The 144,179-nt window shown below is 40.3% G+C and overlaps 1 protein-coding gene across 1 annotated transcript; it reads right to left on the bottom strand.

Moving 5' to 3' along the window:
• Positions 1–30,471: 30,471 nt before the first annotated feature.
• On the bottom strand, positions 30,472–140,603 carry LOC126234600 (protein MCM10 homolog). Its single transcript, XM_049943319.1, has 17 exons — positions 140,505–140,603; positions 137,621–137,781; positions 135,095–135,366; positions 129,174–129,336; positions 125,525–125,676; positions 106,467–106,565; positions 103,513–103,672; positions 87,089–87,243; positions 70,716–70,868; positions 70,277–70,571; positions 68,921–69,045; positions 66,474–66,768; positions 62,622–62,693; positions 56,226–56,322; positions 41,787–41,992; positions 36,688–36,879; positions 30,472–31,152 (listed from the first exon to the last, which is right to left on the bottom strand). Exons 1-17 carry the CDS (start codon positions 140,521–140,523, stop codon positions 31,042–31,044), a joined length of 2,727 nt encoding a protein of 908 aa, XP_049799276.1. The 5' UTR covers positions 140,524–140,603; the 3' UTR covers positions 30,472–31,041.
• Between the last annotated feature and the right edge of the window lie 3,576 nt (positions 140,604–144,179).

Raw genomic sequence — 144,179 nt, 5'->3', positions numbered from 1 at the left:
TGAACATGAACCAGGATATTTATTTCAACGTTCTCGGTCACCAAATGCTGCCCTATCTCCTGCATTCTAATGATGAGTATGCTGTAGACGCTGCCGTCTTCCAAGATACAGCCGCACTCGCAGGGCTGTATGCATACATTCTTGGTTTCACGAACTCTCGGACACCCTAACGCACCTCGGTTGGTCCGATAATTTACTGGTTCTTAACTTTATAGGAAAAAATGGTTCAAATGGCTCTGAGCACTACGCGACTTAACTTCTGAGGTCATCAGTCGCCTAGAACTTAGAACTAATTAAACCTAACTAACCTAAGGACATCACACACATCCATTCCGGAGGCAGGATTCGAACTTGCGACCGTAGCGGTCGCTCGGCTCCAGACTGTAGCGCCTAGAAGCGCACGGCCACTCCGGCCGGCTTTATAGGAAATTTTTGGAACAGTTTGTAACAAGGGATGGAGCGCGACACCCAACATACACGCAGTTTGGGATTCTCTATCTCGCCGAACTGAGGTCAGTACCAAAATCAGAGGTGATGTTACGCGGTATTCGCGTGATTTATCCTGGGGTCACTAGTTTTGTGTCCGGAATGCTCATGTCACACCTCACACAGGCGGTGGACGAAAGTCTGGAAAAACAGCGAGGAAATCGAGTTTGGACATAAATGTAGATGCTAGCCAAGCCTGCAGGTTGCGCTGTTGCATTTGACCAATGCAATGTCCTCAATACGTTGCAAGTGTCAATCGTGGTCAGAACAGTGGTATGTGTAGTTGTCAGTCATTATGTCGGAGCTAAGTGAAGCCGAACGTGGACAAACTTTGGTACCCGTATAGTTAGAGCTACCGTAATCAAAGTAGCCAAATTGTTTGGTGTTCCAGGAGGCACAGTATCGAAGATTTATACAGCACACAGGAAGAACGAAAAAACATCATCTGCTAAGTCACGATGCGGATGAAAGTGTGTGTTGAGTGATCGTGATAGACGGTCATTGAAGAGGATTGTGAGGAAACATTAGACAACGACAGCTGCAAAAGTCAGTGCAGAGCTGAATGTCACACTCGTGAACCCTGTCAGCAGGCGGCCGGAGTGGCCGTGCGGTTCTAGGCGCTACAGTCTGGAACCGGGCGACCGCTACGGTCGCAGGTTCGAATCCTGCTTCGGGCATGGATGTGTGTGATGTCCTTAGTTAGTTAGATTGCAGTAGTTCTAAGTTCTAGGCGACTGATGACCTCAGAAGTTAAGTCGCATAGTGCTCAGAGCCATTTGAACCCTGTCAGCAGCAGAACGACACGAAGGGAGGTCCTTAAGCAGGGAATTCAGGGAATTGCAGTATGAGCCGTAATTCCAATGCCGCTCAACTGTTATGCAAATGTCCGTAACAGGAAAACGTGGTGCATAAGCCATAAAACCTGAGCTATGGCACAATGGAAGTCTTGCTTCACAATGTTTCCCACTTCTGGCCGTGTTTACGTCTGACCTACGCCGTCCCAGTCCTACGAAGCAGACTGCTTGCTGCTAAGTGTGAAACATGACGGGGTTCGGTGATGATTTGGGCAGCCACATCGCGGTATTCCGTGGGCTCCAAGAGTACTATGCAGGATCGCATTACTGCCAAGGATTATGAGACCATTTTGGCTGATCAGGTCCATCCCCTCTACATCTACATGAATACTCCGCAAATCACATTTAAGTGCCTGGCACAGGGTTCATTGAACCACCTTCCCGATAATTCTCTGTTATCCCAATCTTGAACAGCGCGCGGAAAAAACGAACACCTATACCTTTCCGTCAGAGTTCTGATTTCCCTTATTTTATTACGATGATCGTTTCTCCCTATGAAGATCGGCGTCAAAAAATATTTTCGCATTCGGAGGACAAAGTTGGTGATTGAAATTTCGTGAGAAGATTCCGCCGCAACGTAAAACGCCTTTGTTTTAATTATGTCCACCCCAAATCCTGTATCGTTTCAGTGACACTCTCTCCCCTACTTTGCGATAATACAAAACGTGCTACCCTTCTTTAAACTTTCTCAATGTACTCCGTTAATCCTACCTGGTAAGGATCCCACATCGCACAGCAGTACTCCAAAAGAGATCTTCTCATGACTTTAGTAGACGATAAACAACAGCATCATCTGCAGACAACCTAAGACGGCTACTCAGATTGTCTCCTACATCGTTCGTATAGATGATGGACAGAAATGGGCCTATAACACCACCTTGCGGAACGTGGAAATCACTCCTGTTTTACTCGATGACTTTCCGTCAATTACTACGAACTGTAACCTCTCTGACAGGAAGTCACAAATCCAGTCAGCACCTAAATTCACTACAAGCTGCTTGTGTGGTACAATCTCAAAAGCCTTTTGGAAATCTAGACATACAGAATCAATTTGAAATCCGTTGTCAATAGCACTCAACACTTCGCATGGTAAAGAGTTAGATGCGTTTCACAAGAACGATGGTTTCAAAATCAGTGTTGACTGTCTCTCAATAGAGCGTTCTCTTCGAGGTACTTCATAACGTTTTAACACAATGTATGTTCCAAAATCCTGCTGCGTATCGACGTTAATGGTATGGACAGGTAATTTAGTGAATTACTCCTACTACCTTCCTTGACTATTGGTGTGACCTGTGCAACTCTCCAGTCCTTAGGTACGGATCTTTCGTCGAGCGAATGGTTGTATATGACTGTTAAGCATTATCAGCATATTCTGAAAGGAACCTAATTGGTACACAATCTGCACCTGAAGACTTGCTTTTGTTAACTGATTTAAGTTGCTTTACTTCTCCGAGGATATCTACTTCTAAGTTACGTAAGTTGGCAGCTGTTCTTGATTCGAATTCTGGAATATTTACTTCGTCTTCTTTAGTGAAGAAATTTCGGAAAGCTGTGTTTAGCAACTCTACTTTGGCAGCACTGTCGTCGATAGTGCTTCCATTGCTATCGCGCGGAGAAGGCATGGATTGTGTCTTGCCGCTAGCGTACTTTACATACGACCAGAATCTCTTTGGCTTTTCTCCCAGGTTTCGTGACAAAGCTTCGTTGAGGAAACTATTACAAGCACCTCGCATTGCTGCCCGCACTAAATTTCGAGCTTCTGTAAAAGATCACCGATTTGGAGATTTTGCGTTCTCTCAAATTTGGCATGCTTTTTTCGCGGTTTCTGAAACTGTGTTCTGACTCGTTTTATGTACCAAGGAGGATGAGTTCCGTCGTTTGTTAATTTATTTGGTATAACTCTCTCAATTGCTGTCGATGTTATTTCTTTCAACTCAAGCCAAATTTGGTCTACACTTACATTGTTAATTTGGAAGGAGTGGAGATTGTCTCTCAGGAAGGCGTCAAGTGAATTTTTATCTGCTTTTTTGAATAGGTATATTTTTGTTTATTTATGGAGGATTTGGGAGTTACAATATTCAGTCTCGCTACGATAACCCTTTGGTCACTAATCTCTGTGTCCATTTTGATGCTTGTTATTACCTCAGAGTTACTTGTTGCGAAGAGGTCAAGTGTGTTTTCACAAACGTTTACTATTCACTTGGGCTCGTGAACTACACTAATAGCCATTAAAATTGCTACACCAAGAAGAAATGCAGATGATAAACGGGTATTCATTGGACAAATATATTATACTAGAACTGACATGCGATTACATTTTCACGCAACTTGGGTGCATAGATTCTGAGAAATCAGTACCCAGAACAACCACCTCTGGCCGTAATAACGGCCTTCATACGCCTGGACATTGAGTCAAACAGAGCTTGGATGGCGTGTACAGGTACAGCTGCCCATGCAGCTTCAACACGATACCACAGTTCATCAACAGTAGTGACTGGCGTATTGTAACAAGCCAGTTGCTCGGCCACCATTGACCAGACGTTTTCAATTGGAGAGAGATCTGGAGAATGTGCTGGCCAGGGCAGCAGTCGAACATTTTCTGTATCCAGAAAGGCCCGTACAGGACCTGCAACATGCGGTCGTGCATTATCCTGCTGAAATGTATGGTTTTGCAGGGATCGAATGAAGGGTAGAGCTACGGGTCGTAACACATCTGAAATGTAACGTCCACTGTTCAAAGTGCCGTCAGTGCGAACAAGAGGTGACCGAGACGTGTAACCAATGGCACCCCATACCATCACGTCGGCTGATACGCCAGTATGGCGATGACGAATACACGCTTCCAATGTGCGTTCACCGCGATGTCGCCAAACACGGATGCCACCATCGTCATGCTGTAAACAGAACCTGGATTCATCCGAAAATATGACGTTTTGCCATTCGTGCACCCAGGTTCGTCGTTGAGTACACCATCGCAGGCGCTCCTGTCTGTGATGCAGCGTCAAGGGCAACCGCAGCCATGGTCTTCGAGCTGATAGTCCATGCTGCTGCAAACCTCATCATCGAACTGTTCGTGCAGATGGTTGTTGTCTCGCAAACGTTTCCATCTGTTGACTCAGGGATCGAGAAGTGGCTGCACGATCCGTTACAGCCATGCGGATAAGATGCCTGTCATCTCTACTGCTAGTGATACGAGGCCGGTGGGATCCAGCACGGCGTTCCGTACTACGCTCCTGAACCCACCGATTCCATATTCTGCTAACAGTCATTGGATCTCGACCAACGAGAGCAGCAATGTCGCGATACGATAAACTGCAATCGTGATAGGCTACAATCCGACCTTTATCAAAGTCGGAAACGTGATGGTACGCATTTCTCCTCCTTACACGAGGCATCACAACAACGTTTCATCAGGAAACGCCGGTCAACAGCTGTTTGTGTATGAGAAATCGGTTGGAAACTTTCCTCGTGTCAGCACGTTGTAGGTGTCGCCATCGGCGCCAACCTTGTGTGAATGCTCTGAAAAGCTGATCGTTTGCATATCACAGCATCTTCTTCCTGACGGTTAAATTTCGTATCTGTACCACGTCATCTTCGTGGTGTAGCAATTTTAATGGCCAATAGTGTAACTGCTCGAAATAGTTTTCGGATAATGAGTTTAGCACATTTTCGGTTGATGTTTTATGCGTACTTCCGGATTTAAACATGTATTTTCGCCAACATATCGAGGGTACATTAAAGTCACAGCCAACTAAAAGTGTATGTAATTAGTGTATGAAATTAAATTCAGGTTTTCCTTGAACCTTTCAGCAATTGTATCACCTGAGTTCAAAAATGGTTCAAATGGCTCTGAGCACTATGGGACTCAACTGCTGTGGTCATAAGTCCCCTAGAACTTAGAACTACTTAAACCTAACTAACCTAAGGACAGCACACAACACCCAGCCATCACGAGGCAGAGAAAATCCCTGACCCCGCCGGGAATCGAACCCGGGAACCCGGGCGTGGGAAGCGAGAACGCTACCGCACGACCACGAGATGCGGGCTCACCTGAGTTGGGAGGTCGTTAAAAAGATCCAATTATTATTTTATGCCGGTTGCCAAGAATGACCTCTACCCATTCTAACTCACAGGAAATATCTACTTTAGGTTCCCGACAAGGTAATCTACTTGTAACAGCAACAAACATGCCACCACCAACTGTGTTTAGCCTATCCTTTCGCAACACCGTTAGTTTCTTCGCAAAAATTTCGGTTGAACTTATCTCCGGCTTTAGCTAGCTTTCAGTGCCTATAACTATGTGAGCATCACCGTTTTCTGTTAGCGCTTGGAGCTCTGGTACTTTCCCAGCAGAGCTACGAGAGTTTACAACTGTTATACCGATGGTTCTGCACCCTTTGTGACTGAAGTCCTTTTTGTGTTTTCCTGATACCCTCTGACCTACAAAAGGGCCCAGACCACGCCACACAGCCCCTGCTACCCGTGTAGCCGCCTCTTGCGTATGGTGGAATTCCATGGTACAGTGTGATGCTGTGTCCCAAGACGGCACGGCTCTTGATCACACAGCTCGCATCGTGGAGGACTGGTTTTGTGAGCACGAAGATGAATTGTCGCATCGCCCCTGCCATCACAGTCATCCCAACTCAATATTATGGTGTCTTTGTGGGCTACTTTGGAGAGAAGGATGCGCAATACCTATCCACCTCCATCATCGTTACCTGAAATCACACTATTTTGCAGGAAAAGTGGTATAAGATTACCTTGAAAACCATGCAGGGTCTGTATTTATCCACTCCGAGACGACTGGAAGCTGTTTTGAAAGCCAATGATTTTGCTACACCTTATCTTTCACGGTATTGTGCTCTATTTCCATATTTTTGTCGACTACCTGTAACTGTAACGACAATTTCGAATTACAGTATTATGAACTCAACGACTATATTAAATAGAAATAATTTTGTACTAATGCGCTGTCGCCAGCCTTAGGTGAATTTCTGTTTTCCTTAAATTGTCCAAACTATGGTTTCATAACAGCACGGTATTCCAATTTACCCATTTGAACGGAAAACACAGAACATGGCTGCTTTAAAAAGCTATACAAGGGAAACTATTCCACAGATTAAGTTGAGAATATTTACGTAATTTAATTGTCTAACAATAGCAACATATGTAAACGACCAAAGAAGAAAAAGCTGTGGATTTGTAGTCGGACGCGGTTAACAGGTTGGGGAAGTTGCTTTACGACAGGTGTTGATCGTGTCAAGAAACAAAATGGAAGGAACTGATAAACTGGTAGCATAGTGGGTGGGAGATGATAATTGAATGCAGAAGGCGAAGTGGATTGCGTGGTATCCGCGGATATGTGAAGGGTGCTGGAATTTAGGGGTGAACTGTAATCCTAGCTTGGACAATCAGTGAACAATTTCGTAGTGAATGTCACCTTTCCCAGTACAAAAAATAGCCTCAGTGGATCCGGAACTGGCTCATTACTCCACTGTAGTGATGTGTTCGCACTGTCGGCAACACTGCACTTTACTTCCGCACTTTGCAAACAACAGATGTGGCCACTTCCTGCTGACCTGCTTCAGCAACACAACAGGCGAACAGCGCCACCTGCCCAGCTCACGGGGTCTCGGACGAGGACACATCCATTACTCTATAATTTAAGGCACAGGCGGCACGTTCCAGCCGGCCTCTGCGCGCACGTTCTCTAACGTTACGAAAGACTGCCGCACAGTAATTATTTCTACCCGAGAAATGGTAACGACAACGTTGTCTGGCTTAAAGCCTGCTGCAGACCTTAAGAGACGACATCAGTTCACCCCTTAGCCTGTTCGTGTCGTGATTTGTCTATTTCAGGCATCATCTTATTTGCCCTTACGACGCCTAGAGCCAGAGCAACCTACTGACCAGGGCAACAGTCGAAAATCCTCTATATACAGGGTGGTCCATTGATAGTCACCGGGCCAAATATCTCACGAAAATAAGCGTCAAACGAAAAAACTACGAAGAACGAAACTTGTCTAGCTTGAAGGGGGAAACCAGATGGCGCTGTCATAGGTCAAACGGATATCAACTACGTTTTTTAAAATAGGAACCGCCATTTTTATTATGTATTCGTGTAGTACTTAAAGAAGTATGAATGTTTTAGTTTGACCACTTGTTTTCGCTTTGTGATAGATGGCGCTCTAATAGTCACAAACATATGGTTCACAATTTTAGACGAACAGTTGGTAACAGGTAGATTTTTTAGATTAAAATACAGAACGTAGATACGTTTGAACATTTTATTTCGGTTGTTTCAATGTGATACATGTACCTTTGTGAATTTATCATTTCTGAGAACGCATGGTGTTACAGCGTGATTACCCGTAAATACCACATTAATGCAATAGATGCTCAAAATGATGTCCGTCAACCTCAATGCATTTGGCAATACGTGTAACGACATTCCTCTCAACGACGAGTAGTTTGCCTGCCGTAATGTCCACACATGCATTGACAATGCGCTGACGCATGTTGTCAGGCGTTGTCGGTGGATCACGATAGCAAATATCCTTCAACTTCCCCAACAGAAAGAAATCCGGGGACGTCAGATCCGGTGAACGTGCGGGCCATAGTATGGTGCTTCGACGACCAATCCACCTGTCATGAAATACGCTATTCAATACCGCTTCAACCGCACGCGAGCTATGTGCGAACACCCATCATGTTGGAAGTACATCGCCATTCTGTCATGCAGTGAAACATCTTATTGTAATATCGGTAGAACATTACGTAGGAAATCAACATACATGGAACCATTTAGATTGTCATCGATAAAATGGGGGCCAGTTATCCTTCCTCCCATAATGCCGCACCCTACATTAACCCGCCAAGGTCGCTGATGTTCCACTTGTCGCAGCCATCGTGGATTTTCCGTTGCCCAATAGTGCATATTATGCCGGTTTACGTAACCGCTGCTGGTGAATGACGCTTCGTCGCTAAATAGAACGCGTGAAAAAAATCTGTCATCGTCCCGTAATTTCTCTTGTGCCCAGTGGCAGAACTGTACACGACGTTCAAAGTCGTCGCCATGCAATTCATGGTGCATAGAAATATGGGACGGGTGCAATCGATGTTGATGTAGCATTCTCAACACCGACGTTTTTGAGATTCCAGATTCTCGCGCAATTTATCTGCTACTGATGTGCGGATTAGCCGCGACAGCAGCTAAAACACCTGCTTGGGCATCATCATTTGTTGCAGGTCGTGGCTAACGTTTCACAAGTGGCTGAACACTTCCTGTTTCCTTAAATAACGTAACTATCCGGCGAACGGTCCGGACACTTGGGTGATGTCGTCCAGGATACCGAGCAGCATACATAGCACACGCCCGTTGGGCATTTTGATCATAATAGTCATACATCAACACGGTCCATTTTAACACGGGTAATGTATCACGAAGCAAACGCCGTCAGCACTGGCGGAATGTTACGTGATACCACGTTCTTATACGTTTGTGACTATTACAGCGCCATCTATCACAAAGCGAAAAAAGTGGTCCAACTAAAACATTCATATTTCATTACGTACTACACGAATATGCAATAAAAAATTGGGGTTCCTATTTAAAAAAAACGCAGTGGATATCCGTTTGACCTGTGGCAGCGCCATCTAGCGGGCCAGCCATAGCGCCATCTGGTTTCCGCCTTGAAGCTAGACGAGTTTCGTTCTTTGCAGTTTTTTCGTTTGATGCTTATTTCGTGAGATATTTGGCCCAGTCACTATCAATGGACCACCCTGTAGAGTAAGGTCATGGCAGCACGGGCAACATGTGCTCTTGCGTTACCTTCTCCAAAGATAGCGTCACGAAGACTTCGAAGATAAGGCACGACCACCAGCCTTCACACGTCGGAAATGTGACGGCTTCTGTCCAAATTGCCAGCTATGCGAACCAGAGGTGATGGAGATGGGTACCCAGCAGCACACCATACTTTCTACATCTACATCTGTACTCCGCAAGCCATCTTACGGAGTGTGGCGGAAGGTACTTTGCGTACCAGTGAAACTTCCCCGTTTTCTGTTCCAGTTGCGTATGGTTCGATGGAAGAACGATTGCTGGTAAGCCTGCGTGTGGACGTGAAGCTCCGTTGTACGTAGGAGGAGGCAATACATTGGTTGAAGCTTCTAGGATTGTTCACTCTCGGAACTGCATCGGTGGACTATAACGTGATGCAATAGGCCTCTCCTGCAGCGTCTGCCACTGGGATTGGCTGTGCACCTCCGTGAAAGCTTTCTTGCTATATTAACCTATAGCGGAACGTGCTGCTCTTCTTTGGATTTTCTGTTTCCTCTGTTAGTTCTGTCTGGTACGAATCCCCTATAGACGACCAGTATTCAAGTGTTGGTCAAACGAGTGTTTCGTAAGCTACTTCCGTGGTTGATGGACTACATTCCCTGAGGATTTTTCCAAAGAATCTCAATCTGATATCTGCCTTACACGCGATTAACTTTATGTGGTCGTTCCACTTCGAATCGGTCCGTACGCATACTCCTAGATATTTCTTCTTACTACTTCCAGTGATTGCTCTGCAATCGTGTAATTATACAGTACGTTACATTTGTTTTTGTTGAGGGTTAATCGTCATTCCCTGCACCAATCGTCGATCCTCTTCAGGTCTTCCTGCATTTCGATACAATTTTCTAGCGTCGTACTTCTCTGTATACAACAGCATCATCCCCGAAAAGCCTCATGGAACTTCCCGACGTTATCTACTACGTCATTTGTATATATTGTGAAAGGTAATGGTCGTATCATATTCCTCTGGGGCACAGCCGAAGTCACTTTTACGTCTGAAGACTGCTCTGAATTGAGAATGACGTTCTGTTTGGCAGAAACTCTTCAATCCATTACATAGTTGGTCCGATATTCTGTACGCTCGTAAACTGTTCATTAGACGATCTTGTGGAGCTGTAACGAATGCCTTTCGGAAGCCAGGAGCACCCTATCTACCTGGACGCCTGTATCTACAGCTTTCTGTGTCTCGTGGGCGAACAGAGCGAGCCGTGTGTCACCATCGTTGTTTCCGGTCTCCAGAAATGTTATAATACGCGAGCATAAAATATCTTCCAAAATTCTACAACAGACCGACGTCAGTTTTTTGCGTCTGCTCGACGACCCTTTTCAAGGAAAACCGCTACCAGGCCCGTATGACGGTGACGAATGCTGTCAGTCAACTATTGTTCCTCCAGAAATCTCCACAGACGAATAAGTCAGTAGTGAGGCTTTACGCAGAATCAGAACTCGTCTGAGAAGACGTTGTGCGCTTCTGCGTCCACTCTTGTTGGGCGAACCTCTCCCTGCGTGCCTCTTTCTGCTGTCGTGTCAAGGGAAGCCGTAACAAAGATCACCGTCCTTGACGTCTTGCTGCAGGTAAGCCTATTTCCTGACTCAAGACATTCTGAGGTCACAAAGGCCATGGGAAGGTGACATACACATATACAGACGGCGGTAGTATCGTGTACATAAGTTATAAAAGGACAGTGCATTGGCGGAGCCGGCATTTGTACCGAGCTGATTCATGCGAAAAGATTCTGTCGTCATTATGTCGCACGACGGGAATTAACAGGCTTTGAATGCGGAATGGTGGTTGAAGATAGACGTATGTGACATTCAGTTTCGGAAAACGTTAGGGAATTCAATATTTCGAGATCCATTGCGTCAAGAATCTGCCGAGAATACCTAATTTCAGGCATTACCTTTCTCACCACGGAGCCGGCCGCGGTGGTCTAGCGGTTCTAGGCGCGCAGTCCGGAACCGCGCGACTGCTACGGTCGCAGGTTCGAATCCTGCCTCGGGCATGGATGTGTGTGATGTCCTTAGGTTAGTTAGGTTTAAGTAGTTCTAAGTTCTAGGGGACTGATGACCACAGATGTTAAGTCCCATAGTGCTCAGAACCATTTCAACCATTTTTCTCACCACGGACAACGCATTGGCCGATGGCCTTCACTTAACGACCGAAAGCAGAGGTGTTTGCTTAGAGTTGTCAGTGCTAACAGATCAGCAGCGTTGCGTGAAATACTGCAGGAACGTACGACGAACGTATGCGTTATGACAGTGAGGAGAAATTTGGCGTTAACGGGCTATGGCACCAGACGACTGACACGAGTGCCTTTGCTAACAGCACGACATCGCCTGCAGCGTCTCTCCTGGGCTCGTAACCATATCTATTGAACCCTAGACGACTGGGAAACCGTAGCCTGGTCAAATGAGTCCCGATTTCAGTTGGTCAGAGCCGATGGTAGGATTCAGTTGTGGCGCAGGCCCCACAAAGCCAAGGACCCTAGTTGTCTGCAAGGCACTGTGCAAGCTGGTGGTGGCTCCACAATGATGTGGGCTGTGTTTACATGGAATCGACTGTGTCCTCTGGCCCAAATAAACCGATCATTGACTGAAAACGGTTATGTTCGTTACTTGGAGACCATTTGCAGGCTTTCAACGCCACAGTTGCTTTGAAGAACATTCTGGACAATTCGAGCGAATGATTTGGCCACACAGGTCACCCGACGTAAATCCCACCGAAAATTTACAGCGTGTATACGCGGACAAGGAAAAAAAATTATCGAATTTTTTCCGAATTTCCCGGTTAAAAATACACGTTCTCCCGGGTGAGTTAACTGACATACTTTCCCTCGGAACTATAAAACGTATCAACCCTTTGAATGGTTTTGGTTTTATACACCAGCGTAGAATTTCCCGGCACTTTAAAAAACGAAACTCAGATGACAGGCGTCACCGCGCTTGTGCAGTTACGATGACGTAGGAAGGCCGTATATTCGTGCTTGTAAAACATTAAAAGATCTTACATTATGTCATAAAAGAAACAAGATATCAGAGGATACCCCAAGAGCATCGGAATTTCGTGAACCATACTAAAATGCATAATTCGGCGTAAAGTACACATCCGTATGTGCAGATTCCCAATGAAGTAGGCCTAGGCCTGATGTTAAGCTTTTTCGGGATGTAAATTCTCGTGGAGTACCAGTACTATATTATCTCATGTTTGGTTCTTTATAATGGCGTAATGCCATATGTGCTGGATAATGAAAACGTGCACTTGAAATGCAGCGAACAGTTGAAACTAGCCAACATGTGGGATTAAACACTTGGTTTCAAATAAATTGACTGCCTCAGCGGGAAAGATTAACAGAAGCCAAATTTATTTAGCAAACCGACAAAAATAACTTCACTGTTCTCCAAGACGATTAATGCTTGACTGTCAAACAGGTGGAAATAAAATAAAATCTGAAACTAATAACATATTTTAGCCTTCCGTAATTGTGCGAATGTATTTTAATTCAAACATCCGTTTTGTTTTCATTTGACGTGAGAGCTGTACACGAAGAGGAAATAGCAAAATCACTAACCATCAACACGGGTCATGTGGAGACTACCTACCTCTCCACTATAACTCAAGACTGCTCTGGGCATCAGCCCCGGATCTACGATATTTCCGAATCGGAGCGATACTAGATAGTGACGCCCTCCTCCCTTGAGTGTTTGATGATTCAAATGGCTCTGAGCACTATGGGACATCTGAGGTCATCAGTCCCGGCCGAGCGGTTCTAGGCGCTACAGTCTGGAGATGCGCGACCGCTACGGTCGCAGGTTCGAATCCTGCCTCGGGCATGGATGTGTGTGATGTCCTTAGGTTAGTTAGCTTCAAGTAGTTCTAAGTTCTAGGGGACTGATGACCTCAGAGCCATTTGAACCATCATCAGTCCCCTAGAACTTAGAACTACTTATACCTAACTAACCTAAGGACATCGCACACATCCATGCCCGAGGCAGTATTCGAACCTGCGACCGTAGCAGTCGCGCGGTTCCGGACTGAAGCGCCTAGAGCCGCTCGGCCACCGCGGCCGGCCGAGTGTTTGAGATGGAACGTCAAAAATTTACAAAAGTCAACTTTTCAAATATATGATTATTTTGTAGCGCACATCTTTCTGAAGAGTCTGATACATAAAACATATATGTTCGAGGAAATATAAGACATGTTATTTGGTCTTAAGTGTGCCAAAGTGCAGTGCCACGCTTCTTCACACACCATTCTTCTGCCGCATGTCACTGACAGGACAGAGGTGCCTCTCCTGCTCCCAGTCGGCGGGTTTGACATCCTGTCCTCTTAAAAAAACTTGCAATTAATACTGAGTGGGATAATTTGTAACTGAGAGAACAAGAACTCTTCAGAAAGTTAGCACTCTTTATTGCCTATTAGCTAATAACTTGCTGTTTTGTGTGACATAAAATTAAATATACGATACATAAAACCAGTAAAGATAAGAGACAAGCAACACAGTACACAGTTCTTCAATCCTTAGGTCCCAGCATTTTTTTCTCTCTAATCTTGCTACAGCTTTACATGGTGTACTTTCCTTTCTACCAAAGAATCTATTACAAAATCAAAGTTCGTAAAACGTTTTGCTACATGAAAAATCGAAATGTTGTTGTCCACTACCGAATAGGCTGTTACTACAAATAGTACCCAAGACTGGTGTGGTTTCTCGATCTGATAACGTCTATTTTGTCACTGTCTGCTACATTAAACAAAATAGGCCTTTCTAGTATTGCAGCGGTTATAACACACACACTAAATAAACAAATGCCGGACATTTGCCACGCCGGACATTTGCCACACTTGCCCCTTCGCCAGGTAGCTTGAGTAGCGATCCCTCAGGTAAGGGACGCCCTTCCCCGCACTACCTCTGTCCGCTTTCAAACCGCCGTCTCCTCATCTTACTCGATACAACCAGTACGTAAGGGACCTTCTTCTTCGACATCTTGGCCAAATACAGAGCTTCTTTTCCGAAATCGAAATATAACTTTTGGGAAACGAAAGCAATACCGACGATTATGTCAGTATGTAATTAGTTCTGCCAAGTATAAATATAGATTCCTCTGTCTGTACGGTAGCTTCCTTTCACGCTTACTGATTGCGATAGAAACAGTCCATCGGTATGGGACCAACAAGAAAGGAACGATGTAACGAGAATGCGAATGTACGCTAATCATTCCTTTTTGATCACAGCATTTGTGCCTACTTTAATTACTACAACTGCATACCCAAAAGACTATAGAGAAAGAATAAATGGGTATGTGAATGTTTGAAAAGAAGAACGACATACTCCATATTAATTTACTCTCTAAAAACATTAGTTAATAAAGTGTAGCGGGACAATGTTCCAAACATAACTGAAAACACGTTCACTAAATAGAGATAAGAACATCTATGACTGAGATGTCATCTAAAGTCGACTTACAATTTCAAAATGTTAGAAATAAGGAAATGAAGTAATCCAGAATGCTACGCTTGTAACGTACGTTGTTGTTCTACATTGTTTAGCTCTGGTATTTACAGGGTCACAGAGAAAGCACCTTAGATTCTGGAGGGAAAAGCCGTAATTGTAATTATCTGCACTACAACAGAAACAAGAAGGACAACTTAAGGAAAAATAATGTAAGCTCACAATCAACTTTGAAGCAGATAGTTCCTGTGACTTAGTATGGGCAGAGGTTATATTCGACAACCGGAATAAATTAATAACTGGCTCCTTTTACCGACCCCCTGTCTCAGATGAAACAGTTGCTGAACAGTTCAAAGAAAACTTGAGTTTCATCACAAATAGGTACCCTACTCATACAATTATAGTTGGCAGTTATTTCAATCTATCTTCCGCATGTTGACAAAAATACATTTTCATACCCTATTGTAAATATAAAACAACTTCCGTAATTGTTCTAAATGCTTTTTTTAAATTATTTTTAACAATTAGTTGACGAGGCCATTCAAATTGTAAATGGTTACGAAAACACACTTGACCTCTTAGCCACTAATAATCCTGAGCATCACGACGAATAAAGGGATTAGTGAACACGCAGTCGTAGCGAGGCTCACTTCCGTAACAAAGAAATTCAACAAAACTAAACGCGAAATTTATCTATTTACAAAAGCAACTAAAAATTCGGGTGACGTCTTTCTAAGAGATAGTCTCCAATCCTTCCAAACTATATAAATGAAGACCATATGTGGCTTAAGTTCAAAGATTAGTATCAACAGCACTCGAGATATTCATACCAAATAAATTAATAAGAGACGGAACTGATCTCCCATGGTACACAAAACACGACAGAAAGCTGTTGCAGGAGCACCGCAAAAGGCACATATAATTTAGACGAACGCAAAATCTCCAAGATTGGTGAGGCTCGAAATTTGGTGCGGATTTCAATGCGAGATGCATTTAATAGTTTCCACAACGAAACTCGCTCTAGAAATGTGGCGGAAAGTCCAAAGAGATACTGGTCCCATCTCAAGTAAACCATCGGAAAGGCTCAGTAAGTACCTTTACTGCGCGACGGCGACGGTAATGTTACTGATGACAGTGCCACTAAAGTGGTGTTAGTAAATGCATTTTCCGAAATTCCATTACCAAAGACGACGAAGTAAATATTCCAGAATTAGAAATGAGAACAGCTGCAAATATAATTTAGAAGTAGATATCCCTGGTGTTGCAAAGCAACTGAAATGACACTGTCAGTGACAGAGGAAATGATCAAACATCTTTTCAAAAAGTCTCTAATGTATAAGAAAAGTAGGTCTAATACATTTGTTTCTGATGTTCTTTAGTAACAATTAATTTTCAGTAGTAAGCTCCTTGCTTTTACTGACCTGTTTAAAGATAATCAACAATTTAGTAAGAAATTTTAATTTTTAAAGGACTATATTTAAATGTACTTAAGTAGATTTACATCTACTATAAATGTTTGCAGCTAAAATTAAATAAAAAATATTTGAGGTGCCAAAATTGTCAACCTTACGATCAGATCAGTTTTGGGATGTCAATTTTAGGTGCAATTCAAAGGTTCAGTTCCCATTTTCTTTTACAAAAGCGTATACTATCAGTTTAACAAACCATGACATTTTAGGTGATAGCTGCGATTCTGAAGCTTCAGAAAATTATTTTAGAACTCGCAATTATTTAATAGTATGGCCATAATATTGGAAGGTAGAAAAAAGTTATCTTAACGTGACAACAATAGGGATACTTTTGTGAGGCTTGAAACACTTTTTAATTTTTACATTAAAGGCTGATTCGCATCACACTTTGCACAGTCTTTGGACCGTGAAAATGATAAATGACCATTTACCATTCTGGTGTGTGTAAAATCAGCCTAAACACGCTGAACTAATGTACACTATATTTACAATTACAACTTAATATTAGCTCCGATAATGCTGCTTCAATGTTTTAATAATTTTATCTCAGTAACATGCGAGGACTCGGTGGTCTTCATAGTTTTTAATACATTATTTTTAACGTAGTTTAGTCCTTTCAAGCAAGGCCTAATGTTGCCAGTCTCTTCATAATTCTTTACGATTCTCTCTATCCTGTCGTCCAGCTTCAAGTACTTCTTATTCCTCTTCTTAACTTCAAGATTCATTTCCAATTTCATGTACATGTAGTTTGTAAGCTCTGCTTCCTTATTCAAGTACTCCACCAAATAGTTGATTCTAGGGTGAGGGTTTCCAATAATACTATTTATTTTGCTGTGCCACCCTTCAACAGCATTCGTCGTTCGGTGCCTTTTTCCGTAACAGTCCCACATTTATATTGCGATATCCTCCTCCTCCTCTAGCCAGTTATCCACAAAGTAGTCAAAAAATTGAAAGAATCTTCCGTTATCAGGAGCTTCTGCATGAATCTCAATCCACCCATTGCTTACGTCCTCCGGTTTTACAACTGCCAGCGCTGCATACGCGCTGACGTGAAGCCTTAAATCCTCGTTCTAGCGGAACTCCTCAGTTAGACCGAGAACTCGAATTCTTCTCCAAAACCTCTTCTTCATATGGAAATAGAATCCATTTATTTCAGTTGCGGGAAAAACTTGACGAATGGCCGATATCGCAGCTGCCTCAAAGTCCATCTTTACTTGTTTAGGACACCACTCAGAGACTGCCTGTTTTATCAGACGAAACAGACGAACCTATGCGTCTTTCTTCTTATTAGTGAGCAGTGCAAATACAGTAGGAAGAATGTTTGTTTCTTAAATCGGGCCTCCTAAGTCTACGTGTATGGTGTAGATCTGTGCAAACTGCTTGCTGCATCTCTTAAATGTTCCATCCATAAAAAAAAATGGGAACATGTTTTTAAACTTTCTTTTCTTTTGCTTCCACTAAAAATCATTATTCTCACCTCTAATCTATCGTCTTCCAGAAGAAAACTACTGCCATCTCCCATTTTTAATAGATCTTCATGAAGATCAATTTCATAAGAGTTCTTAGGCTCTTGTTGGTTCCTCCGCTCTTGACTCCATCGACGACGCATGGTTCTCTTCATAGATTCTGAATTAGGCATCACTGTAACAAATTCATGAACTTTATTATGTAGATTCCCCATTTCATCCGCATATATCTCCGATAACTGTGCAGTTTCTTCTCGAGACCTTCTCTTCGCCCTTTCCACTTGCTTTCTCAATTTCAGAGCCACATCGTCAGGTGGTCCACAGAGATGTTCTAATACGTTAAACACTTCTCCGTTCCTCGAAAGCAGCTTTCCCTTGCAATGATCCGCTTTTCGGCGTAAGCACATCCATGTAACACCTTCTTTAGAGTCCCTCTGTTTAAGATACGCGTAACCTTTGTAATGAGCAGGAGGGCTGCCCTTGTTCGTTTTAATAACTTCCATACTGATGGTCACGTTAGGAACTTCGAAAGCAAACTGGGCGGGTGGGTGAGGAGGAGGAGGAAGGGGGGGGGGGGGGGAGAGAAGTGACCCAACTCTTCGGAGCAGGTAGAAGCGTGGCAAATGCCCGGCGTGGCAACTGTCCAGACACCAAATAAACGAGACTTTTGGCACAAAAGGTCATTTTTGTAATACGACGGAACATAACTCACAAAGTTCCAATATCAAATGCCTATATGGCCTACCACATGCAAAAAGCTTCAAGTTAGAAAACAGTTTCACATCTCATTCATATTCTCCAGTTTCTCAAGCATGAGATCGAAAAGAAGCATTATGAAATTTTTATATAAATTTGGAATCGTATATACTTCCATAATTTGTGTGATGTCCCCGTTTCTTCTCCCTCCCCGTTCTAACAAACAATCTTGTCATCACTAATTCTGTAATTATTCCTGCCATTGTCAAAACTTATTCTCCGGTTAACTTCACTAACCATGCCAGAATCACCGTTAGGCGTTATTACGTGTTCGTACAACGCGTTTTCCGCGCTGTTCTCAGAACAGAACGTAAGCGGCTGCTAGCCGGGGACTGTACAAATGGCTCTGAGCACTATGGGATTTAACTAGAGAGGTCATCAGTCCCCTGGGACTGTACAACTGATCCTTACTAGTGTAGCGATCTGGCCAAAAATTTTCTGTCAAAATTTGATTTTCTTGGATACACCCAGAAGATAATACGTAATCTTTCTTACCTGTTATTCCTGTTAGTCGTTTATTTCCACTCTGAAAGTCTGACTCTGTGGATTTCGCTAGTAATTTTGAAAACGCTGATCATTCGCAAACCCAGTCAACCACATAGACAAACAGCGATTGGCATTCATCCGTTCGGCATTATTCCGCTCAGCTCGTATAGCCCCATCCCCTTTTCTTCAGTTTTTGTCTGCAGGAAAGTTTATTTATAGATGCGACGAGGATCCCCCCTGACATTTGAACCATTTTTTGAATCTAATGTAAACAGTTGTGACGTCACGCTCATGGAGCCAATTTGTTGTTATGAAGAAGCATTGCATACTCGTCCTAAAACCTTTGACACATTTTGCTGTTGGCAGACACTTGTATGAGCACTGTGTTTTGTTGTTTTATATGGCGCATTTGCTTTGCAATTTAACTTTTATTTTAGTTTTTTTCTCTCGTTCATGTTTGCTTGCTGCACTATTATTCTGCAATAGCGGGATACAGTAATATCCTTTGTCTGAGTATCACTTCTCACCAGTCAAAATTACAGAAATTTAACTGAAAACTAAAACAATAAAAATTCCCGGAATTCTAAAAAAATTCACGGGTTTTTCCCGGATGAAAAAACTCCCGGGTTTTTCCCGGATCTCTTGGGTCGTATACACCTTTTCATTTATTTATAGGAGATAATGGAGAGGTGAGTTCGTAAATAACATCCCGCACCGGCAACGCTTTCGCAATTACGGACGGCTATAGAGGCAGCATGGCTCAATATTTCTGCAGGGGACTTCCATGGACGTGTTAAGTCCATGCCACGCCGAGCTGCTGCACTATGCCAGCCAAAAGGAGATAACCCACGACTACTGTCACCTCAGAGTATGTGTCGTGGCTGTACGATCGTGCGCGGCCCACAGAACAACATTTCTGTCCTCTCGGCTAGTCTCGTGAGGCGTCGAGTAAGGCCCTCCTGAACGCGTACACTCCGTCTTCGCCTGACCGTCATAGTATCCCATCCAGCACGAGCAGGCATACCGCGGAATGATATATTGTGGTGTCGATAGGTCACCATCCTGACGCTATTGAATTCCGACACGTGCTAGTGGACGTTGCTCATTCTTGCACGAGGCTTAACACCGTCTTTTCACCGGTAACCAACATTTAAATGCGACTACTGAATGAGAAACTAGCTGCGTAATCCTTCATTAAACAGAGAATATAGATGCGTTACTCCTAGCTGCATTGTGCTGAAATGCTAATCATTTGTATACATGGCGGACAAAAATATTGCAACACCAAAAACAATACATTGGGCGCTCAAAACGGCTTTCAGTCGTCTCTGAACCGATAAATACAGTTTTCAAGGGAATCTTATAGCATTCTTCCAGCAAATTAGTGGCAAACTCAGATAATGATGATCGAGGTGGATAATGATCACGAATCCTGCTCTCCAAAGTAGACCAGAAGCGCTCAACAATATTGAGATATGGCAACTGGTTGCCATGGGAAATGCGAAAATCAAACTCGTGCTCACAAAACCAATCTTGGTCAATGCGAGATGTGAGAGCAGGGGTCCTGTAGTCTTAGATAACAAAGGTTGTAGCATGAGAAGGATCTGATCAGCCAAAACAGTTGCATAATCTTGCCACTAATCTGACTTTGCAGAATAACCATAGGGCCCAAGGATTACCACGATACGGCTGCCCAAATTATTGCTGATCCCCCGCCATGTTTCACTCTTGGAACGTAAATGCAGCCAGAATACGGCAATAATGTGAAACAAGGTTCATCCGAAAAAGTTACTTTCTTCTATTGTTCCATAATTAGGTTTTATGATTTCGGCACCGCGTTTTCCTGTTACGAACATTTGCATTCCTGATTAATGGTTTTTGAATCCCCGCTCGTTATGCAGTTCCCTGCTTATGGAGCTCCATTCGTGTTATTTCGGTACTGAGGTTCAGTTCTGCAGTGACTTTTGCAGCCGTCGTCCTCTCAATTTTCGTCACAATCCTCTTCAATGATCGTCTGTTACGGTCACTCAACACACACTTTTACCCGCGTTCTGACTTCGCGGATGATGTTTTCTTCTTTCCCTGTATGCAGCTTAAATATTCGATACGGTACCTGTCGAAACACCACATACTTCGGCTACCTTGGTTACGGAAGCCCCACCATACGAGCGCCAACCCTTGGGTCCAACGCAATGCACCAACAACTGCACGGTACGCTGGCCTGTCCACGTATTGAGGAGGTCGCACAGGTGCCGTTCGTGGTCAAATGCAACAGTGCAACCTGCGTTTATCTTCAAAAATACATGTCTCAAGCTGTTTCCATATGTTCGTCCAATACTGCATGTCCATGCATTTAGTATATTTCATGGCAGTTTGACGGTTGTTGCATGTCGTCTTCCTGGTATTGTAATTTTAGTAGTTAGCGGTGTACTTTTCAGCCTCCTGTAGTGAAGAGACACAAAGCTGGATTCTACTATACAAAACTGTTAAATGCCTGAGGTCAGCCGGCCGCGGTGGTCTCGCGGTTCTAGGCGCTCAGTCCGGAACAGCGTGACCGCTACGGTCGCAGGTTCGAATCCTGCCTCGGGCATGGATGTGTGTGATGTCTTTAGGTTAGTTAGGTTTAATTAGTTCTAAGTTCTAGGGGACTGATGACCACAGATGTTAAGTCCCATAGTGCTCAGAGCCATTTGAACCATTGGAACCAAATGCCTGAGGTCGATACAATGGTACTTAAAAAAGAAAACTATTCGATTATTCTCCCTCCCACTCCGTCCAAGAACTGATGCGGAAATATACATTTAGCTGCGCTGCCAGTGAATACCAGCAGTAATGAAAACTAGAGATACTGCCATATTAGATAATTCATGCGGTTACTTCCTCGCCTGTCAGGTAGAGATGTCGTAAGACGGAGTCAGCACCTCGGAGAAGACTAGTTAGAAAGAGCTTGTTATTAAGGGTATGCATTGCCGAGTCTCCTGATCATGTCAGAGTACGCCACTTTCGCTAACCTCCCCTGCTCATAGTCTCTTTTCAGAGATATGTAAGCGTTAAGTAAGAATTTTGCACGTCTTTTAAGCAGGAGGATCTATTTCTTCAATCGAATGTCAAGAAAGAGCTGATCGTAAAAGAAAGTTTATCAGATCGAGGGGCGGAACAATGTTTGTGACCTGTTTTATGGCCTATTACATTTGTAGTCATCAACGCAGTTTGTGCTTCTAAGCATCAACTGCACCTACAAGCTGATCTCCTGATAACATGTATAAGTAAAAGCTGGAACTTGATTTAGCTGTGCGTACAAGTGGAAAAAAATTTCTTGTCATACAAAACGCCAAAGTGCTGCCACCAAATAATATAACATTAGATGATAATGTGATGAAATATCACGGGTTCGCTGGTCGTTTTGGACGAAAGAAAGGAAAAAATCTGAAAATCGGACACAGTATCTACATTATGTAGAAAAGAAATGCGTCGGGGCTGACAGCCTGTTAGAAAAATCTTTGATAATGTTAAAAAACAGTAAAAGCAAGTCACTCTCCAAAGAGTTTCTAATTCAAAGCATGGAACTTTTCAGTTGTGACAATATTATATGCTACCTGCTGTTGAGAAATACAGCTCCACATTAAATAATTGTCATCGTGAAGAATCCGAGAGGTTGACTACTACGAAACTTAGGAACATCACTTCAGTATTCTTTGGATTTGTTTATAAAACTTTTTTTCTGTGACCAGTCATGATTTTCTTTTTAATTCTATTTTACACGACGCGTTTCGGGAAAAGATTCCCTATTTTCAAGTGCATTTTTTGTATGCTGTGACATTTATTCGCGATGTATTCGATGAATGAAGAGCTGCGTTGTTGCATAGCCTGTTGTATAGCATTTGCTTTAAAATATAAAGTTTTTAATCAATGATCGATTTTAATACACGCGGATGGGGGAAGAACTTCTGCTTCCGCTTTTCTTATAATCCACTTATGTAGGAACTCAAACATATTTAACATGACATACAATTTTCTGTGCACAGTACACAATGAAACAGCAGACGTACAATAACTGTTTTGTGTTAAAAACCTACTATTTTCACTGTGTACTGTGCGCAGAAAATTGTGTGTCACGCTAAATATGTGTGAGTTTGCACAAGTGGACCACAAGAAAACAGTAAGTACAAGTTCTTTCCGGCTTCGCCATTAACTCTATATAAAGATCGAGCATTAATTCAAAACTGCAAGTGTTTTATGCATTGCAGTAAAGACAACACAACAATGCACCATCGCACACTTCGAAAACATCACATGGAAAACTCCCATGGAAATGGGAATCGTTTTCCGAAACGCGCCGTGCAAAATGCAATATAATTAAAAATATAATCTAACTGATAGCAAAAAAAGTTATTTTATGAGCAAATCCATTGTTTTTACCGTCGAAGGCTTTCACCAATCATTTGTAGTGCATAAAATCAAAATCAGCAATTTTTGGTTACAATAAATTTTACGGATGATTACAAATTAAACTAATGACGGAATGGAAAAATTTCTCTAATAAGCCTGACAGATATTGTCTTTGAACGGAATTAAATGAACTGGAATGAAATGGAAGTATCGGTGGGGACGAAATCAGTACAGACGCAATGACATGAAACGCTATCAGTTCAAAAATGGTTCAAATGGCTCTGAGCACTATGGGACTCAACTTCTGAGGTCATTAGTCCCCTAGAACTTAGAACTAGTTAAACCTAACTAACCTGAGGACATCACACACATCCATGCCCGAGGCAGGATTCGAACCTGCGACCGTAGCGGCCTCGCGGTTCCACACTGCAGGGCCTATAACCGCACGGCCACTTCGGCCGGCAACGCTATCAGTGCAAACCGGTCAGAAATCTGTTAAAGTTCGTTCGTATGCACAGCCCAGAACGCGACACCTTTTGATACGACCGGGATGGCGCTATTCAGAAGTGACATTACTACTATTTCTTTTTTTACGATTTTCGTAAACGCCTAGCTCAGTAACAATGCCTCGAATATCTTTGGTCAACTTTTGGTGATGAATCACCTTCAGAAAGACTATATACAATTGGTTTGCAAAATTTCACTATCGTCGCATTTGATCAGCTATGAATTTCGTGAAGGTCGGCGAAAATCGATTACTGAAAGAAAACCTAGATGTTATGCGCAGCGTGGATGAAGACGATAGACATACCGCTAAACAAACGCACCTTTGGTTTAAAGAAGGCTACCGTACATTCGGTTTTGTGTGAATGTTTATCTGTGAAAAATACATGTTCTCGATGGATGCCGCACAATTTGACAAAAGATCAAAAACAGGCTCGTGTCAGTTCGTACAAGAAACTGTTCGAAAAAGTCGACCGAGGAAATGGAAAATCCGTTTACGTCATTGCGACAGAAGACGAAACTTACTTAGGCTATATTCGCACGAGATGTAAACTAAGCACCAGTCAACTGTTTAGCTGTTGCAAGATGAACCGAAACTAACAAAAGTGGTTCGTTCACGAAGTTCTTTCAAGCATATGATTGGCTTTTTTCTTTTGTCACGAACATTGCTTTGGAAGGTCGAAGAAGATAATTGTGGATGGTATACAACAATTTGTTTGCTACAAGTCACGACGAAACCAAGAAAAATTATGCAAGACATCACAACATTGTCCCACATCATGCCAAACAATTTACAGGACGGAGAAAAACATCAAGTCACTCTCATTATTCTTGTAAAAATTTAAAATGTGACCCTTGCACAAGCGAAAGAGCAGCCTTTTGTTTATCAAAATATTTTCTTTTGAGCTAGCTGCATTATTTTCATGGTTTAAAGGAACTTTCACACTGAATTAGGGTCAAGCGTCATGTAAAAATGAGACCGAATTCTTCTGACACGTCTTTCAATTTTACTCTTTATAGACAACGTCGCTGTTCTAGAAGGTATAATTTCACCACAGAGTATTTCGAGATTCAAAGTGTGAGAGTATCTCACAGGCCAACTGAAGTAGTTTCAGTTCAGGGCGCATCAGTAGGTTCCACTATACTAGAACTGGACATTTGTACGAGGATCATCCCATAAGTCATGGCAACTACGGTACATTGTGCGAACGTGTGGCATCATAGTAATCGCAGTAAATATACTCGAAAGCCCGCAGCAAACCTACTCACCAGACCTCAGTTCACGCGACTTCGACCTCATTCCACACCTGCGGAAACCACTGCGTGGGAGGCGCTTGCCAGTGGCATTCAGCCCTTCCCCGTAGTTAGCAACGACGTGAGTATGCACTGGGTAGTTGATTTTTATTCATTTTTGTTCCATTTATACTCGTGCACAATAAATTTACACAGAGTTCCAATGTGTGTGTTTCATTTCAGCCTTTACCGTGACCTCTCTTGGAACTCTTATTTTTTGTTGGCACTGAGATACATACATACTGCCGTACGGGTTCAGTGCAAACTGTGGAATTCTAATGTTGTGACGTTATCGCAAGATATACCACAGTTGCTATGACTTATGGAATGACCCTCGTACGTCATCCTCACTTTGTTCTGTGACCTCTTTTGCGTTTTTGAACAGTGCTGTTGACCCCTTCATTCTGATTTAACACTAATAACACATTTTTCGTTGATTGAGATGCCAAGGTTTTACCTAGCGATATGGCCCAGTAGTGAGACATGCTTAGGTTTTACGTGGTTTCCCTGTACCAGTAAGGCGAATGCTGGGAGAGTTCCTTTCGAAGCGCACAGCCGAGTTCCTTCTCTGTCCGCCTTAAATTTGTGCTCCATCTCCAAATGGCCTCATTATCGACGGGACGTTAAATCCCGATCTTCTTTCCTTACTTTCTCTCCCAGAGGATTCCACTGGACGTGATGCGTTTCATTACTGACCTCGGCGCAGTGGTGAGGGCAGGTCCGTCTGATTTCCGGAAGTCCCAGTCACCGCGCCCACCGCTGGAGGCGCTGCCTTCTCAGCGGCCTCCCGCGTCCTTACCTCACTGTACACAGGCGTTTCTTTGTGTCCTTGACCTTGTTTACCGTTGCTTTCAAAGAACCACGTCCCCATATACGGCGGCAGCTATTATCTTTACTAGGAACCTGGGCCATTACTTCAGCTGCCGACTGCCACTCCCAAATAAAACGAAGTGTCTCTCAGATCCAGCATCACCAATATTTTAAGGAACACAACTTCCTATGATGTCAATACAGAAGAAGCAGATACGCCTATTTTACAAGAATCGGACAGAACATAAAGCACGGCCATTTTGTAGTTCCGGCTGCATGGGAATAAAATACAAGTAAGGTTATTGACGTTGCTGTACTGACTTACTGCCGAACTTCCTGTCGGAACATATTGTTACTCCCTTGTCGCCTGTCATTGTTGACTACAGCAGTGACTTATTGATCTGGTAATCAAAATTTATACGCTGATCAGCCAGAACATTATGATCACTTATATTATAGCCAGTTTGTCTACCTTTGACACGGATAACAGTGGCGACATGGCGTGGCTTGAAAACAGTGAGGTCTTGGTAGCTCGCTGAAGGGTGTTGGCACTACATCTCCACACACACGTCACCTAATTCCCGAAAATTTCGGGGAGTAGGACGATGAGCTCTTACAACACATTTAATCACGTCCCAGATGTGTTTGATAGGGTTCAGATCTGGCGAATTGTGGTTCCAGCACATCATCTGGAGCTCATCACTGTGTTCCTTAAACCACTCCATCACATTCCTGAGCTTGTGACATGGCGCATTAGCTTGCTGAAAAATATCAGGACACATGACCGTCAAAAAGGGAAGTAAGTGGTCTGCAACCAGTGTACGATGCTCCTTGGTCGTCATGGTGCCTTGCACGAGCTCCACTAGATCCATGGATGCCCACGTGAATGTTCCCCAGAGTAAATGAAGCTGCCGCCAGCTTATCACTATCCTGCAGTACACGTGTCAAGGAGCTGTTCCCCTGGAAGACAACACATTCGCACCCTCCCACTGGCACGATGAAGCAGGTATCAGGATTCATCAGACCAGGCAATGCTCTGCCACTGTGCCAACATCCAGTGTTGATGGTCACAAACCCATTTAAGTTGTAGTTGCCAATGTCATGGTGTCAACTTTGGCACGTGCATGGGTTGTTGGCTGCAGAGGTCCATCGTCAGGAGTGTTCAATGCACTGTGTGTTCAGACACACTTGTGTCCTGCCCAGCATTAAAGTGTGATGTTAGTACCTCCACAGTTTGCTGGCTGTCCTGTTTGATGTCCAGCCTACAACATCTGCAATGAGGGATGGCCACCCAGTCACATGACATCTGCACGTGGCTTCACCACTTGTTGAAGACACTCACCACAGCACTCTTTTAACACCCGACAAGTCGTGCAGTTTCCAAAATGCTTGTACCAGGCCTCCAAGACATGACAATCTGCCCTTGCAAATTGCACGCCTTTTCCATTTTACACACGGACAGCAGGCTCACTGATACCACATGCACCGTGCATATGTCTGACTAGCACTCATTCCTCACCAAGTGACACTGCTATTGCCTGGATGGGTTTATATTGATAGTACATTGGTGGTCTCAATGTTCTGGCTGATCAGTGTCTATAATGTGCATTTTTACACTGTTCACATTATACAAACCACTACATTTTTCTAATCTCTACCTACATAGTTAATTACCAGTCTCTAGTACCCCTCTCAGCTTAGCACCCCACAGTTGCTTGAGCCTTGTTATGTTATCAGACAACACATCCTCGTTAAAACCAGAATACATGTTCTAGTTTGCGATGGAATGTGCATTGCAGAATGAAATATTCATTCTGAAAACATATCATAGACTGTGGCTAACCGACTCACTGCCATATCCATTCGTTAAGGTCTGCTAGCCCGGCAAGGAATGTGGAACAGATGCTGACAGAATTGAGACTTTGAATCCTTGCGTACTTAGCTGATAAAGGAATTGCAGTGAAAACTATGTCTGGCACACAGTTTTAACCTTCCAGAAACAGTCACTTTCTCACTGATAACCACCTCTTCAGCTTGATCTAAGATTGCAACTAATGCAACATTAACAGCAATGAGCATTTCACAATTACCTGGAGCATAACAAAAATTACTTCCATCTCTGTGGATAACTGTTCATCCATTCATCCCTAAATACATTCTATGTTCTGCTAGTCTGGAAATTTTCAATCCAATTCCAAGTCGAGATAAACAAAGGATTCAAATGTATTTTCGTAAGCAGAATTCAGTGTTCCACCGAATTCCAAAATTTTCCAAACTGTGTAAATGCCAAATCTATCTGCTTACATCTCCACGGCACTTAGGATATATGGTATAGGCACAGTTACTATCAATGTGTAGAAAGAGATTCACACAGTGAGAGCAGGCTGTTCTTAGAGAAAAGGATCATCAGTGTCCCAGATGTTCAAACACAGGCTGAATTCTCAATGTTGTTGTACTGTTTTATATATTCATCTCTGCCAGTGCTTTGCGCATGTAAATTATCTGTGGTGTATGGAAATTCAAAAAGTCAGAGGAAGGCAAGGACTTCCAGTCTCCTATAGGACAATGCCTCATAAAGCATAGCAGTGTTCAAATCAAACTTCAGGTTGATGACAGGTTAGCTTTGCACCAGACATCCAGCAGCAGATGTCTACTCATTCAGTTGTATAGAAGGACCAATTTAACTCTAATGTACACCATTGACACTGGACTCTGAAGACATGGATGGCAGTAAGTCATCTGCATTAGAAGTGTAGAGACCTCCAAAGACGGATGACTGACGGTTGCAGGGAGGCGGTATCAACAATTTCAAATGTGGCACCAGTCCTACCACCACCTGATGTCTCTCAGTCCAGTAGTGTGCCAGAATTGCCCCACTTGCTTTCCATGCATGTGTCACTTCGGCACCCTCTGAAATGTTACAGACACTACTATCACACTTATATAATCAGAACACTATGCCAGTCCCAGCAGTCAGTGACTTTAACTCTTGATGACAATGGCGGAGACATCTATCGAAAGCTCAAGTGTTTCATTCGAAGTGATGCAGTTTGTAAAAAGAAAAAAAAAAAAGTATTGAAGAAATGTAAATAAATTTCATCTAATCATTTACAACCAATAGCTCTACAGTTGTGTGATGAGCTATTTGATTATTTTTTAACTAAACTTTTTTCATTACATACCAAATAATTTTTTCACCACTCCTCAAAAAGTCTGTCACATTCCAGTCATTTTATTAATAAAATTTAAGCCCTCTCATAAACAGACTAAGTGGGTTAAATTAAATGGCTCAAGTAGGTGAAAAACTGGAGGATCAGTGGATGCAACTTAAAGCGTTGCATGGAAAACAGTATGTTCTGGGGACGAAACTTTTAAAACTTGACTTTAAGACATGAGCCAATGAAACATTTATGTTACAACTTACTTATATACATAATGAAGGCATGATAAAATTAAAGGAACTGTGATATAAACAGCAAATGCCCAGACAGGAATTATTTTCAAATTCTGACCTGGATGAGAAGAATATGCCAATGATACTGTTATTTCATGTCATCTGTCACACCCCAAATAATGTTGCCAGTTTTCAACCTCCCTACAATCCTCCCCAAAAGGCTGAATCATTTATAGGTCATGTCATTGCTCTTTTGCAAGATTCTTATGGTACAGTTGTGGCAATGATCATGACTATTTAAATGAATTTCTATGAAACATCATCATTTTGCTGATGAAAACAACAATCAGCAGCATTGTCTACATAGTGGGACAAGAATGTAGTGGGACGAGAATATAGCACAAGAGATATGGTAAAAGCATCAGGTCAATAATAATGTCAAAGATAGTTAATGTGTTTACTGCACTTCTTCATGGGGCAGACAAGTTGATAATATTCTGGAATAATAAAATTATTTACCAATTTTGGGACAGAATATAATTATGGAACGGTGATAATCGGTATTATAACGAAACATATGTTGACGATATCTCACAGAACAAACCATACAGACTATGAAATTAGCCAGTGCAAACATTTCTAAATAGAAGAACATCTCTAATTAATGGACCAATATGACAGGGAAAGGGCACGGAATACCAAAAAAGTTGTAAAAAAAGAAACTGGTTAATTATTAAAGAACAAATTCAAAAACTTAACAAAATTAAACCAACAGAAAAATAATCAATACTAAAATAATAGTTAATGCTACTAATCAGGTGCCACAGTAATGGGAGAAATGTGGTGCTGCAGTCACAATTAACATTACAGGAAATTTTGATAATATTTGGAGGCCTTCCAGATTTATGTCATTACCAGAAATTCTTGACCCTGCCACACTATCAACTGAAATAACATTCACTGAAATGAAATAAATGGTTGATGAAGTTGAAATCAATATAAATGTAAAAAAAAATGAAGATCTGAATCCCTATTTAATGAAAATTTGTGCCACACTGAAATTCAAAGCTAGATTTCATGCCATTTCGAGCAAAATCCTTACTCATTATGCTAGATTAGCACACTTTGAGATCTAATAAACTTTCATTGTCAATTATGTTTCCACCTATGATTTCTGAGAGGTACTATAAGAGGCTCTCCCACGGAAAATGTGCGAATAGCACCACTACTGAACTTATCAATGACTACAATCTCTGCATAATACATAAAAGTAAAAATTCTTATTCTGAATGGAATGCTTTTATAAATTCATGGTTAGCTTCTATCAGTGCATCTGGTTTGATGCAAGACATACCTTAATAACAATCACTGTGCGAATACAATAGAATTAATTCAAAATGAATAATTTTAAAAGACTTATTTGTTTAAGTAAAAACTAAGTATTTTAAAGGTATCTGCAAATTTTATGAATTATGTACAGTCAGTTTGGCCTTCGTTATGTGAGATTCCTTACAAACATAGAAAAAAATTACAAACAGTGTTAAAATAATATTTAAGATGCAAAATATTTACAGAGGCCACAGCCTTTTTAACATAAAATGATACATTCAGAGTCCGTTGTATTCAGTTTGGGAAATACTGCATGTAACAAATTATATAAGTATGATGTGTGCTATATACGTCTTTCTGTTCAACTTGTTCAACACTGGCATAAACCACTTGTTCAGTTATTGCTGATTTTGCAGTATAATTGTATCAGTGATCCTTACACCTCACATTTTCATGCACTTCACATAACACACATCTTATGCAATTGTGAAGCAGGTGTTCTTTCAACTGCACTGTTCTCAATCTTCGGGAACAAGCAAATTAATGTTTCCCTCAGTTTGATGTCCCAAGAAGACTTCCTCACCACCCCTCAAGCACAATGGGGTGGTAAGAGATGGACCACGTCTCTCCTGCAACAGAAAGTTCTTTGTGTTATGCACCATGTAGGACTATACTTACTCGATCTGACAGCTATAGATTTCTTAGACAGCAGCAACAGCAACAACATTCTACTGAACAAGACCCAGAAATCGTGCAATTAAAAAAATTGCATATCAAATATAGTGTTCTTAACAGAGTTTAAGTTTATTAATGTAATGTGCACATTCAGTTAATTGCATCCCATATGCAAATTTTTAAAATGCTTGATTTTCATATTACGACACACATTAACTTTTAAAACAGTTGTAAACCTTTTATCTTACATGATTTGTAGCAAAAATTTTTCAACTTTTAGCAGTTTCATCTCATTTTTTAACTGTGTACCAATTCTCCTTACATGACATGTAACCTTTAAGATGTTCATTGTGTCACATTATGCAGTGCCCCTAAAGTGTCATGCATGACAATCACTCCAGAAAAGCCGGCCGAAGTGGCCGTGCGGTTAAAGGCGCTGCAGTCTGGAACCGCAAGACCGCTACGGTCGCAGGTTCGAATCCTGCCTCGGGCATGGATGTTTGTGATGTCCTTAGGTTAGTTAGGTTTAACCAGTTCTAAGTTCTAGGGGACTAATGACCTCAGCAGTTGAGTCCCATAGTGCTCAGAGCCATTTGAACCATTTGAACTCCAGAAAAGACTCACTCTTTCAGTTTGTTAGTGACAATCATTTTTTGTCTGCCTCTTGACTTAAAAAATGCCTTTTGTTCATTATGTATGGAATTTACTGTTCAGTCTATCATTTTTTAGAAACCTTTTGAAGTTTCACTAGATTGGATAGCTCACTGACAACTGTTACTCTCATAAGGACTGTTGCCGAGTGTCACTCAGGACCTTCATTTCTGGAGTTCTATAAACCATGAATTAGTGCTCACTGCAGTCTCAGTGCATGCAAATGAGTCACCATCCACAACACTGAGGATCTACCAGCTGGCATAGTGGGTCACTGTTACACTACATACAATCTGAGTACCAGAAGTAGAGACGGTCATTGAAGTGACACTGATGTCACTAGTGACAGAATGCGAGCTTAGATAGACCTTGAGAACTGAGGAAAATACCCATGACCCTATGACAGAAGCATCAGGAGCAGAATAAATGAGATGTGCTACTGATGCAAACATGTAAGTGACACAGGATATAGATTCAGATGATTGGCAATACTAGCACTGATTCACACATACCACCACCACCACCACCACCACCACAACAAACAATTTAAGTCATTAAGTGAGAAAAAGAAATTATTTTTTGAGTAATAACTTTTGCCCAAATGGATAAAAACACAGTACAGAGCACACACGTGAGTAGTGGAGCCTTCAGTTAATATAACAACAAGTAAGGCACCTGAACAAAACATTATTAACCTTCAGGAGACATCACACTAATACCATGTAACACTGTTTCTAGCCTTGATAATGACATTAATTCGGCAAAGAAGAGAATCCACCTGAATTTACTCAGTGATTATTATTCATGTAGTGCTTCCGGAAATACTCTTCATGAATATGTAAAAGAAGGGGCAACCCTTGGTCGCTGAGAATACTGAAGTCAACATCCTAGTTTGTATGTACAGTAAGCTGAAGTCATGGTACAAGAAATACCCCCCAAAACATCACAGAATCAACTGTGGCCCGAATTGCACACTGCAGATTAAACACCTCATTGTATCATTTGAAACAAGGCAAAACTGTGACTCGTTTGACAACACTACATGCCTCCAATCAGCTGCTGTCTGATTACTTTGTTGCTTTGGTCCACTGAAGACATGCAGGTTTATGTATCGCTATGAGTAAAGGCCTTTTGTGAGGTACTGCATGTCACCTTTGCTACATTTGCTCGGAAAATGGATGCCACAGACCTGGATTCACTGACAGCAGCAATTCCTCTCAAGTTGGAAACTAATTGTCATTGTCATTGACACACTTGTAATTGATCTTCATCAGTTAAGATATTTTTACGAGTACTGCACTTATTCTGCATTACACGGCTGCAAGTTGCACACCGTTCCCTTAGACACATCGGACAGACCACACTGATACAACGATAAATAGGGCAACTTCATTCACAATGTACTCATGGGCATGTTCAAACACAATAGATCTTTTCTGCCACTCTGTAATGTCTCCTCATCTTACTGTAGTGATTCCATACAACTGACTGGCAAATAGTCGGTCACTGCTATGACTTACATCAGCAATGGATGGTCACATGATTGCCTGGTACAAGTTGTACACCACCTGTAATGCTCTTAAGTGACCAGCTTGCTCATTAAGAGAGTTACTGATATTTCATTTGTTGAGCTTACTATTGCACTCTTGTATATAGTAGCACGTTTGTGTACACTTATAATGGGTCTTTGGCCAGCCATCACTCTCATTTTAATAAATGTTCAATTCTATTTCTTACCTTATTATTTTACCATCTGAACATATTAAAATGTCCCGCCCACTTCTACAACATTCTGAAATAATTTTACATTCAATAACTTGAAAACATTAAGAAACAAACAACTTTTTCTTATTCAATCTCATTAGTACAATCACTGGAGCATTTTTCAGAAGCAGTCTACACAACCGCCACCATGTGGCATTTCTCTCTAGTGGCCTTACTTCACTCTCCCAATTTTAAATTATTTTCCTACAGAAGTAGTCCATACTTATTTATATTGTGTGTATTTAAAACACACACAGAACTTTGGATGCCATTCTCTTACAGGAATATGTTACTTAAACACGAACAGTGATATTTAATGGGCACACACTTAAGGAGAACACTTTCACAAAATGGGAACATAATGCTGACTGTGAGAAATGCAGATGTGGTAGAAAAAGCTATGAAATTTTAGAAACAACACTTTAAAGATATATTGAAACGTTGATAGGCACATAAAAAGAAGACTGAAAACCTGCCTAAGCATCCAGACAACATACTCAGGATATATATGTGGTAAATGAGAAAAAATTCACAGATTTCCCAGTTAAAAATACACTTTTTTCCAGGTGAAAATACACATTTTCTGTGCTAAGTGACAGTATATTTTCCCTCAGGACTGTAAAACTTATCAATCCTTTGAATGGTTAAGGTCTTATACACTGACATAGAACTTCCCGGCACTTTAGAAAACAAACTCCAGAAAAGAAACGTATTTTGGAAAGATCTTTGATGTACAGCAACACGTACGCTGCATATTTTCGTATTATGATAGCCTACATATTTTTGTACTGTGAAAGTAAATATTCAAATTCCACCAAACACAGCATGTTAGCTTCCAAAGCATTGAAATTGAGGTTGCGATGTGCTTTTGTAAGCCAATCACAGCTCATGTCACATGATCTTGCAAGCCACTGATAGCAGATATTCAGAGCACAGGACACATGATGAAGTCAGCCAATAGTAACATCCCTGTTAAGTAGTACAAATACAAAAATAGGAAAAGTTAATGGGTTAAATTAATATGCATAGTGTATCTACAAGAAAAGCTAAGCTTTCACATATAATATTGGTCTTTTTTCTGTATGTGTTCCACTTCATCAGACAAATGTGCTGGTAAAATTTTGAATGTATGGTCTTCTGGGCTCAAAATTCTTATAAGTGGCTGACCTTCGAAGTGTTAAGCTTGAAATAAGAATCAAATGCTCTGTGATTTAAGAAATTCAAATCACATTGACACACGTAACATAATTTATTTTGCGTAAAACGAAATTTACTTTGAAAGTAACGCTTTCAAACCACCATTCACAGTACTTTCTTGTGACCTGTTAGAATTCACTTCAGCAGTTGTCAAGAGTGCGCCAGAAAACGCACAAACGCACATTACCGCCCGTGCACAGCTATGATGATGTAGGAAGCCCTTATGTTTGTATGTACATATACAGCATTAAGAGATCTTATATTACATCATAAACGAAACAGGACATCAGAGAATACTCCAAGAGCATTGGAATTTCGTAAACCATACTAAAAATGTGTAATTTGCCTTAAAGTGCACATACATATGTCCAAATTCACAAAGAAGTGACCCCCAACTTGATATTAAGCTTTTCACTATGGTTTTTGGGATGCAAATTTTCTTGAAGTAGCAGTACTGCATTATCTCATGTTTGGTTTTCTATTATGGCGGAAGAAAAGCCCTCAAAATTCAGCAAACTGTTGACACTAGCCAACAGTGCTTCAAATAAATTGACTGCCTTTGCGGAAAAAGATTAATAAAAGCCAAATTTCTTTTGCAAATTAACAAAAATAACTTGAGTGCTCTGCAAGTCAACAATGCCCGACTGCCAAAAACACTGAAATAAAATCAGAAAACTGAAACTAATAACATATTTTAGCCTTTCATAATTATGTGAATGTATTTTAATTCACTTGATAGTTACCAGCCACAGAAATCCATTTTGTTTTCATTTGACGTGAGACATGTAAATGAAGAGGAAACAATACAATCACTAAATGTAAACAGGGGTCACGCGAAAACTACCCCCCTCCCCGCTATAGCTCAGACAGGTTTGCACATGCATGAATCTGGCAGCTTGTGCACGCCAGAAAATTTTTTCCAGATAACATCCTGCTGCTCGTTGCTATTGCCAATACAGCTAACAGCCACACTTCAAGTACCCAGAATCAGGAGAAGGTATTGCTCATACGTTGCTCAACTGTGGATGCACATGAGCCCACTGGCAACTGCCCAAACAAACCTAATGTAAACTGTTGTGATGTCACGCTCTTCGGAAGCAGTATGTTGTTATGAAGTATTTCATAGTCTTCATCCTAAAGCCTTTGACACATTTTGCTGCTGGCAGACGCTTGTGTGTGCACTGTGTTTTGTTATTGTAAATGGCACATTTTCTTTGGAACTTAAGTTTCATCCACCCCCCCCCCCCCCCCCCCCTGGTTCAGTGTTTTTCTGCAGTGGCGGGCTAAAGTAAAATTCTGTGTTGGAGTATTAGTTCTTACTAGTCAAAACAACAAAAATTTAACAGAAAACTGGAACGAAAAATTCCCTGAGTTTTTTTCCAGATGAAAAAATTTCCAGATTTTTCCCGGATTTCCCAATGCGTAATACCCTGTATACTCCTCCAGAGCTATCACTGAATACACATGACTGGCTCCTGTGTCAGCTGACAACAATATACCAGTATTATAGTGCTAGCTCCATCAGAGATGGAACTCAAGCTCAGACAGGACAAGGATGAGAAAGCCATGTTCTTTCCATAGGAACTTTTCCAGCATTCATCTTTTAGGGACTCTATCAAAACCTAAAACTAGATGGTCAGACAGATTTGAAACTAGTTCTTCCAAAGTGCGAGTCTAGTGGTCTCACTAATGTGTCACTTTGCTGTTCTCTGATACGTGAAATGGCATGAACTGTCACCTTATCAGTACTGTCACCACACATTATCACATCTTATTCAGTAAAGAGATTACATCTACTTCCAAAAATCATATCTGAAACATGCATACTGTTTATTATTGAGATGAATCATAATTTTATTAAACAAATGTCAACTAACAGAAATCATTGTTGTCCTCTTCCATCGAGAGCCGTTACAGCGGCCACATGTCTGCGTGGGCACTAAGCTCAGACTGATAGTGCGATTGCCACAGTCTTCACACTTGAAGAATCGTTTGCAAGTCTCGACTACATACACCCGATGTCCTTGCGAACGACAAAATTCTGATGCCTGAAGTGCCAGGTACTTGCACTGGAACACAAAAAAATTAGTTTAAGTATTTAGTAATAAATTATTTTATTATGCTATTAACTTAAATCTACAGTGAAGGTAGATCACTCGTCTGCAACAGACCCAAGTTCAACAATAGTGATACTGCACAAAAAAGTACGTGATACTAAAGTGTGACATAAAATGTGAGACACACTTTAATGAGACAAAGGAGACTGATATGGCAGATACTGAAATGAGACTCAAAACCTTATTCTTATCTAGATAAAAATAGTAACACACCAATAACCCAAAGACTAGTTTGAACACCAAAGTGTTTTACATGAGAAAGCCCTCATGGGAGGTAATGTTATCTCATGTTTATTGCATACAAAAATGATTGCACAATTGAAGGTCAAGTTAAGCAACAGAAAAAATTTTGTATCAACCAACAATCTGATGTGTACCCATTTTTTAAAAAAAGAAACTGTACTGATCCTTCATGTCTACCTCCTGAAGAAATACTATTGTTTCCTCTGTCTTAATGACAAATGAAACAAAATTTTACCATTTTTACTGATCTACACTGCAACACCATACATGACCCCAAACCTTACAGATTTCTCAAAACATCTGAGCCCATCATGTTCACTAGCCAAAGATATTTTGTCATAAAGTAATTTACTGTAATGAAATGAAACAACATCAGAATTTTCCAATTATACAGCAAAGTATGGGATTTCACTTTAATAAAAATAACACTCGTGGCCACAAACAATTATTTGAATACTACTGTTATGAGTGATACCAAAAGAGACAGACGGATTGGCTGAAAAGAAGGTCATACTGAAAGAGATCCACATTTCTGAGGAAGAAAGGAGGCAAAGCTGGAGGATAAAGTATCAAAGATAATACATGAACTGTGCTAACTATTCCGCAAATGACTGATGAAAGTGAGAAGCATAGAAGAAAATGGGGGGGGGGGGGGGGGGGGACAATAAATAGACAGAAAAATTAGAAGTGTTGCGAATAGTGTAAATTGGGGTTTGGTGGGCAGGGGGTGGGAGTGCACACCACTGTAAAAAATGAATAATAAAAAATAAAAAGGAATAACAATTTCATTAAATACAAAAATGGGTAGCATGCTAAGCCGTGGAGGGTGAGGGTGATAGCACATGCTGAAGAGGAGGTTCATATCAGCAGAGTTCAGGGAAAGTCATGCTAGGTTGGAGGATACAAATGGCTCTTGCAGTACAGCACACATTTGGGTATCCTAGGCCATTCATCATGCTCAGCAACTACGTACTGGACATCCTCAAGACACAGACACTTCACCAGTGCCCACTAATGCATTCTACATTTTTTGCGATTATTGTTCATACACAGAAAAATCACACAATGAACACACTTAAATTGGTAAATGTCATGAATAGTTTTTCACATGTGGACTGCCTTCCCTTTGGTGTTGCATTTTCTGAATGTGAGATGCTGGAGCAGGATGTAATTCGAGGGGTGGGAGGGAAAGGGGTTGGGTGCATTGGGGCAGATTTTACACCAGGAACATTTCCAGAAATGGGCATCATGGTGAACAGTTGGTGATTTGGAAATATCGTAAAGTTTTACATGCATATTGTGAGGGTTACAAGGCTAAAAGTATGCAACTCTGAATGTTATGGGGAGGATAGCAGGAAGTGATCTTATCAAAAGTCTTCACTGAAAAAGGTCGTAGTCCTAATGAGCAATCTTTTGAAACATTCAACACTTACTTTATACTGAATAATGAATGGAGACTGCTCAAGAAATTTGGGTTTCAACAAGGTTAGTGGGATAGTCGCAGGAAAACAAGACTGGGTGTAGATCACTGGTGGTAAGTGCTGAGAGATTCATTTTTGAAGATTGTACCTTTTCCATGGATATCTAGAATATTAGAAAGGGAGCATTAGACACAGACAGAGTGGAATCTGTTAAAATGGAGATGGTATTTTTTGTTGGATGGCTTTATGTGGGACACAGATGGGGGAGAAATACAACAGATAAAAGTAGAGATAAATGGAGGAGCCATTTGGAAGAATGTCAGAGTAGCTACTACCACCAGCCATGAAGTAATTGTTGAAAGTGAAGGAGAAGAAGAAGAAGAAGAAGAAGAAGAAGAAGATGATGATGATGATTAGAATTTGGATGCTAACCTCAACATCTTGATATGTCAATATTCAGGATGGTGGCATGGGATTTGGAAAAGGTTGTGATCTGTTTGTGAATTTCATAAATTTCAGAAAACAATTTAAAAATTATACAATTTCATCTTAAGATGTATTTGTGCCAGCCAAACCAAAACAAAACATTAAAGCAAATAACACACTATTGAACAATGAAATACATAAAGTGAGCCAAAAGCAAATAACCCAATATGAAGGCCAACATACAGTGGTATGGTACACATGCTTGTGTGTGTGTGTGTGTGTGTGTGTGTGTGTGTGTGTTGGGGGGGGGGGGGGGGTGAGAGAGAGAGAGAGAGAGAGAGAGAGAGAGAGTTAACTCCACAGCATACTGAAAAGCATCTGGAATTCACATGCATTACTGAGAGAGAGAGAGAGAGAGAGAGAGAGAGAGAGAGAGAGAGAGAGTTAACTCCACAGCATACTGAAAAGCATCTGGAATTCACATGCATTACTGAACTGCATGTTCGAATTGGATGTGCCACATAAAATTGATGTCAAGTGAGCCTGAAGACACAGCTTGATACATGTCTAAGCTGTATCTCTGCTTAATCATCATAGACGATCACTGTCTTAAGTGACTGTCCATCAAAACGGAAAGTACCATATATGGTGTCAGAAATACACAGCAGCTATGAGTCAGTTTTTGTACACAGTTCTATTTACATGGTATCAAAATCTGGTGTCCCCTTATTCGCACTATGAATACAACAGTTTTTGTATGGGAACACAATGTTTCGTATATCAGTTAGAACAAGCTATGGAGACAAGAATAAAGATAGCAAAGGATGTCACGAACAATGAAAAACTGGTAACTACAATCAACTAAATGCAGCAGCACTGTCATTACCAGTAGAATATCACTGGTCACAAAAATGAGAGGAGGCAGTACTTCGTCTAAATAATGTTCCTGTATCTATGCTTGTAAACAAGTTACCACAGTGTCTAAATGCCTGTATCAGCCCTCAAAGGAGAGTTGATCATGTGGCCTCTTGCATGTTGACAGCATGTATTAATCCTCATCTTCTGCTTACATATGCTAATATGGCACTATAGCAGTTAATAGCTCATGAGAAATGCTAATGTATCTTTTTCAGTTTGTGTTATAGCATCTTTGTGCTTCACAGACTGACAAAGAGTATCCTTTGTCTCTCTCATTGTTGTGATGTCATTGCATCTTCCATTTGACAATTTTACAATGAAATAATTAAATTTTGAACACCTAAGTAATACCCCGTGGATTCACTTTTATGCCTGCTGTATGGCAGCACAGTAACTAGCAGTCTTCAATATCACCAGACACTGTGTGTGGGATATAACCTTCAGTGACTACACGGAAGAGTTGCGACAAAGAATAAAGGCCAAATAAATAATAATTATATTTCTAGTGTTCACATTTATCGCAGTATACTTAAAGTTGTGTTATTATATAACTGAGTTTACGTAATTCAGTGATCATTTTGTCACTGCAAACTAAACTGATCTATCTGGCAATGGGTGACTCCTTGTAGATGGAGGGATTTTTTCATCTGAAGCTGTAATTGCAAAAGTAACACAAGCAGTTGTGTCAGTTAACCCTATTTCTCAATATACAACCAAACAAAGTCGTTGCAGCAAAACTCATCGCATGCTCTCACCTTGGCATTATCACCAATAAAATTTACCTCTTAGGATTAGCCAGCTAATAGATTACACAAGTCATAATCAACTAAGTATTCTTAGTGTATCCAAGGCAGTGAATTAAATTAATGCAGATCAAAATCCACTGTGACACTGATACCTATTTTATCATGCAGGCTACTTGAGTTCTAGTCTCCATCAGATCGAAATTTCTCTACAGTGTGGCCTTGTTGTCTAACACAAGAACAAGGTCAACTTGCACTAACCTGCCATTATCACCCTTTTTCATTTATCATTCTACCAATTTTAGTTCATTTCAATGCATTCATATTTCTTCAGATTTATTTATTTTCCTACTTCTGTCTATTTACTACATTTTGTGGCTTCCTTCACTGTGTATTGTTCTCTGTTTGAGGTCCATTATTTATTGCTTCTTTCCCCCTTTACAGTTGCATCAACTAGACGTCTACTTTCAAGTTATTGTTAACATATTTTAGTCTCATTTACTGACTTTGGTGGCATTTCATTGTTAATATTCCTCTCATCTTACACAGCTATTTCTCATTCACTTAATTGTGAAATGGCAATCTCCCTCCAAGTCATTTTCCTTTTCCAGATGGGGACACTCTCTTTTTGTAGTCGAAAATAACTGATCTACGGTAAACATGGTATTTTCTATAAGTAATTTCAATTTGAAAGTGGGTAACCCTGAGAGATTAAAAGCAAGTTAACAAATTTAGAGCCTAATAGGTATTTTCTACATGCCATTAACACTAAGTGTCACTCAGTTCTACAAAGCGGGAATTTTATTTTTAGCTCGTCCTCATTCCAGTCGGTGAAAATATTTTTTCATCAAATTTCCATTTTCATAACTCCATGTTATTTCTAAAATAAAAACAAGTACACAAATAATAATGTAAAAATTGCCTCAGTCCTAGGTTATGAAATTCAGAGTACACCAAAATCAAAAATAACAATTATTCAACATTCAAGAATTGAAGACCAATACAAGGACACAAAGCTTCACACTGTATTCCCATTACAATTCACGATGATGAAGTACAGGTAAGTCTGTGTCTATAACTTTATAGATTGAGCAATGAATTTTCTTACCTTGGGACAGCGCACAGCCTTACAAGGCACCTTGTATGTAGTGAGCATCTTCTCTTCTAGTTGTTCCTTCTTTTCCAGGTTATTGAAGTATTCTGCTTCAGCTTCCAAATCCCTTGCTTCTATCAGTGTAGTATGTTTGGAACTCACACCCATCAGCCGCCTGAATTTTTCCATTTGAGATACACGTTCCTTTTCGCACTCTTTTTCTGCAAAAGTTAAGCCTGTTAGAAGTGGAAGTGTGTTCAAGTGAAGAAGAGGGGCAGGGGGTATATGGGGTATAGGGGGGGGGGGGCAAAGGAGCAGGGGTGGAGTCGAGGGAGGGAAGGAGGGAGGGAGGGGGGGAGGGGGGGGAGAGAGAGAGAGAGAGAGAGAGAGAGAGAGAGAGAGAGAGAGAGAGAGAGAGAGTGTTTCCCTGAGTATAATCTAAATATTACTTCTAAGGAACTTTTTAAAATGTTTTTCCTGTGGAAATAAGTAACTATAGTAGGCAGTCAACGAAAGGAAATTGGGGGGGGGGGGGGGGGCAGGAAATCATGAACAACATACACTGTGGTCATAAGAGTCTTGAGATAGCGATATGCACAGATATTGATGGCTGTAGTATCATGTACACAAGGTACAAAAGGGCAATATATTGACAGAGCCAACATTAGTACTCTGGTGATTCATGTAAAAAGGTGTCCGACATGATTATGGCCGCACGACGGGAATTAACGGACTTTGATCAGGGAATGGTAGTTGGAGCTAGACAAATGGGACATTTCATTTGGGAAATTGTTTAGGAATTCAATATTCCAGCATCCACAGTGTCATGAGTGTGCAAAGAACACCAAATTTCAGGCAACACCTCTCAGCATGGACAATGCAGTGGCCGATGGTCTTCACTTAATGACAAAAAGTAGCATCCTCTGCATAGAGTTGTCACTGCTAACAGACAAGCAACCCTGTGTGAAATAATCACATAAATCAATGTGTGACACAAAAAATGTATCTGTTAGGATAGTGTGGTGAAATTTGGCATTAATGGGCTATTGCAGCAGACGACAACTAACAGCATGACATCGCCTGCAATGCCTTTCCTGGCTCATGACCATATTGGTTGGACCCTGGACCCTAGAAGACTGGATATCTGTGGCATGGTCAAATGAATTCCAATTTCAGTTGGTGAGTGCTGATGGTAGCATTCAAGTTTGTCGCATACCACATGAACCATGAACCAAGCTATGAACAAGGCACTGTGCAAGCTGGTGGTGGCTTTGTAATAGTGTGGTCTGTATTTATTTTGAATGGACTGGGCCCTTTGGTCCAACTGAACCCATCATTGACTGGAAATGGTTATGTTTTGGTACTTGAGACCATTTGCAGCCATTCAACGTCAGAATTTTTATGGATGACAGAGTGCCATGACAATATCACCAGGCCACAATTGTTCTCAGGATGATTTAGCCACCCAGATCGCCCGACATGAAGCCCATCGAACATTTATGGGACATAACTGAGAAGTCAGTTTGTGCGTAACATCCTTTAATGTCAACACTTTTGCAATTATGGATGGCTATAAAGGCAGTATGGCTCAATATTTCTAAGGACTTGTTGAGTCCCTGCCACGTCAAGTTCCTGCCCTAAGGCAGCCAAAAGAAGGTCCGATAATCTGATATTAGGACGTATCCCACGACTTTTGTCACCTTGATCTGCTAAAAATCCTCAGCAGTGTAGTGTGAGCGTTGGGGTTGGCTGGGGGTGGTATTGAAAGATAACTTTCTTAAATTTTTCTCAAATAACTCAAAGTCTCTAGCGAAACTGTTTCCCAGTGCAAAATTAAACTACATTAAATTTGCAAAAAAAAAAAAAAAAAACATATTCATTTTTCTTAAGGACTAACAATGTATGCATTGCAGAAGATGGAAAAATTGCAGATTATTAAAAATATTATTGTAACAGTACAAAGTTAATGTTTATCTATAAATGTGTGGGTTAATAACAAATATGAAATATGTATACAGCATCTAAGTGCAATAGAGTCATATTAAGGGATAATTGCATTCCAGGGTGTTATCAGGATGGAGGGGGGAAATATGTGGGGTAGAAGAATGAGGGGAAACTAGGTCACCAGATTGTGTTCACACACTTCGTTCCTTCATATGTTTGCAAACCTAAGGTAAAGCAGGTACCCACTCTACCTGCCTCACTACATCACAAGAAGCATCAACAGGGTGTTCACAAATTTACATGGACCATCCACAGCACACCTCATGAATCACTTGCTATGAAGTGGACAAACATGCCTGGGAAGTGTTTATTTTGCACAAAATGAGTTAACACTACACAGAGTGCACATATGAATTACTAGTAACAGTAATGCAATTAATGCATATGGGCAGAATCTATATAAATTTCTGCTTGCTGTTCTACACTGCTAGAGGGGAAATTAATTCTTAGTCATCCTGTATGGCATCTGTAGTGTTATTCTGGAAAGGTAATTTCTCCACCATGAGTGCTGCTCCCTTTTCAGTTTACAGACAGATTACACCACACCAGCATTCCCTGTTCAATTCTCTTAGGCGAGTAGACAAAATAGTTTCAGTGAGCTCGTGTTTATATTTATATAGTGGGGTTATTTTCTATTTATTAAGTAAATACCTATTTGCAGCTGTTAAGTGAGGTATTACGTAAAAAAAGAGCTGTCAACCACACTGAAGAGCCTTTTTCAAGTGTAACATGCTGTCAATATACATTTAGCAGTGTCAGTTTCACTGTCTGGGATACTTTTCACAGCATAGGGGTATCAAATTCATCAAGTCTCAGCTCTCCTAAAATCTGAAGAGGCCCACAGACTTCAATTGTCTGCCTCTGCAATGGAAGTAGCTCATGTAGGTATTATAGAGCTTTAGATATTTCAATGTGAGTCAGGCAATTCATTGCATCACATTACTATTCTTGACTTGAACATGATCAGTCCCATTCCAACAGACTTACTCAGACCTATCTTGGAAGATATACTGTGGATGTGTGATAAGTGGCCCCACTGCATGCAGCCCCATCTACAAGTGCCAGCAATTCCTGAATGGAATTAAGATTTAAGCAGTCAACAAGGAATACAATTAATTGTGCGAGAGTGCAGTAACTTTCTGGTCATTCATTAATTCACCACCAAATGACTAAAACACCATTACATGGCTTGATAATATGCTGTTGACAACAGACAGCACCAGGGTCCCACATATACCAATCTGATACCTTTTCCACCAACACTAACTACATAGGTCACTGACAGCATCACACTTCCAAATTAAACACTGAGGAACATATTTTACATAAAAGCTCACTCAACAACAACAAATAAGTAGTCATTCCATAAATGGAAAATAACTCCACTATATAAACATGTGCTCAGTGACATTATTTTGTCTGCTCACATAAGAGAGTTAGGAAGTCCTGGGGAGATATAGCCTGTCTGCATATTGAAAAGCAAGCAGCACTCATAGTGGAGGAATTCACCTTTCCAAAAAGAGCATTTGCTGTACAGGGTGACTAAGAATCAATTTCCCCTCTAGCAGTTTAGAACAGTGTGCAGAGATTTGTGTGGATTCCGTTCATATGCATTACTTGCATTAGTGTCATTAGTAACTTTATATCTGCATTCTATATAGTGTTAACACATTTTGTGCAAAATAAACACTCCCCAGGCATGAAGACACACTATAACACCAGTGATTGGTTAGGCATGCTGTGGAGGGTCTGTACAACTTTGTGAAGCACCCTGTCGTTACTTCTTGTGATGTAGTGGTGTAGACAGAGTGGTGAATCACCTGCTTTAATTTCATTTATTTACAAAGGAAAATCGTCAAACAGCCTTACATTCTGAGAAGTTATTTTATTTAGACAACTGGTTTCGACATCTCAATAATGCCATCTTCAGGCCCCATATGTGTTTTGTGTACAGACAGTCAGATCTATCAATATGTACAAACTGAAGCCATCAGCATCTGGATACTGTGAATTTGTGTTTTGAGAGTTTCCTTCAACGACTTGATAACAAGCATTCAAAGGAAACTCTAACACTGAATTCACAGTATCCAAATACTGATGGTTCCTCACAGTATCCAGATACTGATGGCTCCAATGTGCAAGTATTGACAGATCTGATTATCTATGAACAAGTGCACATGGAATCTGAAGATGGCATTACTTAAATACCGAAGCTGGTTGTCTAAATAAAATAACTTCTCAAAATGTACAGCTGTTTGGAGATTTTTTTTGGTAAATATTTGACCAGTCACTGTTCTGTGTCTACAATGGATCAACAGAGATAGCTTAACCTTCAGTTTTCAGGGCTATGAAGGAGCGAAGTACACAAACACAATCCTGTGACCTATTTTCCCTCACATTTCCTCCCCTCCAACTTGTTACACCTTTGGAACACAATTATCCCTTAAAACATCCCTGCTACACTTAGAAGTGGCATACCGTATTTACTCGAATCTAAGCCGCACTTTTTTTCCGGTTTTTGTAATCCAAAAAACCGCCTGCGGCTTAGAATCAAGTGCAAAGTAAGCGGAAGTTCTGAAAAATGTTGGTAGATGCCGCCACAACTAACTTCTGTCGTCGAATATATGTAGCGCTACGCAGGCATGCTTCGCAGGCACAAAGACAAATACTAGCACCAAAACCTCTGCGTCAGTAAAAAAAAAAAGTGGAAGACGAGCTTTTTTTTCTCCGCCCCAAGTTTCGACCACTGCATTTTCATACATTATCCAACGAAGTAAATACAAATTCTGTATTGTTCCTCTTCGAACGTAGCAGCATTTCAATGTACTACGAAAATCCGACTGGCAAGACTGTTTGGGATATTTGTCAATATGGCCAGCTCTGCTTTCTGAATTTTTTCCTAACTGTGAGAAGAAATGGTTGCTAATAGGAACTTTTATGAATTGTGAATCACATGCAGTATTCTCTTCACCATAAGAATAATACAAATATAAACATTTTGCCATGTATTCTTTCGTGTTTGCTGCTATCTCATTTAAATCCTGTCCGCCTAATAAACTACGAAACTACAGTGAGACAACAGCAGACGCGGAAGAATATACATACCATGTCATGTTTATATTCGTATTATTCTTATGCCTAATAGTGATACAGTCAGAAATGAAGCACGGCAATTGATTAGATTTTTAAATCTACGATGACTTTAATTTCTGTGCATAATGTAATGTACCAAAGAGGCATCTGCAAAGATTTTCAAACGGAAAAAATTTTCGCTAAATTCTCATTCAGAACATCTTCTATCAAACGCAGTCTATTATTTGGTTCTTGTTGATCATTATCAAAGAAAGCAGCAGTGTAAGTAGCAACAAATAGCAGTCTCTAGCCATTGTTTCGCTAATGAGACGATTCCTATCTATGTTTTTTTTAATTGTAAGCGGCGGTAGTGTGCACAAAAGCAAGCCATGCCGCGAGCGGCGACAGGCCGTAAACCCTCATTTTCAGAATGCGACAAACAATGCATGACACAGTACAGTAATACATTTTCAGCTCTGAGTGACGGAAACACCTATAACAAAGAGAACTGCACTTGTCAGATCAAAGAAAAATAAGCAATCAATTCAAACCAGACGAAGCACGTGAAAAAGGAAGGGTACCCGTATAAATACGGACTGAGCGCCTGACGCATAACAATGGCTACCTGGTAAAGCTTAACTGCTAAGCTTACGACTCAAACCAAACTATTACAGCTGTATCGTCATTCATTTGACCTAAATTGTGTCCCATATTACAATGGACCAACTTTGTTTCGATTTGGAAGTGCGGCCTAAAACTTTTCTCTCCCCTTGAATTTCGAGTCTCAGATTTCAGGTGCGGCTTAGATTCGGGAAAATTTTTTTTCCTCGATTTCGAGTCTCATTTTTCAGGTGCGGCTTAGATTCGAGTGCGGCTTAAATTCGAGTAAATACGGTACACATTTAATATTTGTTTCTAATCCACCTTATTTAAAGATAAACATTAATGTTATATAATTAGAACAATTTTTATAGTACTCTACAATTTTTCCATTCTCTACAATTCAAAAACTACTGGTCATAGAAAAAAAGATTGGGAATGTTTTCACTGGAAATTTAATGTAGTTTAATTTTGTATTGGGAAACATTTTCACTAGAAGTTGGGGTTCTTGAGTTAACTGAGGAAGACATAGAAAGCGCCATTTAAACGTCCCCCCCCCCCCCCCCCCCCCCGTTTAGGAAACTGCCTCCTAATGGTGTGCAAAAAGTTGCTACTATACTTTTTCCCCTGCCTTGCCTTTTTTGTCTTCACTGACTGGGCTATTTTAATTAAAACCTTAAAAAAATGGTTCAAATGGCTCTGAGCACTATGGGACTCAACTGCTGAGGTCATAAGTCCCCTAGAACTTAGAACTACTTAAACATAACTAACCTAAGGACAACACACACATCCATGCCCGAGGCAGGACTCGAACCTGCAACCGTAGCGGTCACGCGGTTCCAGACTGTAGCGCCAGAACCGCTCGGCCACCAGCGGCCGGCAAACCCTTAAAACTAAGAGAGAAACAGAGAGGGGGGAGAGAGGGGAGAGGGGGGGACGGGGGGGGGGGGGGAGAGAGAGAGAGAGAGAGAGAGAGAGAGAGAGAGAGAGAGAGAGAGAAGGGGGGGGGGAGTAAAGGACGGGTATGAGCCTTTAAACAAAAAACACGGTTATAGTAAATATCCGTTTGCACATCTCTTCTTAAAACTCTCTCATGTAAGAAGGTAATAAATTATTTACAGTCCGCCAGAACTTTCCAACACCATATATATGTATCTCTTAAATGGTTAGTTATAAAAGTGACTTTCACATTGTTAGCAACAGAGTGTCTACAGTCACTTTTCCTCTTGTTCTCTCACAGTCATGCACCTGTTGCAGAATTCCTACTAGACTATGAGGACTGTTCAAAAATTTCCAGAACATTCGTAATTTTGCGCCAATGGGGTGATGGAGCGAAATGCGGTTGGCATCCCCGCACATGCCCGTATTTAATGTGTAATTGTTGTATGTCTGTTAGCTATTGTTCAGTGCTGTATTGAGTAGAATGTTGTGTCTTACAGTTTGGGAATTTCGAGATGGTAGAATTAGAGGAGCATTTGCGTCTGCATTAAATTTTGTGTGAAACTCAAGAAAACCTTTACAGAGACACACCAAATGATGCATGAAGCCTACGGTGATGAGTGCTTTCACCATACTTGGTGCTAAGAATAGTTCACATGGTTTAAAAATGGGTGGATGGAAGCTGAAGATGACCGTCATTAAGGATGCCCTTCGACATCTACCTATGATGCTCATGTCAGGAATGTCAACGAAATTGTGCGTACCAGTCAAAGACAGACTGACCAAGAGATTATAGAAGAATGTAACTTCTCAGTTGGATCATATCATGACATCCTGACACAGTATCTTGAAAGGCACTGTGTTGCCGCCACGTTCGTCCCACGGCTCACGAGTCAAGACCAGAAAGACCTTCACCTCCAATCTGTGAAGAGCTTTTGGATTGCGCAAATGAGAATGAGATATTCCTTAAGAGAATCATAACTTGTGATGAGGTTGAGACCAAGATTCAACCTTCACAATAGGTTGGGAAAGGTTCTCCAAGAAGAAAAAAAAGCACGTCAGGTAAGGTCAAATGTCAAAGCCAAGTTGATACTTTTCTTTGACATTGAAGGATTAGTTCATCATGAACTGTTAATCGACAGTACTATCAGGACGTGTTGCAACACCTGTAAGAAAATCTGAGGAGGAATATGGCGAGACAATTTATGACTCTTGTGTCATGACAACACACCCGCACATCCATCTGTGTTGGTGCATGACTATTGCACAAAAACGTATGCTGCCTCATCCTCCATAATCTCCAGACCTGGTCCCTGTGGACTGTTTTTATTTCCAAAGTTGAAAACCCTGCTTAAAGGAAGAAGATTTGCAATGACAGACAAGACAAAAGAAAATTTGCAGATGACGCTTTGTGTGATCCAGCAAGAGGTGCACCAAGACTGCTTCGGAAGTGGAAATGGCATTGGGAGCAATGTTTCAATTGTGGAGGAGAGTAGTTTGAAGGAGACCATGCACAATAAGTAAAAGGTAAGTGCAGAAAAATTTTGTGGACAAAGTTACGGAATTTTCTGAACACACTTCGTAAAGCAACAGTTAGGTCACAAAATCAATACATATGAAATCAATTAGCATTAGTTAATAGTTAATGCTCACTGGTAACTTAACTACGGGAGCTATGAACATACCAGCACATACATGTGTAAACATCATACAGCACACAGAGTTAGAGCATAGTACACAGTCAATGGTGATTTAAAAATACTATAATTGGATCTGATTGGCAGTCTTAATGCATGTTCACATAGATACATAAAATCACACACTCAGATGCTGTATAAGAACAATAAGTGCAGTAACAAAAAATTAATATAAGCAGCCATCAGAGCCAAACAGATGCAGCTCATAACTGTTGTTCACAGTTAACCTCAACTCTGCATTGCAAAGACAATCAGTGATGTGGGCAATAGTACAGAAGTAACAACCCTACATTAAAATACTAAGACGTATTAGGTATGTTACTTGATAGGGGGAAAAAAAATTGAGGCCTATATTATATTTTTACAAAATACAGTGAATCACAAAATTGGGGAAAGATGTACAACGCACCACATAATCATGATACAGTACTTGCCTAAATTTGTCTAAAATAGCCCCATCTCTTTAAGGCCAGCCTGCTCACTGAAAAATCTGTCTGGATTTTTACTGAACGCATGGTAAATTTCAGTCTCTTCCAAGACACTCAAAGTCTGCCTTTACCTCTTTTAACTAAAAATTTAAGGTTGCCTACAATATTACCTTTAGGATGATTATTTGCATGAAGCTGGACAATCAGAGATTTGCTGCATTCACTCAAGTTTGTTCCAATACACTAAGGATTTACAGACATTGGCCACAAGTGGGCATTGATAGACATTGATGGGGAAAGTAGAAAATTTGTGCCAGATGGGGATTTGAATCTGGTTTCCTGCTTACTAGGCAGATCGTTTGACCACTAAGCCATCTGGACAGAGTAGTCATTGCAGCCGCACAGACTACCCTAGCATCTCCCCCCCCCCCCCCCCCCTCCCAGCTGCACTGACCACTGTGTCCTGATGGCTCAGTGGTCTGAGCATCCACCTAGTAAGCAGGGGACCCTGGTCCGAATCTCGGCTCGGCACAAATTTTCAACTTTCCCCATTGATTTCAATCAATGCCTGCTTGCAGCCAATGTCTGTAATTCCTTTGTGTCTTAATTCATACTGGTATCTGTTCTTTTGGACATGTCCAAAAGAAGACACACGACAGATATTTATATATTCCTTGGATCACCTAGCGAAACATCTGCAAGTCTAGGGCACTTTAAACAGTCATGATTACCACACTTTAGGCCCACACATCCACACCAGACAGCAAGCACAGCTGCACTTCGTGGGACTGCGGAACAACATATTTTACATTTGAATCCCAAAAATGGTGAACTATCTTTTCTGATGAATTACCAAAGTGAGGAAGGGGGCTACATGCATAATCCTCAAACTGACTTCTCATTTCCTGTGTCCTGCTGTTTGTTAGTAATTCACAACTTCCCTTTATAATATACCACTTATCACTTTGGCTTTAAGGCCATTTCCTACAGCTATCCACACCAAAAAAAGAAAAAGGAAATCAACTTTGGAGGTGGGGAAAAGGGAGAAGTAAGAGAGCGAAACATGCAACCCTTCCTTACTACAGTACTATACTTAAAGAGAAATCTCATAATAAGAGGATTCCAATGTCAGAATTGGTTTCGGCATTCCAACACACAGAACCCAAGTGTAAGACATCAGGCACAAAATTTGCACCCATATTTGCAGTCTGGTGAGTAAGAGTAGACTGTGGTAATAGTGACAGGTTTCATGTGGGCTAAACAGGCAGATGTTTCGCTGCACTGTTAAAAGAACATAAAATTTGGTTGGTAGCCCCTGGAACAGCAGAAACCTGGAACACAAAGGACAAACCTGGGTGTCACGCTGGACAGACCGCTGATATACAAATATTACTGTGAGAAACCTCGCCAAAAGTTTGCCACCAGGAACAACATCTTGAGGTACCTAGTGAATAATAGTGTCAGACCAACTATATTAAGAACAATTGCCCATGCACTTTGCTTGCCATATGGTTGTCTGCACATGCCACAAAAATCAATACTAGCCTAAATGACACACACAAGTTAACAAGACGATGTATTAAAGCCACACCAGCTGGCCACCTATATAACGTGGCTAGATTCTCTGCATCTCACAGAATTCATATGAGCACACACAAAAATTGAAACAGAATTTCAATGAGCACCACCTGCTACACAGAACTTCATGAGGACTTGATTTAAATATCGCACAAGAATCATTAGGCCAAGCTAATAATTGATGTAGTGCCAGTCAAAACAAATCTAATTAAATCAGGCCTTAAAGGCAAAGCAGACATCAAAGGTGACTCTGGTGAGGTCCAGGACATGGAACATCTTTTATAATATAACTGCCCCACAAGATGTATCCTTGATGATAGAAAGAATCACTGATGTTGGGCTGAAAACGATAAAAGAAATTTTCCAGACACAAAAAAGTAAAGGAAATGGAAACGAGTGTTTCTTGTATTGAAATATGCAAAAACAGAATTCTATGTGGAATGTCAACTTGTATTCAGATGAAAATTTTCTGGTCTGTAAGTTCTCTGTGATTCAACAAGATGTAGATTAGTGAAGAAATTTCAAGATACTGGGCCCTTGTTAGACACACAACGGTGTAAAGGACCCAGTGTTTTAACAGAAAATAAATTAGACAAGGTAGGAGAGGCCTTGGAACGAAGTCTGAAAAAATCACTGAGCTGTTTGGCACTTCAGACTGGTTTGTCAGCAGCACCCGGTCACAGAGCCGTGCACAGACTCAGACAGAAGCCACGCAAAGTAACGGTAGTGCAGTGACTGACAAACTTGAACATTGTTGCTCGACACAATTTTTGCAACAGCTGTTACAGTCTGTGCATGATGGAGAGATTCATTCTGAAATGCCCTTTTTTTCTGATGAGGCATGACTGTGTTTGTCAGGCATGTTAGATTTTTTTTTAAGAACTAAAACCTAACAAAAAGGCCTATAGTTATTTCATGCAGGACACTTGAAAGACCACACACTGAAATGCTTCTATGATAATAACATGAATTTTTCTGATGAGAGCATAGCTGACTGGCTTCCTCATTCTCCAGATCTAAATTCATGTGACTTTTACCTTTAGGGAATGTGGAAAGCTACGGTATATGCAAACTTTCCCTGTACACTCAAAGAGTTAGAAGACAGGGTTCAGCTAGCTATTTCCAAATTTCAGCAGCCAAGTGTTTGGTAATGTGTTCAGATGATGTCAGAGTGCTCTTGCCTCTGAGGGACATCGTTCTAAGCACTTGTTGTAAATTAATGGTAAGTTTAATTTAGTCAGCTTGCACCACTGTTTACAATCAACTCAGCAGAAATCCAAGACTGAGTCCTGGTCCAGCATAAATGTTCATGTGTCACTAATGGGTAGCATATCTATACCCAACGTGTGTTGCCAAGATATTCGCAGTTTGAGAATTTAATTCGAATTAATTTCAGAACGCCCATCATTAATGTCTGTTCATCCAGACATGCAAGTACATACTATGACAAGCTCTTCAGCTGCTCTCTTTGTGCTAGAAATTTCCTGGATCTGAAAAAAATTCTGTTACCTCCTCTGCACATTAAACTGGGTCTGACAAAATTGTCTGTGAAAGTCTGTCCCCAAAATGGAGAATATATCCAATATTTCTGCAAGGTGTTTACATGTCTATCAGAAGCAAAATTTAAAGAGGGTAGCTTTTTTGGACCTGATATTCAAATAATTCGATTTGATCCTAACTTTGAATAAAAAATGTGAGTAGGAGGGACACTCATCATTTGAGGTGGTTATCATCATGTTCTTGAGCAACAGAAAGAACCCACATTATACACTACTTGCCGTTAAAATTGCTACACCACGAAGATGACGCGCTACAGATGCGAAATTTAACCAACAGGGAGAAGATGCTGTGATATGCAAATGATCAGCTTCTCAGAGCATTCACACAAGCTTGGCGCCGGTGGTGACACCTACATCGTGCTGACATGAGGAAAGTTTCCAACCCATTTCTCATACACAAACAGTTGTTGACCGGCGTTGCCTGGTGAAACGTTGTCGTGATGCCTCGTGTAAGGAGGAGAAATGCGTACCATCACGTTTCCAGCTTTGATAAAGGTCGGATTGTAGCCTATCGCGATTACAGTGTATCGTATCGCGACATTGCAGCTCATGTTTGTTGAGATCCAATGACTGTTAGCAGAATATGGAATCGGTGGGGTCAGGAGGGTAATACCGAACCCCATGCTGGATCCCAACAGCCTCGTATCACTAGCAGTCGAGATGACAGGCATCTTATCCGCATGGCTGTAACGGATCATGCAGCCATGTCTCGATCCCTGAGTCAACAGATGGGGACATTTGCAAGACAATAACCACCTGCACGAACAGTTCGACGACGTTTGCAGCAGCATGGACTATCGGCTAGGAGACCATGGCTGCGGTTACTCTTGACGCTGCATCACAGACAGGAGCGCCTGCGATGGTGTACTCAACAACGAACCTGGGTGCACGAATGGCAAAACGTCATTTTTTTGGATGAATCCAGGTCCTGTTTATAGCATCATGATGGTCGCATCCTTGTTTGGCGACATCGCGGTGAACGCGCATTGCAAGAATGTATTCGTCATCACCATACTGGCGTATCACCCGGTATGATGATATGGAGTGCCACTGGTTACACGTCTCGGTCACCTCTTGTTCGCATTGACGGCACTTTGAACAGTGGACGTTACATTTCAGATGTGTTACGACCCGTGGCTCTACCCTTCACTTGATCCCTGCGAAACCCTACATTTCAGCACGACAATGTTACGACCGCATATTGCAGGTCCTGTATGGGCCTTTCTGGATACAGAAAATGTTTGACTGCTGCCATGGCCAGCACATTCTCCAGATCTCTCAACAATAGAAAATGTCTGGTCAATGGTGGCCGAGCAACTGGCTTGTCACAATACACCCGTCACTACTCTTGATGAACTGTGGTGTCGTGTTTAAGCTGCATGGGCAGCTGTACCTGTACACGCCATCCAAGCTCTGTTTGACTCAATGCCCAGGCATATCAAGGCCGTTATTATGGCCAGAGCTGGTTGATCTGGGTACTGATTTCTCTGGATCTATGCACCCAAATTGCGTGAAAATGTAATCGCATGTCAGTTCTAGTATAATATATTTGTCCAATGAATACCCGTTTATCATCTGCATTTCTTCTTGTGTAGCAATTTTAATGGCCAGTAGTGTATTTCCATTGTAGCCAACATACTGGTGAAGTTCAAAAAGTTATGCTTTTTAATGAGGCTCGTGATTCTGTTTCTGAACAGTTACTTTTATTTTTCCCCCTGAAAATTTGGGCGATATTACTGAAGAACGAGGTGAGTGACAACAAAGTAATGGAAAAACAGTTCAGGGCCGTTGGAATAGCAAGCATACCACTGGTCACTCCCCAAGGCATACCAACAAGCAATTCATCTGTGAAAAAGGTATATTAGACACTTTATGGGGAAGAGAGTACGAAAATATAAGCATATAATTCCTATATAAGGTGATGTTTTTATACTTCAATAAAACCTTCATTCATTTTGAGAAATTAAATTACTTTTCATTCTAATTATGTGTGTTTTGCTAATAGTTTATTGTGAAAAAACTGCATATGGTAGGAAAAAAATAAAATATAATGAGATATAGGTTCAGTGTACAAAAAATTATAAGATTAAGCTGTTAACTATCAAAAAGAAACTTAAAATAATAATTTTTTCATTGGCCCATGTTATCCACATACCTTTTCGTACATTCAATTGTGATTAACATCTACACTGTGGGTATACTCTCTTTCATTTTACTTGATAAGAACAATATCAAAACTGAACAGAAGCAAATCAGTTTAAATCAAAATAGCAGCTGCAACTAGAAAATAATGACTGATCTTTGTCTCACTTAATCCTCACAACAAGTTGGTCCACCTCATCCTGGGGTCTGAGTGACTTGCCCTCCCTTTAAACATTTCCCAATCTCTCTCTTCCCCCTATCTGGAAAAGGAACTATTAGTACCGAAAGCCAGAACAGTGTATGTACGTTTAAATGTATTTATCAGAAGTACCTACATTTCACCTCCTGAAGGTAAATGATGACCAGCAACTCCATCTTCTGATTTTCTCGTTATTAATAGTACAATAAAATTCTAAGACTGGATGAAGCTCTTACCAGACTGATCTTCCAATTTCCGTTTGACAGCAGCCACTGATTTGCTGTTGTCTTTAGGTAGTGGTCCAACTTTCTTAATTATCTGGGCTGCCTTTGCCTTTTTTTTTAAAAAAAGGAGGAGAAAGTGTTATTCATGTTTGTAAACAACTTTTTTTCTATTGCAAGGTAAAGAAAGGTATTTAACAAGTAGCAGTTTCACATTACACAGCTCATTAATATTAGTAATGCCACTAAGACCGGTATATTGTATTCCTTTTGTAATTGTACAGTGTAAGTGACTTGACAATTTACAGTATGAAAAGAATAGTTCAATTACAATACATAATAACTAGATAAACACAGCTAGCTGTGACCATGAATTCCAGTTCCACTATAAAATGTGCCTCTGGTAAAACTGAACTTCTATATCATGTATGGCATAATCTTCTGAGGCAATCAATACAGCTAAAGTTAAGAAAGAAATTATTCTAGAGAAGCATGCAGCAAACTATGATTGTTAACTGAACATTGTGCAAAAGGGACCTCAGGATCTTGTTGTTGTTGTTGTTGTTGTGGTCTTCAGTCCTGAGACTGGTTTGATGCAGATCTCCATGCTACTCTATCCTGTACAAGCTGCTTCATCTCCCAGTACCTACTGCAACCTACATCCTTCTGAATCTGCTTGGTGTATTCATCTCTTGGTCTCCCTCTACGATTTTTACCCTCCACGCTGCCCTCCAATACTAAATTGGTAATCCCTTGATGCGTCAGAACATGTCCTACCAACCGAGCCCTTCTTCTAGTCAAGTTGTGCCACAAACTTCACTTCTCCCCAATCCTATTCAATACTTCCTCATTAGTTACGTGATCTATCCATCTAATCTTCAGCATTCTTCTGTAGCACCACATTTCCCAAAGCTTCTATTCTCTTCTTGTCCAAACTATTTATCGTCCATGTTTCACTTCCATACATGGCTTCACTCCATACAAATACTTTCAGAAACGACTTCCTGACACTTAAATCTATACTCGATGTTAACAAATTTCTCTTCTTCAGAAATGCTTGCCTTGCCATTGCCAGTCTACATTTTATATCCTCTCTACTTCGACCATCATCAGTTATTTTGCTCCCCAAATAGCAAAACTCCTTTACTACTTTAAGTGTCTCATTTCCTAATCTAATTCTCTCAGCATCACCCGACTTAATTGGACTACATTCCATTATTCTCATTTTGCTTTTCTTGATGTTCATCTTATATCCTCTCTTCAAGACACTATCCCTTCCGTTCAACTGCTCTTCCAAGTCCTTTGCTGTCTCTGACAGAATTACAATGTCATCGGCGAACCTCAAAGTTTTTATTTCTTCTCCATGGAATTTAATACCTACTCCAAATTTTTCTTTTGTTTCCTTCACTGCTTGCTCAATATAGACATTGAATAACATTGGGGAGAGGCTACAACCCTGTCTCACTCCCTTCCCAACCGCTGCTTGCCATTCATGCCCCTCGACTCTTGTAACTGCCATCTGGTTTCTGTACAAATTGTAAATAGCTTTTCGCTCCCTGTATTTTACCCCTGCCACCTTCAGAATTTGAAAGAGAGTATTCCAGTCAACATTGTCAAAAGCTTTCTCTAAGTCTACAAATGCTAGAAATGTAGGTTTGCCTTTCCTTAATCTAGCTTCTAAGGTAAGTCGTAGGGTCAGTATTGCCTCACATGTTCCAATATTTCTATGGAATCCAAACTGATCTTCCCCGAAGTTGGTTTCTACTACTTTTTCCATTCGTCTGTAAAGAATTCGCGTTAGTATTTTGCAGCCGTGACTTATTAAACTGATAGTTCGGTAATTTTCACATCTGTCAACACCTGCTTTCTTTGGGATTGGAATTATTATATTCTTCTTGAAGTCTGAGGGTATTTCGCCTTTCTCATACATCTTGCTCACCAGATGGTAGAGTTTTGTCAGGACTGGCTCTCCCAAGGCTGTCAGTAGTTCTAATGGAATGTTGTCTACTCCCAGACCCTTGTTTCGACTCAGGTCTTTCAGTGCTCTGTCAAACTCTTCACACAGTATCGGATCTCCCATTTCATCTTCATCTACGTCCTCTTCCTTTTCCATAATATTGTCCTCAAGTACATCGCCCTTGTATAGACCCTCTATATACTCCTTCCACCTTTCTGCTTTCCCTTCTTTGCTTAGAACTGGGTTTCCATCTGAGCCCTTGATATTCATACAAGTGGCTCTCTTTTCTCCAAAGGTCTGTTTAATTTTCCTGTAGGCAGTATCTATCTTACCCCTAGTGAGATAAGCCTCTATATCCACACATTTGTCCTCTAGCCATCCCTGCTTAGCCATTTTGCACTTCCTGTCGATCTCATTTTTGAGACGTTTGTATTCTTTTTTGTCTGCTTCATTCACTGCATTTTTATATTTTCTCCTTTCATCAATTAAATTCAATATTTCTTCTGTTACCCAAGGATTTCTACTAGCCCTCGTCTTTATACCCAAATGATCCTCTGCTGCCTTCACTACTTCATCCCTCAAAGCTACCCATTATTCTTGTACTGTATTTCTCTCCCCCATTCTTGTCAATTGTTCCCTTATGCTCTCCCTGAAACTCTGTACGACCTCTGGTTTAGTCAGTTTATCCAGGTCCCATCTCCTTAAATTACCACCTTTTTGTAGTTTCTTCAGTTTTAATCTACAGTTCATAACCAATAGATTGTGGTCAGAGTCCACATCTGCCCCTGGAAATGTCTTACAATTTAAAATCTGGTTCCTAAATCTCTGTCTTACCATTATATAATCTATCTGAAACATTTTAATATCTCCAGGGTTCTTCCATGTATACAACCTTCTTTTCAGGATCTTACACATCTCAAATACAGGGCTATTACAAATGATTGAAGCAATTTCATAAATTCACTGTAGCTCCATTCATTGACATATGGTCACGACACACTACAGATACGTAGAAAAACTCATAAAGTTTTATTCGGCTGAAGCTGCACCTCAGGTTTCTGCCGCCAGAGCGCTCGAGAGCGCAGTGAGACAAAATGGGGACAGGAGCCGAGAAAGTGTATGTCGTGCTTGAAATGCACTCACATCAGTCAGTCATAACAGTGCAACGACACTTCAGGATGAAGTTCAACAAAGATCCACCAACTGCTAACTCCATTCGGCGACGGTATGCGCAGTTTAAAGCTTCTGGATGCCTCTGTAAGGGGAAATCAACAGGTCGGCCTGCAGTGAGCGAAGAAACGGTTGAACGCGTGCGGGCAAGTTTCACTCGTAGCCCGCGGAAGTCGACGAATAAAACAAGCAGGGAGCTAAACGTGCCACAACTGACGGTTTGGAAAATCTTACGGAAAAGGCTAAAGCAGAAGCCTTACCGTTTACAATTGCTACAAGCCCTGACACCCAATGACAAAGTCAAACGCTTTGAATTTTCGGCGCGGTTTCAACAGCTCATGGAAGAGGATGCGTTCAGTGCGAAACTTGTTTTCAGTGATGAAGCAACATTTTTTCTTAATGGTGAAGTGAACAGACACAATGTGCGAATCTGGGCGGCAGAGAATCCTCACGCATTCGTGCAGCAAATACGCAATTCACCAAAAGTTAACGTGTTTTGTGCAATCTCACGGTTTAAAGTTTACGGCCCCTTTTTCTTCTGCGAAAAAAACGTTACAGGACACGTGTATCTGGACATGCTGGAAAATTGGCTCATGCCACAACGGGAGACCGGCAGTGCCGACTTCATCTTTCAACATGATGGTGCTCCACCGCACTCATGATGTATGGCATTTCTTAAACAGGAGATTGGAAAACCAGTGGATCGGTCGTGGTGGAGATCATGATCAGCAATTCATGTCATGGCCTCCACACTCTCCCGACTTAGCCCCATGCGATTGATTATCGGCTTGATGTCTGCCGAATCACTAAAGGGGCACATATCAAACATTTGTGAATGCCTAAAAAAACTTTTTGAGTTTTTGTATGTGTGTGCAAAGCATTGTGAAAATATCTCAAATAATAAAGTTATTGTAGAGCTGTGAAATCGCTTCAATCATTTGTAATAACCCTGTATATGTCAAAGATTTTATTTGACCACAAAATAAAAATCGTTTAAGATAAAAAACTTTTTGCTTCTCAAATGAGCAAATACACCTGTTTTGTATAATCATGATGTCTCCAAAATTTACTGGCTTATTTTTTTCATTACAGCAAATGATGCAAACACTGGTTGCTACTGCTGCCTTGTTACCATTTGACATCAGAACTGCCATTGTCAAAAACTTCAGTCAGTGTCCAACTTCAGTGTGGGTGTGCCAAAGTCTGTGAGTTGTGCATTGAATTCCGTTCTGAAAGGCAGGTATTGTAATTTTTAGTCAATAGGAAAGAAATGAGGGTGAGAGTAAACTGAATCCCACTTAAAATGAAGCCGATTAAGGCAACGGAAGAAAAATATTGGCAGAAAACAGGAATCTGTATAGAGCTTGGTGTTGCTAAATCAACCCCCTCTCCCCTTTCAATCCCTCCCCAAGAATCATGGACTTTGCTGAAGTGGAGAGGCTTAGCGCCCACAATGATATAGACAGCAGTACCATAGGTGTAAGCACAACAAAGGGTATCTATGATGCAGAGGTCTGACTAACATATGGTTCTGAAAGAGGGGTAACAGCCTTTTTGGTAGTTGCAAGACAACAGTCTGAATGAATGACTGATTTGGTCTTATAACATCTGCCAACATACCCTTGATATATTATAACTGTGAAAGCTGAAAGTAAGGGGAGCCACAGCTGTTCTATTTCAAGAGGGCGTGCAGCTCTATTGTATGACTTACTGATGCTGACATTTTCTTAGGAAAAATATTCCAGACATAACACAGTCCCCCATTCAAATGATCACCACCCATGAAACAAATGAGAGAACAAATCACACATGAGCGTATTTCAGAGGTCAAATAGCCTCCATTCGAACAAGCACTAAACATGAGACAAATGAGAGCACAAAATACACATCAATAAACTCAAAGCTCCAAAAGAGTGGGCTCACTTTATTTGCATGATAAGCAAGTTTTTGCTAGAGTGATCAGACTGGATTAAATTTAAAAAAGTTACGTTTATTTATTACACACATCAAACTGGGGCTGAAGTTGTGTATTAAAATCCCCCCCTCCGAAATCTTGGGTGTGATGACAGACTGATCTGTAGCGCAACCCGAGATCTAGGTTAGGTTGGAAGGTGACAATCTGGTTGTGAGTTGGTGAAGCCAATGAATGTGGAAGCAAAAAATCTGGTTGTGGTTGCAAATTGATGGTGATAAAGCCTAATGTTTATGTCCATGAATATTGAAAAACGCAAGGGGGTACCCGATATGTAATTTTTTAATCCAAATAGTGATTTTGATGAAAATGAGGTGGATGAAATATTATATTTTCAAGATCCAAATTCAGGACACATTACAAATTTTGATATTGCACAAAAAAGGTACATAATTTACACTTTACTAGTATCTTCTAAGATGAAGAAACTCTTCCAATATCATCCCACAAAGGTAAAACAATGTAACACTATGTAGCACACAATGCAATGTGTCAATTTCACATTTAGAGATGACATGATGGTAGGAACCCGCTTTGTGCCTTATGTGCAACATACATTGCGCTGATGATGCCAAAACCAACGAGATCTTATATTACAATGTGGGTGAGTACTCTTTGGCAGGAGTAGAACCCATTTGTCAAACAGTTTCATCAACTTAACTAAAACTAATCATAAAATATACCAACACAAGGAAAATAATAATCTGATATGGGATAAATCGTTTCGTAATTGTCTAATCAGAGACATGTAGGTGACTGGTAGTACTGGTACCTTAATTTTTAGATGACACAATACTCAAATACTTTTTCTAGTATGATGAACATTTAAGCCTCTGGATCTTTCTAAAAGAAGATAAAACTACAAACAGCCTTTCAAACCTAATTCCTATTTCAAATATGCGATTACAAGAATCATAACAAAAAACACGGGAAGTTCCAAAGTATCAATGCATCACATGTGTTCCAACTATCACAAATTTTTCCAGCTATTTGTGGAAGGATTGAGTCCATGTCTCATTGATTAAAAAGTATAAAAGAATTCAATAAACTTGAAGGTTACCTTTATCAAGTCATATAAGAAAACTTATTTCAGTTTTTATGTTGGATTACTATTTTTTACTTGTTCATTTGCTTACAGTCTACAGATTAATCCAGTACAAGATAAAAAATATATGGTTATAGAAAATTTTACAGTGACCCTTTTCAACAACATATCGGACTAAAAGAGTAGAATTTATGAAATTTTAAATATATAACACTTGAATACAAAACAGAAAAATTTTATAATTTTGATACAGAAATGGTCACTTACTCGAGCCTGTTGCTTTCTTGGGTGAAGAACTGGTTTTGACAAAGAGCCTGCTGAGTTGACACCTATACATGCCTGAAATGTAACAATAAGATGTAGTTAAAGAAACATTTATTTACATAACTGCACAGTGGAGGTTATGATACTTATTCTTAATCCACAAAGATATCTATTGTCACTGCTCTACAAAGTGTTAAAAGAATTGTAATAATTAAGATCAAAATAGTCAAGTTAAGCCATTAATTTCTTTTCTCTATGATTTGGTTTAGAACCTCTTCATTAGAAATTCATTCTACCCACTTCATCTTCAGGATACTTCAGTAGCATCACATTTCAAAAGTTTCTATTACCTTCTTGTCTGTACTACTTATTGCCCACATTTTACTTCCACACAAATACTTTCAGAAAAGACTTCTTAATCTCCCAAATTTCCATTAGATTCTAAAATATTTATGTTTCTCTGAAATGTTTTTCTTGCTGTTGCCAGTCTGCATTTCATGTCCTCTTTAACTTCAGCCATTATATTTAATTTTGCTATCCACATAGCAAGGTTTTTCTATTACTTTTAGAATCGCATTTCTAAATATCATTTTCAGAGCATCGCCATATTACATTTGATTACAATCCATTACCCATGTTCTACTTTGTTTGATAATTTCTTTTCAAGACACTATCCATTCGGTTCAACAAACTTCCAACTCCTTTGCTATCTCCAACAGAATAGAATTACTATGTCATCGACAAACCTTATAGATTTTTTTTTTCCTGAACTTTAATTTCTTTTACAAATTTCTCTTTGGTCCATATCATTACAAATTATTGTGCAAACGATCCATGCAACATGAAGTCACTAACTAACATGATAGGATACAACCCTGTCTCACTTCCTCCCAAACTACTGCCTCCTTTTCATCTCGTTCAACTCTTTTAACTGCAATCTGGTTTCTGTACAAGTTTCAGAAGCCCTTTCCCTCCCTGTATTTTAACACAACTACCTTAAGAATTTTAAAACGTTTATTTCATTATTTCAGTCAACATTTTCAAAAACTTTCTTCAAAACTCCAATTGCTATAACTGTAGGATGACAATATTTCAATCTATCTTCCAAGATAAGTAGTATTTTCAGTATTGCCTTGCGCGTTCTTACATTTCTTCTGAACCCACAGTCATATTGCACATGATCAGCTTCTATCAGGCTTTCTATTCTTCTACAGATAATTTGTGTTAGTAAGTAAGTTGTAACAATGTATTATTAAGCTAATGGTGCAGCAATACTCTCATCTGTCAGTACCCGTCATCTTTGGAATTATTAACTACATTCTTTTCAATATTTGAGGGTATTTTATGTGTTCCAGATATCATTAATACCAGGTGGAATAGTTTAGTCATGTTTAATACACCCAGAAATCTCAGTAATTTTGAAGGACTATCATCATCTCCGCATGCTTCATTTTGACTTAGATCTTTCTGCACTAAGTACCATAGTTCCCTTTATATCTGCTTCTATTTTCATTTCCATGATATAGGGTTGGCCTAAATTATTCGTCAGGGTTCAAAGCAGTCTTTATTTACAAGTATACAATGTACAAAGACAGGTGATACATAAAAAAGTAAATACCCTCACCAAAGTTTCTGGAACATTCTGCAAATGTTCAATATGTTCACCCTTGGCCACTCAGCAAACAGTAATCCATTTCCATCCATATGTTTACTAGCATATTTCCTTCAATGTCCGTCACTACAGCAGTGAAGTGTTCCTGCAGTTCTTGCAGCATTGTTGGCACTAGGGGTACATGCAGCATTGTTGGCACTAGGGGGACATAAAATTTGTCCTTAACATAACCCTACAGGAAGAAATCACATGGCATGAGATGGAGGTTTGGGTGGCAGAGGGCGGGGGCGGGGGGCACAGCAACAGCAGCAGAATGCCACACACACCATCATCCCCTATCCAGTGATGTGGCAGTTCTCTGTTGAAAAAGGCACAGACAATTGTGCTCCAGTGAGTTGGAGATATGTCCTGTTGAAAAATGGAAGTCAAAGAGTCAGCAGTCAGAACCTGTCACTGTCTGCCTGATGAAGAAAAAGAGGTCATACACCTTTGTCTTGGATATAGCACAGAAAACATTCACTTTTGGTGAATCCGTTTCCAACTCCACATGAACCTGCAGCAATTCAGTACCTCACACAATCACATTGTGATGGTTCATGTTTCCCAACAAATGGCAAATTGCCACTTGACTGAAAATCAATGCCTCCACAAAGTGGTCACAATAATAATAATAATAATAATAATAATAATAATAATAATAATAATCTTCCATCTTGCTGCACATGAGTACAAACCTCCAGTTGGTGGGCATAATCTTCTGGAATCAGCTGTTGTAACAGTTGCACACGGTAGCGTTTGAAATGCAAAAGCTGCCACAAAACATTACACACTGTTTTCTGCAGATTGCTCAGTACACAGCTCACAAGAACAGTTCATTTTTGCAGGCTTTGCACAAAGCTCTGTCTCATGCCCTTCTTGATTTTCTCTGAGACAAGTTATAGTCTCATGATTTTTCCCTTTACAAAGACAACCCGTACAAAACTGGCGAAACCAATGCAAAATGCTCTGGAATCCCAGTGCAGCTTTTCTGTATTTGCATATAAATGCATGCTCAACACTCGTAACAGATGAACACTTTGCATATTCTAACACACAAAAACTCTTCTCCTCCACTGTCATCATCTTTTAGAGTGCCATCACAAGCCTGCCACCTAGTGTGCTCGCATGCCACAAGGTGGGCTTTTAAAACTTGGTGAGTGCATCTATCTTTCCATGTATCACCCTTCTTTGTATGTCATAATTGTCAATAAATAGTGCTTTGAAATCCAATGAATCATTCAGCTAACCCTGTACTGTCTTCAAGTTTCTTTCCTTTGTATAGCCCTTCTATATATTCCTTCCCTCTTTTGGCTTTCCTTTCTTTGTTTAGTACTGGCATGCCATTTGAGCTCTTGATATTCATACAGCTGTTTCTCTGTTCTCCAAAGGTCCCTCTAATTTTCCTACAGGTAACATCTATCTTTCCCATAGTCATGCCTACCTACACAATTTTTCATTTCTGATCTAGCCATTCCTGTTCTACCATTTTGCTCCTTTCATCCATTTCATGTTTTAGACATCTTCATTTCCTTTTACCTGCTTCATTTGCTCAACTTTTATATTTTCTCTATTTGTCAGTTACATTCAGTATTTCACTTACTATTCAAGGACTGGTCTGCTGCTTTCAATATTTTATCGCTCAAAACTACCCATTCAATATCTATTCTATTCTGTCCCCCTGTTTCAATCCATTGTTGCCTAATGCTCCCTTTGAAACATGTAAAAACCTCTGGTTCATTCAACCTATCCAGGTTCATCTCATAATTACCTACATTTCTGCCATTTCTTCAATTTTAATTTGCAGTTCATAACCATCAGATTATGGTCAAAGTCCACATCTGCCCTGGAAATATTTATGTTCATCTGACAAATAGTTTCTACTTTGGTTCCTGATGAATATTTTTATGCAATGAGCTGAAATTCCACTTAAATAATTTAGTTTAAAAGAGTAAATACTGAATAGATTGTATTTTGGAACAAGTATTTGTTGTTGTCAGTTTCACGACCATTGTCAGGGGGAGGGAGGGAGGGAGGGAGGGAGGGAGGGAGGGAGGGAGGGAGGGAGACTCAATGTGGTGTTGCTGCAGTGTTTCATCAAAACATCAGCTGTCCATAGTTCACCAGTATCTGTACTATTGCTGTTGAACATATATTGTTGTCAATATTTTTGCTAGGCACTTAACTATTCTTTGTCACCAACAAACCTTTTGCATGTCAGCTGAATTTGCAAGACGGTCCAGAGAGACTCTGGAATTTTGTTCTTCCTCCACTTCTAAATAATAAGCAGTTTTCTTACTGGCAGTTGTAGTCTTCTGCCCCATGCTTTGTTTTCCTGCGACATTTACATCATCTTTATGTACCGCAGAAGACTCAGGCTTATGTGAAGGTTTATTTTTTTCTTTGTCTTCACCTTCACGTCTTGTCTTTTGCCTCATAACAAATGATGGAGTATTCTCTTGTGTCAAGTCTCTCTTGTTGTCAGAAGAAGTTGTTGACAGTCTTGAAAAATAAATAAAAAATCTGTAAGCTGCTGTCTACACCATTATAAAAATAAAATACAATTGAAATATCAGGGAAATAATGTAACATCTGATAAACAGTTTCAGTTTATTTATATTACTCTACATAATATTTACATTTTGTAACTTAGGGCAGTACAAGAAGGAAATTGGCTGTTCCCGTTTCAAAGGAATCATCCCAGCATTTGACTGGAGCAATTTAAGGAAATAATGGAAAAACCTAAATTTGGACAGCTGGACAGACGTTTGAAGTGTACCACCCTGCTCAATCGTGATTTTCTGTTGCCTTTATTTATTCACTTTCTTATGGATTGTTCCTTCTGCAGAGGCAAAGAAGCTGGCTTAGACAGTGATAGAATTTTTTATTTTGAAGTAGCAGCTGCAGTAAGCTTGTGTGGGATGTAACAGGCAATGCAAGTGTAAAACAGAGCTTTGTAAGAGAAGAACAATCATGATCATCAGTCCAATATCTTTAAGATGATTCATTTATGGTGCAGCTATTATCATAATTGTCTCTAGGTCTGACTTCTGTTAGCAATGTGAGGCTGACATATAATCTAAATGAGTAAGATGAAGCCAAATTGAACAAAGGGCCAATACACTATTCTACAGTAGACAAATAAGGTGTTTTGTTGCAAAAATTATGATTCATAGTGTATGTGTAGAGGAGAACAGTTGTGGTTCTCCAAGGTATTTTCGGCAGGCAATACTCTATCTCCAACCATGCTCAATTTAATGCACAACCCACATTAGCCATTTAAATTATGTCATAGACTTTACTTCCCCTTGTGGACTATGAGGCTCATTGGATGGATGTTTCATAATCTGTTAATACGAGGGGCAGCTTCAGATCCTTTTGTTGTTCCTCTTCACTATCTGGCCAGAATACTATGGCACCATTTGAGACACAATAATGCAGGTGCGAGCACTGATTCTTTGTGAGTTTCCTTAAAGATGCTTGCTGCAACTGGTGAGAACATACATCCCTATAGCTGCACCATCCATCGTCAGTGCAACTTTTCTTTCCACCTGGAGTGGGAGGTTGAAAAATAATGATGCGCAAGACCACAGCCGACAGGTGTCTATGGACCAACAGCACTTTAGAGAGAGCCCACTAGCAGTAAATATAGTGGCTGAAGGCACACAACGCATTTGCTATCTCAGCCACCACCAGGTAACGCACAGAAGCAGGACTATGTTACTGTACTAGCTTACCTCTCATTTGTCAGTAACTGCCAACAGGAATTAAAACAAAACTGCTATTGTTGAAGGACGTCAGTCGCTCTGTTCCTATCTTGCCAATAAGTCAAAATGGAGTTGAATGAAAAATCCAAGATGAAATAACGACAATATTATGAAAACAAAAGACTGCTGCTCACCATATAGGAGATGTTAAGATGGAAACAGAGCCAGAGCCAACAAATACTTCCATACATGTTGAGCTTTTGCCCCCCCCCCCCCCACCCAACCATGTCCCTACATGCTTTCACAAGCAGCACTTTACCTTCTCCCCCCTCCCCCTACCCTGCTATCCTTCCCTCTCCCTGCCCCAGTCTCCTCTTTACTCCCACCTCCTAAACAGTTTCTCCCATTAGATGCAGTTGCTCACAATCTGGCTTCAGTGACCTGAGACAGTGGTCATGTCTGTGAGTTGTGCTTGTGTGAACGTGTGTGTATTGACTACTTTAGAAAATGGTCAGCATGTATGGCAGTCCTTTTGTCATGTGTCTGTTCATGACTCAACATCTCCTCTATATGGTGAGCTGCAATTTTTCACAATACTGTCATTAGAGTTCAATGAAGTTTTTGACAAGCTCATTGTGAATAGGATGAAATAATGCTATATAAAATGCACAATGGCCCAGTAGTAAATATACCACTGGCGATGCCTACATGCTACAACGCCCAAAACACTATCAATACAACAAGACAATGCACGCACCTATCCATAAAAATGATGACAGCTGCAAAAGTCATGCTCACACACAGTAAACCATTGTTTATTGTGCTTGAATAATAATTTAACAACAGATACTTAACAGTAAGTTTACTGGGAGACAACAATTGCATTACATTTAAACTGCTACAATTAATTTATTCATAAAAGAATACCTCACTCCTATGTGACTGACCTTTGGGTTATATCTGGTGATATGGATTCAGACCCAGTTTTGCAAGTGCTCGGGTTGATAACTGATGACACTGACTTCTTATTAACACTGATGTGATTCTCCAAAACTGAGGCATTGCTAACTACCTGTCAGAGGAATAAAATAACACAAAATTACATGTCTGCCAGACAATAATGTGGGGTGGTCAGCTTTGTGTCACTGTGTGCAGCTTTATATTTTTGTGGTGTATTGACTGATCCACTAGATACCATGTGTGCAGCCACAGAGACTCCATTTCTTCAACTGATATTTCAGCCAACTTCTGAGGGAGCTGAAAGACAGAAACTATAGCATTCACATTTGTTATCTGAAACACAAGAGTGGATCTCAAGTTTACAATAATGAAACAGAGTGCTATAGCTTCAGTCCCATAGCTCACTCAGAAGATGGCCGAAAGACCAGTTGAAGAAACTGAATATCTGCTATATGCCAAAAATCTAATGGATCCCTATACCACTATATTTTTCTTTTCTATCACATTTGCAGATAGTGTGGATGAAAAACTGGTAATGGTATATCAAAACATGAACATAAATTTCATTAATTTTATTGTAATGGTTATTTCTCGACATGTGTGCAGACTGGGAGGAGTAACATCTGTGAATTAATTTTTCTCAATTTCAAAAAGTTTCATTACAGTTGGGCAGAGTGAAAAACAACTTGGATTCATACACTTGTCTTTTTTATGACATTTTTAGCAGACCAAACTAAATTTCCATAACTTTGTTGAAGATTCTGTAATCAGATTTCAAATTCCATGTCAAAATTACAGACACACCAATTGTAGAGTGCCGATCGAGCATACACCTATAGTTCAGAAATTTCTCTGACTAACACAACAATACATATCTTCATTGTTATATTATACATATTCTCCTCAATGCCAAACAATTACAGCATTCAGGCATCCACAGACAGCTATCAGCAATTGATTCAGCACAGTCTTTTCAACCAACACGTCACATGGACGTCATCAGAACTTATTACCTTTCATGTTTACATTCTTAAGTAACACATGTCACATGGATATCATCAGAACTTTTTACCTTTCATGTTAAATGTTGGCTGATGTGATCGAATATACATTAAACTGTGAGGGATTTGACACTGGGATTGCTTTTGTGCTACAAACTGTATCACAATTTCAACACTAAACTGTATCATGTCTTGTGCGCAGAAACCTCTTTAACATATCTTAATGCTAAAATACATTTGTAGTTCCTGCACACATACACTTTACTAGCCATCATGAGATGACTGACTGTAAGTACTTAGGACTGATGCACAAAAACTTACAGTAGATGTGTTTTTTCTTACCGCTTTCCGATCTTCTTTTTTCGCAAGCTTGCAGTTTTTCTGTTTAGGAGAAACATTCTCTGTAATTTCTAAGTAAAATGGATCAGCAGCACTTTTCCGTTTTTGTTTGTGGTCCAGTGACTCAGCATCACTTATACAGTTTTGTTCCTTCAAAACTAAAGATGATGATCCTTTATCGCTGATTTTCTCCGAGTTTTTTTGTGAATTGCTTCTAATCCTTTCTTTCATCACAAAAGATGGAGTGTTTTCTTCAATTCTGCTGGTGTTTTCAGTTTTTTGATCATCCTTGACAGTCCTTGCAGAAGAAAGAATAAGTTAAGAAATACTATGGTTTTAAAAAGTGAGATTAATGAACACCAAACACAGAAAACATTTACAAAAACATTAAAAGTTATATCAACAAGTATTTATTACATATAATGAAAAATAGTCAACATACTTATTTTTTATCCAATTAGGTAGCTCACTTGAAGCTTTGTTCATACTGGAACCACTTGATGCAGACAAACGCTCTAAAATGTCATTGTCTTTCTTCGCTTGCGTATTTCGTAAGTGATTTGCAGTGACCGGGTTACGAATGGTTCCTGAAAACCTGGTAAAATGAAAATAAGGTAAGAGCCACAGAAATAACTCTGTTTCTTTAAACAATGGGAAATACACGATAGAAAAAGAACAATATGTAAACAGATTGCTGCTCACCACATAGATCCGGTGTTAGGTCGCAGACCAGCTCAACAAAAGGGAATACTAGAATTATTTTCAGTTCTTGGACAAACTGTTTCTTCTGAAGTAAAACTCCCACATATTCACAACAACAACAACAACAACAGAAACAACAACTCTTTCCCCCCCCCCCTTCTCCCTCCCTCTCTCTCTCTCTCTCTCTCTCTCTCTCTCTCTCTCTCTCTCTCTCTCGTGCGCTCAGACACCAAGGTCGTTGCACAGTGATCAAGCAGGATATGCTGCACGGGGAGTTACCACTTGCTCGATTCACAATATTGGTGGAAAGAATCCAGATGGCACAGGCTGTGAAGCAGCGATTAAAGTGAAGCACACTGGTCTAGGTGACGTATTTTGCAACTTGATGGTCCAGCTGTTCTATACCCACAGTTAGGTGGTGGTCATGCAAGTGGACTGGCAGCTTGTTAAGTTGTCAAGCACACAGAATGTAGCTCAGTGGTTGCAGTTAAGTTTGTAGATCACATGGCCGCTTCCCATATGGACCTTTCTTTGATGGACTAGGAGATACCACTGACAGGACTTGACTAGGTAGTAGGGTGAGGATGTATGGGGCAGGTCTTGAGCAGGGGTGGGGTAGGGACAGACAAGGATACTGTATAGGTTGGCTGGGCAGCGAAATACCACAACAGAAGATCAGTTTGTGTTGTGGAGGAATATAGGAACACACAGTGCAATACACATCCTACAACCATCTTAGAAGATAGTTAGAAACAAGGAGAAACTATGTTTAATGAATTTGTACACAGAGAGAAAGCTTTTGACAAAGCTGAGATTCTGAAGGTAGCAGTGGTAACATACAGAGAGCCAAAGGTTATATACAACTTGTACAGAAATCAAATACAAGTTATGACAGCCGAAGGGTATAAAAAGAAAGCAGTCATTGAGAAGGGAGTGAATTAGGAATGTAGCCTATCCCCAATGTCATTCAATTTGTGCACTGACCAAGCTATGAAGGAAACAAAGGAGAAAATTTGGAAGGGAATTACTGTTCAACAAACAGAAATAAGACCTATGAGGTTTGTCGATGATACTGTAATTCTCTCAGAAATGGCACTGGGCTTGGAAGAACAGTTAGACGGAATGGATAGTGTCTCAAAAAGAGATTATAAGATGAACATCAACAAATGTAAAACATGTGTAATGTAATGTAGTAGAATTAAATCAGGTGATGCTGAGGGGATCAGAGTAGTAAGTGCGACACTAAAAGTAGTAGATGAGTTTTTCTATTCGGGTAGCAAAGTGATTGATGATCACGGAATAGTTAATATCAATTTCAGTATTAGGAAGTCTTTTCTGAAGGTATTTGTCTGGAGTGTAGCCTTGCATGGAAGTGAAATATAGACAACAAGGAAAAGGATGCTGGTAGACCTCCTTAATTCATATAATCTTATGCAAACCGTATTCTTTCCAACGAGAGTGCAAGGGAACAGTAGAACAACCATAGACAATATTTTTGTTCATTCGTCATTATTAGAAGGGCATTCTGTTAGCAAAAAGGTGAATGGCCTTTCAGATCATGATGCACAAATTTTAAGTCTAAAAGATTTTTGTGCTGCAACACATGTTAAATATAGTTACCAACTTTTTAGGAAAGCTGATCCAGTTGCTGTACAGACTTTTGTAAACCTTATCAAGGAACAAGAGTGGCAAGATGTTTATAGTGCTGATACAGTAGACGATAAATATAATGCTTTCCTCAAGACTTTTCTCGTGCTCTTTGAAAGTTGCTTTCCGTTAGAACGTTCAAAACAGGGTACTAGCACAAACAGGCAGCTTGGGTGGCTGACTAATGGGATAAGAATATCTTGTAGAACAAAGTGGCAATTATATCAAAACGTTAGAAACAGTCAAAATCTAAATGCAGCAGCCCATTACAAACAGTATTGTAAGGTGCTTAAAAAAGTTATTAGGAAGGCAAAAAGTATGTGGTATGCAGATAGAATAGCTAAGTCTCAGGATAAAATTAAAACCATATGGTCAGTCGTAAAGGAAGTGGCTGGTCTGCAGAGACAGGTCAAGAATATAGAATCATTGCGTAGTGGGGATGTCCGTGTTACTGATAAGTCGCATATATGTACAGTACTTAATAATCACTTTCTGAATATAGCAGGTGAACTAAATAGAAACCTAGTCCCAACAGGGAATCATATAGCGCTCTTAGAAAAAAGTGTTCCGAGACTGTTACCTGAAATGCTCCTCCATGATACTGACAAGAGGGAGATTGAGTTAATAATTAAATCACTAAAGACCAAGAACTCTCATGGATATGACGGGGTATCTAGCAGAATACTGAAGTATTGTTCCACGTATGTTAGCTCAGTACTTAGCCATATCTGTAACTTTTCCTTTAGGAGTGGTCGGTTTCCTGACCGATTAAAGTACTCGGTAGTGAAGCCACTTTATAAAAAGGGAGACAGGGATAATGTTGACAATTATAGACCTATTTCTATGCCATCGGTGTTTGCTAAAGTTATCGAGAGGGTTGTATATACAAGGTTACTGCAGCATTTAAATTCACATAATTTGCTGTCAAATGTACAGTTTGGTTTTAGAAATGGCTTAACAACTGAAAATGCTATAGTCTCTTTTCTCTGTGAGGTTTTGGACGGATTAAATAAAAGGTTGCGAACGTTAGGTGTTTTCTTTGATTTAACGAAGGCTTTTGACTGTGTTGACCACAAAATATTACTGCAGAAGTTGGAACATTATGGAGTAAGGGGAGTAGCTTACAATTGGTTCGCCTCCTACTTTAAGAACAGAAAGCAGAAGGTAATCCTCCGCAATATTGAGAGTGGTAATGATGTTCAGTCCCAATGGGGCACTGTTAAATGGGGTGTTCCCCAGGGGTCGGTGCTGGGGCCACTGCTGTTTCTTGTTTATATAAATGATATGCCTTCTAGTATTACAGGGGATTCAAAAATATTTCTGTTTGCTGATGACACCACCTTGGTAGTGAAGGATCTTGTGTGTAATATTGAAACATTATCAAATAATGTAGTTCATGATATAAGTTCGTGGCTTGTGGAAAATAATTTGATGCTAAATCACAGTAAGACTCAGTTTTTACAGTTTCTAACTCACAATTCAACAAGAACTGACATTTTAATCAGACAGAATGGGCATGTTATAAGCGAGACGGAACAGTTCAAGTTCCAAGGCGTACGGATAGATAGTAAGCTGTTGTGGAAAGCCCATGTTCAGGATCTTGTTCAGAAACTAAATGCCGCTTTATTTACCATTAGAACAGTATCTGAAATAAGTGACATTTAAACACGAAAATTAGTATACTTCGCATATTTTCGTACGCTTATGTCATATGGTATTATTTTTTGGGGTAATTCTTCTGATTCAAAAAGGGTATTTTTGGCTCAAAAACGGGCTGTTCGAGCTATGTATGGTGTAAGTTCGAAGACCTCTTGTCGACCCCTATTCAATAGTCTGGGAATTTTGACATTGCCCTCACAGTATGTATTTTCTTTAATGTCGTTTGTTGTTAGCAATATTAGCTTATTCCCAAGAGTTAGCAGCTTTCACTCAGTTAATACTAGGCAGAAATCAAGTCTGCATGTGGAATGCACTTCCTTGACTCTTGTGCAGAAAGGAGTGCAGTATTCTGCTGCATCCATTTTCAGTAAGCTACCACAAGAATTCAAAAATCTTAGCAGTAGCCCAAACACTTTTAAGTCTAAACTGAAGAGTTTCCTCATGGCTCACTCCTTCTATTCTGTCGAGGAGCTCCTGGAAGAGCTAAAAAATTAAGCAAATTCCAGTGTTACATTCTTGATTTTCTTTATTTAAACTAACGACTTGTCGCCTGAATATGTTTCTTATATTTCATTTTATCTGTTTCTACAATCATGTATAATTTCATGTATTGACTCGTTCCATGACCATGGAGACTTCTCCTAAATGTGGTCCCACGGAACAATAAAAAAATAAATAAAACAAGCAGTTCAGAAGAGACCAGAAGCTTTTCAAATGTGGTTTAATAGAAGAATGTTGAAGTAAACTGAATAACAAATGAGAAGGTACTGAACTGAGTTGGGGGGAAAAAACCATTTATGATACAACTTGGCAAAAAGAAGGGGCTGGTTGATAGGACCCATTATGAGGCACGAAGGCACTGTCAGGAAGGAAGTGTGGACGGTAAAAGGTGTAGGAGATCAAGGCTTGAGTAAAATAGGAAGGTTCAAATGGATATAAATTGTGGTAGTTATGCAGACTGCAGTGTTCAAAAGGAGCTTTGAAACACTAAGTGAGTATTTCCACTGGGTGATATCAGGTATGTTGTTAATGTTAGTTGTAATTGTCTTTGCTTTCCATTTTGTTGTACTCATGAAAGGTGTATTTGTTGTGTTTTGTTTCATGTTATACCCATGAGAGTGGAAAAGACATGCTGCCATCACAGCCCTGTCTGGAGCTGGTCAATATTGCAGTCCAGGACAGCTAGCCAATAGGAGGATCCCTTGGAAGATTTTTCCAATACTCTTATCACATTGTTAAAATGTCAAAATAAATGTTGAAGCAATGTTATAACCACTTCAGTAGAGATGATCGTACTGTGAACAATAAACTGTGTGTGTATCACTCAAATTGTGTTGATTTTTACTGTTAGTAAAGAAAAAGCATTTACGATGATTTCTGAAGAATACTTGGAAGTTACTGAAATCTAAACTACAAAGATCAATGATATGAGCCTGGGTTTTTAGGAGAGATTTTTTCTCCGAATTGATTGAAAGATAATTCAACATAGGAAGAGAATTAGAGGCTCAGGAAAGGAGAAGGATGTTTTATTAACATAAAAAATTGATTTTTTTTGTTACATATGGTAATATCTCTGACTATAAACAGTTTACTCGAAGGAGAAGTTCATAAGATTTTGATTGTAACGTAAAATCATAAGCTGTACCTAAACTCTGAATTCTAAGGCAGAACGGCAGACAAGATCGAAATAACTCATGACATTGCACATTCAAGAGACATTTCATGTGCTTCTATTATAAATTACATTACCAAGCAGTACTTCCAGCAAGTGTTAACTGAGAATAATGTGCAATGGACTTCACTGGTAATTCTGTGATAACTAAAGACTTCAGTAATTGTGCGATACATTATGTGAAGTTAAATGTGGTTTTTCTTTATTTTTTTATTTTTTTTAATCAATTTTGAAAAGAATAGTATATGTAGATAATGGAATTCTACGGATTAATATCTCTGGCTACGATTCATTACTAAGGGAAGTTATGATTGCAGATAAACTGAATCATATCAAGAGATATGTTAATCAAAGATGTTTATTTAAAATTTGGAAGATGAATTATCCAGCTATGATTATCCAGAGTTGTGGGGACAGTGTACTAAAGAGTTACTGATACCAGAGAGTACATTTAAAGATTGATATAATAGCGGTGGCATTTTGTTTCAAGAAAATTGCAACTTTTGGGACAAACCTGGTATCACATGACCAGCAGTACAAAGATTCTGGGTTTTCTTTACTTGAAGGAAAAGGATTTGCAAGACTGAATTGAATCCATTATTTGAAAATGTTACATTGTTGCGAAGACAATTTTTTTTTTTTTTATGTGTTAGGCTCGTTTCTGAGATGCGGAGACACACACACTTCTACAGCTGGCAGCCCACGATCTAATAAAGAGATAACAAATATACACAAATCCTCATCCATTTTGAACATCACTACTGTGGAAGATTTTATGTTCACCTTTTTGTAACAAAGAAATGAGGAGAGAGTCATAAATCTGATTTGAAAATTCATGTCTACGACTAGCACACTGCACACTGGTTGGCCAAGTATTGACATGTCTGGTAAAATGTTTGTCACTGAAAGCTGAAGAGGCTAATAGGGCATAAACTACCATGGAAAGCTGTGTCAACCTGTTGTTGGACTGGAGACGACGACGACGACAACAACAGCCACCACATTCTAGTCAAAAGGTAGATCGTAAATTTTTGGTTAATATTTTTGTACTCCATTGTTGTGAGTTCATCTGGAATTGACTGATGTTTCAATGGTCTATGTGCAATTTTAGTGGGAAACACAACACTGGTTAGCGCATTATATTGGAAGGAAGAAGCAAACTAAACTTACTTATTTTTTTCCGTAGGGGGACAAAATGCATTGTACAATGAGTTTTCTTTAAGTTACCTCATATCCGTCCTGTGCCATTTGTCAAATAGAATAATGTTTCAATAACAATGTCTACTTCATTTTAGATGCTTTCTTTAAATCACAACAAAAACTGCTGATTCTACAGGCAATTTAAATGTGAAAACTTGCTGAGTTCATGTTGATCTACACTTTAGTTTCCAGCACATGCAAGTAGTAATTATTGAATACTATATCAACAAAAAATTTTGAAATAACATTCTGGTTACCTCATTCATATAAATGAGGTGAACCATTTAGGGAAAAGTCCCAGTTAATGAAGTAAATACTTAAGTAATTGGTGATTTGTTAAAGGTTTTTCTGTAACAACATCTGACTACCCTATCACTTGCCGGCTCACACAAACACAAATTGTGTGCCACCCACCTCTACATACAATACAAACATTATCAATGTGCACAAGCACAAAGACATTTATTACAAGTGCAGGTACCTCACAACATGAGTTCACAAGGTTCTTGGTTACCCCGCAGCCTAAGCCTGTAAGACATATGCTTAAGGCAAGAAAACTACCTTCATATTCAAGAGACAGACTTAAGGAGAACACCAGGATGCATGACATCACATGATTCAAAATAAATGTTTTTTGATAATTAACATTTTTATGTTGATTTCAAAACTGTTCTCAGTATGACAGTGAAATTATTTCATTTTATGTTATAAGAATTTTAGTATGGCAGCAAATGCCCTCTCTCTGTCAGATTCCTTCTTTGGGGAGGACAGAAGAATTTGTTTGTGAAGATTGGACAAGAAAGGGAGCAAGGACGTGCACGGGAGGGCTGAGTGAGATGTGAGGTTGGATATGTCAATCAGAATACAAGTTAAGAGGGAGCCATCTTGTATGAGGACCTGTAGCACGATTGAAGGAAAATGTGCCCCAGTGTGGCAGATTGCAAACAGTACATTAGTAAGAACTGTGCCACATTCAGTTCAGAGATTACAGAAGGGAACAATAAAATAAGAAGTAAGGGATGGATTAGATGAATATGACAAGAAGGTAGGTGGAAAAGATAACAGCAAAAATGCATATAGCAAAAAAGAGAGAGGAAGAAATAATACAGAGGGAGCAAAACAGTGAAAAAATAGAAAACAGAAAACAAAAATGGACAGGCTTCTGTGGGAAACCATGAGAATAAATTAAAATAAAATAAGGTAGAATTCAAGACTGCAGGTAATCTCACTGCGGGGCATGACTTGATGAGTCTACTGAGAATCATTCAAGGTCTGGGTTATGCCAGATAATGAAGGCAGTTCTTCTGAATCTTTCTGAAAGTAGGAGCTATACTTGAAAGTACTGGTAGGAGTGGGTGCATAGTGATAGAGGATGCCCATCATATTTAATGTTGGATAAGGTAAGTCAGTTACTTCACCGTAGATATCAAGGCTTTAAGGAAGGCAGTGTCCGACACGGAAAGGACAGTAGCTGTCAAACTGAATATTTTGTAGTTTGTTTTTTAGTGTGATTTGTATGGAAGTTTGGATGCAAACTTCAATGGCTTACTGGTCAACGTCCAAAAGGTAGCATGGGGTTTGGAGGAGAACTTTGTGAATTTCTAATTACAAAATGAACTGAAAACCACTGGGCACAACACTGCCTGTCAAATTGGTGTTCCTGCATTATAATTGTCCCCTGTGGTATTCACAGACATCTTATAAATAGCTGTAACTTTGAAAAGGGGAAACTTTCAAAATGGCAAAAAGTACAGATTTGAACCATACGAGGTGCGGCTAGAAAAAAACCGGACTGATGCTGGAAAAAACATTTATTTACAATTATTTACAATTTCATTTTATCTCCTTCAATGTACTCTCCTCCTCGGTCTCTACACTGCTCCATACGAATTTTCCACTGTTCATAGCAATGCTGCAGATCATTTTCGGTAAGTCCATACATTACTTCCGTCGCTTTTTCTTTTACTGCTTCAACAGTCTCAAATCTAGTTCCTTTCAAAGCTGACTTGACTTTAGGGAAAAGAAAAAAGTCACAGGGGGCCAAATCAGGTGAGTAGGGTGGATGATCTAAGATGGGAATGTTGTGTTTTGCCAAAAACGTCTTCACTGACAACGCACTGTGAGCTGGGGCATTGTCTTGGTGAAGGATCCATGACTTTTTTCTCCACAAATCGTTCTGTTTTCTCCGTACTCGCTCACGTAGGGTAGCCAGGACGCTAATGTAGGAATGCTGATTCACTGTTTGTCCCTCTGGTACCCAATCAATGTGCACAATCCCTTTGATGTCAAAAAAAAAAACATCATTGCCTTGAATTTCGATTTTGACATTCGTGCTTTTTTTTGTCGTGGAGAACCAGGAGTTTTCCAATGCATCGATTGGCGTTTAGTTTCGGGATCGTAAGTAAAAAACCACGATTCATCGCAAGTAATAACATTTTGTAAGAAGGTGGCATCACTTTCAATGTTTTCCAAGATGTCAGAACAAATCATTCTTCGGCGTTCCTTCTGTTCAATTGTGGTGGTGGTTGTTGGGATGTTTAAGGGGGACTAAACAGCGAAGGTCATCAGTCCCCCATTCCAAAAACAGGCGAGCTGAAAATCGGCGAAGCAGGTAAAAACCTAAGGGGGGAGGAGACGCCCCCCAGTCGCTAAAAGAACACAATTGCAGCAACAAACACTACAGACAAGAAGAGTACAGAGGAACACCAGACAGAAAGGAACAGAAAAAGCTGAGATGGCCGGAGACTGGTCGACTGACCACAAGAACAAAAAAAGGGAAAGAGTCAACCACTCGACGACACACCAAAATAGCAACAAACATTGAGAGACGCGAGGTCAAAAGACACAGAAAGGGAAAGGTGCAGGACCCCCCTAAATGGAACCATAAAAAGGGCCACCATGGATAAAATTTAAAACATTGTCAGCCATGGAGGCATCATCGCATAAAATCAAAGGCAAAGTGCCCGGGAGATTCAAAGATTGCCGGAGGGTGCGCAGTCGGGGACACTCCAGCAAAATGTGGGCGACCGTCAGCCGAAACCCACACCGACACAGGGGAGGATCCTCCCGACGCAAAAGATGACCGTGCATCAGGTAGGTATGGCCTATGCGTAGCCGACACAGGATGACACACATCGGTCGTCTCCTTGACAGCCCGCAGTTTATTCGGGGATGTCATGCCACGCCATTCAGCAGTCCACATACCAAGTACCTTATGGCGCAACACCAGCTGCTGATCTCGAGCTGGGAGGCCGATCTCCAAAGCTGGGGCGGCGATCGCCCCTTTGGCCAGCCTGTCGACACGTTCGTTCCCCGGGATGCCAACGTAACCTGGCGTCCAAACAAAGACCACCGAACTTCCGGAGCGGGTAAGGGTGGAAACAGACTCCCGAATAGAGGACACCAGAGGAGAAGAGGGATAGCAGCGGTCGATGGCCTGGAGGCTGCTCAGGGAGTCACTACAGATGACGATGGACGTACCTGAGCAGGAACGCATATGCTCAAGAGCGCGCAATATGGCCACCAGCTCTGCAGTAAAAATACTGCAGCCAGCCGGCAAGGAGCGCTGTTCAACATGGGCATCGTGAGCAAAAGCGTAGGCAGTGCGACCATCAACCAGGGAACCATCAGTGTAGACAGTCTCACAGCCCAGAAATGAAGCGAGGAGTGCACGAAAACGGCGACGGAGGGCCACAGGCGGAACCGAGTCCTTGGGTCCCTGTGCCAAGTCCAGACGGATGGACGGCCGGGGCAAACATCAGGGAGGCGTAGGTGCACGGACCCGTAAGGGAGGCAGAAGAGGGAATGACCCCAGTTCCGACAGCAGGGACTTTATGCGGACAGCTATGGAAAGCCCAGACCGAGGTCGCCGTTCGGGCAGATGGAGGACCGTGACAGGGAAAAGCAGGCGACGATTGGGATGGCCCGGCGAGCAATGAACGTGGACAGCATAGTCGGCGAGCAGTCGATGGCGGCGAATCCGCAGCGGGGGAACCCCAGCCTCCACCAGTAGACTATCTACGGGGCTCGTACGAAAGGCGCCAGTTGCAAGCCGAACCCCACAGTGGTGTATGGGGTCTAACAACTTCAACACTGAGGGTGATGCAGACCCATAGGCCAGGCTTCCATAATCGAGCCGGGACTGCACAAGGGCTCTGTACAACCGCAACAGCGTGCAGCGATCTGCACCCCAAGCCGTGTGGCTCAGGCAGCGGAGGGCGTTGAGGTGCCGCCAGCATTTTTGCTTCAGCTGAGTAAGATGAGGAACCCATGTGAGCCGGGCATCAAACACGAGTCCCAAGAAGCGGCAAGTGTCCACCACTTGAAGCAGGTGCCCGTCGAGGTAAAGGTCAGGATGAGGGTGGACCGTCCGACGCCTGCAGAAGTGCATAACTCGAGTCTTGGCTGCAGAGAACTGAAAACCGTGAGTCAGAGCCCATGATGCTGCCTTGCGAACGGCTACTTGCAGCCTGCGTTCGGCGACTCCCGTAGTCGTGGAGCTAAATGAGATGCAGAAGTCGTCGGCATACAAAGAAGGAGACACCGACGACCCCACGGCTGCAGCCAGACCATTAATGGCCACTAGAAATAAGGAGGACGCTCAACACCGAGCCCTGCGGGACCCCATTTTCCTGTATATAAGATGAACTAGAGGCGGCACCCACTTGCACCCGGAAAGAGCGGCGCAATAAAAAGGTTTGAAGAAAAGCCGGGAGCCGACCACGAAGACCCCACTCATGCGACGTAGCAAGGATGTGATACCTCCATGTGGTGTCATACGCCTTCCGCAGATCGAAAAATACAGCAACGAGATGCTGACGTCGGGCAAAGGCCGTACGAATAGCAGATTCCAGCCGCACCAAATTGTCCGTGGCAGACCGGCCCCGACGGAAGCCAACCTGGGATGGAGCGAGGAGACCGCGCGACTCAAGGACCCAACACAAATGCCGCCCCACCATACGTTCGAGCAATTTGCACAAAACGTTGGTGAGGGTAATGGGACGATAGCTGTCCACCGTCAGTGGGTCCGCACTGGGTTTCAAGATGGGGACAATAAGACCCTCTCGCCATTGCGACGGGAACACGCCCTCGCTCCAAATGCGGTTGAAGATGGTGAGGATGTGTCTCTGGCAGTCCCTGGAGAGATGCTTCAGCATCTGCGCGTGGATGCAGTCTGGTCCTGGTGCTGTATCAGGGCAATCGGCGAGGGCAGCGAGGAATTCCCTCTCGCTGAAAGGAGCATTGTATTCTTCAGAACGACGCGTGTGGAATGATACTGGCGTCTGCTCGGCCCGCTCCTTGAGAGAGCGAAAGGCGGGGGGGTAAGTTGCAGTCGCAGAGCTCTTAGCAAAGTGCGCAGCAAGGTGTTCAGCAATGGCGGTAGCGTCCGTGCAGACAGCGCCGTCCAGGGAGATCCCAGGGACACCCGTAGGGGTCTGGGATCCATAAATCCGCCGGATCCGGGACCACACGAGCGAGGGGGAGACACGGGAGCCCAGGGATGAGACGTACCTCTCCCAGCACTCCTGCTTACGCCGTGCAATAAGACGACGGGCCAAGGCACAGAGCCTCTTAAAGGCGATGAGGGTCTCCAGAGACGGGTGCCGCTTATGACGCTGGAGGGCCCGCCTACGGCCGCGAATAGCCTCAGCAATCTCCGGCGACCACCAGGGTACAGCCTTCCTCCGAGGGAGTCCAGAAGAGCGGGGGATGGCAGCCTCGGCCGCCGAAATAATTGACGTGGTGAAGACACGGACCACCTCGTCAATGTCACCCTGTGGGGGAGACTCGATGGTTGCAGCGGAAGTAAAAGCCGGCCAGTCAGCCCTGTGGAGAGCCCAGCGGGGCAGGCGCCCAGAAGAATGACACTGGGGCAGTGACAAATAGATGGGAAAATGGTCACTACCACACAGGTCAGGATGCACCCTCCAGTGGAGGGATGGGACAAGTCCGGGGCTGCAAAGAGAGAGATCGATGGCCGAGAACGAGCCATGGGCCACACTGAAATACGTGGGAGCACCGGTATTCAAGAGGCTATGGTCGAGCTGAGCCAACAAATGCTCCACGGCCCGACCGCGGTCATCGGAGACAGTCCCACCCCACAGAGGGTTGTGGGCATTGAAATCGCCCAGAAGCAGCAATGGTGGCGGGAGTTGTGCCAGCAGCGCAGCCAAGACATGGCGTGTGAGCGCCCCATCCGGAGGAATGTAAACAGAGCAAACAGTAATAGCCGGCGAGAGCTCAACCCTGGCAGCGACTGCCTCCAAAGGCGTCTGAAGGGGTACTGGCGAGCTACAGACAGAGTGGTGAACAAAGAGGCAAACCCCACCTGATGCTCGGTGACAGGCAACACGGTTCTTATAGTATCCCCGAAAACCGCGAAGGGTGGGGGTCCGCATTGCAGGAAACCAAGTTTCCTGCAGAGCAATGCAGAGAACAGGGGAATCACTCAGAAGCATCCGGAGCTCAGGCAGGTGGCGGAAATAACCGCCGCAGTTCCACTGGAGAATGGAAGCAGGAAGGGACTGGGAGGGCGTGAATGCCACTAAGAGGCAGACGGCGCCTCAGAGTCAACTGCCGCCACCGGGGGAGAGTCAGCTGTGTCCATAGGAAAGGCCCCCAAGGGTTCCGTGAGGGCGAGATCCGCAGCAGAGGCGAGGATCTCCACCTCATCCCCGGAGCCAGGACTATGTACAGCAGGCGGTACTGAAACCGCCGGAACGTCCTTCTTCTTACCGCCGGAACGTCCTTCTTCTTGGACACATTCTGTTCCTTCTTCTCGCGTCGGCCCTTAGGGTGAGAGGGCTGGGAGAGCTTCTCTGAAGGAGCATCAGAGGCTGATGACGACGCAGAAGCCCTACGACCAGCAGGTGGCGGAACCTTCAGCCACTGGCTGACATCCGGCTGGGTAGGAGAAGAAACGGAGGAAGGGAGAGCCCCGAGGGACCCCTTCCGCGAGAGAGGAACCGGCAGAGGCAACGCCGGTGGAGGAGGAGGGGGAGGGGGAGGGATCGAGCCCCCCGGTTTTGGAGGAGATGTCACTCCCGAAGGAAGTGTGGGGGGAGCGACAGAAGAGGGTTTACCCCCAACGGCTAAGGGGGCAACAGAGGAAGGCTTGCCCCCAGACACGAGGGGGGCAGACAGAGATGCACGGCCCTGAGGGCCCACTGAAGGCGGCACAGATGAGGCGACAACCGTCGCTTGCGTGGGCGACGATAACGTGGCTGCAGCATAAGACATTCGAATGGAAGCAGGATACAACCTTTCATATTTCAGTTTAGCCTCGCGATAAGTAAGCCGGTCCAGGAACTTAAATTCCATAATCTTCCGCTCCTTATGAAGAACGGGGCAATCCGGCGAGCATGGAGAGTGGTGCTCCCCACAGTTGACACATACAGGCGGAGGCGCACATGGAGAATCGGGATGAGAGGGGCGTCCGCAATCTCGACATGTAGCGCTGGATGGGCAACGGGAGGACATATGGCCAAACTTACAGCACTGGAAGCACCACATCGGGGGAGGGACGTATGGCTTGACGTCGCAACGGTAAACCATCACCTTGACCTTCTCGGGCAAGACATCACCCTCGAAGGCCAAGATAAAGGCACCGGTGGCCACCCTGTTAGTCTTGGGTCCTCGATGGACACGACGGACAAAATGCACTCCACGTCGTTTTAAGTCGGCTCTCAGCTCGTCATCGGATTGTAACAAAAGGTCACGATGGTAAATAATCCCCTGGACCATATTTAAGCTACTGTGGGGAGTGACGGTTACAGGGACGTCACCCAGCTTATCACACAAGAGCAACGCTCGTGACTGGGCTGGGGAGGACGTCTTGAGGAGGATAGGAGGATGGACGGATGGACCCATTCCTCATTTTAGACAACCCCACCACTTCCCCAAACTTATCCTCCAGGTGTTCCACAAAAAACAGAGGCTTCGTCATAAGAAAGGAGTCACCATCAGTCCTGCTGCAGACAAGGTATTGCGGTACGTAAGGCTCCCGCTTAGCACTAGATCTACGTCCCTCCCATGGCGCAGCCAACGAGGGGAACGACTGAGGGTCATATTGCGCAGCATCAAAGTCTACTCTGCCTCGCTTAGAGACGCTGGTGGCCGTGCGACCACCAGCTTGGTGTGATTTATTGCGCTTCATTGCGCCACATCCGCCCAGATGCCACCTACTCCGAACGAGGGCTCTCCCCAAGGGCGCCACCCAGCGAAAGCAACGGGTACCTGGCCGATATCCCATTGCCCGGAGTCCCCGTGCCCCAGACAAGATGGGCACATACTCCTTGGCATGCATGGGGAGGAAACAGCTCTGGCATCTGTAGTGCGATCCCTGCGTGGTCAGGGGGCTACCACCAAGAGGGTACATGACGACCCCACCACAACGGACTGGCTACCGTGCTGGATTTTAGGTGTTGAAAGGGTCCACAGTTGTCGTGGGCGCTAAGAAGAGGATTGCGCACAAGACGAGAAGGAGACAACCCAGAAGATGTTGGGTGTAATCCCCCCCCACACGACAATAGGTAACATGCAAGATGGTGGTGCATGATGGACCAATAGAAAAACACCACGTAAGGTGTCCTTCCCCAAATGGCACGCACTAACAACAGAAATTTGGAAAAAAAAGGAGGTCAAACCCAAAGGGGACCATCACAGAAGGCCGAAACGTTTGAGACCCCTTTTAGTCGCCTCTTACGACAGGCAGGAATACCGCAGGCCTATTCTTACCCCCGAACCCGCAGGGGGGGGGGGGGGGGGTGTTCAATTGTGAGACACTTTGGAACCATTTTTGAACACACTTTGTTCATGTTGAAACTTTCATGAAGAATCTGCCTAACACTTTCCTTGTCAACTCCTGTTAACTCAGACACTGCTCTGATTGTTAAACGGCGATCTTGTCGAACAAGTTTACCGATTTTTTCAATGTTTGCATCAGTTTTTGCTGACAATGGTCTGCCAGTGCGAGTGTCATCACTGGTGTCTTCGCGGCCATCTTTAAATCGTTTAAACCACTCAAACACTTGTGTTCGCGATAAACAATCATCGCCGTACACTTGTTGTAACATTACAAACGTTTCACTTGCAGATTTTCCTAGTTTGAAACAAAATTTGATGTTAACACGCTGTTCTTTCTGTACACTCAACATTTTCCGACGCACAGACAAAACGTCAACTACTTAAAACAGACGCCACGGGCAGACTGAGTGCAGGAGGCAGATGAAACTCGAGCAGTAGGCGGAGCGAGAGTCACGTGACAGGCCACGCGACTTTCAGCCTTATTGCATTCGTTTTATTGTTTCACCAGTACTAGTCCGGTTTTTTTCTAGCCACACCTCATATATACTAGCTATTTTCATGTACAATTTCAGGTTCATCAGTTCAGCAGTTCGACTGTGATTAGCAGAACACATACATACACCTCAGACCTATAGACAGCTGAACATTTATGAATCCTTCCACTTCAGATGCTCCACATGTTCTCTTTTTTCCTTTTGAGATCTATTACATTTTTCTCTCTCCATTTATCAATTTGTATTATTCCTTCAATTATATATTTTGTCAACTTTGTCTACTCTATCCTTACTTCTCAGTCACCTAATGGCCTATATCTCCCTTCCATCATCTCTGAGCAGAAGTTTAACAGTGCTCACCATTTTTGAAATATCTTCTACCATTTTCTTTGGCATGTTTCCTTCATCATCAGTTCTCTTCACCCTCATACAACACTGGTTCCAAGTAGCCTGACTTATTACTAATCCTCCTCAAATCAATCTCTCAACCTCCCTGAATAAGAAACCAGTGATTCTACTAACTAGGAATTGTATACTGGAACATATTAAGTGTGTTATTTCGTAGCAGTAGTGAAACAGAGAAAATTATGTAACTGTGAGTACGACATACTGAATTAGAAATGTAAAGTGCCTTACCCCATAGCTTGCATATTGCCAGATGCTTTACTGCCTATGCCACATCCTGGACCAGCTGCTGGACTGAGTCGTGACAATACAAGTTTGTCATGGGCCAACTGCTTCTGACTTGGTTTCGCAGGTGTTTTCACATAGCTTTTGCCTCCATAAAAGATCTAGAAGTTAAGCATACAAGAAAAAATATTACAAAAAAAGATTAAATGTACCAAAAGGAAAATTCACTAGAGAAACCTATCTAATTATGAGACAGAATAGCTGGTCATTATTTACAGTCATGCAACATAATATCAGTACTGCTGATAGGAACATATTTTTTACACACACTGTCCAAGCTTTCAGAATTAATATGGAAGAGAAGAGGGGATATGTCAAGGGAAGGTTAAAAAGGAGGGGCAAGTCACTCAGATGCCTGAACGGGTGGGACACAGTCGTTTTTGCAAGTTCCTAGCAGCAGTACAAAATAATAATATGCAGATTCGGTATTTAAGTGCAATGACAAGATAAATATTTATAACAACCAGAAGGTTTGTATTCATAATGCAGGTCAAAACATAATTATCATCACAGATGTGCAACGTTGTTTCCGTTGCTCGAAAATCTGAAAGATAAAGATTTATGCCTGAGTATTACTTGAATGACATTCAGAAGATTTACTAGAACAGAAACTACTCACGATTTAGGATGCCACACAACCCTCCAAAATGCTGTGACTAAATCACTATCCAATATTTTATCTCTCACAATAATGAATGTTCGTGTTCATTGCTGAACAGTTAAGAAATATTATGGAAAACATGTCCAACACACATCTTATTTTGAAATTTTATTTTATACACTATTTCTTTCAGCATTGTAGTATCATATTATCAAATGCAAACAAAACCCATATGTTCTACAACCAAACTCAGTCATGTGGAACAATTATTACAACATTAGTATAGAACAGGTATGACTATTGGTTTCGTATTCACAGAAAGTTTAATTCATGTTTGGTGTACAAGAATCAGAGACCCCATTCATTCATAATGTTTTGAAAATCTTTCCAAGAAGAGTTTCAGCAATGTGTAACAAGTCAAGGTACACAAAACAGAAGCAACCTTACCAATTTCATCTGTACATTACATTAACAACAAACTGTAATTACACTGCTCGTTAAAATTTTTCCTAATACTAACCGTAACCTAATAGAATTAGTACGAAATCCACAACTTTAAAGTAAACTGCTCCTTCTTCGCACTTTCTAATACCAAGCGTAACTCAACAGAATTAGCAGAAAATTCACTACTTTAAAAAAACTTCTCCTTCCTCAGTTATATTAAATAATGGCTGTTTATCACTACTGGTAGCTTAATATTTAAATTAATACATTCTTATCTTGCAAAGAGAATAGTTACTCACATCTGCAGCAACACAGGCCCATTTACAATAAATACCGTATCTACTTGTGCACAGCTTAACAATGAACATTGCTACATGTCATTTTGCAAAGAGGTACTGTATTTCTGATCCATGAATCTGGATAATCGGATATAATACTCAGAGGGAAGAGCTAATAAAGTACATTATTTGTTTTACTGTGAATGGATAGATATTTCTAATTTCTTGCTTTATGTTAGATGTGAGTTTGGTGAAGACCTTTGCACAAGTGTACATAATTCCACTATGAACTATAGAAAAGGAGGCAGTGACTAAATGAAAATCATTTTTGTGTAATGTACCAGAATTTTACAAATTTTAACTGAAACTGATTTTTACTATCAGCAACAAAGAACATTAAAGAGTGTAATAAATCCAAGATCCTTCTATAGATATCTGTGAGATATATAATGATCTGTTTTACACATTACTGTCGCTGTTTGTTGTGTTCGCTTTAGGTGCACTGCCTGAGAAGTACCTTCATAAGGCAACAAGGAGTATTTTCTTGTCTCTTCTAACAATTTTACAACACATACCTTTCCACTGCTCAAGAAGCAACCCTCACTTTTTGAATGGTTTTTGTGATATCCAATCTCACAATGCCACAAGTCAAAGCTCACAATACAGATGGGTAAAACATTTCCATTTAAAATATGTCAGAATACTTGTTCTAAAAATTCTATTTAGTTTATCAAAAGCACTTTTCAGACATTTCTACTCTTCATGTTTACTTCATGTGTTATTCATCCAGTCACCTCTAAATATAAGAATATAGCAAATGGTATTATGGCATCTATGTTGTACCATTTTCTTTTCCATGTGTTGATTATCTATTATTTTTTGCCCAACATCTAACTTGCTCTGATTGTCTTCTATATGTTGTTGAAGTTCACCTCCATCAGAGCCAAATAGTACAATGTCAACGCAAATAAAGGGTTGTTTAGTTATGTTCCATTATCACTGATTCCTTCATTTCTCCAGATTAAGGATATGGAAAAGTCCTCCCGGATGGTGAAAAAAGCTTTACTGACACAAAATCTTCTTTTATGTTCCAATTCTAAATATTCCACATTTCTAATGTATAGAACATAAAAAATTTCACGTAAACTATAAGGTAATAAACAATGTGAACTCTGCAGTTTTTAAAGTCATAATGTGAAAGCAAAAGTTTCAGTTAAATCTGGCATTTTTTCCACCCCCACATAAAAAATATTATTAATCCGAGGGCAGGAGTCTACTACCATTGGTAACTCACAGTTATTTGATGCTGAAATTGGGTCTTGGCTTTTTCCTGAAGGCTGAGGTTCCAGTACAAACTTAAAATGATTGTTCATTAGTGATTTGAATAACTGATGCTCTAGATGTGACATCAGACGACATGTTGCAAGACTGAGCGGAAAATAGTGGACTTTGACTGTGACTTTGGCAGCTTTAATCAATGAATAAATGGATTCTACTATTGTGTACAAGTTTATCAGATAGTGATGATAATCAGGAATTGATCAGACTCCAATGCCATTTCCCACCTTCTTACGCATGTACAGACTTTTCCAAATCATCGTGACTGAAGTATACAACTATTTTGGTGATGGTTTCAGACTGCTTCATTATTTATGAGTGTGCAGCTACCAAATTCTGAGCCTGAAGAATGTTGGCAGACATTAGGTCACTAGCATGATTGCATCATATTACTGTCAGACGATTCAAACTGGATATCACAGACTGCAATGGAACATCTAAACATTCCATAATGAGTTTCAAATGGTTGCATTCACACAGACTGTCAATGTAATGTCACCGACAACATATGTTGCGAAGTAAGTTTTGATGTTGACATCATTTGTTATCTTTGGATGTTAACATATTATTGCTGCACATGATGTTAAGAATATCTGTACTAGACGATAAGTATTCGATTTTATGCAATTGTTTTCATTATGACTTATTTTATTATTTGCTTTGTTTCCATGACATACTGCAAAGGATACTTGAGGACTTCACACTTTTTCTTCAACAGTTCTCCCAGAGAAGACTTAATACCACAAAGCAAAAAATTATTTCAGTTTGACAACATCTGGATAAAGAAAAAGCCTGCACTGTACATAAATAAGAACACAGTTTTGTAATGAAAATTGCTTCAACAGTCATCTTTACTGAGAGAGACAAAGTCTTCTTCTTCTCCAGCCTCTAGATATGCACTCATGGACATACGCCTCTTCCAAAGATTTACATGTCACTCTTTGCTGGGCAGTCCGAATCCAGTTTTTTCCTGCATATCATTGGCTCATCAGAGGATATTCGACACTAATCTTTGACTCCCTCATATGTCACTGCATCGGTGTTTTGGCCCATGTGTAAAATTATATCTGGCCATGTGTCCTGCCCAAAACCACTTCAGTCTCTTGAGAGTGTCATAGACTTCCATTCTTTTCCTCTTCTCTTCGTTCTTGATCCTTTCTCTCAAACTCACTCAACGTATGCTCTCTCTATGGCCCTTTGACAGATCCAGAGACAAATTGCATTCCTTGTAAGTGTGTTTTGAGCCCTTATGTGGGCCCTAGCAGGAATCATAAACCTTCGTTTTTGAATTTATAGGGAAAGTCAGTTTATAGAGAATCCAAACAAGTTTCCCAAATGCCATCCACGTGAGGCTGATTTTCCAGGCGATCTCTGCTGTCCATTTATCTTCCCCGAGCTGGGTTGTATGTCCCATAAATGTATTTGTTTATTACATCTAGAGCATGGTCTTCGATGAAGACCATGATACTGACAGAGCGCATGACTCATCCTATGAAGGTTAATTTTAAGTCCTACAGCTTGGGATGCTTCTTTAAGAAACAGAGAGAGCAAATGTAAATACTTTTGGATTAAAGGAGGTTACTCACTGAAATGCAGATGCGTTAAGTTGTTGCCAGGCACACATGACGAGCTAGAGGGGGTGGGGGGTTAGCAGGGAACGATGGGATGTGGGGTGGGGAGTAGGAAGAAGAACAGCCACACACACATGCCTGTGTTCCTACATGGCGCCGGCAGGACTGACAGCCTTTTTTGTCGTTCTTTGGTAATAAGGAAAAAAGGATACATAGTTGTTAACAAAAAATTATATCTACTGACAAACAAATATTTTTTGTTATATCTGTAAGCAACCGCTTCTGTAGCTGAGAAACTAGCACACGCCAGAGCAGTTTGGTCAACTTGGAGGTAGACGGTTTGAATTCTGGAGGTAGAAGAAATTTTCATCACTAGTACATGGACACAGAGGGGATAAAAGGTGGTGGTATAAAGTTCCTGACCAGTAGACTTTCTGTCGATGTCCCACGTTAAATTTCAAACCTCACAGCAATGTCTCATGGAGTGAAGGCATGTGACACTACAATGGTGATCTGCCTGTCAGATGGGGGTGTTAGGTTTGGAGGTTCCCTTGGTGTGGTATGAGAGAAATAAGTTATGTGCCAGCAACAGGTTACAATCTCCCCATTTTCTTCATTTATAACAACACAGTCACAGCACTACACAGTCACAGCACTACACTAAAAGCACTCATCAGTCACTCACATGACACAGATACATATTTGACACTCCATAAGAGGTCGGAGGAATGGCAACAAGGTATCACCTCCACCATTATCCATTTCATAACGATTGACCTGAGTTTAGAGCTCATATTCTGGTCACATCATCTGACAAACATCGACGTGTTATACCTTGCCGGAATCGTGGAAATGTCTACTTTTATTTGGTGTATGAATATTACACTTTAGTTGAAAAGGGGGCAGCATACACAGTAATATTTAAGAAAAAGTGTGTTTTTTCTGCCATTTTTTGGTGAGTGTCAAATTTGAGGAGTCTCAGAAGTCAGACCACAATTAAGAGAAAAATTTCCTTTGCACAGTTTAAAGATACAACACACTCAACTTCCAGATGAATTGTCTGTGCTTTCCAATAAGTTGTTTTGTCCCAATTATGGGGCACGTCGGTTGTTGCAATTTGCCTTATGGTGATACATATTAACAAGATGAAAAGTGTAAGTGCAAGCTCTGTTGTTGCCTTTCACATTTGTTATGCTTTTATGCATGTAAATCTACACACAGCACTAATGTCACATATTTAATTTATTTGCTTTTGTGGTTCTATGCGCCATGTGCTCGTGTGTGTTATGTTGCCGGATCTCTGAACAGTATTTCCACTTCAGTGTTCACTGTTGCAGTGCTTGCATCGCTTCCCATCAGATAGGAAACAATCATGCTCCCATTTGTTGTTGTTTATTCGTGTGAGACAGTGCTCATAACATAATTAATTCCTTTGTACTTCTGTGAAATGATGTGTCATTTATGGAGTTGTGAAAAGTCTATGGTGATCAGTTATTGTGCTTACTTCGAGGCCAAAAAAGATCAGGGTATGAGCAGTAAAGAGAACTTCTGAATGCCTCAGGGTTAATGAAAGTACAGTGAATCGAATTTCAAGAGAATATAGAGAAACTTTATGTCCTGTGTCAACAAATAAGAGTTCTGGCAGGCAAAAGAAGTTTATATTGGACAAGCTTACAGAGGGAGTCATAAGAAGAAAAATCCATGACCTCTACGTGGAAAAGCAGATTACAACAGTGGCACCAATGTTGGGAAAATTTGAATACAGAAGTGGAAGATTTTCCTAATATGAGTGAAACAACCCTTTGCTGTGCTATTTTAAAATTGGGCTTCAGATCAAAAAGTTCAACAAAAAACTGTGCCGATGGAAAATAACCAAATAGCACGGAAAAGAGATGAGTTCTTGCAGGACGTAAGAAACTTGTGCAATGCTGGATGGGCTATTTATTACACTGATGAGAGTTGGTGTGGTGCAAATCATTCCAGGTGATTTGGTCGGCAGGAACAAAAAATGCCTTATGCATCAGAAAATGTATATGATTATCACAGAGTTAGAGTTCACAAGTGGAACGGCTGGAAAGGGGAAATTCAAACACCATCTGGTTCTGGGAAAAGGATTATAATGTGCCACATAGGGAATGAAGATGGGTTCATGCAAACTGCTGGCTTATGTTTTATTGGCCAAAAGAAGGTGATGATTATCATTCTGAAATGAATGACACACTATGAAGAGTGGTTTAGGAGTGTTCTTGAAAAATTACCAAACACATCTGCAGTTGTTTTGATCAAGCCCCATATCACACAACGATAAAGTCAGTATCATAAAATCCACCTATGAAATGGAGAAGGACTCTATTGTTGAATGGATGGAAAGCAGTAACGTAGAGCTTCCATCTAACGCCACGTCATACAAAAATACGCTGACCGCACTTCAGGGTGCAGGAGTACCCTTTGGAAAGTATACTATCAGTGGACAAGGAAATTAAACTTCTGTGCTTGCTTGTAGCACACTTCAAATTGAGTGTCATTTTACTTATCTGGGCATTTTTCAAGAACAAGGTAGCAATGGAGAACAGGAATTTTAAAAGAAATAGTACTTTACAGTTGTGTTTTCCAAGTATCTTGAGGATTTCAGTGAGTCACATACACAAACTTGAAGAGTCCACTGTCTTGATATAGCAATAAAACTATTGTTAATCCAAACAGATCATTGGATTGACAGCAGCAAGACCTCAGACAGCAGCAAGATCTCAGCCAGCAGCAAAACCGATTAATACAGGTATTATTTCTGTCATCATTCTTTACTGCAAAATTTATTCGAGCTAATCAACTTTTCCATTTATTGTTGAAACGTGCTGTACAAATGTTCATTTATTTGAGCTGCTTGCATATTGTGCATTCATTTGCAATTTCCTGTATTATTTCCATCTACTCACAACAAAACAAAAACTAAACATGCCAATGCTGTACTGGAAAGCTATTATGAATCTGCGTTCTTTGCTGACGAACAGACACTTATGGCGCATTACAACAGTGGCGGTGCCCTGGTGTGATAACTACACTCCACCACAGCCTCGCATATATTGCAGCTACTAACACAATTGATTTACAAACTCTTAACTAACAAACATGAAAGTATTGATTAGTAAAGGCATATCGTGTACACAATAAAAGTTCAAGATTAACGTCAGTTCCTTCTTCATCATAATAACTACAATGGTAAGCTCAATGGCAGTGTCCTACATTTGACATTATAGCATTAAAACGCATTTGACATTATAGCATTAAAACGAGTAATTAAAATAAATAAATAAAAATCTCCCTGTAAATAGAAAAATGTTGTATCTTTAACCTGGTCAAGGAAATTTTCCTCCTAACCATGCTCTGATTTTTGTGTGTCCCTAAAGTTGATACTCACTGAAAAAACAAAAAAAGCAGTTTCTCTTATATATTAACATGTATATCGCCCCATTTCATCTAAGATGTAATATTCAGAGACAAAATGTTGTTGTGGTCTTCAGTCCAGAGGCTGATTTGATGCAGCTCTCCATGCTACTCTATCCTGTGCAAGATTCTTCATCTCCCAGGACCTACTGCAACCTACATCCTGAATCTGTTTAGTGTATTCATCTCTTGGTCTCCCTCTACGATTTTTACCCTCCATGCTGCCCTCCAATACTAAACTGGTGATCCCTTGATGCCTTAGAATATGCCCTACCAACCGATCCCTTCTTCTAGTCAAGTTGTGCCACAAATTTCTCTTCTCTCCAATTCTATTCAATACCTCCTCACTAGTTATGTGATCTACCCATCTAATCTTCAGATTTCTTCTGTAGCACCACTATTTCAAAAGCTTCTATTCTCTTCTTGTCTAAACTATTTATCATCCACGTTTCACTTCCATACATGGCAACACTCCACACAAATACTTTCAGAAACGACTTCCTGACACTTAAATCTATACTTGATGTTAACAAATTTCTCTTCTTCAGAAATGCTTTCCTTGCCATTGCCAGTCTACATTTTATATCCTCTTTATTTCGAGCATCATCAGTTATTTTACTCTCCAAATCGCAAAACTCATTTACTACTTTAAGCATCTCATTTCCTAATCTAATTCCTGCAGCATCACCAGATTTAATTAAGAAACAAAATAAAAGTAGATATTTCCACAATTCTGACAAGGTATAACATACGATGTTCTTAATGCAATGCGATCAGAATACGAGCTCAAAGTCAGGGGTCAATCATTTTGAAATGGATAATAGGACCTTGTGCAGACAGGCAACATGAGATTCCAACATCTGCTCCCCACACTCATTCCCAGAGTGCAGGACTGAATTTGTTTAGTGAATGTATGTATATATAGTCTCATTCAAATAAATGTTAATGTTCTGAAATGCTTGTACAATACTTTCTGTATTCTTTCAGTTTCTCTGCAGTGTGCAGAATTTAGAGATGTGCAAACTCGTTCATCCTTGGGAACTAGTTCACTGCTGATCGTTCTTTTTTGGGAACCGTTCATTTTCATTCGTTCACCGTTCATTTGTGCTTGGTATATGGTCCTTATGAAAAACTGAACACTAGTAGTGTTGGAGACTGAAGGATGGAGGGCACCAAGAGGGGGCACTTGCCTCCCCCCTGGAGTATAGAATTTTTATTAATTACAGAATTCTTACACACTTTTAAAAGTAATTTCTGTGATTCTGCAGAACCTATCGTTTAGCCACCCGTAGCCTTGTGTGGGGAAATAATATAGGGTGGCGCACGGAAAACCGGCTCCGAGTACAGACTGCTCGCCAATTACGGATGATGTGTTGCCCGTTACGAGCAGATACAACAAACAGACAAACATGTAATAACTAGGCAGTGAAGAAATAACAAGCTAATGCATGTAACAATTGCGAAACAATCAATGACGATGTGTAGAGAGCTGGAGAAGAGAACATGAAAATCTCACGCGACGCGCATGGGCTATAGCTGATGTAGTCTTGTAAACCTGTTGGTGGCTGTTTCCAACTTAATAGACCACAAGTGTCTTGTATAAAATTCTTCGTTTCGAATTCCACTACATAGCTATGCTACGTTGTAAACAATAATCGTTTACACCCTATATATACTCCACGTTGTCTCTGAGTTCGTAGGTGAAGTAGAGACTTTATGGAAGCATAAAATAAAATGTGGTTTTCTAATACTTGCGTCACACGCTTAGTAAAAATAAGGTTTTTATGTTGCATTATTAACATTAATGCAGCAATAATAATAATAATTAAGTTTGCAGTAATAAAGTTTTTGGTTTGAAAGCTCCTTCTGAACAAACATTTTTGAGATAATAAGTATATATGATTTTATGGCAATCTATGTCTTTTCAAATGGAGAGGCACCGCTTTTGCTACTGAGACAAAATGACCCACGACCCACTTTTTTTTTTTTCTCCCAAAGAAACCAAACTAGCAGGTAATGCAAATTGGAAACAACCAAACTTAAAAATAATTAGAGACTTCCTAAATGTAACGTTTTGTATATGAAAGATACACGAAAATCGTTTTATATGAATTTTCTTACACTAAAAATTAAGCAAATTATTAAAAGTTAGCTGCTAAATCAAGTCGATGAAACCAAAAAATATATGGGGGGGGAAAAAAAAAACAACTTGCCATGTTATAAGTATGTCTTCTGCTGTTCATCGATATAATGAAGTGATTTTTGATTGCTGGTTGTGGATGCTGAATAGCCAGAATCAAGTGCAAGAACAGTTTGGAACACAACACATGTAAAATAGGCGAGCGTAGTGAACGAAACGAACAACTGGATACTGAACTAGCTAGGAGCAGTCGGCAGTGGAACTGAGACAGGTGGTCATGCGATGAACGACGAGTGCAGCCGAGGGAGACCGAGACTGAGACGAGCACGTGACCGAGGCTGGAACGAGAACTGCCGAAGTGACTGCCGCGACCGAAGTGAACTAGTGAACTATGAACTGATCGTTCCTCGTTCCCGGGAACTATAAGTAGACCGCCGCGACCGAAGTGAACTATGAACCGATCGTTCCTCGTTCCTGGGAACTATAAGTAGACCGCCACGACCGAAGTGAACTATGAACCGATCGTTCCTTGGAATTCGTTCCTCGGTCCTTTCGTTCATCTTGGTGAACCGTTCCTTATCACCCTTTTGTTCGCGAACTACCCATCTCTAGTAGAATTTACCAAACAATTTTTGTCATGAGTACCAATTGATATTTTTTTTTCTAGCAAGTAATAAATCCTACTACCACTGTTAATTTCTTCACACTGAGACTAAATTTTAACAGTTGGATTTTACAGTATTGGTCGGAGCCATATTGTGTCATACTGATGTTCCGTCTAGTGTTAACACAGTACCTATTGATGGTGACATTCTTTTCCAGTAAGTTCAATGGAAATACAGAAACAAATGGCCCAGCTTTTAAATAAATAAATACACGTGGAAATCATGTAAGCCATGTTCATAGATAGGAACCGAATATAACTGCAATTGCTCCCCCCCCCCCCCCCCCCTCCCTCCTCACCACCCTCCCACTCCACAGAAACTTCTGAAGTTACACAAGGAATAATTAAAAAACTGTAAACAGTGCTTTCTTGAACGCAAGAAAATGGAAACATTTGTATCAGCAGGTTTTGAAGCAGAGGGAGAGAGATTCAAAGAGTTTAGGTTTTTCCTCTTTCTGTGCTAACACAATGGAGTTTTTGGCTTTCAACAACCACTTAAACGACCAGAATATCCTGAATAAATAGTACATTTCTTTCGCAGTGATGGCACCCAAACATTAACTCTGGCATTTATTGTGTCAATTAACTTGCTAATGATGAAATAAATTCAATTCTTGTGGAGATTATGTTTGTTAAAGAATTTATTTATTTATTTATTGTCCTCTGAATCAATACTGTACATGACATGCACATGGTGATGCACAAACATACATTTGATGTTGGACATGATGATAATTTGCTGGCATGAAGTAATATGCCAAAAGCTTACACAAACATGAGCTTACATACACGTTTTCTGAGAAGTTATGAACACACAAATTACATAATCAGTTACGCATTTGGATTTTAGTGCTTTATTCCTTTAACACATATACACAACAGTACCTGGTTGGATATTCTTTCTGCACTTAATTTGCTTAGTAGCAGATGCCATAGATGCAAGATTTTTGTACATACTTGCATTAATGTTTTGCTCTTTACAAAATTCTTTGCTGCAATTTGTTTCATGTTTCTTTCCACCCACGTGGAGCAGAAATTCGCTTGCACTGTAGAAGCAATGATCAAGTAGGAATGATTTTAATTTTTTATTAAATACCGTCAGGGACTTACTGTTTTTTATTTCTGAGGGCAGGCTATTGTATATTTTAATGCCTTCGTTGAAGAGAAAGTTTTTAAAGGCAGAGGTGCACATTTCTTTAACATGGAGTTTCATTTTCTGTCTAGTACCACAGTCATGGACATTTACATTTTTATTAAATTTTGTAATATTACTTTTTATAAATTTGCATAGTTCTAGTATACACAGGCTGCCAAGGGGTAGGATGAGCAACTTTTGGAAGAGAGGTCTGCAGCTATCAGTCGGCTTTGCCTTGTTCATTATTCTTATAGCTCTCTTTTGGGTGAGGAGAATCTTTGGGCTATATGTAGAGTCTCCCCAGAATATAATACCATACTGAATTACACTGTGGAATTGTGCATAGTAGGCTGTGTGAACAGTTTCTGGGCTTGTGCAGTATGCAGGATCATGTCCGTTAGCGAAAATCTTTTACATTTTTGAGAAGACACTTATAGGTCTACAGTTATCTTGTCCGTCTCTCATTTTTGAGAGTTAGAACAATTATAGCAGCATTCAGGAATGCAAATCAGATAACAGATTGATTAATGATGTAGCTTATGGTGCCAGGTATGTCACTCTAAATCTGTTGCGCTGGTGGGCCTCTGTTCAGGAGGTATCATCCTCAAAAAGCACACGAGATGAATTTAACAGCATTTGAAATGGCATCACTTATGAAGCAGTGTGGTAACCAAGTGTGTAACATCCCATGTTAGTCTGCTGTCCTTGCTCTACATTAACTTTTGATATTAGCTGATAGCCATCTTCATTACATTGATAACAAAACTGATGACAAAATGCTAAAATACAATCATGTACAAACTAGGTGTGCTGGCTAAGGTCAATACTGTGGCTATCCTGTAGCTAAAATTATTTTTTTGCAATACAATGAAGAGGATAGTTGCTACACACACACACACACACACACACACACACACACACACACACACACACACAATGACCGTCTCTGGCAGCTGGAACCAGATTAAAATTATTCTGTTGCATTTTTAAGCCTCCAGACATACAAATAGTTTCATTACCGGTTTTGACTCCTTAGCTTGTCATCAGCTGATCTGAATACATTACATAGTAACCTGTCAACTGCACAGGCCAGGACTGATTTCATATTTTGTAGGTGCATACAATTTTTTATTACACATTTTATAGTTTTTAGAATGGTACTTGTCACAGAAACATTGGTAACAAACTATTCGCACATCATGGTTATTGTGTGAAGGACATCTTAACACAGCAGCATTTAGCTTTCAATAAATCTAATGGGAAATTTACTTCATTAACATTCTGCAATGTTCACTTTTCATATGTTAATTTTGATGTATAAACTAGAGGCAGTGAAACCTACTCTCTTATTTACAATCACATACAGCAACACATTTCAACACTCAAGAAAATTACAAATTATATTGCATGGCTTGTATGAAGTCCAACAACTCAACTGTGCCTGTCTAAAATCTTATGTGACCAGCTAAACCACCACTATGAAAACAGGTGCCATTTTAATGAATAGTACACTCATTTTGTCTATTTATAACGATATGTCCTACATGATGGGCAAACAGCATTAGAATGAGATAATTGGGACCTTAAACTATACCTATATTCACACTAATGCTGTGCTTTCAGTGTTCAACCAAGTAGTTGTTTCTACTTCATACATACTATGTTGATAACTGATCTATATGTCTTCTGAGGAGCTGTACTCTTGCAATAATATTTTGAGTGTATGCTATTATCATCTCCCCTACATGTTTCTTGCATGTAAAAATGATGTCACCACCCTGGCCAGTTCTTCAATTTGCTTTGTACAATGTATCAGTTTCACTGCACTGATAAGCTTGATCTCTCTACCACCAGCAGTATTTCTGAGCTTCCTCCAACACACACTTTGCCCTTAATATTCAGTTGATCTTAATTTATGGTAGTTGCCCTCCCTCCTTGCCCCTGCCTCCTTCCCTCTACTTTTATATTTAACTTTCTACATTACCATTCTCTTTGTCTTATTTTGCAAAAGTTTCCTTGTGTGTGAGTGTGTGTGTGTGTGTGTCAACTTTAACTCGTACATAATTTCTGGTCACCATTCTCACAGTTAATTACTTCCATAGTCATGCTATTCAGTACGATGGTGCCATGCTGCTAGACTACTACTACTCCTTGTTGCCATGTGCGAGTGCTGGAAGAGAACTTTAATCTGTTCAAGCTACTAAATGATGATGGTGAACATATCTCGTAGCTTGTGACAGCCTTTTACAACATACATCCATCTTCCTTGGGCATTAGCAATTGAAAAAGTGAGGTACACTTCTTAAAAACGATTTTTCAGTTTTTTTGCGCATTTACATTCTAGTGTGCATATTTCTGCTCCTTGGCTCCAAGACACAGCCAAGCTGTGATATCTGAAGGACAAATGCTCTGCCCCAGCAGGTGGAGAGTTTTATACACTGTCACACCTTGCCGATATCCGAAACTGACGTGACTTTTAAAAACGAGAGTGCACAATGTGAGATGTTTTCCACTTTTTCAGCTCTCATGAACACCTTTCATTGGTCTAAGAGGGTAAGCGTGGAACATGTTATTCCGTAGAATCCTACATTACATCATATTATTTATAATTCATTTCAAATTACTCATTATTAATGCTTGGACATTTAAGGCTAATCTTTGCCTTACTGATTACTAATAGCTCAGTCTTCATAGTACTAAAGGGGATATTATAAGACGATCCGGCACAAACAGTAAAGGTGTAGCGCAACAGTCACCTGCCATTAGAACAGGTGGAACTAAGAGAATTAGTGCACACATTCTCTGTGCTTGGAAACAGAAAGCAGTTTATAAACTCCTGTAAACTGTGCATGTGCAATAGACAACAGTAATTCGTGCATGTGCACAAGGGGGTACTTGAAGCATGCTTTCTGCATGTAACTGTTATGGAGGAGAAGATTAGTGTTTAACGTCCCATCAACAATGTGGTCATTCGAAACAGAGCGCAAGCTCTGATCAGGGAAGGATGCGGGAAGGAAAGCAGCAGCGTTATTTCGAAAGAACTATCTTGGCATTTGCCTGATGCAATTTAGGGAAATCACGGAAAACCTAAATCCGGATCACTGATAGTGGGTTTGAACCGTTGTCCTCGCGAATGCGAGTCCAGTGTGCTAACCATTGCCCCACCTCGCTCGGTTACTGTTTATGGTTTAAACATTTTGACATTTGTGGCCAGCAGCTAACTTCAGTTTTCATACTGGAGATTTTATGAATTTTTCAATGATTAAACTTTCATCACTGCAGCAACAAACTTTCTATTACACAAGATGTTTGTGAAAAGATACTTTATACTAACTGCTTTGTATTCTAGACATGGAATGGACAAAACAAGCATTAAGCATCCTAATTCAGGCATGCAGTGAGGAAGGGTATCTGTATAACCATCATTACCTGCAGTATCATAATAAGATATACTGGAAATCATTTATTTCTGAATAAATATGCATATACTTTATGATTTTCCATTTGTATAAATAGTGCCCTAATTGAAGAAAGGTCATGTTTGATTTTTTGCATCTTTTGATTTATTCCAGCAAGTCAGGAAGGAGAAAAATGGCAGTAGTTGACAAGATAGGCCAATCACAAAATGAATAAACAAATGGTTTCATTCACGCTGCCGACTAGATGAAGCTGCCTCCTTCTGTCACTTGTGCTCATTCCTTCCTTTATCACAGACAACAGCTTATCGAAATAAGCCACATCCATTCTCAGAAAGTTCAAAATTCCTGTGGATGTTCAGGCCTCAATTTCTTCCTTAGCAGGGAACACACACCACAGCCCTCATCTCTTCTTCCTAGCCAGTGTTGGACACAACAGCATCTGACTTTTCGTTATCATTGCCATGCCCTAATCCTAAGGGTTACAGACACTGCCAGGGAAATAGCTCCAAAAGCAACTTCATCCTCAATGTGCAAAATGATGTATGAACAAAATGTAGATAAACATATTCTTGTGCCACCAAGTGTCATAAAATAAAAGTAATAGTCCAGCCTCTGATTCAGAACAGTAATAAGATAATTCCATGATTGTTACATAAGAGAACAACAATTACTTAGTAAACAAGAATAATAACAAAAATAAAAAAATTACCTAATGAATAGGAACCTTTAACACGGCCTCACACCAGAACTATTCCACATGCATCGTGTAAGTGGGTGACCAAAACCAGTTTGCAATTCCAAACATGTACGCTAGGAGCACTGCTGCAGGGGTGTACACATTAGGTGCATCATGTAATAGGGGCTTAAGGAGTGTGTAACTCCACAGCATCGTCTTTAAACTTTGCTAGGTTCAGTCAATATTTTCCTTCTACCAACGAAAAATGAAGTTTAAGCAAGAACATCTCTCATCGTGGCACTGTTAATTACATTAAGGAAACTATTATGAATTACTAACAATAGTTTTAAAATATTGATTATGGACATAGTTGGTAGAAATTGTCAATGGCAGCCTGTTGTCAACAACCATCCCACAGTTTGCCTGAATGATTTGGGGAAAAAAAAGTGTGATCCAAAACCCAAATTAGGATGGCTGGACTTGGTTAATAATCAACAGAAAACAATACACCATAAACTCCATTAATTTTGGAATTATCGGCCAAATGAGCCTTAGGCAATACTGCAGAGAATATCATTTTCAATCTCTGTATGAGCCTATTTGCTATCAATAATGAAAAAATTTAACTGATGACATAAATTATTAACACTGACTGATTGTTACCTCATTTTTCCCTAAAATCTTGTTTTGGAGGTTGATGCGAGATGTACTTGGAGAGACAAAATTACGCGATGTCTTCTTGTACTCACTGACAAGGTGATGAACACATACTTTGCTATCATGCGCATTTACAAAAGCTGTACAAGGGGTTCCATCCTTTTTCCTGAAGCAAAGAAAATTAACTGAAGAGATTACCTAAGTAATAACAATAATCAAATTTACATTACAAGTCAACTAAATGATCAAGTATAAGAATTTGTTAATTGCAGTGTTTCATTTTGGCTGCTAACAGTGAACTAAAATAATTCTTGGTATCTGTATGCCATTAAAAGAAAAAAAAAAAAAGAATAATGAAAAAAATATACACAAATTTGTAACAGTAGTTATGTTTAAAGATAAGGCAAAGAGGGGATAATCAAAACTCTAGCGTATTTTCGGTAGTATTAGTAAACTGAAATTTATAGTGCATTTTAGGGGAGGGAGGGAGGGAGGGAGGGAGGGAGGGAGGGAGGGAGGGAGGGAGGGAGGGAGGGAGGGAGGGAGGGAGGGAGAGAGAGAGAGAGAGAGAGGAGGAGAAGAGTGCCGGGGGGGGGGGGGGGGGGTAGAATAACAAAGGTCTTTCTTTACCTGGCGTTTTATCTCTAATGCCAACATGTAGAATATTTATCAAAAATGTAATGACTAATTATCATGAAAACAACAACAAATATTTGTTCCAAAATACAATATATTCTTTACTTACTCTTTGATACAAAGTTATTTATTTCAGCTTATTACATAAAAATATTACAAAGTAGAAACTGTTTTTCATATAAATATTAAACCAAGCAATCTGCAACAAATTTCTATGGGTTCATGGGCTCCATTACGAAGTAAATTTAAAATGATCCCCTACAAATGACAGTCAGTTGCTTTTTTTGTCACATCAAGGCATCAACTTAGAAAACATAAATGTGCTCTTGTCAAAATGAAGCACAGGGCTTGGATGTTAGAAATTTCAATGAAAAACAACAACAATTCTAGGTAAAATGTGGCACCAAAAGAAAATATATCTACATTATGGTTCAAACCTACGAAGTACTCAAACATCTATGCCAGCTTCTATTACGATCACATATCCAACATACATACCTTAACTAAAAATAAACCACTGCACAATCCAAATGGAATATAAACACTAATTTCAGAACAGAAGAGGTATTGACCAGCATTTGTTAGGTTGCTGAAGAAAGAGTGCAACCTAAAGTTCAGACAATAATCTTTTCCTACATAGCTGTCTGCTGCCCAATAACTCTTCAGTATGGTGAGTAATGGAGTTACTTAATGACCATGATCATTATAGTAAGAAGATAATCTCGAAAGCAAACTGCGGCTACAACGATACTCTCCCTGAACCAGTCGGTCAGGCTAATGTATTCCCAGCTTAACCAACCCCCAACCCAGGCATTACTTATTTCACAGGAATGTTCAGTCCTGGATAGGCAGCCATTTGTAACTGAGCTCCCATTTCCACTTCTGATAGATACAAAGTTCATAAAGGTATCTAGCTTTTAATGCAAAATGCATTAAATCGGTTGATCACAAATTGATGAGAGGTTTCAGAAAGCTATCAAAACACCTGCAAGTTGTGTAGAGAGTTACAACTGGTCAGAAACTGAACAAATCACGTGAGATGATCTCTGAATTTTGGGTCGTGAGATTTCACAAAGCATCATTCACATAATTTTGAAAAATTGAGCAACAGAGAGTGTGTGCAAGCTGGTCCTCATAATGTTTACAGCCAACTACCAACAGGAAATCTGTTGATTCTTTGTACAAATTTCTTCAACCCTAAGCAGATGAGGACACATCTTTTAAAAATTATATTGTTACAAATGATGAACCTCACACATTCTACTTCATGCCTGAGACCAAACACCTATTACTACCCAGAAATCAATTTAGAACTGGAAAAAGAGGGATTTAAGCAAGGGCGTAAGTGCTGTCCAAGACAATACTCGACCACACATCATCAAACTGTCACTGTCCTACAATACTATGCATGAGTGATAACCATGCACCAACCCTATCCTCCAAATGTGGAACAAAGTAAATAGCACTTGTTTATCCACCAGAGAGAACTTTCTCTGAAAGGTGCTTAAGCAATGACAAAGAGAAGAAGCATGACATCGAATGATTTCTCGACTACAATATGGAATGCGAGTGTAAGGCAGGCAAGCAAAACTGCCCTACTGTCTGCAAAAAAAGTGTTGACCAAAATGACAATAACACAACAAAAGAAAGAAATATCCAAATGGTGTATCAATTTCTGAAAATAAATATTTCTTCCTATTTCTCAAAATAGGAAATTATATGTAATCACTCACAAAAAAGAAATAGGCAAAAACATTCTAAAGAGTTTCTCTTCTCTTTATGAATCGAAACCTTCCTTCAGCAAGTAACAGACTGTTTGCATTATATAAATGTATTTTTTGAGTTTCCAAAATGTACACTAGGAGTGTCACACTAATACAACAAATGGACATATACTTACACTCACTGCACCAGAACTAATCATGAATTCTTTACACTATTGTTGTTTAAAACTATTAAACAATGTCTTTTGATTCTTTTAAATTTTCTTGTTTAACAAAGCTCCTTCTCTTCTGCAATTCATCATTATTTGTCAGTACCAGTTGCTAAAAATTTCATTCAAATTATATCTTCAGATTTGTTTTATTTCTCCCATACTGATGAAAAATTCCTTTAGCATACCTATCTTTGAGTGGAGGTATATAGATCATAGCTTTCAAGCATTGTGAGCAACTCTGGCATTTTAACAATTTCTTAGATTGAAGTTCAGGAATCTAGTGTTTTGGTGTAACAACAAAGTGAGAGAGGAGTTATAGTACCACTGACAATGAGGTGGTTAAGACAACAAAATAAGACCAACACAAAATAAATGTCACAGCACATACCTTGCTTGACAAAGAGCGTAGTCCTTTGCTGTCCCAACAACTAACAATTTGTCTGACTGGTTTACAGAAAGTGATGTCTCATTGTCCGAGTAGCCTTCCCTGCAAACAAAGTGTTTACTTAATGACACATATAAGTATTTGACAAATAAAATGTAAGCACTGAATGAATCAGAAACAATGGACAAATGGGCTCAAATACAATTTGTTACTATAGCTGTTACTTATTGTAAGAAGATCTGTTGCTCAGTTTTACTATCTCTGAAAACTGATTTGGATGCAGAACCCACTGAGGCAGAGAAGTTGTGGGTTCTTTTCCCACATGTCTCACATAAGTGCCAGTTGGCATGCTTCAGCACCACTTGAGAGTTTGACCCCTCATAACTGTGGCCTGGAGACAGGGAGTGCAGCAAACCTCGTTGAGGTATACTGCAAACACTATACTCACATCTGCTGCTAATGTTAATCCTATGATGAACTATGCACACTTCTTCTATCTTCTATATCACCTGACCACTTCATGGCAGCACATACTATGGTGGCATTCAACAATTTTGTATAGATCATCAGAATATTTATGTTGTTTTAGTTTTGTTCTCTGTGGTACTAACTACATTTATTCACTAAACAGATGTTTCCACAGTCACAAAAATTACCATGCATTATATCCTTTGAAATTTTTTTCCAACTATGTTGGCTAATCAATGTGTGTACGTGAGGGGAGGGAGAGGGGGGAGAATGGATTTCCCGGTTAAAAATATACTTTATCCTGGGTTAAAAATTCACTTTTTTTCCAGTGAAAATACATTTTTTCCATAATAAGTGACAGTATACTTTCCCTCGGAGCTGTAAAAATTATCAATCCTTTGAAAGGTAATGGTTTTATACACTGGTGTAGAAATTCCCAGCATTTTAGAGAATGGAACAAAGCAAAAAAACAATGTATTTTGGAAAGACCTTTGAGGCACAGAAACATGCACACTGCCTCTTTTCTTATTACGAAAGTATAAATACAGATTCCACCAAATACAGCACATTAGTTTCCAAAGCACTGAAATTGAGATTGCGATGCACTTTTGTTAGCCAATCATAGCTCATGTTACGTGATCTCCCCTGCCAATGACAGCAGATTTGTAAAGCATAGGAGACATGATGTAGTCAGCCAATAGCAACATTACTGTCAAGTAGTGTGAACAAACGAACAGGAATAATTGATTGTTTAAATTAATGTATGTATAGTATAGCTACAAGCAAAGCTAAGCTTTCACATGTAATATTGGTCCTTTTTGCATGTGCTACCCTTTAAGATGTACCACACACAAATGTGCCAGTAAAACTTTAAATGACATAAATGGCTGGTGTTCGGGCCAAAAATTTTTCTAAGTGGCTGGTTCTCAAAGTGTTAAGTTTTGAACACTCTGTGATTTAAGAAATTCATTGTACATTCTTACGTGTAACGTACTTCATCTTGTCTAAAAGGAAATTTACTTTGAAAGTAATGCCTCTCAAACCACCATTCGCAATATTTTCCCATGACCTGTCAGAAATAGGTTAGTTTCAGCAGTTGCCAGAGAGCACCAGAAAACAGACATTACTGCGCACGTGCAGCTACGATGACATAGGAAATCCATGTGTGGTGCTTTCTTTGCTCAAGTGCCTTTTGTCGCATTTCTGTTCGGAATTTCATGCATAGTTGGCCATAATGTGACCATAAGCACCACTGCAATATATTGTTTGGAGAGGATATATGGAGTTATTGGAGTTAAGGCAATTGTTTTATCATACGCTATGCAGATATGCAAAAAAGAAAGCAATCCTTGGCACAACATTCATTTCTAAACTAGACTGTACAACTCAAAGTACATAGATCTTTTTATTCATACTCTGAAATACTGTCATCTAGCATTTCCTATCAGGTTTTCATCCACAGAGCACTGCAAAACGCTAGTAGGAAAGAAAACAAATTTCTTGAAAAACTAAAAACCTGTTCTCTGTGTTACTGAAACTAAGGACAATAAGTTTTTCATCACTTTTTCAAATGGTTTAAAAAATTGTGTGTGAAGCCTGGAAACTGTACAACTGGCAGTTTATATTCTACTCCTGGAGTAAATATGAAGACTTGAAGGTAGTTACAGTGATAAAATACGGTGGTGTTGCCAGTTTATAATTTACCAAAGAATGGCATTCTATAAATTTAAGATGTTAACAACACAAATTAACAAATAACATCAAGCCTACAGGAGGTACCTGACAAGTGTTGAAATTTCCTGTGAAAAACAAAGATGATGTGACTTACCAAACGAAAGCGCTGCCACGTCGATAGACACACAAACAAACACACAAAATTCAAGCTTTCGCAACAAACTGTTGCCTCATCAGGAAAGAGGGAAGGAGAGGGAAATACGAAAGGATGTGGGTTTTAAGGGAGAGGGTAAGGAGTCATTACAATCCCGGGAGCGGAAAGACTTACCTTAGGGGGAAAAAAGGACGGGTATACACTCGCACACACACACATATCCATCCACACATATACAGACACAAGCAGACATATTTAAAGACAAAGAATTTGGGCAGAGATGTCAGTCGAGGCAGAAGTGCAGAGGCAAAGATGTTGTTGAATGACAGGTGAGGTGTGAGTGGCGGCAACTTGAAATTAGCGGAGATTGAGGCCTGGTGGATAACGGGAAGAGAGGATATATTGAAGAGCAAGTTCCCATCTCCGGAGTTCGGATAGGTTGGTGTTAGTGGGAAGTATCCAGATAACCCGGACGGTGTAACACTGTGCCAAGATGTGCTGGCCGTGCACCAAGGCATGTTTAGCCACAGGGTGATCCTCATTACCAACAAACACTGTCTGCCTGTGTCCATTCATGCGAATGGACAGTTTGTTGCTGGTCATTCCCACATAGAATGCGTCACAGTGTAGGCAGGTCAGTTGGTAGATCACGTGGGTGCTTTCACACGTGGCTCTGCCTTTGATCGTGTACACCTTCCGGGTTACAGGACTGGAGTAGGTGGTGGTGGGAGGGTGCATGGGACAGGTTTTACACCGGGGGCGGTTACAAGGGTAGGAGCCAGAGGGTAGGGAAGGTGGTTTGGGGATTTCATAGGGATGAACTAAGAGGTTACGAAGGTTAGGTGGACGGCGGAAAGACACTCTTGGTGGAGTGGGGAGGATTTCATGAAGGATGGATCTCATTTCAGGGCAGGATTTGAGGAAGTCGTATCCCTGCTGGAGAGCCACATTCAGAATCTGATCCAGTCCCGGAAAGTATCCTGTCACAAGTGGGGCATTTTTGTGGTTCTTCTGTGGGAGGTTCTGGGTTTGAGAGGATGAGGAAGTGGCTCTGGTTATTTGTTTCTCTACCAGGTCGGGAGGGTAGTTGCGGGATGCGAAAGCTGTTGTCAGGTTGTTGGTGTAATGCTTCAGGGATTCCGGACTGGAGCAGATTCGTTTGCCACGAAGACCTAGGCTGTAGGGAAGGGACCGTTTGATGTGGAATGGGTGGCAGCTGTCGTAATGGAGGTACTGTTGCTTGTTGGTGGGTTTGATGTGGACGGACGTGTGAAGCTGGCCATTGGACAGGTGGAGGTCAACATCAAGGAAAGTGGCATGGGATTTGGAGTAGGACCAGGTGAATCTGATGGAACCAAAGGAGTTGAGGTTGGAGAGGAAATTCTGGAGTTCTTCTTCACTGTGAGTCCAGATCATGAAGATGTCATCAATAAATCTGTACCAAACTTTGGGTTGGCAGGCCTGGGTAACCAAGAAGGCTTCCTCTAAGCGACCCATGAATAGGTTGGCGTACGAAGGGGCCATCCTGGTACCCATGGCTGTTCCCTTTAATTGTTGGTATGTCTGGCCTTCAAAAGTGAAGAAGTTGTGGGTCAGGATGAAGCTGGCTAAGGTAACGAGGAAAGAGGTTTTAGGTAGGGTGGCAGGTGATCGGCGTGAAAGGAAGTGCTCCATCGCAGCGAGGCCCTGGACGTGCGGGATATTTGTGTATAAGGAAGTGGCATCAATGGTTACAAGGATGGTTTCTGGGGGTAACGGATTGGGTAAGGATTCCAGGCATTCAAGAAAGTGGTTGGTGTCTTTGATGAAGGATGGGAGACTGCACGTAATGGGTTGAAGGTGTTGATCTACATAGGCAGAGAGACGTTCTGTGGGGGCTTGGTAACCAGCTACAATGGGGCGGCCGGGATGATTGGGTTTGTGAATTTTAGGAAGAAGGTAGAAGGTAGGGGTGTGGGGTGTCGGTGGGGTCAGGAGGTTGATGGAGTCAGGTGAAAGGTTTTGTAGGGGGCCTAAGGTTCTGAGGATTCCTTGAAGCTCCGCCTGGACATCAGGAATGGGATTACCTTGGCAAACTTTGTATGTGGTGTTGTCTGAAAGCTGACGCAGTCCCTCAGCCACATACTCCCGACGATCAAGTACCACGGTCGTGGAACCCTTGTCCGCCGGAAGAATGACGATGGACCGGTCAGCCTTCAGATCACGGATAGCCTGGGCTTCAGCAGTGGTGATGTTGGGAGTAGGATTAAGGTTTTTTAAGAAGGATTGAGAGGCAAGGCTGGAAGTCAGAAATTCCTGGAAGGTTTGGAGAGGGTGATTTTGAGGAAGAGGAGGTGGGTCCCGCTGTGACGGAGGACGGAACTGTTCCAGGCAGGGTTCAATTTGGATAGTGTCTTGGGGAGTTGGATCATTAGGGGTAGGATTAGGATCATTTTTCTTCGTGGCAAAGTGATACTTCCAGCAGAGAGTACGAGTGTAGGACAGTAAATCTTTGACGAGGGCTGTTTGGTTGAATCTGGGAGTGGGGCTGAAGGTGAGGCCTTTGGATAGGACAGAGGTTTCAGATTGGGAGAGAGGTTTGGAGGAAAGGTTAACTACTGAATTAGAGTGTTGTGGTGCCAGATTGTGTTGATTGGAATTTTGAGGTTTTGGAGGGAGTGGAGCTGGAAGTGGGTTTGTGTGCAATGAGAGGTGGTTGAGGTTTGCTGGAAAGGTTGTGAAGGGTGAGTGAGTTGCCTTTCCGGAGGTGGGAAACCAGGAGATTGGAGTATGTATATAGCATTAGCAGGTCATACATTATGTCATAAAATAAACAGGTCATCAGAATACTCCAAGAAAGAGTATCGTAAACCATACTGAAATGCAAAATTCACTTAAAGTGCACGTCTAGACTCAAGTATGTCTAGACTGACACTGATGTAGGCCCCAAACTGATATTAAACTTTTCAGTGTGGTTTTTGGGATATCAAGTTTTTGGAGTACACGTACTGCATTAGCTCATGTGGCATTATGCCATAAGTACCAGAAGATGAGAACATGTGCCTGAAATTCGGTGAATGGTGGAAACCAGCCAATAGTGTTTCAAATAAATTGGCTGCCTCTGTAGAAAAGAGTAATAAAAGCCAAACTTTTTAGCAAGCCAACAAAACTAACTTCATTGTTCTGCATGATGATTAATGGTTGATTACCAATAACATGGAAATAAAATAAAATCAGAAAATGAAACTAATATCATATTTAGTCTTCCGTAGTTTTGTGAATTATACCTCCCAGCCAAAGAAATTGATGTGAGAGCTGTAAACGAAGAGCAAACAGCCAACTTATGAAACAAACACAGGTCACATGCAGATTTCCCCCTCCCCTACAACTCAGACTGCTCTGTGCATGCACAAATCTAGCAGCTTGGGAGTCCTAGAAAAGTTTTTGTGGCTAACACATGGCTGCTTGTTGCTACTGCTTGGATAATTAATAGCCACACTTCAAGTAGCCAGAGGCAAGAGAAAGTTCTGATCACATGCAATTTCACCTCCGTGCTTGCACACAAACCTGCTGGCAACCGATCAAAGGAAACTAATGTAAACCGTTATGACATCATACTCATCCAAAGCTGTTTGTTCTTATGAAGAATTGCACAGTTTTCACTGCAAAGCCTTTCACACATTTTGCTGCCAGCATAAATCAGTGTGTGCTCTGTATTTTGTTGTAAATGGTGGATTTTCTTTGAAATTTAAGTTTCATTTTGGTGTTTTTCTCTCATTTATGTTTTATTCCTGCGGTATGATTCTGCAGTAGCGGGCTAAAGTACAATTCTTTGTTAGAGTTTTAGTTCTTGTCAATCAAAATTACAAAAATTTAAATTAAAACTACAACAATGAAAAATTCCCGGAAATCTAAAAAGTTTCTGGGTTTTCCTGGTTTCCTCCCAAATGAAAAAATTCCCAGATTTTTCTCGGATTTCCCAAGGCGTACACACCCTGCTAGTATACCCTCAAAACCCCCTACCTAATTTCAATTACATGCAGACAGCAAAACATCACAGTGTGACGTGAAATTGATGTGTAGCGTACTAAGACGTCAAATATGCTGAACTAGACAAACTCTGCAATGTCACAATTTACCAATTATCTGCAAGCACAATGGCAATCTCCAATGGTATATTGTGGTTTACTGCTTCACAGAATGTCTACCCACCATTCAGCAAAGTAACAGAACTGGTTCTTACACTACATGAAGCAATACCTATCATTTTCTGGTATGATACCTGCATATGGACAGCCAAAACTGAAGAAAGTAAATGGCACCCATCAGCTCCCCTTTTTTTATTAACCCAAACCCTCTATCCACATTACTCTAAAAATGTCAGGAATAGATCGGGAAATTTTTAGTAAATATAACAATTTATGATATCCAATTTCTTAGAATGGCTTATTTCATTGGCTGACAGTCCCCTGCAGTAAAAACTACAGGGCTGACTTGGTGGCTTATGGTGCATGAATAACATATTTGTGTTTTCCTATAAAACAAAAAGTTCAGTTGGGTATGTTAAAGGGAGGCTAAAAGTTACCAATACACTCGCAGAATTCATGCAGCTCATCTTGTCTGAAGTTTTAGACACCACAGAATGTTTGTTTCGTCTCTAAAACTGTCTCATTGTAAGGGAAGATCCTAATAATGTGTTCTATGCAGATGAAATTGCTATCACTAGGCTTTTCTAGTAATCTTCAGCTACTTCTGATAACACTGTGTTTAAAAATGAGAATTTAAATATATACATAATTTAAATTGATAAATACCATTAATAATACAGTATAAAAATTAAACACAATTATTGTCATACCTGTTAAATTTTATTTACTGATTCATCTATTTTGACTGAGATTTTGTAATGTACCAGGAAACAGATCAGGTTGGCAAAATGAACAGTTTGGTACCATGTTTGTTTGGTACTATTTGATGCAGTGTCAGACTTTTAATTCACAAAATATTTTGAATGGTGAATCACTTGATACATCTGGACCATTGCTGTTGCAGCATTACCTTCAAGTCAAGAGAATTTTTTTCAGTTGTGATTTTTATGTAACATACAGTATAAACGTAATATTTCACCAGCAGAAAAATGCCTCTGTCACATCACAAAACAAGCAAGTATGTTCCTCCCTAAAAGACTGGCAGAAAAGTGGGGAACCAGCTCCCTTAATCATCATTCTGCCCTCTCCTCACCAAAAATTTTGATGTGCGAACATTTTCGTGCTCTTTTAACACAGAACATTCTAAATCCTTTTACCTAATCTCTCTTTGTAGTTAAGCCTTCATACTAAGCATCTATCTCTCACTGCCACTATCTATATACGTCTCTTGACCACAGTCTCCTTTTTCTCCCATTGACTTACAGCAGATCCTCACTCATTTACACTGTCTCCTTCTGTCTTTCTTTCCACTGACAATGTTTCAACCATACCTTGGGAGCTCAAAAATTCTGTGTGGGAGTCCAACGCATGTTTTCCCCTATGCCCAGGTGTTCAAAATTCTGGCCAAAATTGCACCGTCCCCTATATCTACAGTTATGACTCGTCTGTATTTATCATTTCCTCCAAGCCTATGTACGGCATCCAACCATCTGTATTTCCACAGTCCGTCTCTCTTTTCCTCCCACGGCTTCGTTCTCCAGCCATCTCTTTTTCTTTTACTGCAGTTGTCACTCACTGACCATCTCCTTTCTCTCCATCCCCACTGCTGTTGTCTTCCTTCATCTCTCTTTCTCTTTCACTGCCACTTTCTCTCTCCAACTTTCACTGTCTCCTCTCTCTTTATGTTTATTGTCTCCTCTCTCTTCCACTGTCACTATCTCTCTGCTACTCTCTTTCATCACTAAAAATAGTGAATCTGATCGATTGTTAATATTTGGTGAGGAAGGCAGAATGAAGATTGAGGCAGTTGGCTTCCCATTTTTCTGTCAGAGTCTTTTAAAGAGGAATATATTTGCCTTTTTGTGCTCTGAAAGGAGCATTTTTCTGCTGGTTACCTTCTTTTCCTGGTACAGCAGGGAGTGGTGCTTATATAAAACGAATTCTACGGGCCAGTAAAGTTTTGACAGTTCATTTACACACTTCAAAACATTTATGTACTTTAACACATATAAAGCTGGCCGGATTGGCCGGGCAGTTCTAGGCGCTACAGTCTGCAACTGAGCGACCGCTACGGTCGCAGGTTCAAATCCTACCTCGGGCATGGATGTGTGTGATGTCCTTAGGTTAGTTAGGTTTAAGTAGCTCTAAGTTCTAGGGGACTGATGACCTCAGAAGTTAAGTCCCATAGTGCTCAGAGCCATTTGAACCATCTGAACACATATAAACAAGTAAGTATGCTTAATATAAGGTTACCACAAAATCGTTTCCTTCACATTTTTTCTGGATACTTCACCCGTTAGTCACTGAAAAATTCCCTGGCTTATGACTTGTGTCTTAAAAAAAATAAAACTGTTATCAGAAACAATATGCTTCCTCTGTTTAAAGGGAGCACAAGACTCCCATCCAATGCAACTTACCTTTACACTACTTTGTATAAAAATGCACAACATTTTTGGCTACACCAAAGATATACCAAAAGATGCGGTGTTTGATGTGCAAGTACACAGAATTTTGTTTGACAAAATATTTTTTTTTATTAGGTGCTTGCACCACCAGGTGACACCATCTAATAATTTTCATGTCAAGACAGCCTGTATCGATGTGAAGTGCTCATTATACAGAGACAGCGTGGCATAAAGTGTTATTGGCGAAAAAATGCTGACTAAAAACATAGTTTTGGTGACCTTATAACCCTTGCAATAACTCTAGAATCTTTGCCAACTGTTCACTACATCTCAGACAATAAATTACACTGAAGCGCTAAAGAAACTGGTATTGGCATGCATATTCAAATACAGATATACGTAAACAGGCAGAATGCAATGCTGCGGTCGGCAATGCCCATATGAGATGTTACGTCTGGCACAGTTGTTAGATCGGTTACTCCTGCTACAATGGCACGTCATCAAGGTTTAAGAGAGTTTGTGCGAGGTGTTATACTTGGTGCACAAGCAATGGGACACAGCATCTCCGAGAATGTGATGAAGTGGGGATTTTCCCGTACGACCATTTCACTAGTGTACCGTGAATATCATGAATCCGGTAAAACATCAAATCTCCGACATCGCTGTGGCCGGAAAAAGATCCTGCAAGAACAGGACCAACAAAGACTGAAGAGAATGGTTCAATGTGACAGAAGTGCAACACTTCCAGAAATTGCTGCAAATTTCAATGCTGGGCCACCAACAAGTGTCAGCGTGTAAAGCATTCAATGAAACGTAATCAATATGGGCCTTTGGAGCCGAAGGACCACTCATGTACCCTTGATGACTGCACGATACAAAGCTTTACGCCTCACCTGTGCCCATCAGCACCGACATTGGACTGTTGATGACCGGAAACATGTTGCCTGGTTGGACGAGTCTCATTTCAAATTGTATCGAGCGGAAGGATGTGTATGGATACGGAGACAAACTCACAAATCTGTGGACCCTGCATGTCAGCAGAAAACTGTTCAAGCTGGTGCAGGCTCTGTAATGCTGTGGGGCGTGTACAGTTGGAGTTATATGGGACCCCCGATACGTCTAGATATGACTGGCAGGTGACACGTACATAAGCATCCTGTCTGATCACCTGCATCCATTTACGTCCATTGTGATTTCAGATGGACTTGGGCAATGCCAACAGGACAGTACGACACCCAACGTGTCCAGAATTGCTACAGAATGACTCCAGGAACACTCTTCTAAGTTTAAACACTTCTGCTGGCCACCAAACTCCACAGACATGAACATTATTTAGCATATCTGGGATGTCTTGCAACATGCTGTTCAGAAGAGACCTACATCCCCTCATATTCTTACAGATTTATGGACAGCCCTGCATGATTCATGGTGTCAGTTCCCTCCAGCATTATTTCAGACATTAGTCGAGTCCATGCCACATTGTGTTGCAGCACTTCTGTGTGCTCGCAGAGACCCTGTACGATATTGGGCAGTTTCTTTGGCTCTTCAGTGTATATGCATAAGTACAGTAACTTTGAACCTCTGGATCTCGTTAAGAGGTAATGATACCGAAAAAAGTTTCCAGGTTTCCCTAGACCATCATCTTAAGAACATATTGTAAAAGTTTTGACAGTATGTCATGAACAGAAATTACAAAAGTGGTCATCTCCAGAACTGGTACTTTTCGTACCCAAAAATTCTGGGTTTTTGTCATTTTAACAAGAACTGCCCACAAGTAAATAGTGGCTTTATGAGCCACCTAAGATCTATGCTAGACCACACATAATGGAAAAAAAAGCAACCACTCTGCTTGATGCACCTGAGCTGGAGCAACTGTGTAACATTACAATTTTGTGCATGTGCGGTAGGATAGCTTTTCTTCTGATAGATCTACAAATGGTTGCTAGGCCACGAGTTATCCAAAATACTTGACCCCTTATGTATGTGATTAACAGAAATGAGATATGACCCCCCTGAAAAATCTCATTTTCACATGGGGTTTTTTGGAACATTCTGGTACAGAGAGTTGTTGTGCACAGATCAATAATGAAAGGCCATCATTCTATCTTTTAATTTTTGAAGAAACCATCAACAGGGATAAATAGGCCCCAATTATGTTGGTTTTTGTTTCATACTTTTTACGAAATATGCACCCAAAAATCTGAATTCACCCGGAAGAATTAAAGCTCGCTTGCTCGCTCTCTCTCTCTCTCTCTCTCTCTCTCTCTCTCTCTATCTATTTATCTATCTATCTGATACCTTCACGAAAGAACCAGAGGTTGTAGACAGTTTCAGGGAGAGCAATAGGGAACGATTGTCAAGAATGGGGGAAAGAGATACAGTAGAAGAATGGGTAGCTTTGACAGATCAAATAGTGAAGGCAGCAGAGGATCAAGTAGGTAAAAAGACGAGGGCTAGTAGAAATCCTTGGGTAACAGAAGAGATACTGAACTTAATTGAGGAAAGGAGAAAATATAACAATGCAGTAAATGAAGCAGGCACAAAGGAATACAAATGTCTCAAAAATGAGACAGACAGGAAGTGCAAAATGGCTAAGCAGGGATGGCTAGAGAACAAATGTAAGGATGTAGAGGCACATATCACTAGGGGTAAGGTAGAGACCGCCTACAGGAAAATTAAACAGACCCTTGGAAAAAAGAGAACCACTTGCATGAATATCAAGAGCTCAGATGGAAACCCAGTTCTAAGCAAAGAAGGGAAAGCAGTAAGATGGAAGGAGTATATAGAGGGTCTATACAAGGGTGATGTACCTGAGGACAATATTATGAAAATGGAAGAGGATGTAGATGAAATGGGAGATCCGATACTGTGTGAAGAGTTTGACAGAGCACTGAAAGACCTGAGTCGCAACAAAGCTCCAGGAGTAGACAACATTCCATTAGAACTACTGACAGCCTTGGGAGAGCCAGGCCTAACAAAACTCTACCATCTAGTGAGCAAGATGTATGAGAGGCGAAATACCCTCAGAATTCAAGAAGAATATAATAAATCCAATCCCAAAGCAAGCAGGTGTTGACAGATGTGAAAATTACCGAACTATCAGTTTAATAAGTCACAGCTGCAAAATACTAACGCGAATTCTTTACAGACGAATGGAAAAACTGGTAGCAGTCGACCTCGGGGAAAATCAGTTTAGATTCTGCAGAAATGTTGGAACACGTGAGGGAATACTGACCCTACGACTTACCTTAGAAGCTAGATTAAGGAAATGCAAACCTACGTTTCTAGCATTTGTAGACTTAGAGAAAGCTTTTGACAATGTTGACTGGAATACTCTCTTTCAAATTCTGAAGGTGGCAGGGGTAAAATACAGGGAGTGAAAAGCTATTTACAATTTGTACAGAAACCAGATGGCAGTTACAAGAGTCGAGGGGCATGAATGGCAAGCAGCAGTTGGGAAGGGAGTGAGACAGGGTTGTAGCCTCTCCCCGATGTTATTCAATGTCTATATTGAGCAAGCATTAAAGGAAACAAAAGAAAAATTAAGAGTAGGAATTAAGATCCATGGAGAAGAAATAAAAACTGTAAATTTTGCCGATGACATTGTAATTCTGTCAGAGACAGCAAAGGACCTGGAAGAGCAGCTGAACGGAATGGACAGTGTCTTGAAAGAAGGATATAAGATGAACATCAACAAAAGCAAAACGAGGATAATGGAATTTAGTCTAATTAAATCGGGTGATGCTGCAGGAATTAGATTAGGAAATGAGACACTTAAAGTAGTAAATGAGTTTTGCTATTTGGAGAGCAAAATAACTGATGATGGTCGAAGTAGAGAGGATATAAAATGTAGACTGGCAATGGCAAGGAAAGCGTTTCTGAAGAAGAGAAATTTGTTAACATCGAGTACAGATTTAAGTGTCAGGAAGTCGTTTCTAAAAGTATTTGTATGGAGTGTAGCCATGTATGGAAGTGAAATGTGGACGATATATAGTTTAGACAAGAAGATAATAGAAGCTTTCAAAATGTGGTGCTACAGAAGAATGCTGAAGATTAGATGGGTAGACCACATAACTAATGAGGAGGTTGTTGTTGTTGTTGTTGTGGTCTTCAGTCCTGAGCCTGGTTTGATGCAGCTCTCCATGCTACTCTATCCTGTGCAAGCCCAACCTACATCCTTCTGAATCTGCTTAGTGTATTCATCTCTTGGTGTCCCTCTACGATTTTTACCCTCCATGCTGCCCTCCAATACTAAACTGGTGATCCCTTGATGCCTCAGAACATGTCCTACCAACCGATCCCTTCTTCTAGTCAAGTTGTGCCACAAACTAGTCTTCTCCCCAATCCTATTCAATACTTCCTCATTAGTTATGTGATCTACCCATCTAATCTTCAGCATTCTTCTGTAGCACCACATTTCGAAAGCTTCTATTCTCTTCTTGTCCAAACTATTTATCGTCCATGTTTCACTTCCATACATGGCTACACTCCATACAAATACTTTCAGAAACGACTTCCTGACACTTAAACCTATACTCGATGATAACAAATTTCTCTTCTTCAGAAACGCTTTCCTTCCCATTGCCAGTCTACATTTTATATCCTCTCTACTTCGACCATCATCAGTTAATTTGCTTCCCAAATAGCAAAACTCCTTTACTACTTTAAGTGTCTCATTTCCTAATCTAATTCCTGCAGCATCACCCGACTTAATTCGACTACATTCCATTATCCTTGTTTTGCTTTTCTTGATGTTCATCTTATATCCTCCCTTCAAGACACTATCCATTACATTCAACTGCTCTTCCAAGTCCGTTGCTGTCTCTGACAGAATTACAATGTCATCGGCGAAATTTACAGTTTTTATTTCTTCTCCATGGAATTTAATACCTACTCCGAATTTTTCTTTTGTTTCCTTCACTGCTTGCTCAATATAGACATTGAATAACATCGGGGAGAGGCTACAACCCTGTCTCACTCCCTTCCCAACTGCTGCTTGCCATTCATGCCCCTCGACTCTTGTAACTGCCATCTGGTTTCTGTACAAATTGTAAATAGCCTTTCACTCCCTGTATTTTACCCCTGCCACCTTCAGAATTTGAAAGAGAGTATTCCAGTCAACATTGTCAAAAGCTTTCTCTAAGTCTACAAATCCTAGAAACGTAGGTTTGCCTTTCCTTAATCTAGCTTCCAAGATAAGTCGTATGGTCAGTATTGCCTCACGTGTTCCAATATTTCTATGGAATCCAAACTGATCTTCCCTGAAGTCGGCTTCTACTACTTTCTCCATTGGTCTGTAAAGAATTCGTGTTAGTATTTTGCAGCCGTGACTTATTAAACTGATAGTTCGTAATTTTCACATCTGTCAACACCTGCTTTCTTTGGGATTGGAATTATTATATTCTTCTTGAATTCTGAGGGTATTTCGCCTCTCATACATCTTGCTCACTAGATGGTAGAGTTTTGTTAGGCCTGGCTCTCCCAAGGTAGTCAGTAGTTCTAATGGAATGTTGTCTACTCCTGGAGCTTTGTTGCGACTCAGGTCTTTCAGTGCTCTGTCAAACTCTTCACACAGTATCGGATCTCCCATTTCATCTACATCCTATTCCATTTTCATAATATTGTCCTCAGGTACATTGCCCTTGTATAGACCCTCTATATACTCCTTCCATCTTTCTGCTTTCCCTTCTTTGCTTAGAACTGGGTTTCCATCTGAGCTCTTGATATTCATGCAAGTGGTTCTCTTTTTTCCAAGGGTCTGTTTAATTTTCCTGTAGGCGGTCTCTACCTTACCCCTAGTGATATGTGCCTCTACATCCTTACATTTGTTCTCTAGCCATCCCTGCTTAGCCATTTTGCACTTCCTGTCTGTCTCATTTTTGACATTTGTATTCCTTTGTGCCTGCTTCATTTACTGCATTTTTATATTTTCTCCTTTCATCAATTAAATTCAATATTTCTTCTGTTACCCAAGGATTTCTACTAGCCCTCGTCTTTTTACCTACTTGATCTTCTGCTGCCTTCAGCATTTCATCCCTCAAAGCTACCCATTCTTCTTCTACTGTATTTCTTTCTCCCATTCTTGTCAATTGTTCACTGATGCTCTCCCTGAAACTCTGTACAACCTGTGGTTTAGTCAGTTTATCAAGGTCCCATCTCCTTAATTTCCCACCTTTTTGCAGTTTCTTCAGTTTTAATCTACAGTTCATAACCAATAGATTGTGGTCAGAGTCCACAGCTGCCCCTGGAAATGTCTTACAATTTAAAACCTGATTCCTAAATCTCTGTCTTACCATTATATAATCTATCTGAAACCTGTCAGTATCTGCATGTTTCTTCCATGTATGCAATCTTCTTTTATGATTTTTGAACCAAGTTTTAGCTATGATTAGGTTGTGCTCTGTGCAAAATTCTACCAGGCGGCTTCCTCTTTAGTTTCTTACCCCCAATCCATATTCACCTACCTTTCCTTCTCTCCCTTTTCCTACTGACGAATTCCAGTCACCCATGGCTATTAAATTTTCATCTCCCTTCACTATCTGAATAATTTCTTTTATTTCGTCATACATTTCTTCAATTTCTTCGTCATCTGCAGAGCTAGTTGGCATAGAAACTTGTACTTCTGTGGTAGGCGTGGGCTTCGTATCTATCTTGGCCACAATAATGCGTTCCCTATGCTGTTTGTAGTAGCTTACCCACATTCCTATTTTCCTATTCATTATTAAACCTACTCCTGCATTACCCCTATTTGCTTTTGTGTTTATAACCCTGTAGTCACCTGACCAGAAGTCTTGTTCCTCCTGCCACCAAAATTCACTAATTCCCACTATATCTAACTTTAACCTATCCATTTCCCTTTTTAATTTTTCTAACCTACCTGCCCGATTAAGGGATCTGACATTCCACGCTCCGATCCATAGAACGCCAGTTTTTTTTCTCCTGATAACGACATCCTTGCGAGTAGTCCCCGCCCAGAGATCCGAATGGGGGACTATTTTACCTCCGGAATGTTTTACCCAAGAGGACGCCATCATCATTTAACCATACAGTAAAGCTGCATGCCCTCGGGAAAAATTATAGCCGTAGTTTCCCCTTGTTTTCAGCCATTCACAGTACCAGCACAGCAAGGCCGTTTTGGTTATGTTAAAAGGCCAGATCAGTCAATCATCCACCCTGCCACTACTGAAAAGGCTGCTGCCCGTCTTCAGGAACCATACGTTTGTCTGGCCTCTCAACAGATACCCCTCCGTTGTGGTTGCACCTACGGTACGGCTACCTGTATCGCTGAGGCACGCAAGCCTCCCCACTAACGGCAAGGTCCATGGTTCATGGGGGTGGAATGAGGAGGTATTGAATAGAATTGGAGAGAATAGAAATTTGTGGCACAACTTGACTAGAAGAAGGGATAGCTTGGTAGGGCATATTCTGAGGCATCAAGGGATCACCACTTTAGTATTGGAGGGCAGGGTCGAGCTAAAAATTGTAGACGGAGATCAAGAGATGAATACAAAAAACAGATTCAGAAGGATGTAGGTTGCAGCAGGTACTGGGAGATGAAGAACCTTGCACAGGATGGAGTAGCATGAAGAGCTGTATGAAACCAGTCTCTGGACTGAAGACTACAACAACCACCTTCACTCAATGAAGAACTGAATTTCTTTCCTTTATCTGTCATACTTACTACACTGCACTGAATTAAGTAGAACATTGCACATAATTTTTTAAGGACCTGAGTTAAAAATGCATTGCTACAGCTTCATGTAGGATTGATTTTAACTTTTACATTGCAATGAATGAACTGTAGATAATATATCAAAATTTTATTTAAAATATCTCATTTTTATTCCCAAGTTATTGGGTTTTATAACTGAAGGATGTTTGTGCAAGAGGCACCCATTCATGTCCTTGTGATTCACAAATCTTGTGGTTATAACAATCATTATATCTCATAAATAATTCAAGATATCGAAATATGGTTTTTCACAAATGATACCACGCAACAAGGAACATATGTTGTATGAGAAATACTCAAAAACGTTTTTATTCGTAGAGATACGGAAGTAACTCGCCCACAGCAGTGAGAGGTCGCCAGTTCAGGATGCATTCAGGCCGCTAAAGCGCTGTAGGTAAAACCAAGAGACACGTTCATACACATCCACAACACCTGAGGAATGGTGTAGCTGGATGTTTGTACTCACCCACAGCAGAGAAAGGGTTGAACGCTGATGCTAACGATTCCTGAGGTCCAAAAACAGAACATTCGTATATATTCAACGATGTGGAAAATATTCTATATTAGTCTCAAGGACTGAGAAGTGGAAGAATTCCTATAAGTGGAAACATACTGAAAGAGAAGGCTCGTGAAATCGTTCTGTAGATTGGCACTGAAAATTTCAGTACATTCAACGACTGGTTAAGTTGTTTTAAAAAACATCATAACCTGTCATTTCAAGTGCAAGTAGAGGAAATTAGGCTCTTCTCACAGAAAGTGGGAACTATGAAAAGAACATTACAGCACCATGGTTGATACACATTATAAGCCCTGAACACTGATGAAACTGGTGTCTTTTGTAATTTACTTCCTGCAAAATGCCATGGAGGTAGAAATAAAGGACAACAATGTTACTGTATGTAAAAAGTGATGAAAGTGAAATGTTGCTTTCAATGTTAATTCCCAGGTGTTTCCAAAACATAAAAATGCTACTTTGTACTTATGATTACAACAGCACGCCCAAAGGTGTCAAAAACCTTAATAACTTTTTTGGACATTTAGATGCTAAGAGGGGTGCAGCAGAAAAGAAAATTGTACTTCTTATTGACATATGCCTTGTAGATCCTAGTTAGTTTAGTTAGTTATGGTCTTCAGTCCTGAGACTGGTTTGATGCAGCTCTCCATGCTACTCTATCCTGTGCAAGCTTCTTCATCTCCCAGTACCTACTGCAACCTACATCCTTCTGAATCTGCTTAGTGTATTCATCTCTTGGTCTCCCCCTACGATTTTTACCCTCCACGATGCCCTCCATCCTAAGGAAACATAATTTCAGAAGAATGTAAATGATGTGTTCCTTACTCCAAACTGCCCAAGTCATCTGCAGCCTCTGAACCAGGGCTTAAGACACTCTGTCAAAGTCAAGTACAGAGTAGCCGTAGTATAGAGATCAATTTTGTTCTTTAAGAGGAAGAAAGTGATGAGGCTCAGAACTGTACAAATGATGCATATGTTTGTTACTGCCTGTTATTTTATAACAAAGCAAGATGCGTTTAACTTTTTCACAAGGTCTGGCTGTGATAAATCGGTTGCTGTTGAAGACAGCTTTCTTCCAGAGGAATAGAGTAGCAAAACTGTCATTTCTGAAAATGCAACACTCCAGGGTGTTACTGTGATGATGACATCCTGATTTCCATATCCTAGATTAATGCAAATGAAATGCTTATGAAGGAATACAGGTAGGAGCTGGCAGTGACACTGACGAAGAAGATGAAAAAAGGAGGGTGTTGAGTCAAGTTTCGCTGCTGCTGTGCAAGGAATTGATGCTAAAAAACATGTTTACTGTGAGAAGTGTAATAATTTAATATTTGCTCCATTTAAATCTGTACCACAACAGATTGCCAATTTTGTAATGAAATGGCACTTACAACACCTAAAAATGCCTGATTTATGATTCTTGGTCACTCCTTCCATGTACTCTGGCAAAACCTCCATTAAGAAACACCCACACTTGAAGGGAAAAAAAAAATTTGGGTCCCCAGAAATTTGTTAAAAAGGAGTTTTACTGTAAATGGAATACTATGAAACCAGTGTTTGATTTCGCACTGTGGGAGCTTCTAAACTGAAATTAGCATGAAGGAGCCAGCAAAGATCTTCATGGCAGCATTATTGAAGCTAAGTACCAAATCTTATTAACATCATGTCACTCTCCTTTTTCCAGTTTGTTTACTTGTGCTAAAATAGCTATAAATAAAGCTAAACAGAACTAACAAGATTAGATAAATGTGTGATATTTGAAAAGTTGACATTACTATTTGTTTACTAAGCCAGTAATTCATATTTTGGCTACAAACTGGAAATGCAGTTGAATTTAAGGCCTAATCCATTTCACAACATGTTATCATGTGAACAATCCATTAAATAAGCAACTGGTCAACTATGTAACTAATAATGTTCGAAGAGAAAAACTAACAAAAAATATAAAATACTATTTCCTTATGGCACTATAATAATTGTTACATACCTCCCAGCCATCAATTTTGGATTCAAGATGCCCACAACAGTACCAAGGGCATGTTTCCAATGTGTGGAGTATGCGGCACCAAACAAAAAGATTGATACTGTTAGTAGAGAGGACTTCAAATCAGAAATCCGCCACACTGTGTAGCTCGAACCCTGAAAACAAAACAAATGCATGTGTACAAGGCAGAGTAGCAATAACACTGCCAAACAATAATCTGCATTCAGTCAACCACGTATTATAATTTTACATGCACGGAACACGCAGAATACAGGCAATTAAGCATGACTATTTGAAATGTAATGGTAAACGTCTTCTGCGAACCTGCTGGTTAGCATGATGGGGGAGGATAGGCAGACAACGGATGTTCAAGAAAATATTGAACCCTTCGCAACAAATAATAAACTCACATATTAGTCATCAACAACCATTTCAGCATAGTGCTGACACTTTTCACGCTCCCACTGGAGCATTGTGGCTAATTATGCATAACCTACGCACAATAGTTGGCTGCCTTTTGTGAAATTAGTACAACCCTGGAATCTCCATCTGCATTGTTTGCCACAAACGTCTGATATCCCTCAGCTTACATATTTTACTTACGGTACCTTTGAAAGTGTTAATAAGTGTGGTTTAGAAATTTTACTTTTCTTCAATTATTTTCGCTCTGCGTGTGAGTTTTATCTATGAGGTATTTAACAGAAATCACAACTCTCATTTCTCTAGTTCTACTGGTAAGCTTGCTCTTTCCTTTTTCTACTTGTCCAGTTAAAACATACCATAGGAATCTCTCACAGGAAATAATGTGACATACTTGGGTAAACATCCATATATCTTCCTCAGATATGATGCAAATGTGCAGTTTGTAGTAGATAGATTAATGGAATATAATTCATATATGAGCAATAACAGAAGCATCATGTTCCTCGACGAGACTGTAATACAGGGATAGAATTGTTGATCATATAGTTTTGTACCGTTGTCACCACAGCTACCAATATGACTCTCGTTGAACAATGACAGCCTCCACTCTACATTTTCCTTGTGCTGAGGATCAAACAGTTCTGGTCAAAGATCCCCATCATATTTTGTAACCTTGTAAGCAAGAGGGCATTGGAGAGGTATGGGGTTCAGGACACAATTTTGCAATTTGGACGGCACACAATTAGCAAGAAGAAGAAGAGTTATCACCCATGAATGGTGTAGGCATGCATGACATACAGCATTAAAAACACAAACTGATTTTGCAGGAAGTACAATATCTTTGATCATTCTGTGACCTCTTCCTTAACAAAATACTTTAGTTCACCATTTGGATTTCCCAGCAGGTATTTGTTAAAATGGGGTCAAATCAGAAAAATTGTGTGATTCAATATGTGAAATCCTGCAAGTAATACATAAAAGCAATGTAGAAAAAATTTTAAGAGCATTTCTACATCTACACTAATATTCTGCAAATCACAAATAAGAGCCTGGCAGAGGGTTCATCGAACCACCTTGACAATAATTCTCTACTATTCCAATCTTGAACAGTGCGTGGAAAAACGAACACCTATATCTTTCCATGTGAACTCTGATTTCCCTCATTTTATTATGCAATTCATGCAGATATCTGCATGTAACGATTTGTGGGGATATGAAATGGAGTGACCACATGAGTCAAGTCACAGGTAAAGCAAGTGGTTGACTTTAGTTCATTGGTAGTATACTGGGAAAATGCACTCAGTCAACAAACTTCATTACTAACAAAACACTTGTGTTACTCAGTTTCACTGCTCTGTAGCATAGTTTGATGTAGCTTACTAGCAGTCCACTGCTTTTCAAATTTTAATGTGTTTACAAATTTTCGATTCAGACATAACTCCAAGAATATATGATAAGACTATCGGCCACACTTTTCACAGATCTCAATAAAAGGAATCGCATGGAACAATTTGTAACAAAATCTACACTTTATCCGCCTTTGATCTTTCAGTCATATTTACTGCGGCATATACTGTACCATATAGAAGTAACATATGTGTAGTTACGTACAATTCAGCTTTTAATGGATGTCTTACATCTCCCATCCCAGACAAAGAGAACTCTGGTACAAAGTGATGCAAAAATATTTGTCTCTTTCTCCTTTAAGGAGTGTTAGAATTAAACCTTTCCCTTATCCTACCACTGTCATACAAAAAAACAGGCATGCCACTAAATACTTCAGAAATCAAGGACTAAATTTTTTATGGAGAAACATGACATGGCCACATTTTTTCCACACATTATGCAAATTCTCTGAAAATTGTATTTAACACCTACAAAACAAAAATCACTATTAAGAAAAAGTAGGAAATGAAAGATGAAAATTGCTTATTGGAAAGAACTGTAAGTGAAATTTATCAACATTACTGTAAACAATGGAAAATGTCAATGCTGCTTTAGAAGATTTTTATTCTTCCAGGATCTTCCTTCCCAAGATAATACTTGCAGTTGTGTTTCTGAACTTGTTACACATTCTCCACCATTTTTTATCAATTAGTAGAAGAGAGTTCCACAATAAGAGAGAACAATGAGAGGCAGTAATCTGTTACAGAAACAGTGGTCCCAAAGGTCAATTAGGAAGCTAGGAGAATATTTGTGTTACATCAAACTGATAAGTCACCCACAGTTTATTTCAAACACAAAATGAGAACATTCAGCGCAGATCTGACAAATGTAGAACAATTGTACTTTAATGTAAAACACATTAAAACTGCAGTCTAGATAAATAAGTACCAAGCAAAGTAATAGAAGATGACAAAGAACCACTTGGTTCCCATGGTACCATTCAGAGAACATTGTGAAAACTGAGCCTACTACACTCTTACTACAAAAGAAACAGCAGAGAAATGGACAGAGAAAAGCCAGTAGCAATTTGTGCATTTGTAAAGATATGTTTCAAGCCTACCATAATCTCCACAGCCAGATCCTGGTGACAGACCTATCAGAAAATCCTACGAAGTTCTGATTATACGTAAGGTCAATGAACAATGTTTGACCGCCACACAGAGTCACATGTGAGAGACACGCTGTAATCAATGGCAACACACTTTCCATGTGGGTATAATCAAGACACAGTCCAATACAAGAGAAAAATGTGATGGTGTTCATTTATAAATTTAGTGGTGAACATCTTCAGCACAACACATCATCTAAATATTTTGGAACAAGCAAAAATTAAAAAGCAATATGAAATGGGATGATCATGCAAAATCAGTATTAGGGAAGGTGAGTGGAAGACAGATTTGCTGGAAGAGTTCTGAGAAAATGCAAGGCATTTATAAAGGAAACTGCACACAAGAACATTAGTATGGCAACTCCTTCAGACACATGTTTAGAACTTGTATCAAATTTTTTCATATTTGATGTGCCATTAGACAATTTATAACGCAGGACTTCACTCACTGACTGCTACAAAGTTATAAATGCACTGTTATTATGGTTGCATAAAAATTATGATATATGCCAAGCAAACAACATAATACTCCACCATGACCATTAACTTTGGAGTTTTAAGATTTTATGCACCAATACCTGCTTTACACAAATATCACATCTAGAGGTTAATAACAAATAGTTTCAAGAACATATTGACAACAGGTCTTTCAATGGGCACAAGAGAAAAACTTACAGATTTTGATGTTCGTGGTTGTGATTTGTTCACTATGGCTCCAACAACCACCCAGTCAATTGATGGCTCTTTGTCTGCTTTCATCTGTTTAGCTTGTGCGATTGACACAAATTTCCTGCCTTGCATAAGTTGCTCAACAGTACGCGATGATATCATTGGATTACTGGAACATGACAAGATATATGTTGGAACTAAGTAAATAAACGTCTTGAGGTTTAAGCTTACAAATAAATTTGTTTTTGGATGAACCCCCCCCCCCCCCCCCCGCTCTCCCAACAGCAAGCACAATTTATTCTTCCTTTACCCAGACACGCTTTGCTGAAGTTACACAATCATTTTTTTTTTAATTTTCTTTATGTTAAACAATGGGAAAATGTTAAACACCAATAAAAGGATCATTTTATCTATAAATACATAAATTTCATTTTTAATAAAATATTCACAACACTCGCCCAGATAGCTGCACATATTAGCATAGCATTTCCATGATTTGGGAACATGCACCAGCCCCGGATCAAATCCAGCGGTGGATTAATGGCATCGGCCAGTGTGCTGGCCAGCCTGGATGTGGTTTTTAGGTTGTTTTCACATGTAGCTAAGTGAATACCAGACTGGTATACATATTCCAAGATTCACAAACACATGAATGCAATGTCTCGCAGCAATATGAATTAATAAAATGTCTCATGCTTTCAGCTGTGCCAAGTGGTTAAAATCCCATCAGCTGGACAGCACGGAGATGGCAAGTCTTTTAGCTCCATCAAAGAAAACCTTTTTATGAAGAAATTTGAAGACATCACCCTTGACACAGCTCCAGCTGTGGAAAGTTGCTTTTATCATTACGTCGATGACACTCTTACCGTCTGATCCCATGGACATGAAAAACTGGGACAACTCTTAGAACATCCGAACAGCATTCATGACCACATTAAATTTACATTGTATCTCTACTAGATAGATGGTGCAGTGTCCTTCCTTGACACCCCCCCAATCACCGAAAAAAAAAAGGCACCTCACCCACAGCGTCTTCGGGAAACCAACACACTTGTATCTGAATGCTCTCAGCCACCACCATCAGGCAAAAAAATGTGGCACTCTGAACAGCCTCATTCACTGTGCTAAAGTCATCTCAGAAGCCGAAAACCTATCACCAGAAATAAGTCACCTCTGCAAGGTCTTCAGGAAAAACTACTACACTCACTCCCAGATACCACAGGTAATTTCTGGTGAGACACACAGGAAAAACACCACTGAAGAAAAGAACAAGAAACTTGCATTTTTGCCTCTCTGTGGCACAGTGTTATGAAACATTAGCCGGCTCTTGAATACATAATGTTTCATCAGTCTTCATGCTCCTAGCAAAAATACAACAGCTCACAAAGCCTGTGAAGGACAATCTAGGGATCACAATGCCTGGAGATAACTAAATACCGCGTCAAAGTGACTGCTACTACATCGGCAAACAGTATGCACTGTGGAGCAATGCTGCACAGAAAACGAGATGCTTATGCCTACACTATCCTGTGCGCTAGGTGTCCCTTACATTTTTGTTTTAATTTTGTGATTCAGTTTGTCTCTTATCTATAGTTCACTTTTGTGGTTGTCTTCACCAAGGGAGTTTTATTCAACTTGTACAGAATGTACTGGTAAATGGCTTTTTTGTGCATAATCGCATGATTTGAGTTTAGTGTATGGTTATGCTGGTGGTGGTGATTCTCCTGCATATGGAGAACTGGTGTTGGTTGTTGTGGTCAAGGAAAATTAATTTTAGACTATTTCATTTTCTTTTTCTACATAGAAACTAAAAATGACATAGTCTTAAGTTAATTCACCATATGGTGAATTTTATTTTTGGATGGATAATGTTTATGTCACTGTAGAGTAGTTGGTAACTGGATGTTTCATCAAGAAGACATATGAGGTCATCTATTTAGCCAATATACTACCGTGTATTATTTGGATGTTACTATGGTTTAAAATATATTGTTCTCAAGAAAGATGTTGGCTAGATGTCCACTGATTGGTGGCCTAATCTTGTTGTGAGTAGAACTGGTTGTCAAATAGGAAACAAGTATTGCCTATGATTAGTTTGGATATTTTTGTTGTTTCTTTTAAGTGGGGTTTGGTAATGTCTTTCTGTGGCTCTAACTGCTGTTGGTGATTACTGTGGTTGGGATATTTGTGTAACTGTATGAGATGTCAAATGATGTGTGTGTGGCTGTTGTGGGTATGTTGATATGTTTGATCTTTTGTATCAGCTCTTTGGTGTTATGTGTTTTTCTGTTGTTGTGAATGTATGATGTTTCTATATATACCTGCGTCATTCTCTGGCTAGGTGATATACAGGTGCATTCTGAAATTTACAACTGTGCATACTGGTATATCCTGCTTGTGGATTTTTTGGTAGGCCGTTTAGTGTGGGTGCCTTGATGTTCTGTTGTTGAAGCCATTTCACTTTCCATTTTGTGAATAAGTCTGAGATGGTTTTTTTACAAGTATCTGTGTGTATTTTTCTGGTATCTACCTGCGGGGTCACTTGTTATTTTACTATGCTGTTATCTTCTCGAAATTTTAGGGTTTCTGTAGAAGTTTTATCATTATTTTTTCAAATTTTTTCTTCACTTCTTGTTCCCATCAGTACGTTATTTTGGTTTTACTGCAGTGCAAAACATAAAAATCCGCAAAAACCACAACAATCAGTAACAATGTATACATAAAAAAATATCGATTGCTTTTAAATTTATGAATGCTTTCCTCAAAACTCAAGTTTTTACATGTACAAATAGCAAAGCACGTATAAATAAAGTACACATTTATACCTAATTCAACAGAAATACAATAAACTTCGCTAGCTTTTTGATGAATTCCTTTAAAAGCTACACTGGACACACTCTCTCTCTAGCTACACTGTTATGGCTGAATACAGCTACACAATGTAGCTGTACAGAGGCGTGTGTGTGTGTGTGTGTGTGTGTGTGTGTGTGTGTGTGTGTGTGTGTGTGCACCCTCTGGCTATACAAGATTTGTCCCAAATTTACCCAAGTTTGATTCTTTTTTGTGTGCCTATCAGTGACTCAATGCTTCTACTATTCAGTGAGTATTTACTTTTACTCCTAAATTATTTACATCCAGCCAGAGCTTCAATAACATTTTTAATTCAACAGAAAGCTAGATTCTTTACATCAGTTACTTAGTTGCTACATTAAGAGTGCTAGAGGGACAACAAGTATTTGCCAAAGTTTAACATTCATTAGACACAAAAATTAACTCCGTCTGAAAAATTTTAGGTAAGAATTAATCTCAGCTATCATAAAGAGACCATGCTAACAGATTTTTCTCATTACTTATGCCACTATGAAGTCTTCTCTGTAGAGTACTCTGTCAACTCACAGCTAGAGGCCCATGTGGATATCTGCAGCAATAATTATTTTAAGGGTGAAAGCCTGTGTTAATGTAGCTAACCAGAAAGCATTTAAGACTTCCTAAAAATACTTTGTATTTTTAGCACTCCCAACAACAACATCAATCAATCTCAAATCATACACATCAAATATTACAAAAATATATGATGGTAACTGATTATATGCCCACACAAACTTTTAAAGTACATTTTAATTGGCTTCAAATGGTTTTTTGGAAATCTTACTTTAGAATGTAAATAAGGTAGAAGTAAAGGCAAGGTGAACCACTGAGGTGTTAGTATGTATATAAAGACTGAAAATATTACTAAGCTTGCGAAGAGTGTTTTCCTTTGGAGTTAACTATTACAGAATTTGTTCCAGTGTAACGACAAGCACCAGCACAAAGGTCAACAACATAACTGCAGAGAAGGCTGCGAGATGACGTCAGCCAATATTATGCTGACTAGGACCATACCACGACAGGAGCGACCTCTATCCGAAGAGAATATAAGTGCTGCTCCTGCCAGCCTTGGGGACAGTAGACCCGGCACTAGAAGAGAGGACTAGAAGAGCCGTGACTTGTGATCCGTATGAACTTGTGTGATTAATTAGCATGGACATTGTATATAGCGAAGGATATTGATTATTTTCATGTCGCCAACTGCTTGCGACTAGTCATTGTAAATCAAAGTTAAGTATTGTCAATTCAATTTCTGTAATAAACTCCATTAATACGATTTTCTTGTATGTTGCCTAGCTATACGAGAAAGCAGCTCCCAAAGCACCATATAAGAGACGAGGGGGCAGGACCCCACAGAATTCATACATATGCACACCTACAAACTAGCCATGCATGTGACTGTTTTCTGTCCTAGTTGTCAATAGTTCACCACCTGAACTACATGGTAGGTTGTTAGTTACTGCCCAGTACTTCAACTGTGCAATCATTTCTTAACTTCACGCCATCCATTATTCACATTCTATCCAGGATTTTACATTTTATATTATAACATGCAATTTAATGTGTCGAATGCCATAAGTTGTTTGCAGAATGAGAGATTAATTAAATACCAAATTCATTGTGCCCTGGAGAAAGATAGCCCTTGCACTGGCTCATCCACAGCTAATAAGTGACAGTGGGCATAACCATGTCAGAGTTGTTATCTTCAAGAATGTGTGACCATGCCTCCATTACTTATAGCTAAATTGTTAACACATGCATGGGTTAAAGAGTGTGACATTTCCTCTTTTCTGATGAACTTTTCATATTTACAGGTATAGTTTGACAAGGATAGGACACGTCCATATGTCAAACAGATTGAACTGATTTACAAATTTTTAATATGCCTGTGTATGGATTGAATACTTGTAGATGATGTTTCAGATCGGAGACCAGCAGCATAACTTAGGCAATGCTGGTCAAGTACATTCATGAATGAATACAAAAGATGATGTCTAGTTTGTACACAACTTCCTGAATGAGAGCTTCCTAGCTCTGGATCAGCTGAAGCTGACTTCAAGCCACGAGTGTTCAAATCTGGCCACTGCCAACATTGGGGATCTAAAAATATAGTACTTATATTCAGCTCTCACAAAATGATTGTCATGAGGTGGCAAAGCAATAAGCAAATGTGTAGTAGCAGTGCTGCATAAGGAAAGTGCAGCTTGTTTGCCCTGCACTGCAACTCTCCCCACAGCTGTCAACATATCGACCTTTGGTAAGCAGGGCTTCTGTCCTATTTTCTCGACTTAAAACTCTGTCAAGACATCGTGCTCAAACTATAGGAACTTTACTTGCTTTACATGTTGAATTGACCTGTTTTCCCCTCTAATACTTGCCCACAAGAAAAAGAAAAGGAAATCTATTTTATATCAAAATGTCTTCGCCCCCCCCCCCCCCCTCATACCACAGTTCCAACATTTATGCTTGTTTCTTCTTCTTTGATGTCTTCTGTTAGGCGTTTCATTTAACTTCTAACAGTAAAAATTAAATCTGTTCATAAATTTTTGTCACTTGTTTTCAGTGTTCGTTGCAAAATGTACAAACCCTCCTACCTCCTGCATATTATTCTTGCACATCCAGAATGTTTCATCCACTCAGGTTATTATTTCTCCTTCTTTCCTCAGTTGTTCTCAAAATTACACTTTTAGATATGAAAAATTGTGTAAAGTGAACTAAATTTTTGTATATACACGGAGGAAGATTAGTGACTCAATTTCCCAAAGTTTTGTTAGGTGGGCCTATTATGAAAATGGATGACTCACTTATTTGTATGATTTAAAAATAAGTTGGGAGAGGACACACTGTGTGTGTGTGTGTGTGTGTGTGTGTGTGTGTGTGTGTGTGTGAGAGAGAGAGAGAGAGAGAGAGAGAGAGAGAGAGAGAGAGAGAGAGAGAGAGAGAGCACAAAATATGTAAACCTGGTGAAAAACATTCAGAGTCCAAGATATGCATGAAAAATATAAGGTGTGATAGCACAAAAAATTACTAAACGTAGCAAGCAAACTAATAAACCTTACGCAATACGCATTCCGAACATCGTGTCAACACTTGCATGCTTGGCAACTGCCTGCTGTGAAGAAGGTGCAGAAAGTGTTCGGCTCTTCCAGGATGCTTTTTTCTCTGGAGCAAATGAAGCACGACTCTCTGCATAATGGTTGCCACTACTACTGCTAAATACTTGTCCATCTTCATCACCATCATCGTCCTCATCAGGGCACGCGCCACTCACTTCCCTTATAAATTTCAGCGATTTGCGATAGGAGTGAATATCACCACCACCTGTGCTTTCCTAAAATGCAAAAATTTATATAAATTAGTAACTTTCTACAGTCACTCATTAAACATTATGGATGTAACAAACATACACACCTACTGAAAAAATGCAACTTCAATAAAGTCCCACAATGAAGAGTAATGTGTTGTGGAATAATAAGAATTTTGTATTAATCTTTAGTAAAACGTAAAAAAGTGTAACTGTATTGCACATAAGAAGTAATGCTTGCTTCCTCCTAAACACTGCTCTCCTTAATACATCTGTGTGTAGGATACAACATTGCCTCTGGCCATTAAAACTGCAACACCATGAAGACACCATATGACAAATGTTGCATTGGCATGAAGTGTACAACAGTTAAGAATAAGCAAACAATTAGCATTACAGTACAACAGTTCAAAGTAGGTAGTAGAGATAGGAAAGACTACACAGTTGATTGCCCATACAGAAAGCACTTCTGAATAACAGTTGTTTGTGGAGAAGAGCGTGTTATGTTCCATGTACTAAAAAGAAACACCTACCAGTATGTGAATGGAATTCATCAGCAGCAGAATCACGGTCTATTGAAACTACAGTTTATCATTCCATAAAATTGCTGCTCACGGTGGTCAGGATCCCGTGACTGTTATCCAAATACGGAATCTATCAGATTAGCAGGTCCACACTCAACAACATGCAGGATCTCAATCAAACCCATGTGACTACCATCCAAGTGGACAGACACTACTCACTCAGCCATGCAGGATCATACAGCCACAACACATTTCTTGAATCAGGAATTGGGCTTTATGCAGAGAGACAAGTGCCCATGCAGATAGCGCAACTATGTCATAGCACTAGAGATAGTCAGCTTGGCGACCATTGTTGTAGCTTTCCTCGAAATGGCAGAGCAAAGAGAGGTGCACCAGTATTGGAATGCCAAACAGTAACAAAGGACTCAAGAGAGGCACCATATCGGCCTTTCAGATGTGTCCCAGTTCTGTGTACAGCATCACCTCTACTCACATAGCCAGTAATTTGAACACTGGGTGTTACACTTCCATGTATTATTGTTATGCCTATACCCTTGTCAGTTGCCAAGGTGCTAGCATGGTGAGTAGCTGCAAGCTAGCACCTTGGCAACTGACAAGGGCATAGGCATAACCATGATTTTTGAACTATAGCATACAGTTGAAACAGCATGGAATGATGCATCCAGATCTTTTATCCGAGGTCATTTCAATTCATGACCCAGCCAAATCAGAGCCATTGTTATTGACAGAAGTGGCAACTCTTTATACTGAATTTCATATCTGCATCATATCCCTAAAGCATCTACAAATTTAACTGAGTATTCTTCCTATTATGGACCTATCGAATATGCAAAATAAGTGAAATTTTGATATTTGCTATCCTTCTTGGTTTTGCAATGTTAATCAATAGAACTGTAGCTTCTACTGCTCCTCACAATCCCATCATGGGCCATGAAACAATGTACAGATACTAAGAGCAAAATGTGGAGGATTGTGTGTTTCTAATGGTGAAGGAGGGTAACAAAAAAGTGCAACATAAAAGATAACGAAGGACTATCCAAGGTACTCTGAAGTAAAGGTTGTAACGACAGTCACAAGAAATCATGAGAATTAAGATGGTTGAAAAGCAGCTGATTTTTAGCAGCCAATAATGTGTTAATTAGATGATTTTTTCATGAAAAATCAGTACCAGTTTCTAATGTGATGACAATGTCAAATTACTAGCAGTTACGATTGCAGTCAACTAATATTGCCAGGAAAAAATGTGTTACTAGCTGCAAGAATAAGTTAAATACATAGTAAATTAGTTAACGCAGAATTTGTGGACAGCACACAGGAATCTCTAGTGAGTGCAGTTAAGCAGTTCACATCTTCAGCTACTTCATACTCTTTGCTTCACTAACTAATCAAAATGATATATTTCAGGCAGAACTATTAATAAAAGTTTCAGCATACCAAGTGCAGAGGTACAGTATATCTATAAATATCAAAAAATGCTGGTGCAAGGCACATGCAGAAAATGAAGGAAAGGTCATCTATATAATGCCTAGTTTCAATCATATAGACATAACCAGGTTACAAGACTGTCACTGTTTACTGTATACCATCCCTTCACTGGCTGCCTCCAGTATGACACAAGAATACATTGCTAACTGCTGTTTGATGCTTTTTTGTGGTAAATAAACAACATACAAATAAAATTACTCAAATGAGTATATAACAAACACAAGTTGTTTAACAGCTTGTGCTTCTGTTACCTGCACAGGTTCAGGCTTCTCCGTAATGTCAATAAAAGTGTATGTTTTGCTTTGTTTTTGACAAAGAGAACTGTCATTATCAACAGGATTATTGACACCATTTTCTGATAAATCATCAAGAACATCTGCCAACAAGTCAATAGCACAACTGCTGCTTGCACCTGTAACAATAAGCACAAATAAATACTTAATAAGTGCAAATATTCTTACATTGCCAAAACTTGTCTTGGCAGTAATTACAGCAGTCACAAGATATGAAGTATTGAATGCGGGTGTTGATTTGGAATTTAGACATAAAACATTTCTTTTATTAGTATATGCACTGTAATTAACTGAAATCTTCCACAACAATGGCTTGCAGAGAATGGGTGCAGGCACATACGTATTCCCCACTAACTCTCCCTCTATCTGCACAACACATCTTTTCACAATAGGGCAAGGGCAAATAGGTTACATGAAATACAGCACATAACAGTGGCATCACCAGCCTGGCTGCTTTTCCTGATGAGGAATCTGTAAGAAGTCAGTTGGGACGAAAATTACTAAGGCATACTTTCCCAACAGGAAGTTTGACATAAAAATCAATACTTTTGTAGCAATGCACCATCACCCATTTCTGTATACCTTTCATGAAATATATTAAGTGGACACAGTGTACTGTTGGCAAAGAATCATAACTGGTTATACAGTCACCCCCTGATTAGAAACACAATTGGGTGGAGAGGCAAAAAAAAGGAAAAGAAGAATGAATGATTAAAGTCGCATGGACAGTTGGGGAAGAAAATGGGATTGATTATCATAGTTGGATATGAATGCTGTTTCTCTTGAATGCAGGTCCGGTGAGCTGACCAATGATGCTTGATAAAGGATGAACAAAAACAATGAGTCAGCTGACTCACTCGGCTTGGTTTGAATAATTATTTAAACACAGAGGTACCAACAGTACAGGAAACAAGATACAGTGTTCACAACAACAACAATGGGGGTAAAACAATGCATTAAACTATATAAAGAGACTCACTGAATGAAACATGTTTGGCTGTCAATATAACAATGTGTGAAAACTCCAAATGCCCTTTCACAAAAGCCCACGAAATTCTGGTTGTACATAAGTTATTTTTCAGTCCCCAGCGAATAAGACAAATGTTCACGTACTAAGAAAAATCCAGGAGAATTGCTACAATTTTATTCATATACCAATGAAAAGATGAGTGAAATAAATATTAGCGTCAGTGGCGTTGGAAAACGGCTGAAATTGTTAAAACTGAACAAATTTCCAGGGCCCAATGGAACTATTATTAGACACTATACTGCATTTGGTGCTGAGTTAACCCTTTTTATAACTATAATCTGTCATAGATCCCTCAAACAAAAAACTGTGCCCAGTAGTTGAAAGAAAGGGCAGCTCACACCCGTCTACAAGGAGGATAGTAGAAGTGAACAACAAAACTACCATCCATTATCCTTGACATCGATTTCTTGTAGAATCTTAGAACATATTCTGCGCTCAAACATAATGAGGTATCTAGCAGAGAATGACCTCCTCGAAGCCAACCAGCATGGATTTCAAAAATATCGATCATGTGAAACCCAACTTGCACTTTTCTCACACGAAATACTGAAAGTTCTGCATCAAGATGACCAGGTAGATGTGACTGAATTAAGGACTTTTTTGTCAGGTGACACTGCGTGTTATCTTGGATGGAGAGACATCGTCATATGTAGATATAACTTTGGGTGTGCCTCAGGGAAGTACGTTGGGACCCTTGCTGTTCATATTATATATTAATGACTTTGGAGACAATATTAACAGTAAAATCAAGTGTTTTGCAGATTATGCAATTATCTGTAATGAAGTACTACCTGAAAGAAAGCTGCATAAATATTCAGTCAGATATTGATAAGATTCAATGTGGTGCAGAGATTGGCAACTTGCTCTAAATGTTCAGAAATGCAAAATTTCTAACTTCACGAAACTAAAAGCAGTAGCCAATGAATAGAATTCAACGAGTAACTGTTGGAATCTGCCAACTCAGAGAAATAACTGGCTGTAACACTCTGCAGGGATATGAAATGGAATGATCACATAGGCTAAGTCAAGGATAAAGCAGGTGGTAGATTTCAGTTTGTTGGTAGAATACTGGGGAACTGCAACCCATCTACAAAGTGGATTGCTTACAAGTATCTCGTGCAACCAGTTCTAGAATATTGCTCAAGAGTGTGGGGCCCGTACTAGATAGGACTAACAGGGGATATTGAAAGTATACAGAGATGGGCAGCACAAATGGTCACAAGTCTGTTTAATCCGTGGGAGAGTCACAGAAATACTGACGAAACTGAAAGCAGACAACTGAGGACCGAAGTAAAATACCCTGAGAAAGTCTACTAACATAGTTCCAAGAGCCGACTTTAAACGAAGACCACGGAATACACTACAGCCCTCTACATATCGCTCACATAGGGATCGTGAAAGCAAGATTAGATTCATTACGTCAAGCACAGAGGCATTCAATCATTTTTCTCGCGCTCCATACGTCAATGGGATGGGTAGAAACCCTACTAACTGGTACAATGCGACGTACCTTCTGCAATGCACTTCACGGTGGTTTGCGTACCGGTATTTCTGTGACTCTCCCACGGATTAAACAGACTTGTGACCATTTGCGCTGCCTATCTCTGTATACTTTCAATATCCCCTGTTAGTCCTATCTACTACGGGCCCCACACTCTTGAGCAATATTCTAGAACTGGTTGCACGAGATACTTGTAAGCAATCCACTTTGTAGACGGGTTGCAGTTCCCCAGTATTCTACCAACCAGTGTTGAGGCTAAATTATTAAATTCTATAGTAACTATCAAAGTAAAATCAGTTAAGCATCATTACCTCCATTCACTAAATTCATTTTCGCTCTTCGCTCGTTGCAGATTCAAACTTAAAAAATTACGTCAGTAGTTACCAGTTGAGCAAACTGTTTATGTTTTTTCGCGCGCAAATTCACGTCATTAGCAATCGATAAAGAACCTATCGATTAACAAGAAAGGGTCTGAAGATCGATCGTTATCAGAAGCGATTTACTACAGTGACAGTGGCTCAACGGAAAATCGTATGTAGACGAAAGCGGTGTTCTTCGTCGTTTTGTTAATAGCACCAATCGTTATGGTCTTAGTCCTATTCCCAACATGAAACAGTGCCTCCTTCCGAACATCATATTAGATACACGTATCAAGAATCTTTATCCGCCAATGATCATTCACAGGCTTTATAATTTAAATTGCACACTTAATTTAATCTGAAACAGTTCTAAAAACATAGGTTGAAGTATAGATGGTAATTTATTAAAGATTTTTATGAAGCTTATTCCGGGTGAGTGGCTAGTTTTTATCAACCTACATCGCCATCTACATCCATACCACACACAAACCACAGTGAAAAGAATGGCAGAAGATGCATCCCACTGCACCAGCTAATAGGACTTCTTTCCCCTTCAATTTACGTATGAAACGTGGGAGGAATGGTTGTTTAAATGTGTTTGTAGACACACACACACACACACACACATCAACAATATTCTAGGATGGATCGCACAAGTGCTTTGCATGCAGTCTTCTTTGTAGACAGATTTCATTTCCCCATTATTTTACCAAGGAACTGCAGTCTGGCACCTGCTTCCCCTATGATTGTAACTAAGCGATCTTTCCGTTTCATATCTCTAGAGATTATTACATTCAGATATTTACATGAGTGTACCGGTTCCAACGGTTACTCATCGATGTTATTGTCACAGCATACTACGTTTTTTCGTTTTGTGAAGTGTACAATTTAACATTCGTGAACATTAAAAGCAAGATTCCAATATCTGCACCATTTTGAGATATTATTAAGATTTGACTGAAGATTTATGCAGCTTCTTTCAGACAGCACTTCAGCTTAGATAACTGCATCACCTGCAAAAAGTCTAAGGTTAGTATTAATATTGTCAGCAAGGTCATTAACATACAATAGGAACAGCAAGGGACCCAACACACTTCCCTGAGGCCCAAGTAAAGTTGTTTCTATATCTGGTGATGACCCTCCATTCAAGATAACTTGCTGCGTCCTTCCACCCAAAAAAATCCTCAATCCAATAGTAAATTTCGTTTTATACCCCATACGATCGCACTTTTGACAATAAGCGCAGATCTAGCAACAGCTTTTCGTTAATCATGAAATACTAGTTCTCCCTGTCTGCCTGGATCCACACTTTCAGTATACAGAGTGTCCCATTTATCTTGACCACCCTAAATAACTGTTTGTCCAGATGCAAATTACAATATGTTTCAAGAAAATGTTCTTTAGCTGTCAGGGGGACATCAATCGGCATGACTGCCTTCGTTGAAGCTTTGTTTTTTTACAAAGATATGAACAGCAGTATGATTTTTTTAAATGGCACCCTGTATATTTTATTCTTCACGAACTCGTCAACTTGCTGGAGTTGTCAATAAAGAAATGAAAACCAAGTAAAAACATACCACAAAATTGACTTTGACTCTCCTGTACCACTGTCCAGGAGTAGAACATTCAAAGGTGCTCAAAGTGGTGACCCTGGACACCGATACACTGGTGCACTCGTTGAATGAAAGAATTATTTACTGCTTCCAGTGTTGTCTGCTGAAGAGAATTACAAGCAAACTTGATATGTTCCTGCATGTGCTCTGGAGTTGTTGGAATATCGCGATAGACAATATCTTTAATGCATCCCAAAAGAAAAAAGTCCAGAGGATTTAAATCAGGAGACCTAGCAGGTCAAGTAAGTGTTCCTCCTCGACCAACCCATCTGGCAGGATACCTTCAGTCCAGAACACGACGTGTACGCAAGGAATTATGTTCTGCACATCCACTGTGTTGATACCACAAGCATTCTGGTTCTTAATGGCACTTCATCCAGAAGAGGAGGAAGAATTTGTCTGAGGAAGTTGGCATAAGCTGTGCTGTTTAGACTGCCATTGATGAAATAAGGGCCAATAATTGTAGTACCAAGCATCCCACACCAGACGTTAACTCTCCATTGACGCTGATGTTCCCCTGTCTAAGCCATCGTGGGTTGTCGCTGGACCAATTATGTATGTTCCTTGTATCTACCTGTCCTTTGTTTGAGAAGGAACATTCATGGGTAAATAGAACATGTGCTCACATGTGGATCATTGCAACGGAAGCGAGAACAGTAACTTCGGCAGCTTCGTCTGTGGGAGTCCTATGACGATTGCGTTGTTGTGGGTTGAAACTTCGGAAACACCGTCTGCTTTGACCCATGACGTCACAAATATGGCGGAAACGACCATAAACCACGATTCCAATATGGCGCACATAAAGTCGGTACGTACACGTTATAAGGACGAAAATACATCGAAAAACAAACACACACACTTTCCACAAAAAGCCTAATGACACTAACGGGACAAGGGCGGATAATGGGGTGTTTTTGGGTGGGTGAAACTAAATATAAACAAATTCAGACACCCACCCCCATACAAAACCACACAAAACGACGAAAAAACCGACTTCACAAAACTCCCCAAATACCACTAAACACAATATCATCTGGAATCGGACACTTCCCTTGACCTATATAGCTCAACAGCAGCTCCCGATCCCATATATTAGGATCCAACACTTCCCTTGGTCTATATAGCTCGAAAACATCTCCCGATACCAATCTCAACATACACAGCCACACATTGGTATCGAACACTTCACTTGACCTGCGCACTGTTACTTTTATCCGTCATATCCATTCCTGAACAAAAACAACAATCGATTAATTTTACTAAAATTACCACACGATGTACAACGAACAGCACTAAATTAACCTCCACACAAAATCGTTAACCCACAGAAACAAATTCCACTACAAACACAGCCGACACTCGAACAATTCTGGATAATGAGCAAAAGCAAACTGAGCCCATTACATCACACAAACGAAAATAAATCCTGAACATACCACCAGAAACCACAACAAACCACAACACGACGTCATCTACAAACACGCCACACTCACAACCAAACTCCGGGCCGTCATGACGTCACGGGTCAAAGCCGACGCGTGGGATCGGACGCTTCTGTCGACCCGAAACTTCCAGTTTCATGAAGCATCGCAACAAGACGAGAAAACATCCGTCGGGAAGGTGGGTTCTTGTCAGGATATCGCTCTCTGTACAGTTCCGCTGCCTGCGTAGCATTTCACCTACCTTTAACAACAACAACAATAAAAGAAACCTTATGTCGATGCAGTTTGTAGGAAGGACAGCCTTTACTGTATGCCTACTCTACACAACAATGTTTAAAAGGACTAAACGACTGTACTAAACATACCCGTACATAAGAAAACAGTATTCCAATAACTATTCTGCAAACTTACATTCCCCATAGATGAGTAGCATTTCTACCTTCTCTTCGTTGGTGTACATTCTATTCACACAACTCTTCAACTGACGATTGTTGACAGAATGACAGGTGTGCATTCTACTTATGTTTACATTTGTCCTCTGTCGCCGTTAGCACATGGATGTGTTCCATTAC

This window comes from Schistocerca nitens, chromosome 2 (assembly GCF_023898315.1).
Source record: "Schistocerca nitens isolate TAMUIC-IGC-003100 chromosome 2, iqSchNite1.1, whole genome shotgun sequence".
Lineage (NCBI taxonomy): Eukaryota > Metazoa > Arthropoda > Insecta > Orthoptera > Acrididae > Schistocerca > Schistocerca nitens.
This window is presented reverse-complemented; position numbering and strand designations above follow the sequence as displayed.

Excerpts from the sequence above, each read along its gene's own strand:
- LOC126234600 (XM_049943319.1), bottom strand. Across the intron at positions 129,337-135,094 it reads ATGTTCGGAATGCGTATTGC|TAATCCAATGATATCATCGC; the intron begins GTAAGGTTTATT and ends GTCATGTTCCAG. Across the intron at positions 70,572-70,715 it reads CCTAATTGGATAAAAAATAA|GACTGTCAAGGATGATCAAA; the intron begins GTATGTTGACTA and ends TTCTTCTGCAAG.